Here is a 144,179-nt window from a genome sequence, read left to right as displayed (position 1 = left end):
GTAGCTAATGGCACAGTCAGCTAACTGTGTAGGTACAGTACAATTACACAATTGTATGGTGTCTGCAGCCTACTGCTGTACAGAAAGAACATTGAAACAACTTTTTATTGTCATAGATAGTTGTCCTTCACTTTGGCACTGACTCACATCTGCACAACCTCTTAATGCTTCTGGTAACTGCTGCTCATTCACTTCCACTCAGACAAAGCCGATGATCTTCACACACAATGGACAATTTAATCAGGTGGAATTTTCATGCGGACAGGACACAATGATTCATTTATTAATCACATCCACATGTCACACACATAGCTGACCCCGGGGGCAAAGGATGATTCACTGGAGAAATCAGTGCAGTTTCTGTGCGTCCAACGATCATCCAAGATGGCAAACTTGAAATTTAAGAAATGGTGACTCTCAAGGATGGTGCTAGCCACTTGGGTGCCCTAAGCACAAATGCTTTGTGGTGCCCCACCACCACCACCACCAAAATGAACAATAATTTAAAATTTGTCAGTGCGGTTCTCTTTATTTCCAAAATAACTTCTCAGTACTCATTATTAAATTAATAAGTCAATATTAATTTAATATTGAGTACTGAGTGCCATGCAGTAGGGTGAAGCTTGCTCTATGGTAGACGAAGGCAAAAACCGGAAATGGCACAAAAAAATCTGCCCACAGGGGAAAACAAACCGGGCAACATTGTTATAAAAAGCCACAAACCGGACAACGTTGTTGTAAAAAGCCACAAACCGATGGTAGGTTCTGCAACAATTATCCAATTTTAAATTATTGTTTGATGATATATACACAGATAGTGAATTAATATCATTAATGTCAGCGACATCAAACATATAATGCGTGAAACATCAAGTGTTCCAATTTTTTGGAGGGCACTGTATCCTAACCTTATGATGAGTGCTAAATGAGTGTGGTATTAACGTGAAAATGAATTTATCTCTACATTAAAAAAAAATGCTTAAAGTGGCAGGGGGTTAAAAGGGCTGTAATTAGGGTGTCTGTGGGGTGGAGCCCTCCCAGAAGCTGAAAGGCAAAAAACAAAAATGCTTTAAAAAGCAGAAAGGTTTTAGCCATGCTGATGCTGCCCTGAAGCATTTACTCAAAAAGTCTGAAGGGCCTAAATGACATGGTGAGATGCTGAAGAGCTTTGCTTGTTTATGTCCACGACATACTATGTACATATTTATTTATTAATGTTTTTAAAACAGCTGCAAATAAATCATTTTGCATTAACAATGGAGCAAAATATGACAAGAAATAAATATAAAATTTTAAATAAATAAATAACAATAAATAAAAATGATTTGTGCAACCACAGTAATTGCACTGAACACTGAACAGAACATTGTACTGAACTTTGTAAACACAGAACAAAGTATTCAAGGATTTAGCCTTGTAAAGAAATTTGCCACCTTGTTGATCCCCAGCAGGACACCTGGCCGCGTGGACAGATGTGTAATCTTGTGCGTAATCCAGTGCATAAAGTCTCCAAAATTAATTCTTATGAGGAAAAGAACAGGGTTGCAGGTCCGTCCTCGTGCAAACAGGAGCAGGAGTCAGATTTAGTCCCTGCGGGGCAGGGTCAGGTGCTTTTGGAAGTGGGCTTGCTGCCTGGCTGGCTGAGGGAGGAAACTGTGAGCTGGAGATGGGGGCTCGGCAGGCACAGCGCTACACAAGGCAGCATGTGGTAAGAACAGTGACGTGCGGTATCTGTATCTCCACCAGACCGCTCTTGTTAAATAAGGATGTTTACCTGATGGAAGTTGTACATCTCCATGAATCATTCTTTCTTGTCATAAAATGGTTATGGTGCACTGAACAAAATAGCAGAATCTCAAAAATCAACCTTTATTCAGGAATGTATTAATTAGCAACCTTTAATAGATTTGTTTGCAAAGCCTGGTATCTTCACCTTCAGTTTGTTTGCAAAACTCAGTAAGTCCATCACTTTAATGTATGCTAAAGCTGCGTTTACTCATTGGCAGTACGTGTTATGAATGTCATATTTGTGTCAGTCTTGGCACATTCCTGACATTCTTAATGTGACTTAACACATCTGAATAGGTTTCTTAATAGTGCATGTTGGTGCGTGATATTCGTGATTTTCGTGGAGCATGTTTTTGGCTGTCAAAAAAATCTTCCGTGAATGTCACGCACCACCATCATTTTGCCTCATGTCGTGGAGGTCGCAACTGAACGTGTTGATCCATCTTGATTAGTGGTGATCCTTAATACAGCGTGACAGCTCTTCTCTGATGTGCGCACAATTAAACCCTCCTACAGTGCATTCAGTTTCATTGCTGCAGTATGCTGAAGGACAGTGATGCCAAGTCGGCTAAAAGTCTTGTTCCAATGCTCCTCAGAGCACTTCTGCAGGTGTTCCACCTGCTGCTGCGCCTGATGTCTGGGAAAACGAGTGAGATGAGAGCCACGTGGAGCCACACATCTGGCTCTCTCCATCTCCTCCTCCTCTCTGCGCCACTCCATGACACAGAGCCCAACTAAGCATGCAGTCACAAGGTTCTTCTACTGTGGATTTAAAGGAACAAACTGGAGTGATCTGAATTGTTCATCAGCTGATGGATGAATATGGGGGTGTGTGTGGAGACAATTCGCCACATTCACAACGTGACAGAACTTAACGAAGTGCACAATAGCACGCAACAGCGCGGAACATTATTCTTGACCGTGCGTAATGGTTCCTGATAATTCTCCACCAACACGTTCCATTAATCATAACGCATGGTAACAGGTTGCAGCAGTTCCTGAGGACACCTGACGCCTCTGCCCCGAATCATCACATTTGTGATCAGTGGCCAAGAATGTATACTTTGTGGCATTCGCGACGTGCCGTCATTATGTGTAAACGCATCATTAGAAAAGCTCTCGTGGGCGCCGCAATTTTTGCGTCACATGACTGAGATACATGCCAGTGAGTGGTGCGCTGTTCACTATGTTGTTTTGCACACAAACTGGGATGGCGCTTATGAGGTTCTGCATACAAACTGCATCTTGACTTCCATTTACCATAGGATTTATGGGGTGTTGCAGCAGAATTGATTTTGTTATCGGATACGAGCCTCGTGAGCTTACACTTGCAATGGTTATCTCATTGTCCATGGGTGTGGCGTTTACGGGGTTTGCACCTGAACTCTTCATATGAACCCCACAGAGTAGCTTTTTCACCATTTGATTGGCAGCAATTAACAGGTTATGTTTAAAATCTCATATCAACATTCTTTACACATACAAACTGTAACACATAAAAAGTACATTTAATTAAAAAAATGTTATTATGGTCTTATAAATGAAGTCCATGTGCCACTCCTTCTGAACAAAAGCCCCAATGACTTGTTTGTAGAGGTTTAACTTATGTTCCTTCAGTTTTAAAAGTCTCTCTGTCTCAGTGGAGATCACTACCAGAGAAGAAAGTCGTCGTTCATCAGTCCTGTCCCAAATGTATGTTTTGAGCCTTTTCTAGCTTTGAATGTGAGTGGTCGACACCCAATGACCTCAGACAAAAACACAGCAATTGATCCTCAATTATTACTAGTTGAATTAAAACAACCGCACATATATATTTGATTGTTTATGTATGCTAAACTTTGAAACAGTGTTGTGTGGGCCGCTGAAGAGGAGGTACTGCTGGCCCACCACCGCCAGAGGGCGCCCCGCCTGGAGTGCGGGCTCCAGGCACCAGAGGGCGCTGCCGCCTCACAGGAGCAGCCAAGGTGACAGCCGTCACCTATCAACTGAGACAGCTGACATCCATCAGCGGAGGGGTATATCAGCTGGACGGCATCTCCACCTCATTGCCGAGATATCGCTCTACTAAGGAGGTAACGTACTCAGACAGCTGAAGACTGTATTGGACATATATCGGATAAGTACCCATATTCCTACACTGCAGTGTTGTTTTTTGATTAGAGGTGGAGGTGGTGTTTCCACCCTACATGTTGCTGGGTGCAGCCGCACCCACATCTGACTGTTTCTGTTCCTCGCCAGCAGTACCGGATCCGACGAGCGGAGGCAGTGGCCAGCTGGGAGTTCGGGACTTGGCGGCTCCAGTATTCCCGGGGTTCGGTGGCAGAGGAAATCGGGTGGTTCCGGTTCGACTCGGACAGACGTCTCCTATCGTCGAGCCTGCCCACACGACACCATTGGAATTGGTTTATTTCCACAATTGTGATCTGTTGTGTTTGTTGTGCGTGTTCACAACAGTAAAGCCTTGTTATTTGACTTTCTTCATTGTCCGTTCATTTGCGCCCCCTGTTGTGGGTCCGTGTTCCTCACTTTCCCCAACAGGATATCTCGGCCAACGTCATGGATCCCGAGGGGCGTCAACAGGCTGTTGAACGGCCAATGGAAGAACAGGGCGCACAGGCGCCCGCAGGAGGAGTGATCGGGGAGTTGCAGCGGATCCTCACTACTTTCACGGCTCGGTTGGATCTTATGACTGAGCAGAACGTCCTCCTTAACCGCAGGGTGGAGGCTCTCGCCGCGCAGGTGGAGGCGCGCCCCCAGGGCGCTGCTGCAGCTCCCCCTCCTGTCGACCCTGTGCGTAATATTGACGTTCCACAGGTCGTTCAACGACCCCCCCCACCTTCCCCGGAAGCATACATAAGCCCTCCAGAGCCATACGGAGGTTGTGTGGAGACGTGCGCAGATTTCCTTATGCAGTGTTCGCTCGTCTTCACACAACGTCCTGTTATGTACGCGACCGATGCTAGCAAGGTAGCTTATGTAATAAACCTGCTTCGCGGCGAGGCACGCGCTTGGGCTACAGCGCTCTGGGAGCAGAATTCACGGCTCCTTCAGACATATGATGGGTTTGTGAGGGAGTTCAGAACCGTGTTCGATCACCCTAATAGAGGAGAAACCGCTTCAACCGTGCTACTGTCAATGAGACAGGGGCATCGGAGCGCAGCTGCCTATGCAGTCGACTTCCGCATCGCGGCTGCGAGGTCCGGCTGGAATAGCACTGCCCTCCGCGCCGCCTTTGTAAACGGACTGTCATTGGTTCTTAAGGAGCACCTGGTGGCTAAGGACGAACCGCGGGATTTAGATGGGCTCATCGATCTTGTCATACTGTTAGACAACCGGTTAGAAGAACGTCGGCGGGAACGAGACGAAGGGCGTGGCCGGGCACGCGCCGTCCCTCTCCCTTCCGGTTCCGACCGCGCTCCGCCTTCCCCACGCTCCACGGCCCCTGCGCTCCGTGTGGCTAGAGCTCCCCCTGCTGACGAAGCTATGGACACGAGCAGGGCAACATTTAGGGCACCAGATGCACAGAGGAGGCGGGCCCAAGGAGTATGTTTTGTTTGTGGCTCGATAGAGCACCAAGTGAGAGACTGCCCCGAGCGGTTAAACACCAACGCCCGCCCCTAGAGACTGGGCTAGGGGTGGGCCAAGACATTCACGTGGGACACACCCACATCGCCACACGACTCCCAGTTAGGATCCTTTATGAGGACTCAACCCTGAAGGCCCCAGCACTGGTGGACACGGGCTCGGAGGGGAATCTGTTGGACAGCAGATGGGCCAGGGAGATAGGGCTCCCTCTGGTGGCGCTTACCTCGCCTGTGCAGGTTCGAGCACTAGATGGCTCCCTACTCCCTCCAATCACGCATAAGACACCACCTGTAACTCTGGTGATATACTCATCTTTTCTCCGGACCCTGAGACCCATGTTAAGCATGTACGTCAGGTCCTACAGCGGTTGTTGGAGAACCGGCTGTTTGTGAAGGGCGAGAAGTGTGAGTTCCACTGCACGTCTTTGTCCTTCCTGGGGTTCATCATCTCCTCCAACTCCGTCGCTCCTGATCCGGCCAAGGTTGCGGCGGTGAGAGACTGGCCCCAACCCACAAGCCGTAGGAAGCTGCAACAGTTCCTCGGCTTCGCTAATTTCTATAGGAGGTTCATTAAGGGCTACAGTCAGGTAGTCAGCCCCCTGACAGCCCTGACCTCGCCAAAAGTTGCTTCACCTGGTCGGATCGTTGCGAGGCCGCGTTCAAGGAGTTGAAGGTCCTTCACCCGTGTGCCTATTTTTCCCGCAGGTTGACCCCGGCCGAACGGAACTATGACGTCGGCAATCGAGAACTCCTTGCGGTGAAAGAGGCTCTTGAGGAGTGGAGACATCTGTTGGAGGGAACGTCCGTGCCATTCACGGTTTTCACTGACCACCGGAACCTGGAGTATATCAGGACCGCCAAGCGGCTGAATCCCAGGCAAGCCCGCTGGTCACTGTTCTTCGGCCGTTTTGACTTCCGGATCACCTACCGTCCCGGGACCAAAAATCAAAGATCGGATGCTTTGTCCCGGGTACATGAAGACGAAGTCAGAACGGAGTCATCGGATCCCCCGGATCCCATCATCCCGGAGTCCACTATCGTGGCCACCCTCACCTGGGACGTGGAGAAGACCATCCGGGAGGCCCTGGCACGAAGCCCGGACCCCGGAACCGGGCCGAAGAACAGGCTCTATGTCCCACCAGAAGCAAGGGCTGCGGTCCTGGACTCCTGTCACGGTTCTAAGCTTTCCTGTCATCCTGGGGTGCGAAGAACCGTGGCAGTCGTCCAGCAGCGCTTCTGGTGGGCATCCCTGGAGACCGACGTCCGGGATTATATCCAGGCCTGTACCACCTGCGCCAGGGGCAAAGCCGACCACCGCAAGTCCTCGGGTTTGCTACAGCCGCTGCCCGTACCTCATCGCCCCTGGTCTCACATCGGCCTGGATTTTGTCACGGGCCTCCCGCCGTCCCAGGGAAACACCGTCATCCTCACGATAGTGGACCGATTCTCCAAGGCGGCCCACTTCGTGGCCCTCCCGAAGCTCCCGACTGCCCAGGAGACAGCGGACCTCCTGGTCCACCACGTCGTCCGGCTGCATGGGATACCATCAGACATCGTCTCCGATCGCGGTCCCCAGTTCTCCTCGCACGTCTGGAGGAGCTTTTGCCGGGAACTGGGGGCCACGGTCAGTCTCTCGTCCGGGTATCACCCCCAAACCAACGGGCAAGCAGAACGGGCCAATCAAGAGATGGAGCAGACACTACATTGTGTGACAGCCGCGCACCCGGCGGCCAAATTCAGGCAATGGTGAAAAACAAGCGGGGTGTTTTGATCTTCGGTATCTGATAAGGCTGCCATGTTTTGGGTTCAGCAGAGAGACACAGAAATTCCATTTGCGGCTCCTCTGACCGTCGAAATCTAATTTATGATTCCCTGGTCTCTGAGATGTTTTCCAAGTTGCGTTTGAGTTCAAAAGTTAACACAGTCTGAAACTGTACCCTGCCCACCTCGTTAATCATGACGGACAGTTGTGGGGTTGTGGTTCTGGTAGCAGCTATCTTGCCAATTTTCCGGTAGGTCAGGGCAGCGCATAACCCAATCAGCACCAGCCCTCCTACCATAAAAGCAGATAAGAATAAATCTTCCATGGAGAGTGGTGCCAAGCACGCAGTGCGCCATTTCTCCCAGGCATCAAGAACATAGCATGCAGGACAGGTTCCATCTGGGCATGCAAGGTCCCCCAGCCCTGATTTCCTTGTTGAAAAAATGGTGTCAATAGCGTTGAGAGACCACCTGATCAATTCCATGGTTATTCCAAATATAGCTTGAAGAATTCACAGTCTGGTGAAGTTGGGACTTTCGAAGGTTGGAGCAGAGATAGAAAAACACAGAGGAGAGGAGAAAGGAGAAGATCCAACTGCCCTCGCCAAAGTCCCAGCTTGAAAAAGCAAGAACAATCTGCAAGAAGAATCTGTAAAACAATCCCAGGCTTGTGGAAAATTCCAAATTGAATTGAGAATACCTCCCAAATTCCAATTCAATTCCATGAATTTTAACTGAATTTGAACTGAGGCTGTAAACAGGAAGTAGAATTGCAATTCAAATTCGAATTGATGGAAGTAGAATTGAAATTCCATGAAATTCCAGTTGATAATTTTGGTGCATTCCAGAATCATGCTTTACGGTATATTTCATATGTGACTGTTTTACATATTTCATAATAATATTATTACTGTGAACTTCATGTACACATTATATTTTAATTACAGCAAATGTTTCTCATCAACAATTAAGAATAAAAGCATCATCTATAAAACAGATCATTGAATTTGATGTATACAACTTTCAAATGAAAGAAAATGGTTGAAATACTATATACAACCCCTGGCAAAAACTATGGAATCACCGGCCTCGGAGGATGTTCATTCAGTTGTTTAATTTTGTAGAAAAAAAGCAGATCACAGACATGACACAAAACTAAAGTCATTTCAAATGGCAACTTTCTGGCTTTAAGAAACACTATAAGAAATCAAGAAAAAAGATTGTGGCAGTCAGTAATGGTTACTTTTTTAGACCAAGCAGAGGAAAAAAATATGGAATCACTCAGTTCTGAGGAAAAAATTATGGAATCACCCTTTAAATTTTCATCCCTAAAACTAACACCTGCATCATATCAGATCTGCTCGTTAGTCTGCATCTAAAAAGGAGTGAACACACCTTGGAGGGCTGTTGCACCAAGTGGACTGACATGAATCATGGCTCCAACACGAGATATGTCAATTGAAACAAAGGAGAGGATTATCAAACTCTTAAAAGAGAGTAAATCATCACGCAGTGTTGCAAAAGATGTTGGTTGTTCACAGTCAGCTGTGTCTAAACTCTGGACCAAATACAAACAACATGAGAAGGTTGTTAAAGGCAAACATACTGGTAGACCAAGGAAGACATCAAAGCGTCAAGACAGAAAACTTAAAGCAATATGTCTCAAAAATCGAAAAATGCACAACAAAACAAATGGGAGGAAACTGGAGTCAACGTCTGTGACCGAACTGTAAGAAACCGCCTAAAGGAAATGGGATTTACATACAGAAAAGCTAAACGAAAGCCATCATTAACACCTAAACAGAAAAAAACAAGGTTACAATGGGCTAAGGAAAAGCAATCGTGGACTGTGGATGACTGGATGAAAGTCATATTCAGTGATGAATCTCGAATCTGCATTGGGCAAGGTGATGATGTTGGAACTTTTGTTTGGTGCCGTTCCAATGAGATTTATAAAGATGACTGCCTGAAGAGAACATGTAAATTTCCACAGTCATTGATGATATGGGGCTGCATGTCAGGTAAAGGCACTGGGGAGATGGCTGTCATTACATCATCAATAAATGCACAAGTTTACGTTGATATTTTGGACAATTGAAAGGATGTTTGGGGATGATGAAATCATTTTTCAAGATGATAATGCATCTTGCCATAGAGCAAAAACTGCGAAAACATTCCTTGCAAAAAGACACGTAGGGTCAATGTCATGGCATAGGGTCAATGTCAATGAGCAGATCTGATTTGATGCAGGTGTTAGTTTTGAGGATGAAAATTTACAGGGTGATTCCATAATTTTTTCTCAGAATTGAGTGATTCCATATTTTTTTCCTCTGCTTGGTCTAAAAAAGTAACCATTACTGACTGCCACAATCTTTTTTCTTGATTTCTTATAGTGTTTCTTAAATCCAGAAAGTTGCCATTTGAAATGACTAGTTTTGTGTCATGTCTGTGATCTGCTTTTTTTCTACAAAATTAAACAACTGAACGAACATCCTCCGAGGCCGGTGATTCCATAATTTCTGCCAGGGGTTGTACTTCATTTCCAAAATGCTTTACTTAATCCTCTCCCTCCCAACTCTTCTGTATTTTACTGCACGGTGAAACCGTCTGATAAGACCGATGATTAAGTTGTGCACATATCATTCATCACAGAACCTACTGTGGGGACTTCCGGATCAGGCAGCGCCATGTGAAGATGCGTTTTGTCAAGCTCCGTATGGGAACCCCTCTCCTTGGACTATTATGCTTTGAAAATAACGCAACGTAGTACTGTACTCAGTGGTACTTCAGTGAAGTGACTTTTGCCAAACTTTTATTACTACATAGCCAGATAGTTTATTTACAAGAAACCAAACTGGCCAACAAAGATCACTCAAGGCTTCTTAGGGGTGGTTTCACACAGTGTTTTCATTTGGATTTTAAGAGTAAGAGCAGAGGAGCAGCTATTTTAATACACAGGGACGTGCACTTAATAGAGACTAAGACAATAAGAGACAAAAACGGACGCTTTGTCGTCACCCAAGGTAAGCTATTCAACAGGCCTGATGTCTTGGTTAACGTTTATGGCCCTAACTGGGATAATGACAGCTTTTTCATAACCCTTTTTTCAAGTTTGCCAGACCTGGATTCTCATGATCTAATACTGGCTGGGGATTTAAATTGCATTTTGGATTCGGCTCTTGACCAATCTAGTTCTAAATTGAAAACACCAAGCAAATCAGTCCTGTGTATTAATGGTTGACCTATGGAGATTCAAGAACCCTGCATCCAAACAATTTTCTTTTTTTCTCTCCTGTACACCAGAGTTATTCAAGAATTGACTACTTTCTGATTGATCAGAAATTATTACCTATGGTTACCCGAAAAGAATATGACAGTATTGTCATCTCAGACCACGCACCAGTAATTTTACAATTGAGCTTTCCAGAAAATATTTCCTGTTCTTTTTCATGGTGACTAAATATCAGATACTTATCAGATGAGAGGTTTGTTGAATTTATTAATTCACAAATTGACCTTTTTCTAGAATTAAATGTGACACCCGAAAGCTATTCCACAATTTGGGAAATGTTAAAAGCCTACTTAAGAGGACAAGTGATATCTTATACAGCAGCAGAAAATAAGAAATGGATGAAGCAGGCTTCAGATCTACTTGTTAACATTAAAGAAATAGATTGATTGCACTCAGCATCGCCCTCTGCTGAATTATATAAAAAATAATTTTGCTGAAACTGAATTTGATTCATTTACCAATGTTAAAGCAATTGACCTCCACTTGAGGTCCTGGCTCACTCATTATGAACATGGTGATTGAGCCAGCAAACTATTGCCCCACCAACTAAAGCAGTCAACTACTGCAGGTTTTATAGCTGCAGTAGTTGATGAACAAAGACATGTACTAACGGACCAAAAAGACATAAATAATGAGTTTAAATCATTCTATGAGAAGCTCTTTACCTCTGAAGCTAGTGATTTAACTCAAGCGGATAAATTTCTTGATTATCTGCCTTCACCCACTCTAGAAGATCAAGATAAAAACAAATTGGAATCCAATATCACACAGCTAGAAATAGGTGATGCCATTACAAAGATGAAGTCCGCTAAAGCACCTGGTCCAGACGGGTATCCAGCAAAGTTTTTTTTAAATAATTGCCACCAAATTGGTTCCACTGCTATCTAAGGTTTTCAAAGAGATTTTTAATAGGAAAGTTCTACCTGCAACCATGACACAAGCTACAATTTCATTGCTACTAAAGAAAACAAAAGATCCATTGATTTGCGAATCATACCGTCCAATCAGTCTCTTGAACTGTGACTATAAGATTTTAGCAAAAGTGCTTGCAAGTCGACTTGACAAAGTCCTGTCAAAATTGATGCACCCGGACCAAACAGGGTTTATTTCTGGGAGGCAGATATCTAGCAATTTGCGTCGTGTATTCAATGTAATTTATCAGCGCAATGATATTGAGCCTGAAATAGTGATCTCTCTTGATGTGCGAAAGGCGTTCATGGAATGGAATTTTTTTTCTTTTTTTTTTTTTTTTGCTACACTCAAAAAATTTGGAATTGGCCCCATTGTTGTGAAAGTGTAGTGACACGGACCCACAACAGGGGGCGCAAATGAACGGTCAATAGATGAACCAAAAAAGTAACAATTTAATGTTGTGAAGGTGCACAACGAATATACAGACAATCTCAGAATCTGATAACAGTCAATCCACAAAGGTGACGTGTGGGCAGGCTCGAGGATAGAAGACGTCTGTCCTGAGAAGAGCCGGAACCACATGATTTCCGCCGCCACCGAACCTGCCAAGTCCCGAATTCCCAGGTGATCACCGTCCCCGACTGTCGGATCTGGTACTGCTGGCGAAGAGCAAAGACAGTCAAGTGTGGGTGTGTGTACACCCCGTAACAACAATGGTGGGAATGCCACCTCCACCTCTAACACACACTCGTGCAGCGTCTGATTAACCACTTATCTGATGTAGGACGAAACAGTTGCGACCCACGCCGGTCATCTGGTTGACAGCTGCAACACAATAGCACTTGGAATCAATCAAAATAGGCAGAGAATGTTACCTCCATAGAAGTACGATATCTCGGCAACGAGGTGGAGATGACGTCTGGTCTTTATGGAGTGAGATGATGTAGAGTAGATGGGTGACAGCTGTCAAGAGATAATGAGTGACAGCTGTCACCCCCGGCTGTGTCCGTGGCGGCAGCGCCCTCTCGTGCCTGAAGCCCGCACTTCAGGCAGGGCGCTCTCTGGTGGTGGGCCAGCAGTACCTCCTCTTCTGGCGGCCCACACAACAGGACCCCCCCCCTCAACGGGCGCCTCTTGGCGCCCGACCAGGCTTGTTCGGGTGACGGTGGTAGAAGTCGGCCAGGAGGGCCGGATCCAGGATGAAGCTCCTCTTCACCCAGGAGCTTTCTTCGGGTCCATACCCCTCCCAGTCCACCAAATACTGGAACCCCCGGCCCATCCGACGGACGTCCAGGAGCTGGCGCACCGTCCAAGCCGGCTCCCCGTCGATGATCCGAGCAGGAGGCGGCGCCGGTCCGGGAGCACAGAGGGGTGAGGTGTGGTGAGGTTTGATCCTTGAAACATGAAAGACCGGGTGGATCCACAGTGAAGCCGGGAGTTGGAGCTTCACTGTGGCAGGACTGAGGACTTTGAGGATCTTGTATGGTCCGATATATCTGTCCTTGAGTTTCGGGGAGTCCACCTGGAGGGGGATGTCCTTCGTGGATAGCCACACCTCCTGCCCGGGCTAGTAAGCAGGGGCCGGGGATCGCCGGCGGTCTGCATGGGTCTTCGCCCTCGTCCGGGCCTTCAACAAGGCAGAACGGGCAGAGCGCCACACCCGACGGCACTTCCGCAGGTGGGCCTGGACCGAGGGCACACCGACCTGTCCCTCCACCACGGGAAACAACGGGGGCTGATACCCCAAACACACCTCAAATGGGGAGAGGCCGGTGGCAGAGGACACCTGGCTGTTATGCGCATACTCGATCCAGGCCAGATGTTCACTCCAGGCCGTCGGGTGTGCGGACGTCACACAGCGCAGGGCTTGCTCCAATTCCTGATTGGCCCGTTCTGCCTGTCCATTGGTCTGCGGGTGATACCCGGACGAGAGGCTCACAGTGGCCCCCAGTTCCCGGCAGAAGCTCCTCCAGACGTGTGAGGAGAACTGGGGACCACGATCAGAGACGATGTCGGTGGGTATCCCATGCAGATGGACAACGTGGTGGACCAGGAGGTCTGCTGTCTCCTGGGCTGTTGGGAGCTTCAGGAGGGCCACGAAGTGGGCCGCCTTGGAGAATCGGTCCACTATCGTGAAGATGGTGGTGTTGCCCTGGGACGGCGGGAGGCCCGTGACGAAATCCAGGCCGATATGGGACCAGGGGCGATGAGGCACAGGTAGCGGCTGGAGAAGTCCTTGGGACCTTTTGTGGTCTGCCTTGCCCCTGGCACAGGTGGTGCAGGCCTGGATGTACTCCCAGATGTCGGCCTCCACAGACGCCCACCAGAAGCGCTGCCGGACAACTGCCACAGTCCTTCGCACCCCTGGATGACAGGAGAGCTTGGAACCGTGACAGAAGTCCAAGACTGCAGCTCTGGCCTCTGGTGGGACGTACAAACGGTTCTTCGGACCAGTTCCGGGGTCCGGGCTCCGTGCCAGGGCCTCCCGGACGATCTTCTCCACGTCCCAGGTGAGGGTGGCCACGATAGTGGACTCAGGCAGGATGGGCTCCGGTGGATCCGACAGTGCAGTTTTGACCTCCTCTTCGTGTACCCGGGACAAGGCATCTGACCTCTGATTCTTGGTCCCGGGGCGATAGGTGATCCGGAAGTCAAAACGCCCGAAGAACAGTGACCAGCGGGCTTGCCTGGGGTTCAGCCGCTTGGCGGTCCTGATATACTCCAGGTTCCGATGGTCAGTGAAAACCGTGAACGGCACAGACGCTCCCTCCAACAGGTGTCTCCACTCCTCAAGAGCCTCTTTCACTGCAAGGAGTTCTCGACTGCCGACGTCATAGTTCCGTTCAGCCGGGGTCAACCTGCGAGAAAAGTAGGCACACGGGTGAAGAACCTTATCAGTCTCTCCACTAGCACGGCTCCTATCCCTGAGTCAGAGGCGTCCACTTCAACCACGAACTGGCGGCTAGGGTCGGGCTGCACCAAAACTGGCGCAGTAGAGAACCGTCGTTTCAACTCCTTGAACGCGGCTTCGCACCGATCCGACCAGGTGAAGGGGACCTTTGGAGAGGTCAGGGCTGTCAGGGGGCTAACTACCTGACTGTAGCCCTTAATGAACCTCCTATAGAAATTAGCGAAGCCGAGGAACTGTTGCAGCTTCCTACGGCTTGTTGGTTGGGGCCAATCTCTCACCGCCACAACCTTGGCCGGATCAGGGGCGACGGAGATAGAGGAGATGATAAACCCCAGGAAGGACAAAGACGTGCGGTGAAACTCGCACTTCTCGCCCTTCACAAACAGTCGGTTCTCTAACAACCACTGCAGGACCTGACGTACATGCTGGACATGGGTCTCAGGATCTGGAGAAAAGATGAGAATATCGTCCAGATATACGAAGACGAATCGGTGCAGGAAGTCCCGCAAGACATCGTTAACCAAGGTTTGGAACGTCGCGGGGCGTTGGTGAGGCCGAACGGCATGACCAGGTACTCAAAGTGATCTAACGGGGTGTTAAATGCTGTCTTCCATTCGTCTCCCTTCCGGATCCGAACCAGGTGATACGCATTTCTAAGATCCAGCTTAGTAAAGATTTTGGCTCCATGCAGGGGGGTGAACACGGAATCCAACAATGGCAACGGGTATCGGTTGCGAACCGTAATCTCATTCAGCCCCCTGTAATCAATGCATGGACGGAGTCCGCCATCTTTCTTGCCCACAAAAAAGAAACCTGCCCCCATCGGGGAGGTGGAGTTCCGGATCAGCCCGGCAGCTAATGAGTCCCGGATGTAGGTCTCCATTGTTTCGCGCTCAGGTCGTGAGAGGTTGTACAGCCTGCTGGACGGGAACTCAGCGCCTGGAACCAAATCAATGGCACAATCGTACGGACGGTGTGGGGGAAGGGTGAGTGCCAGATCCTTGCTGAAGACGTCAGCAAGATCATGGTACTCAACCGGCACTGCCGTCAGATTGGGAGGGACTTTGACCTCCTCCTTAGCCTGTAAACCGGGAGGAACCAAGGATCCTAAACACACCCGATGGCAGGTTTCGCTCCACTGAACCACCACCCCAGACGGCCAATCAATCCGGGGATTGTGCTTCAACATCCATGGGAAGCCCAAAATCACACGGGAGGTAGAAGGAGTTACAAAAAACTCAATCTCCTCCCGATGGTTTCCAGACACCACCAGAGTTACTGGTTGTGTCTTGTGTGTGATTAAAGGGAGGAGGGTGCCATCTAGTGCCCGCACCTGCAATGGCGAAGGAAGCGCCACCAGAGGGAGCCCTACCTCCCTTGCCCATCTGCTGTCTAGCAAATTCCCTTCTGACCCCGTGTCCACCAGTGCTGGGGCTTGAAGGGTTAAATCCCCGCTCAGGATTGTAACTGGGAGTCGTGTGGCAATCTGTGTGTGTCCCACGTGAATGTTTTGACCCCCCCTTAGCCCAGTCTCTAAGGGCGGTTGTTGTTGTTGTGGCCGTTTGGGGCAGTTTTTCTGTAGACACGGGCTCTGAAGGGAATCTGTTAGACAGCAGATGGGCCAGGGAGATAGGGCTCCCTCTGGTGGCGCTTACCTCGCCTGTGCAGGTGCGGGCACTAGATGGCTCCCTACTCCCTCTAATCACACATAAGACACCACCAGTAACTCTGGTGGTGTCAGGAAATCACCGGGAGGAGATCGAGTTTGTTGTGACTCCTGCCACCTCCCGTGTGATTCTAGGGTTCCCCTGGATGTTAAAACACAATCCCCGGATCGATTGGCCGTCCGGGGTAGTGGTTCAGTGGAGCGAGACCTGCCATCGGGTATGTTTAGGTTCCTCGGTTCCTCCCGGTTCCCAGGCTAAGGAGGAGGTCAGAGTCCCGCCCAATCTAGGGACGGTGCCGGTGGAGTACCATGACCTTGTGGATGTGTTCAGTAAGGATCTGGCGCTCACCCTTCCCCCCCACCGTACGTACGATTGTGCCATTGATTTGGTTCCAGGCGTTGAGTTCCTGTCCAGCAGGCTGTACAACCTCTCCCAACCTGAGCGCGAATCAATGGAGACCTACATCCGGGACTCTTTAGCCGCCGGGTTGATCCGGAATTCCACCTCCCCGATGGGTGCAGGTTTCTTTTTTGTGGGTAAAAAAGACGGCGGACTTCGTCCATGCATTGATTATAGGGGGCTGAACGAAATCACGGTTCGTAATCGATACCGTTGCCCCTGTTGGATTCAGTGTTCACGCCCCTGCATGGAGCCCAAATATTCACTAAGCTAGATCTTAGAAATGCGTATCACCTGGTTCGGATCCGGAAGGGAGACGAGTGGAAGACGGCATTTAACACCCCCTTAGGTCACTTTGAGTACCTGGTCATGCCGTTCGGCCTCACAAACGCCCCCGCGACGTTCCAAGCATTAGTTAATGATGTCTTGCGGGATTTCCTGCACCGATTCGTCTTCGTACATCTAGACGATATACTCATCTTTTCTCCGGATCCTGAGACTCATGTCCGGCATGTACGTCAGGTCCTGCAGCGGTTGTTGGAGAACCGGCTGTTTGTGAAGGGCGAGAAGTGTGAGTTTCACTGCACATCTTTGTCCTTCCTGGGGTTTATCATCTCCCCCAACTCCGTCGCTCCTGATCTGGCCAAGGTTGCGGCGGTGAGAGACTGGCCCCAACCCACTAGCCGTAGGAAGCTGCAACAGTTCCTCGGCTTTGCAAATTTCTACAGGAGGTTCATTAAGGACTACAGTCAGGTAGTTAGCCCCCTGACAGCCCTGACCTCACCAAAAGTCCCCTTCACCTGGTCGGATCGTTGCGATGCCGCGTTCAAGAAGTTGAAACGGCGCTTCTCGTCTGCACCCGTTCTGGTGCAGCCCGATCCTAGTCGCCAGTTAGTGGTTGAAGTGGACGCCTCGGACTCAGGGATAGGAGCTGTGCTTTCCCAGAGCGGGAAGACCGATAAGGTCCTTCACCCGTGTGCCTATTTTTCCCGCAGGTTGACTCCGGCCGAACGGAACTATGATGTCGGCAATCGAGAACTCCTTGCGGTGAAACAGGCTCTTGAAGAGTGGAGACATCTGTTGGAGGGAACGTCCGTGCCATTCACGGTTTTCACTGACCACCGGAACCTGGAGTATATCAGGACCGCCAAGCGGCTGAACCCCAGGCAAGCCCGCTGGTCACTGTTCTTCAGCCGTTTTGACTTCCGGATCACCTACCGTCCCGGGACCAAAAACCAGAGATCGGATGCCTTGTCCCGGGTACATGAAGATGAAGTCAAAGCGGAGTTGTCGGATCCACCGGAACCCATCATCCCGGAGTCCACTATCGTGGCCACCCTCACCTGGGACGTAGAGAGAACCGTCCGGGAGGCCCTGGCACGAAGCCCGGACCCCGGAACTGGGCCGAAGAACAAACTATATGTCCCACCAGAAGCTAGGGCTGCAGTCCTGGACTTCTGTCACGGCTCCAAGCTCTCCTGTCATCCAGGGGTGCGAAGAACCGTGGCAGTTGTCCGGCAGCGCTTCTGGTGGGCGTCCCTAGAGGCCGACGTCCGGGATTATATCCAGGCCTGCACCACCTGCGCCAGGGGCAAGGCTGACCATCGCAGGGCATCAGGACTACTCCAGCCGCTGCCTGTGCCTCATCGCCTCTGGTCCCACATCGGCCTGGATTTTGTCACGGGCCTCCCGCCGTCCCAGGGTAACACCACCATCCTCACGATATTGGTCCGATTCTCCAAGGCGGCCCACTTCGTGGCCCTCCCGAAGCTCCCAACAGCCCAGGAGACAGCGGACCTCCTGGTCCACCACGTCGTCCGGCTGCATGGGATTCCAACAGACATCGTCTCCGATCACAACCCCCAGTTCTCCTCGCAAGTCTGGAGGAGCTTCTGCCGGGAACTGGGGGCCACGGTGAGTCTCTCGTCCGGGTACCACCCTCAGACCAACGGGCAAGCAGAACGTTAAACCAGGAGGTGGAACAGGCCTTGCGCTGCGTGACTGCCGCGCACCCGGCGGCCTGGAGTACCCATTTGGCCTGGATCGAGTATGCCCATAACAGCCAGGTGTCTTCAGCCACCGGCCTCTCCCCTTTTGAGGTGTGTCTGGGGTATCAGCCCCCGTTGTTTCCGGTGGTTGAGGGAGAGGTCGGTGTGCCCTCGGTCCAGGCCCACCTACGGAAGTGCCGTCGGGTGTGGCGTGCCGCCCGTTCTGCTTTGCTAAAGGCCCGGACGAGGGCAAAAGCCCATGCAGACCGTCGGCGGACCCCGGCCCCTGCGTATCGGCCAGGGCAGGAGGTGTGGTTATCCACAAACGACATTCCCCTCAAAGTGAACTCCCCCAAGCTACAGGACTGTTACATCGGCCCCTTCAAGATCCTTAAGGTCATCAGTCCAGCCGCAGTGAGGCTTCAGCTTCCGGCCTCACTGCGGATCCATCCTGTGTTTCATGTGTCCCGAGTTAAACCGCATCACACCTCACCCCTCTGTACTCCGGGTCCGGCGCCGCCTCCTGCCCGGATCATCGATGGCGAGCCGGCTTGGACTGTACGCCGGCTCTTGGATGTCCGTAGGATGGGCCGGGGCTTCCAGTATTTGGTGGACTGGGAGGGGTACGGTCCCGAAGAACGCTCCTGGGTGAAGAGGAGCTTCATCCTGGACCCGGCCCTCCTGGCCGATTTCTACCGCCGCCACCCGGACAAGCCTGATCGGGCACCAGGAGGCGCCCGTTGAGGGGGGGGTCCTGTTGTGTGGGCCGCCAGAAGAGGAGGTACTGCTGGCCCACCACCAGAGGGCGCCCTGTCTGGAGTGCGGGTTCCAGGCACCAGAGGGCGCAGCCGCCTCACAGGAGCAGCCAGGGTGACAGCTGTCACGCATCACCTGCAACAGCTGTTACCAATCACCTGATCAGCAGGGGTACATCAGCAGGACGACGTCTCCACCTCTTTGCTGAGATATCGCTCTACCTGGAAGGTAACGTTCTCAGCTGACTGTGTGATCTTTCGACAGTAACCTTTTGTGACTTTTGTGCATTGTATAGCAGACTCTTTTTCCAACGAGAGGTGGAGGTAGTTTTCCTGCCATGTGGATTGCTGGGTGCAAACGCGCCCACATTTAATTGTTTTTTTGTTCCTCGCCAGCAGTACCAGGTCCGACACGCGGAGGCAGTGGCCACCTGGGAGTTCGGGACTTGGCGGCTCCAGTATTCCCGGGGTCTGGTGGCGGAGGAAATCGTGTGGTTCCGGTTCTGCTTTGGACAGACGTCTTCTATCTTCGAGCCTGCCCACACGACACCTTTTGTGATTTGGCTTTTTGTCTATTGTTGTAATCTGTTGTGTTTGTTGTGCCCATTCACAACAGTAAAGTGTTGTTATTTGACTTCCTCCATTGTCCATTCATTTCCGCCCCCTGTTGTGGGTCCGTGTACCTACACTTTCCCAACAGTTGGCTTGTTTTACGCCGGATGCCCTTCTTGACGCAATCCTCCTCCTTTGTCTGGGCTTGGGACCAGCACTCAGAATGTACTGGCTGCACACCCCATGTGGCTGAGTTAAAAAAAAAAAAAGACCATCTGTACTGGATCATTTTGGTGAGCTAATTCCCACAAGGACACCAAGAAACCACCAAGCCATCTGCAAGTACTGCAATACTCCAATCTGTGGCTCCATCAAGGCACCTTCAAATTTCAAACAGCATATACAAGTAAGTTAAGAGATTTGTTATTTGACTTTTATTTTGATAGCCATGGTCATGCCATTAGTAAGTGTTGGGATCATGATTCAAAAACTAATGTATTAAAAATTATTCACTTTTTGAAACACGTACTGTAACTTATTTTCTTATGCATTAGGATCTTCTCTGTCTATAGATAATCGCCACATTACTTTAACTCACATGAGCTTCTTACTTTCCTTAGTCCAAACCTTCTTTCTCAACCTTGTGATAGCTCTTGAAAGCAAAGCACTGTTGGAGACATAGTGCAGCGGATAAGAGAATATTTAGAGGGGAACCCTGCAAATGGTGATAAAAGCATCAAATTCGGCAGAAATATTCCTCAGACAATCCTCTTTTGAAAAAACGGATTGGCCACTTGAATTTTCAATCGGTGGTCAGGTAGGGGTCATTTGAAGAATTACACAGGGGTCAAAATTAAAAGATGCTCCGATCATATTGAAAAATATTCCACATTATTTGCCTGATCATAAAGATTCCAAAAAGGTACAGTTTGGACTATCTGTGACTGAATTCTATGGAGTTACGGGATAAAAACAGCATGAATGGTGACAAAGGTCAGTTTCATTTTGTACAGGGTCAAAAGTTAAAGTTGCTCCAATTTTGGTAAAAAGTGATGCAAATTACTAGTTGAGTTAACACGGTTTTTTAAAAGGAATAATTTGGGCTATGCATCTTTTATTTTGACCTCTGTGTAATTCTTCAATTGATGCTTTTATCACCATTTGCATGATTGTTTCACTTATCTGCTGCACTAACAGGAGTCTGAGCATAGTATTGTGTTTGAATTGCAGCCAAATGTAATTAAAGTAATTCTAAAGTAAAGCATTGCATCCTACAGTAAATATAAAATATGCACTTGAAAATGAGCATGAGCTCAGTCATTTCATTTGCCAGTGATGTCCTTGCTGAGCTCAACTGCCCTATCCAGCTGTCTGCATATGAATTCAAAATCATCCAGGAGCTTTGTGAGGTGTAAGAACCTTTTGAGGAAGCTACAGACCGCTGTCAGGCAGAGAAATCAGTGACATCAAACTTTGTGATCCCTTGAATCAGAGGCTCACGACATACAATTAAAGATGTGAGGATGACATACAACATTGTTGCATGTGTTGCATTTTGTATCACCAGTTACACAGCTTCATGATGAAGTGGTATAGAGGAGGATTTTCTTAAAAACAAACAGAAAATGGACTGCATTTATATAGCGCTTTTCCATCTGCATCAGATGCTCAAAGCGCTTTACAAGTAATGCCTCACATTCACCCCGTTGTGGGGGTGCTGCCATACAAGGTACTCACTACACACCAGGAGCAACAAGAAGATTAAGGACCTTGCCCAAGAGCCCTTAGTGATTTTCCGGTGAGGCTGGGATTTGGACTGAGGATCATCTGGTCTCAAGCCCAACGCTTAACCACTAGACCATCACCTCCCCTTGAAGACTTGAAAGTTTAACTACAATTTCCCAGAAGGTACATCTGAGATAAAAGCCTAGATTTTATGTTTTGGTGAAAGAAAATCCTCCTGTATTCATCATGAAGCTGTGTAACTGGTGATACAAATTGCAAAATATGCACTATGCACAATTTCTCCAATCACAGCCACATAAGCCTATAACCTCTTCTGGGTTGTCTGGGTGTCTTGGTGGCTTTCCTCACTCTTCTCCTTCTTGCACAGTCACTCAGTTTTTGAGAACTGTCTACTTCACACAGATTTACCATAGAGTGCCATACAGTTTGTATTTCTTTGTAACTGATGTAAATAAAGTCCAAGACATATTCAGTGGCAGCTTTACCATCAAAGAGCCTCGTAAACAACTACCACAAAATACTCCAAGCTGTCAGTGATGTTAAAGGGGGCAACGCACGGTATTAAGAAAAAGAGTATGTAAACCTTTGATCAGGGTCATTTTGGTAGTTCTCTTGTCATTATGATTTCAAAAGAGTAAACAGTTGTTTGACAATAAATGGCTTCACCCAACCACTAACCATGAGAGGAAAAAAAAGGTTTTTGTGTTATCATTCATATTTTCTTTAAAATTGCCAAAAAAAAAACCCTAAAAAAACTAAACTTCTGCCAGGGTATGCAAACTTTTGAGCACAACTGTACCTGTAAATAATTTATTTAAAAATGTTCTCCTTCTTGCACAGTCGCTTAGTTTTTGAGAACTGTCTACTTCACACAGATTTACCATAGAGTGCCATACTGTGTGTATATCTTCATAATTGATATAAAAAAAAAGTCCAAGACGTATTCAGTGACTTAGAAATGTTCATGTATCCATCCCTGATTTGTCTGAAGGAAACTGGCAGTAAACTGATTATTTACAGGTATTATACCAAAGGTTGCATTACTTATGAAACCTATTATCTTGGCTTTTATATTTTAAATTATTGTATATCAACTTGTAAAGATTTGTTTTCAGTATGAGTCTGAATAAGATCATTTTAGACATTTTTTTATGTTGAGAAGCCTGATTTGAAATGGCATAAATAAATAAAAAATGTGTGAAATACCAAGGGGCTCAATACTTTTGGAAGGCACTGTATAAGGTCCCACAGTTGACAGTGCATGTCAGAGCACAAACCAAGCATGAAGTCAAAGGAATTTTCTGTAGCACAAATCTGGGGAAGGGTACAGAAATATTTCTGCTGCTTTGAAGGTCTCAATGAGCACAGTGGCCTCCATCATCTGCAAATGGAAGATGTTCGAATCCACCAGGACTCTTTCTAGAGCTGGCTGCCTGTCTAAACTACATGATCGGGGGAGAAGGGCTTTACTCAGGGAGGTGATCAAGAATCTGATGGTCACTCTGTCAGAGCTCCAGCATACCTCTGTGGAGAGAAGAGAACCTTCCGGAAGGATAACCATCTCTACAACAATCCACCAATCAGGCCTGTATTGTAGCGTGACCAGATGGAAGCCACTCCTTAGTAAAATGCACATGGCAGCCCACCTGGAGTTTGCCAAAAGGCACCTGAAGGACTCTCAGACCATCAGAAACAAAATTCTCTGGTCTGATGAGACAAAGTTCGAACTCTTTGGTGTAAATGCCAGGTGTCATGTTTGGAGGAAACCAGGCACCATCCCTACAGTGAAGCATAGTGGTGGCAGCATCATGCTGTGGGGATGTTTTCCAGTGGGAGGAACTGGGAGACTAGTGAGGATTGAGGAAAAGATGAATGCATCAATGTACGGAGACATCCTGGGTGACAACCTGCTCCAGAGCGGTATTGACCTCAGACTGGAGTGACGGTTCATCTTTCAGTAAGGCAATGACCCTAAGCACACAGCCAAGATATCAAAGGAGTGGCTTCAGAACAACTCTGTGAATGTCCTTGAGTGGCCCAGGCAGAGCCCAGACCTGAATTCGATTGAACATCTCTAGAAAGATCTGAAAATAGCTATGCACTGACGGTCCCCATCCAATCTGATGGAGCTTGAGAGGTGCCGCAAAGAGGAATGGGCAAAACTGTCCAAAGATAGGTGCACCAAGCTTGCGACATCATATTCAAGAAGATTTGAGGCTGTAATTGATGCCAAAGGTGCATCAACAAAGTATTGAGCCAAGGCTGTGAATACTTATGTACACATGATTTCTTTTAATTTTTAATAAATTTGCAAAAAGTTCAAAACTAAACTTTTTTTCATGTTGTCATTATGGGTTGTAGTGAGTAGAACTTTGAAAAAATAAAATGCATTTACTCCATTTTGGAAAAAGCGAAGTGCTGTGAATACTTTCTGGATGAATTCAATGCAATTCAACTTTATTACAGACTCAAACCCCACCAGATGACAAAACAACAACAATAATACAAAAAAAAAAAAAAAAAAAAGCTGGTGTCATGGTTATTTTGTGTTGTTGTGCACACCATAAAGGCTTTATTTGGAAATTTAACATCACCATCTTATGGCACTACACCGCCATTACAGCTGCAGCCAGTGAGAGCTCAGATTTACACATTTCAACAGGAACGTGTGTTCAAAATATACATGTCCAAATACTTTCCAAACTTTTTTATTATATTTATTCTATTCATCTATGTCACTATTATCTATATATTAAAAGCCACCAAGTGGGCTCTGTGTGTGTGTGTGTGTGTGTGTATATATATATATATATATATATATATATATAACTTCAATCATGGACAAAATGTGAAGAGGTGACATTTGCCATTTAGGGCCAAGGATGAACGCCGCCAAAATGGAACATTGATAGGAATAATGTTTTTTTGAGAAACTGCAGATATTAGGTAACAACAGTGAACAATGGACGTTTCTAATTACATTCTGGGCTCACATATTCTAACAGGGGGCAGTAAATTATCTATATTAAAAAGGAAGTGGCGTCTGTGTACGTGCGTGTGTGCGTCTGAATGTGTGTACCTACCTTTGATCATGGAGAAACTGGGGAGAGCTGACATTTGCCGTTTGGAATGCTCATGTATTTTGGGTCAAGGATGAATGCTGCAAAAACAGAATGTTGATAGGACAAATATTTAGGGAATAACCCTGTTGTGTCTTATGATGTGTCGGACGTTCATGGTGGGATATACGGTCGAAAATAGGCTTTACCAGCGATGCGTAGCAGAGCCGGTAAAAAGCGGTTGTAAAACTGATATTTTTAAGCATATATAACAGCATGAACATCGAACATATCATCAGACATAGGGTTATTCCCATTCTAATCCAACTCCATCATTTGCACGGCTTATTTTTCTGTTGGTAATTTGGTCGGTGAGGGTAGGCTAACCGTGAAACATCGAGCCATCTCTCCAACAGTGGTCAGGGCGCGGAGAAATCCATCAAACGTGAAGTAGTCATTCTGTATCAGAATCCACATACTATAAATAAATAAATACAATAAATACTCTCCTACACCCTTAGTAAGAGAGTATAATCACACAGACACGATTGTGATGTGATTAATCATGCAGCAGTAATTATTACAATAATTATTGTCATTGATTGGGGCATTTTGGGGCTGTACAGACACACATGTGATGTGTGGGGTGGGAATGGTAACTCTGAGAATATCTTAATTCCTTGTATTAAATAAATCAGTGATGCAAACCAGGGTCCAAAACAAACCGGGAGGGAACCCAAGACTGCTCCTCGGGGCCATAACCCTCCCAATCAACCAGATACTGGAAACCACGGCCATAACGGTGAGAGGCCAAAAGGCGGTGCACGGCGTAAACCGGGCCACCATCCACAAACCGGGCGGTAGGAGGGGGATCGGCAGGAGAGCACAGCGAACTAGACTGGACCGGCTTGACCTGACTAACGTGGAAAGTGGGATGGACGTGCATGGACCGGGGAAGGTGGAGACGCACAGAAACAGGATTAATGATCCTAGACACCTGGAATGGACCAACGAACCGGGGAGTCAGTTTTCTGGGAACCCCTCGTAGGGTCAAGTGGCGCGTTGACAACTAAACCTTCTGTCCTAGAATGTACGGTGGCGCGGCAGACCTCTTGCGATCTGCGGAAGTCTTATAGGCTGAGGAAGAACGCAATAAAGCACGCCTAGCCCACTCCCAGGTTCGTCTGCAACGGAGGATAAGACTAAGGGCTGAGGGAACAGACGAGCTGTTGTTAATTGTGGGAAAAACGGAAGTTTGGTGACCGAAAACCACCTGGAACGGGGAGTAACCGGAGGACGCGGAAGGCAAACTATTGTGTGCGAACTCGATCCAAGGAAGTTGTGATGACCAGGACGCCGGATGTTGGGAAGCGACGATGCGGAGACCTTTTTCTAACTCCTGGTTAAACCGCTCCGACTGCCCATTGGCTTGTGGATGGTAGCCCGAGGTAAAACTTGATGTGACCCCGAGAAGGCAGCAGAACTCCCTCCAGAAATGGGACACAAACTGTGGACCCCGGTCAGACACAACATCCTGTGGCAATCCATGTAATTTGAAAATATGTGTCAACATGACTACTGCCGTCTCCTTAGTGGACAGGAGGCATGGCAACGGGACAAAATGAACCATCTTGGACAGGCGATTGACAACTGTTAGAATCACTGTGTTACCCTTTGAGGGTGGAAGACCACTAACAAAGTCCAAGGTGATGTGTGACCATGGACAGGTAGGAACCGGTAACGGTAATAGTGCACCCGCAGGTGAACGGTTGGCGGATTTCTGCGTAGCACAAACCTGACAGGCGTTCACATACTCCGTCACATCCCTGACAAGTCCTGTCCACCAAAACCGCTATTGTATCACGGCGATGGTCTTCTTGATCCCCGGATGGCAGAATAACCGGCTATCATGACACCATCGAATCACCTCACCCTGAAGCGCAGTGGGAACATAAAGTCGACCCGGCGGACACCCCGCGGGGGTAGGATCCGTACTTAATGCCGATTTGATCCTCGACTCAATGTCCCAAGTAAGCGCGGACACAAAACAGGACTCAGGTAGTATGGTGTCTGGATCCGTGGGCGCGTCATCCGGATCCCCCTGACGGGATAATGCATCTGGCTTCCCGTTTTTGGAGCCTGGTCGATAGGACAGCGTAAAATTAAATCGGCTAAAGAAAATAGCCCACCTGGCCTGACAGGAGTTTAGACGTTTAGCTGCCCGGAGGTACTCAAGGTTCTTGTGATCAGTATAAACAATGAATGGTACCTGTGCCCCCTCCAACCAGTGCCGCCACTCCTCAAAGGCCACTTTAACCGCCAACAGTTCGCGGTCGCTGATGCCGTAATTTCGTTCCGCCGGCGACAGTTTTTTAGACAAGTAGGCACACGGATGCAACCTATTGTCTGTGGGGTTACGCTGCGAAAGCACTGCCCCCACCCCAATATTGGAGGCATCGACTTCCACCACAAACTGCCGAACGGGGTCAGGGAGGAGTAGCACAGGGGCCGCGATAAAGCGATGTTTTAAGGTCTTGAATGCTTTCTCGCATTCCGGGGTCCAGGTAAATGGATGCAGTGATGAGGTGACCGCATGCAGTGGCGCTGCTACCGTACTGAAATTCCGAATGAACTTCCAATAGCAATTTGCAAACCCTAAAAAATGTTGAACCTCTTTACGAGTTACGGGTACTGGCCAATCCCGCACTGCTGCCACTTTCTCCAGATCCATCCTTATCTCTCCTTGTGAAATAATGAAACCCAAGAAGGAGATTGTGGATCTGTGAAACTCACACTTCTCTGCTTTGACAAAGAGCTCATTATTAAGGAGGGTTCGTAAAACGGTGCGTAAGTGATCATGGTGTGTAGCTAAATCCCGGGAGAAAATGAGTATATCGTCCAGATATACGAAAACAAACTTATTAAGGTAGTCACATAGCACATCATTCACTAAATTCTGAAAGACGGCGGGAGCGTTGGTAAGACCAAAAGGCATGACTAAGTATTCATAATGACCGGTCGGGGTGTTAAAAGCTGTTTTCCACTCATCTCGTCTTATTCAGACTAAATGATAAGCATTACGCAAGTCAAGTTTAGTGAAAACTGTGGCTCCCTCCAACAACTTGAATGCAAAGGAGATGAGTGGCAACGGGTAACGGTTTTTAATGGTGACGTCATTAAGACCTCGGTAATCGATACAGGGGCGGGGCATTTTGTCCTTCTTTTCAACAAAAAAGAACCCCGCCCCTGCAGGAGAAGAAGAGGGACGAATTAGTCCTGCTGCCAGTGATTCCCATATGTAATCATTCATCGCGTGGCGTTCAGGTGCTGACAGTGAAAAGAGTTTTCCCCGTGGCGGACTCGCCCCGGGAGGAGTTCTATGGCACAATCATATTCTCGAAGCGGAGGTAAAGATTTGGATTTTACCTTACTGAATACAGTGGCTAGATCGTGGTAGCATTCAGGAACCCCTGCGAGGTCTGGATTAGTGCCCTACGGAGAACGTTCGTGTTTAGGCAGGCATGAATAGTTACAGGCTGGACCCAAGGACGTGATCTCGCCCTTGACCCAATCGACATTCGGGCTGTGCCGTTGCAGCCAGGGATGCCCCAAGATTAGCGAGTGAGTCATGTTATCCAACACATGAAAACTGATTGACTCTGAATGTGTATGGGAAATCAGTAATTTGACAGACTGAGTACGATGTGTGATTTCGCCCAGGACGTGACCGTCCACAGCACATACCACCAGAGGCCGAGTGATCCTATATAGTTTCAGACGCAGAAACCTGGCAAGAGAAGAGAGCATTAGGTTGGCGTCAGAGCTAGAATCAATAAAAGCCGAAACGGTTGTGGACGTATGGTCTGACGTTAATGTGGCTGGAATTATATTTTATGTAGAAACAGTGAACATGGAATTTTGACTCACCGGCAATTCAGCCTTTGACCGCATGGTGGCACCCCTGGCTTGACAATCAGCTATCAAATGGCCTGCTTGACCACAGTAAAAACAGAGGCCGTCCACTCGGCGACGCTGTCGCTCAGCAGGAGTGAGGCGCATGCGCCCGAGCTGCATTGGCTCCTCAGTGCTGTGCTGGGATGACTCAGGCCGGGCTTGGAAGGATGAGGCTGAACGGGCAGGAGGCCTTTTTTTTTAAGAATAGTCTGGATGGCGGTTCCCACGGCGAGGACGGTCTTGTAGGCGGCAATCTGTGCGGATGGCGAGCGCAATCAGATCGTCTAACTCTTCCGGCAAAATTACGGCCACGAGCTGGTCTTGGATTTCTGCAAACAAACCCTGGAAAAAAGTGTCGTGGAGTGCAGCCGGGTTCCATTCGCTTTTTGCTGCCAGGATCCATAAGTCTACGGCGTAATCTGCGACTCGGCGGCTGCCTTGCTTCAGTTTAAGGAGGGATCGTGCTGCTTCACATCCCGGGGCTGTGTGCTGAAAAACCTGCTCGAGGGCTCTTGTGAACGCCGGGAGCGAAGCACAGGTGGGTGATTGACGGCCCCACACGGCTGTGGCCCAGGCTGCTGCTCGACCAGAAAGGTGAGTGATGATGTAAGCAATCTTGGATCTGTCAGACGGAAACACTGAGGCCATGAGTTCAAAATGTAATTCACATTGTGTGATGAACGGTCTAACGTCTCCTGAGTCGCCTGAAAAACGTTCTGTTCGTGACAGCTGGTTGCAAACAACTGGCGTCGGAATGGTGGCAGATGAAACAGCTGGCAGTCCTGGTGGTTGGCTGGGATTGTCGGTGGCTGCATCCGACTTTGCCTGATGATCGAGTCGGGACAGTAGTTTGTTCATCTGATCGCTAACTGATGCCATAAAGGTCTCTTGGCGAGTAACAAGCTCACTAAACCCAGAGCTTAGCGTATCTAGCTTGTCCCCCTCTTGTGCGAGCTGCTGGCTGTGGTGGCGAACTGCCAGGTGGAACGGATCTGAGTCTGCTGTCTCCATCGTTGGCCAGTTTGTTCTGTCGGGCAGGTTAGCTAGGAAACAATTGCAAGACACACTTACACAGCTCTGTTTGAAAATAGGCTTTAATGAGATCGGAAGCAATGGTCGGTGCACGGGAAGGCAGTCCAAAAAATACAGCAGCAGTACCAAGAACATCAGGCAAAAACGAGGTCGGAATAAACAGGCAGGAGGTCGAGTCAACACTGAAGCAGGCAGATCTAGAGAATACAAGAACAAGAGCTGGTATGAAGGCACAGGGCGCAACAAACTGGCAAACAGCTGGTACAAGCTGTGAGCTAATAAAGCCCCTGGTGGCAATCAATGAATCACACACAGGTGTGCACAGCAAGAACCAGAAGAGGGGCGTGGCCCGAGACAGAGAAAGAACCACAGACAGCCCCAGCAACAAAACCCCACAAACCCGGAAAACACAGAAAAGAAATACAAAAGCAAGAAGAAAACAAAACAATCCAAAACCCCAGCAACGGAATACATAAACACTCAGGCCCTGACACACCCAGACTGATTTTTATTATATTTTATGCATCATACCTGTGTACATGTATAACTGGGCAGATTTTCACAGTTTAAAGCTACAATGTGTCGGATTTTGGAGGTGTTTATTAGTAGAAAAAAATATAGCATCATGAACTATATATTCATTGGTGTATAATAATTACCTGCAACAACAATTCAATGTTGGGAAAGTGTAGGAACACGGACCCACAACAGGGGGCGCAAATGAACGGACAATGGAGTAAGTCAAAATAACAAAGCTTTACTGTTGTGAATGTGCACAACGAATACAACCAATCACAGCAATGGACAACAGTCAATTCACAAAAGTGTTGTGTGGGCAGGCTCGAAGATAGGAGACGCCTCTCCAAGGTAAGACCGGAACCACACGGCTTCCTCCGCCACAGGACCCCGGGAATACTGGAGCCGCCAAGTCCCGAACTCCCAGGTGGCCACTGCCTCCGCGTGTCGGACCTGGTACTGCTGGCGAGGAACAAAGGACAGTTAGATGGGGGCGCGTTTGCACCCAGGACTCCGAACAGCAGGGAAGTTACCTCCACCTCTCGTTGGAACAGTAATCCACAAACTAGCACAATCCAAAAAGATACACTCCGTAGCTTCGATACGTTACCTCTCTGGTAGAAACGATATCTCGGCAATGAGGTGGAGGTGCCGTCCTGCTGATATACCCCACAGATGATTGCCGTCAGCTGTCTCAGGTGATGGGTGACAGCTGTCACCGTAGCTGCTCACGTGAGGCGGTGGCGCCCTCTGGTGCCTGGAGCCCGCACTCCAGGCAGGGCGCCCTCTGGTGGTGGTGGGCCAGCAGTACCTCCTCTTCAGTGGCCCACACAACATTCAATGCAGTTTAATGAGCTTAGAATGAGCCCTTCATACGTACATGGGAGTGGACCCCTCATGGAGGCCACCATGTTGGCACAGTAAGCCCAAAGGGACATACTTACTCCACCTTCAGCTTTTTACAAAGTGGCTGTAAGGTACTGCAGACTAACAAGTTTGAGAACCTTCATTTTTGTGAAAAGGAGGATCATACGTACATGTGACCTATCACAGCAGAGCATAGATCCCCGATCAATAAATAAGCGAAAAATTGAAAAAACATGACCGATGCCACTATAATGCAATCTGCAACCTCAACATTAGGTGGCAGTAAATTGTACACACTATAGCTTGAATATATGATATGTACATTATGAATCCTTGTTCTTCTGAAGAACAAGTATTTATAAAGCATCACATAAATAACACAGTGATAATAAATGGACAGAAATGAGGAGATGAACTACTGGCACCATACAGTTCATGTTTACAGGTCTGAATAAGTCATAAACCTCCATTGGTGTTTTATTCTCACTTTCATTGTCTGTCTGTCTCATCGATCTCTATTTAAATCATGAGATGGCGGATGCAGCCCGTGAGCTGTTGACAGGCAGCTGCCATTTTGATTAGCATTATTACACGTCGTCAGGCATTAGATTAAATATAAATAGATGTTGCACTGACTTATACTTGGGTTAAAGTGATCTGAAAGTGCCGTTTTGTGCAGCATTCGGGTGTATTAAAAAGCTGATAAAGGACTGTGGAGTGAGCTTTCATAAGTGAGTATGGATCACCACTGAGAGATGATTGGGTTATGTGAAACCTGGCTTAAACCTACAGCTGTCCTTCCCTTAAACGAGGCCTGCCCACCGGCATACATTTAATCACATCACCTCATTATGCAAAGCAAGGCGGGGGTGTTGCTCTTATTTATAAATCTGGGTTTAGTTTATTAGCTGTTGGTGGTCACAAATATAATTCATTTGAACATCTGATGCTCCGCTCCGCCCATAATGCTATGTAATGCCAAGGTCACAAGAATAAAAATCAGCCGTATTACTTTGTCACTGTATATAGGCCCCCTGGCCCATACTCTGAATTCTTAAATTAATTTGGTGAGTTCATCTCTAACTTGTCAGCTAGTGCAGATAACATTCTGATTATTGGTGACTTCACCATTCATATAAATAAGCCTTCTGATCCCCTCTGCAAAACATTTATGGAAATTATGGATGTATTAGGATTCCAGCAATACATTCAGTATTTGACACACATGAGTGGTAAAACCCTGGATTTGGTTCTCGCACATGACTGTCACAAATATTGACATCATGCCTTTTGTATCAGTGGTCTCTGATCACTCACTTATTAGGTTTACAGTTTCACTGCCATGTTTAGTGGAACAACAACCTTATTTATCATTGCGGCAACACATCAACCCCTCAACTACAATTGAACTCAAAGCTAGACTGCGTGATATCTTAGCTTCATGTTTGGAAAATGCCTAATGAAAAGCACCTTGGGGCGACTGTTTGTTGTGATTTGGCACTATATAAATAAAATTGATTTGATTTGATTTAATCAGTAGACAGTCTTGTGGATAGTTTAAACTCAGTGCTCAAAACTACACTCGACATGCTTGCGCCACCTGTGTTAAAACCGCGCTCCCCCAAAACACAGTCACCTTGGATCAATGATTACTTGCATGACCTCAAGCATAAGGCTAGCGGTCTAGAACGGGAATGGCATAGTTCAAAATTAGAAGTATTCTGCCTCGTGTGGCGTGATGCTATCTTTGACTATACGCATGCACTACTGGCTACAGAGTGGACCTATTACTCTGATTTGATCAACAAAAACAAGATTAACTCAAAAGTTCTTGTTCAACACAATGGCAATACTTATTCATGGACAACCACCTGTAAGTCACTCTACTTTTACAGCACAAGATTTCTTGGATTACTCGAGAAGAAAATAAATGACATTAGGTTAAACATATCCCAGCATGCCTTAGCCCAGCCACTACACCCTACCACTGAGGTGGGCGCCATCACTGAGGTATTACCTAGATTTATATAATTTATTAGTATCTCACTAGGCATGCTGACAAAACTCATAACATCTACAAAAAGCACAACCTGCTTATTCGACTCGATACCAACAAAACTGTTTAAGGGCCTGTGGCCCACTCTTGTCTCCACTGTGTTGGAAATGGTTAATCTCTCATTAACCTCTGGATCTGTTCCTAAATGTTTCAAATCTGCAGTGATGAAAGCATTACTTAAGAAATCTAATCTTGACCCTAGTGTATTGAAAGACTATAGGCCAATATCAAATCTATCATTTTGCTCTAAAATTCTGGAAAAGGTGGTTTCACAGCAGCTCGTGGACCACCTTACTGAGAACAATCTCTTTGAGCCAGTGCAATCTGCTTTTAGAAAATATTCCACAGAGGCAGCTCTCAATGAAGTGGTGAATGATCTTTTGCTTACAATGGATTCATACACCACTACGGTTCTGGTGCTGTTAGATCTTACTGCTACGTTTGATACCATGGATGACCATATTCTACTCAATAGGCTGGAGAATGATTGTAGGATTACTGGGAATGGCCTTGTATGGTTGACCTGTCCAGTCGTTCTCACTATGTTTTGTACAATAAGACTAACTCTAACCTTTAGGCCCGGTCCCACTGGCGTTTAGGAAGATTTGTGTATGGTTTGTGCACAAAATTGTCTCATATTCGCTAAACATCCGCAATATCCGTGAAACATGCTTGTATGAGTCGGCCGACATCCGCACATGTCTGCAGTCATCCGCAGAGGCACGTTTTTCCGTTGCCAGGACTTTTGAGCTGCACAAAATTTTGGTTGCGGACAACATCAGCCTTACATACTCAATACATACTCAATACATACTGAAGCTATGCGCTGTATATCCGCTGTTATCCGCTGATATCTGCAACTGACAGGGATTTGCGGCTTGGCAGCGGACTGTGACAGTGTGTAAAATGGATATATTGCATGCCTATCATGTCCACATCACGGACTAAAATAAGGTGTAGTGAATGCATACAGATTGGCCATGGATAAAGCATTTGTATTACATATGCTTTGCATCTGATTTGCAGACAATCTGTGAATGCAAACACGTTGTGTAAACCCAAAGTATTATATGTGGCAGAACTCGACATACCTGCCAATCAGTGCCAGTCCAGCTGTGGAGACATAAAGATGTAGGTATGGATCCCCAAAGACGTAATAGCTGCTGCCATCCAACAACATACTGTAAATCTCCAGCTGCAGAGAAGTCAGCCGTGGACCTCGGTTCTCTTTCAGGACTTGTATTTAACACCAACAAAAGGAAGAGTTGCTGTTACAGCCGCAACTCACGCTGAACTCTCTCTTTTCATGACACTCAAAAAAAACACCATCTCACAACCTTGAGCAGCTTCCCCCCCACTCCCCAAACTCATGAACAGTTAACCCTTGCATGACAACATGAACATCATCTCTATGATTATTACAATACCAATCAAACTGTCAGATTCCAGCAATTGCTCCAGAGGCTGTGGTGTTGGTGTCAATAGTGATGCCTAAAGGCCTGAGTGCGCTTCTTTTATGACCGCAATGCAGACGCCGCGCACGCACAACATGTGCGCGATGCATTCGCAATACATCTGTAATACTGCCGTGATAAACGCAATGTGTCCGATCCGTTTCCTCAGTACATCTGTTATACATCCGTGATTGTTCATCATATATTCGCTATACATTATTAATATATCCATAATTGATACTGGGACATTTGTCATTTTTGGCCAATTTTGCTGCGGACGACAACGAACACCCGTAATTTGTATACTCAATTCATGCGTAATTGATCCTCTCCCCAGTGGGACCAGGCCTTTAGTGACATGAAATTTGGGGTTCCACAGGGGTCCGTCTTAGGCCCCCTGCTTTCACAGCTGTCACCCATCATCCGTGACAGCTGTCACTAATCAACCAACCCACATCTGGAATAAAAGCAGGAAGACACCTCCACCACACTGCCGAGATATCATCTTCATCTAGAGGTAATATCCTCAGCCTTTGTGGTAATATTGAAAATCTGTTTATTGTGAGTGTTTGCAGGAGTACCGGTCCTTTTGTGGAGGCTGTGCAATACTGCACTCTTTTTCCTCTGAGGACGCGCTGCAAGTTTTGAGTGAGAGGTGGAGGTGGAATTCCCACCAGGATTGTTGCTGGGTGTTCACACACCCACACTTGACTGTCTTTGCTTTCTGCCAGCAGTACCAGATTCGACACGCTGAGACGGTGGCCACCTGGGGACTTCGGGATTTGGCGGCTCCAGTATTCCTCGGGTTCGGTGGTAGTGGAAATCGTGTGGTTCTGGTTCGTTTCCAGACGGGCGTCTCTTATCGTCGAGCCTGCCCACACGACACCTTTATTGATTGACTTTTGCACATTCTGAAATCTGCTGTGTTTGGTTGTGTCATTCACAACAGTAAAGTGTTATAATTTGACTCCTTCCATTGTCCGTTCATTTACGCCCCCTGTTGTGGGTCCGTGTCACTACACTTTCCCAACAAACTGCTAGTAATCTCATCCACATAAAATCCTTAGATTGCATTGCATCAGTGAAAAGCTGGATGTCTAGCAATTTCCTACTTTTAAACTCTGACAAGACTGAAATGATGGTTTTGGTCCAGTGAGACATCTGCATCAATTTGACCAGCTAATGCTTAAGCTCCTTTCACACTGGCGTATTCGTAGAACTGCGTATTGTGGCTTATCGTCTACGCTGAGATGAGCAGCTCTACGCCCACTTTTAGTCAGTTTTTGCTCCCTACACAGCAGTATGTTGAGGGCTACGCGCGTAGGATGGAAGAAATTAAACATGTTTAATTTTCTTCATCGTAGAGCACTGGACACATAAAATACAGGTTTAAGCAGGTTTGCGCAGCACAGTGTTACTGCATGCAAGTCTGTGCAACACCGCACTGCTGTACATATCCAAAAACTCAATGCATGTATCCAGAATGAAGCTGGAGAACATGATCACACAGCCGCAGTGCCTCTGTGTGCTCAGAACAGCTGATCTAACTGATGGATGTGTGTGCTCGGAACAGGGAATCGAACCTCAACTCATAAATCCAGAAGCACAACAGAAACAGCAGGTCGGTCGCTCTCTCTCTCCTTCTCTCTCTCTCTCTCTCTCTCTCTCTCTCTCTCTCTCTGTCGCGCTCTCTCTCACTCTGTCTCTCTCTCTCCCTCTGTCGCTCTTTCCCTCACTCTCTCTCTCTCTCTCTCTCTCTCTATGTATCTCTCTCTCTCAGGTCTGATCAAACCTGAATAAGCGCTGTGACTTTAAAATAAAAGCGCCGTCGCTGCATATAGGTACAATCATCAGATGCCCTGATCGATCAGGTCTGATCAAACCTGAATAAGCGCTGTGACTCTTTAGCTTAAACATGTGTATGTATAAGACCCCCCGAATTAAAGGAGAAATGCTGCTTTTAACAACCTGGACCTCATTTCTGGTATAAAATATGGTCGTTTACTCACCAATATAAGTTTGGTGTAATTAGAAGTCCATAGATCAAACGACGTGTTCAGTTCAAATCTGAGACAAACATTTTTCTTCTTCTACTAAGGTGGATTAGAACTTTTTGTGGTGCACAGCATCAACTACTGGACAGGAGGAACCTAGCAGTCAATGTGACTCACTAATTTCAAAATGCAGCTTTTCCAACCGTGACAGGTCAATCATCTGTGTCCAATCAGATTTCAGGGGAGTCCAGTGAAACCCTGGCCTCCACTCTAGCTCCACCCATGCCAGGAAGCGTTCAACTTTTGACATTTCCTGTTTCACTGTCACTGGAAATTTGGCACTTCCTGTTTGAGGATGAGCTTGCCACTGAGTTCCCACGAGATTCATGGGATCTCATCTGTCAATCCAGGAAGTGTTTGACATTTAAACATTTCCTGTTTTACTGTGGATTTGAAATTTGGCACTTCCTGTTTAGGACTCCCTGTACCATGAGCGTGCTTTGTGCCGCTGAGCGACGCTTTGCTCATATCACAAGGATATTACGAGGATTGCTTTCTTCCACCTGCGAAATATAGCAAAGATTCATCCCATCCTGTCTATGTCTAATGCTGAGACCCTGATTCATGCATTTGTCTCTTCTAGATTGTACTACTGCAATGTTCTATTTTCTGGTTTACCACTGTCCAGCATTAGGGGTCTCCAGTTGGTTCAAAATGCTGCAACCAGACTTTTGACAGGAAGCAGAAAGTTTGACCACATTACACCCATTTTGGCATCTCTTCACTGGCTTCCTGTCCCTGTGAGATCAGATTTTAAGGTTTTGTTACTAAACTATAAAATTATTCACGGACTGGCACCTCCCTACTTAGCTGACCTGCCTAAACCCTATGTACTGGCCCAGGCTATGGGTTCTCAGGTGCAGGACTACTTTGTGTCCCTCGGGTGAATAAAAAGTCTGCGGGTCACAGAGCTTTCTCATATTATGCCCTGTTCTGTGGAATGATCTCCCTGCCTCAATAAAACAGTCAGATTCTGTAGAGACTTTAAGTCCAGACTTAAGACATGCTTATTTTCCCTTTCGTATGGCTAGCATACTGGCATAGTATGTTACTATGCTTTTTACTCTTTTCAGTTCATTTTATTAGTAAACGGAGCAGGCCGCAGCCTCAACTTTATCTAAATTCTGGGGATTTTAGTGAAGCTCAGGGCTAGTGGCCGGCGATCACCTTAGTATTTCTTCTGTTTTTCTTGTTGCTTAATGCTGACAAATTATACTTTATTTGTTGTCTTACTGCAACCTGATTCTGTTTTTTCTCTATGTTTGAGGTGCAGCTCCATCCAGAGATGGCACTGGTGCCAACTTCTGCAACCCTCCTCTCCTGTGTATTCATTTTGCAATTTGTGTCTGTAGCATGGCCCAAGCAGAGGGTCACCCCTTTGAGTCTGGTCTGCTTGAGGTTTCTTCCTCAAATCATCAGAGGGAGTTTTTCCTTACCACTGTCACCGGTGTGCTTGCTCTGGGGGTTGGTAAAGTTAGAACTTACTTGTGTGAAGCGCCTTGAAGCAACTTTGTTGTGATTTGGCGCGATATAAATGAAATAAATTGAAACTGAAAATTTTTAATATTGCAGCCTATTGAAATTTGGCATCAAAATGTATTCATTTATTGACCTGAACCATCGGACTAGTATGGTCCCCTTTACATGTTGTCATGAGGTTTTGAGAACCACAGTGGACAAAAGTAATTTTTTTGTGTTATCCTTGGTCAAATTGTGTTATGTACATGTAATATAGCTAAATAAATACATGTAAATGTATATACTTTGCAAATGTTTATACTTAATCTGTATGTTAAAGTATAATTACAGAAACAATTATGCTGAAAACTGTCTTTCATGTTAGCATCATTTTTTTATTTGTTTTTTATTTGTTTCATTTATTTGTAAATTAACTAAATTTAATTGAATATTATATGTAATATTAATGTTGTTGTTGTTGTCCATTCAGCTGCTCCCGTTTTGTTCTGGATCGCCACAGCGGATACAGCCAGATCCGCATAGACATTTGGCACAAGTTTTACGCGGATGCCCTTCCTGACGCAACTCCAGTGTAACCTGGAGAAACACACAGCCGCTGGTGTTCCAAAGAGGTCTCCCATCCAAGTACTAACCAGGCCCCGCACTACTTAGCTTCTGAAGTCTGACGGGATCAGGCTTACACAGAGCATGTGGGGAAATTACAAAAATGACTTAATAAAGGTTATAAAATGATTTAATTTTTGTGTTGATCTGTATTCTGCAGTAATTTCAGTTTTACTGCCTGAATGCTTTGTCGTGAGAAATATCTCATAATTCAATTAGCGATTCAGTTAGAAATCTCACTTTCTTAAGTCTCAGTTTATCCCTTTTTAATTAGCCTCAGGCTTTTTGTTCACATCAGGTTTTCCATCCTGAGACATTCTGTAAGAGCAAATTCATAGAATGGAAATGCTTTTTCTCTCAATTTGGTGAGTCACATGACAGTCGCTTTGACATTGTATATTCTACTAATATAAGAATATACTGAAATATGATTAATTTCTCTATGATATACTCTATATTCCAGTGTAGTGTTTTCACTTTCACCCTGGTTGGCGTGGCTGTTTCATTTTATTTACATTATTTGAAATTTTTGAGGAGAATGCTCCATAAAAGTGGTGCCACAGGTGGGTTAAGAGCAGTCTTTAATATTAATATCTTTAATGTGATGCAAGTGTGATTATTTCCCATCTTTAACTTAACTTCATAATGAAATTAATTAAGGATCACAGTAGTATCTTGTGCCGTGGCAGACATAGCGTGTTTAAATATGTTTCTTTTTTGACAAACTGGTGGTATTATTTTCCATCTTGCTTCACAACATCTGAATTGGGACTAAATTCATTCAAGTCTATTATATAAATAGTCTGATTCTCTTCTGTATTTGTTTTGACAAATAGTGGCTGTACAAATGTGGGACTGAGTTTGAATAAATGTAATGGTACAGTAATAGCACAGAAAATGAAGATTTATAGTGAAAGTCTTTTGAAAACACTGATCATGCCCATCGATTTCTATTTATGTCTGGTTCTCAGATGCTAACCAAGATGGCGGCGCTCTGGCAACAGCCAGCGAATGAGCAGATTGTCTCGGTCCTCCATCTAGTGAATAAATAGAAATCGATGGTCTGTCTGTCCTGAAACCTTCAGCTGCAGTAGGCAGCGCAAGCAGTAAGTAGTTTTCCTGGTTGAAGAATACCTATCTCCCCTTCTCTATGTACATCTGGAGCTGCATCTGGACGGGCTTCCGAAGTAAAAATTTATGCCAGTTCTATATGCAAATCCATGCCAGATCCACTATGAAAACTCAAAGCAAATTAGGAAAAGCCAAAAGAAGAAACAGTTTTATTTCATGCAGATTGTATAGATTGATAATTTGCCTTATGTGCCTTATGTACCTGGAAAGGTACTCAAAGTGTGTGCTGACCAACTGGCTGGAGTTTTCACCTGCATCTTCAACCTGTCCCTGTCGCAGGCTACCATTCCACCCTGCCTCAAATCCTCCACCATTATTCCAGTCCAAAAGAAGTCAGCAGTGGAGAGCATAAATGACTACAGGCCTGTTGCACTTATGCCTGTGGTCATGAAGTGCTTCGAAAGACTGGTCTCTCAGTACATCAGAGCCTGTCTGCCACCCACTCTGGACCTCCAGCAGTTTGCCTCCAGGGCAAACTGCTCCACAGAGGACGCTATCACCACAGCTCTCCACACCGCGCTGAGCCATGTGGAGCACCAGGGGAGCTATGAGAGGATGCTCTTCCTGGACTTCAGCTCAGCCTTCAACCACATCATCCCAGAGATCCTGGTCCAGAAACTGACACATCTGGGCATCTCCACCCCCATCTGCCAGTGGATCAAGGACTTCCTCACAAACCGCCCACAGTCTGTGAAACTTGGCCCCCACCTTTCCTCCACCATCACACTCAGCACCGGTTCCCCTCAAGCCTGTGTACTGAGCCCCCTCCTGTTCACCCTTTACACGCACGACTGCTCTCCGACCCATCCCACAAACACCATCATAAAGTTTGCGGATGATACCACCGTGATTGGGCTCATCTCGGGGGGATGAGACCGACTACAGAGACGAGGTAAATCGACTTACAGCATGGTGTTGAGCTAACAACCTGTTGCTGAACACCACAAAAACAAAAGAAATAATCCTGCAGAGGGTGATCAAAACAGCCCAGGAGATCGCTGGTTGCTCTCTGCCCAGCCTGGAAGACATTGCCAGCTCTCGCTACCTCAGCAGAGCTGCCAGCATCAGCAAAGACACATCCCACCCCAGCAACCACCTGTTTGACCTACTACCCTCCGGCTGACGGTATAGGTCAATCAAAACTAGGACAAACAAACTCAGGGACAGCTTTCTCCCCAGAGCGATCGCTGCTCTGAACAAAAACAAATCACTCTAACCCACACCTTCAAGTTTCTTGTGCAATATCTGTAAACCATGTGCAATATTCCCGTGCAATATGATTCCACAGTTGTATATAATTCTCGTTTTACATTACTTAGTCCACATTTTATTTTATTTTATTTTACCTCATGTTTATATTAGTTGTACATATAATAATTTAGTTAAATTTCACTATCTTTTATTTGGCTAAAAATTACTCACACCACGGAAAGCACATTTTTTTAGTTGCACTCAAATCTCGTTGTAATGCAAATTACAATGACAATAAAGGCGATTCTGATTCTGATTCTGAATTAGGTGTCTGGATAGCATTAGAACTTAGTCTCCATTGTGTTCTCCTGTGAGACCGACTTCCCACAGATACTGATGGCTTGAAACTCTGATGAGATTTCCAGCAACGTTTTTCCTTTAGTTTCGGGCACGATCAGGAAGGCATAAAGCGATGCCAGGAGACATGTACAAGAGAACAGGACAAAGCTGTAGGAGTCCAGTGCTTCCTGCGGGAGAAAAAATCATGGCCACATTATTAGGTACACCTCTCGGTACTTTGACAACTGCCTTAATTCTTTGTGGCACAGATATTGAACAAAATGCTGAAGACATTGTAGCATTGGTCCATATTGTGGTCCTCATGTTAGACAAGCACAACGCCATTACACCAGCAGGCTGAATTGTTCATAATGTGTAAACCTGAACAAGTTTGCAGAACTATTAAAAAAAAGTTTATACACTCAAAATAACAGGTTAAATGAATTCATTTTCTCTGATCTCTATTAGAGCTGTCACGGTTAGTTGACTAGTCACGATTACGTCCACTATCAAAATAGTCGGGGACGAATTTAATAATCGTCATCGTTTATTTTTTAAGCTTTGTTTTTCCTCTCATAACTGCTACTGTATCTTACGCTGCATTTCTGTCCTTGGTGCACATGCACAGTCATGGTAATCTGGGTCAGCCGTGATGTCACCGGAAAAGTTATCACCAAAAAATATTATGGCTTGCCGGCAACGAAGCTCAAAAGTTTGGGAGCATTTTAACGAAATTAAACAGCAAAATGTGCAGTGCAAAATCTGCAAGGCAGAACTTTCCTTCCACGGCTGTACAACGGTGATGTAAGAGCATCTGAGAAGAAAAAATGTTGGGCTGATTCTGACAAAGCGAGAGTCGTCTCTGTAATCTAACTGGCTAGTTAGCCGCTAACATTAACATTGATAGTGAGCTACGTACTTAGCTGTAAACATTAACATTAAATGATGCCAATTTCATTAGCCTTAGCACACGTTATGCGTTTGCTGTAACCTCAGCGATGTCATGTTTGAATAGGAAATGTGATAATGCTAATGTTTCATTATGCTACTTTACAGTGTTAAAAATACATTCCTCTTTAATGAACAACTTTGTTACCAACAAGTAAAAGTTGAATGAACTATCATATTAATTGTCTTTATTTTTAGTCAGCACATATCTTAATTCAAGCTTGAAGCTAATGATGGTTATATAAGAGCAGCTGCATGCTGGTGCGATAAGGTGCAATTTACGTATGATCCGATTAGTTGACTAATCGCAAAAATAATCAGTGACTAGTCGATTATAAAAATAATTGTTTGTGGCAGCCCTAATCTCTATATAGGCAGAGTCAAGAATCCAGGTGTGAATACATAACTAAAATTTGTGATTTGTTTTATACATGTTGCACTCGTCATCACTTACGATAAGGAAGGGGAACATCAGGCCCAACGTCGCAGTCATGAGCCAGCGCTGGAGCCCTGTGATGACAAATGCTGCCACTCGATTTGACTGAATGAACAGCTCATGGTTGAGAGCAGGAGTAGTCACCCCTGGGTGATCCACAGAGTCACTGTCATTTACAGTTGCATATTTAATAATAATAATAATAATAATGTATTCTGCTGCTGTTACAGTCCGTGTGTAAAGTAGGTGTTTCATGTAACATGAAATGCTTTTCTCATTGTGTAACTGTGCAGACGTACAGTGTGAAACACATACCAGGTCCTCCAGAGAAGAAGATGATGATGAGGACGAACAAGCCAATAGAAATGTATGAAAGCCAGTCGGTGGAATCCTGGACATGAATACATATTAAATGTGTTAACTGTTATCTACATATATTTGTTGTCTGTCTCTGGCCTTTATTTTTTGTTTGTAAAACACTTTCATTTTGTCAGTGACAAGCAGATATTTAAGGGGAAATTCAACATTTTTCAACCTTTTAGAAGTTTTGCAGTTAATGTTTTAAAAAGGCGCAAAGAAACAATAAATTATGACTCATTATTAACCCAAATCCCTGTCAGACTGGACAACCCCCATAAATGTTGAATCTCCACAGAACGCTTCTGGACCTCCAACATCAGGGCTCTGATTAAGAAGGCTCAGCAGCGACTATAATTCCTGCATGTCCTCAGGAAGAACAACCAGGACACGAAGCTGCTGCTGGTTTTCTATCACTCCTCGATGGACAACATATTGACATACTGCCTGGGTGTGTGGTACGTGGACTCCACAGCCAAAAACAGGTAGGCGGGGCAGAGGGTCATAAAAACTGCCCAAAAGACACATCCTGCTGCCGGAGGAGAACCAAGGCCATCACATATATATATATATATATATATATATATATATATATATATATATATATATATATATATATATATATATATATATACACAAATCCAAAAGAACAGAAACATACCAATAATATGAATGTTATATAAACAAGCCTGTGAGTCCGAAAGGGTGTGGGCAGAAGCAAAGCTTATCAACGCCCACCCCTGCTAGAATGAGTCCAACAATTATAACAGTCATAACAACATATACACAAATTCACAACACACTACATATCAACACAGACATACACTTCAATATTCAATTACATTTCAAATCATGTATAAGTATGTTATGTATAAAGCGCCAAATCACAGCAAACTTGGCCCAAGTCACTCCATATTAACCCTGCCGACCCCCAGAGCAAGCACTAGGCAACTGTGGTGAGGAAAAACTCCCTCTTAGGAAGAAACCTCAAGCAGACCAGGCTCTAGGGGGTGACCCTCTGCTTGGGCCGTGCATATATACCTGTATACGTACATACATACACACACATTATATACATATATACACTTATACACACACATATACACACTCACATATATACCTATATACATACCCACTAACACATAAATAAATATACACTACATATATATACACATACATACATTTATACTTACACATACATATACATACACCTACACATATACACATATATATACACGCACACATATACATACATACACACACACACGTATACATATATACACATACATACTACATATATGCATATACATATATACACACACATATACACGTACATATACATACATATTGACTGATTGATCATTTATTTTGAGTTTTACAAAATAAGCATTTCTTTGACATCTACATTTACCCACATTGGGTTGAAAAGAACAGGAGATACAAACATACATGCATACATACCCGCGCACTTAACCCGAAAAGGGGTGGGATGAAGACGAACTTATTTAATTCCACCCCCAAATACCCATACGTTATTACGACTACCGAGTGTGACCAATATTCCTTTTTTATTACTATGTAATTGATATCATATATTAGTGATGAGTATCTATAATAATAATAATAATAATAATAATGATAAAACAATTCCCACCATAATAGACAGTAATAATGACAATAATTATTGTCAATCAAAAAATATATATATTTTTTTATTTCTATTATTATTATTACTACCATTTTTTTAAATTGCTATTGATATTGCTGGTGTCATTCCTTAAGCCATTTTCATATGTCAATAAATTCCCCACATTTACTCAGAAAATGACTATTTAAAAGTACTATTCTTGTGTGTGTCGATGGTAATTCTGTCTCTCTCTCTCTCTATATATATATATATATATATATATATATATATATATATATATACACACATCATACATGCGAACATACATACACAAAATACACACATCACCTATACACACATGTATACACATAATACATATACATATATACAATTATGCTACATTCATTTTATTTTATTAATTTAATTACCTTAACTTTTTTATTAATTTATCATTATTATTATTATTATTTTCTTTTTTTTTTCCCCTTCCCCTCCTTCCCCATTTGTCATGTGTGTGGTGCATTAAAAGATGCAAAGTATTTTGTAAACCTGCTGCCAGAGAGGGGTCGCCCCCTGACACAGGTCCACCCTTTGCTGAATGTCCTAGGCTCTGCATTAAAAGACAAGGTTTTGGAGTCTGCTGGCAGAAGGGGGAGACCTTTGAGCAACAGACCCCCACTTGCCGACCCTGATCTGGTGATAATGATGTAAGTGATGTAAGAGGGGGAAACGAGGAGGAAAGAAAAGGAAAAGTCTTTTTATGTATCAATAAACTTACATATGCACATATTTATATAAATGTAAACATAAATATACATATATGTATATATACATACATACACACCCACATATACATACATATATATACGCATACATAAATACATACATACATATACATGTTTCCCCCTCTCTCTAAGTTATTACCATCATCACCATACTTCTATTTGACTAGCATTTCAACTACAGGATCATGATGTATAAAAATAATACTTTTGACCACGGTTACGACACCGGCAATAACAGGTATTATGCAAATATGTTAACATCTATTATATTAACAAACATATAGTAAGATTTTATTATCATTATTATCATTTTTTTTATATAATATAGTTTACAATTATGGATATGATATATATAATTAAATTGATGTACAGGATAATTCCAGGTATTTTATGAAAGTTTGTGTGTCCTAGCGAGACCCCTTCTATTGCTGACAAGGCAAAAAAGCAAAGGTAAATTAACTAGAAATAAATTAAAAAGGCATGACGATCACGCACCTCTCTCCTCATTCATGTATTTCAACAGAACCATTTCTTTGTATCTTTTTTTGAATTGATGGATGTTAGGACATCGCTTGAACTGAGGTGCCAAACTATTCCACAGCTTAATGCCAAACACGGACACACAGAAACTTTTCCTGGTAGTTCTCACTGCCTTGACTTTAAAGTTACCACATCCCCTCAAGTTATAGCTTCCTTCTCTCTGGGTGAAGAGACTCAGAATATTACTGGGTAATGAGTTTTTACTGGCTTTATATAATAATTGTGCAGTGTGAAAATTAACCAGATCTGGCATTTTCAACAATTTGGATTGCAAAAATAGACTATTTGTGTGATCAAGATATCCTACCTTATAGATGATTCTTATTGCCTGCTTTTGGATTATACAGAGGGGATGTAGCAAACTTTCGTAATTGTTACCCCAGATTTCTATACAATATGTTAAGTAAGGAGAGATTAAAGAACAATACAATAAATATAACGCATTATGATCCAGAAAATATTTTGCTTTGTACATAATAGAGACATTCTTGGAAACTTTTTTTATGTATGTGGCTGATATGAGACTTCCAGCTTAATTTACTATCGATGGTTATCCCTAAAAATTTGACTTCTGACACTTTATCTATTTCGACACCGTCTATATTTATTGGTAAATTAGAATTGACATTATGATTTCCAAAAAACATGACTTTAGTCTTTTTTATATTTAGGGATAATTTATTAATATTCAACCAAGTTTTCAGCTTAATTAATTCACTATTTACCACATTAATAAGTTTGCTATAGTTATCACTGGAATAGAATATATTGGTATCATCTGCAAATAATAATAATTTTAATAATTGTGACACATTAAATATGTCATTTATATAAAGATTAAAAAAATGTGGACCCAGTATGGATCCCTGTGGGACCCCACAAGGGATGCCCAAACACCCAGATTTAAATGCACCCATCTGCACAAACTGATGTCTCTCTGTTTGAATCCAGTTCCAAGCCACTCCCCTGATACCATATCTTTCCAATTTATTGAGTAGAATTGAGTGATTAAGTGTGTCAAACGCTTTCTTTAAATCAATGAATATTCCAACTATATAGTTTTTACTATCTAAGGTGTTTGTAATCTCTTCTATTGCTTCAATTATTGCAAGTGAAGTTGACCTACCAGACCTAAACCCATATTGACATTCGTTAATTATGTTATATTTTTCTATAAAGGATCCTAACCTGTTGTTAAAAAGCTTTTCTAAAATTTTGGAAAATTGTGGAAGTAGAGAGACCGGTCTGTAGTTTGTGAAGATATGTTTATTTCCATTTTTGTATAGTGGAATAACTTTTGCCATCTTCATTTTGATCGGGAATGTCCCAGTTTGAAATGACAAGTTACATATATGAGTCAGGGGTTTTGATATGCTTTTGATTATTGTTTTTACTAGCTTCATATCTATGTCATAACAGTCAGTTGATTTTTTATTTTTACATTTATTAACAATATCTATTATTTCGGCTTCACTAACACTGGAGAGAAACATTGTGTTTGGATTGAGTTTTATGAGTGATTCCTGCTCCTTGTTACAACCATCGGGAATTTTTGCTGCCAAGTCAGGTCCATTATTAACAAAGAAGTTATTAAAACCATTAACTATGTTATACATATTATAGATGTCCTTGTTATTATCAATAAAATAATTTGGATAAGAATTACCTCTTACCTTATTTTTGATTATAGTGTTAAGAATTTCCCAGATTCTCTTGGTGTCATTTTTATTATTATTTAATAGATTGGTATAATATAATTTCTTGCTGGCTCTGATTATATTAGTTAGTTTGTTTTTATATAATTTATATCTATGTTCAGATTCTTTTTTCCTTAGTGTAACAAATTGTCTGTATAATGTATTCTTCTTTTTACAAGCATTTTGTAGACCTTTTGTTAACCATGGACTTTTGGCGACAGTACTGTTTTTGTTGACTTGGCGTATTGGACAGTTTATCTCATATAATGAATTGAAAATGTCTAGAAATTTATTGAAGGCACAATCCACATCATTCTCCCTATACACAGTGCGCCAGTCCTGTTTTGTTAAGTCATTATTGAGGTGATCTATTGCTTTTTGGGTTCTTACTCATTTAAATACAGAGTATTGGGGTTTTACCTGAAAATTATAATTGGAGTCATACACAGTGAACACAGGAAGATGGTCAGTTATGTCACAAATCAATAAACCACTTATATTTTTAGTTTCTATGTTGTTTGTGAAGATGTTATCTATTAGAGTTGCACTATTCAATGTAATTCTGCTTGGCCTGGTGATAACTGGGTATAAGCTCACGCTGTACATTGTGTTTATAAATTCGTCAGTTGATGTGTGCCTATTGGGGTTTATTAAATCAATGTTATAATCTCCACATATAAATATTTTTTTGTTATTTATTGATGAAAACATTCTGTCTACCCAGTTTGTAAATGTAGCCATATTTGAGCCTGGCGCCCTATATAAACAACTTATAATAATGTTTTTCTTGTTTCCATTATACATTTCTATTGATATACATTCTAACACATCTTTTATTGTTAACGTCATACTTTCTATTACCTTAAATTTAATATTTTTCCGCACATATATAGCAACACCCCCACCTCCTTGTGGAGGTGTTGCTATATATGTGCGGAACAATTTATAGCAATTTATTAAAAACAATTTATTAAAAAAGAAAAACAAGATGTCTTGTTTTTCTTTTTTGTGATGTACAGGAGCTCTGTGGGAGCACCCCCAATTTTGTTGTCCCCTGGTACAATGACACTGGAGACTATTCTATTCTGTTCAAGGTCCTTAAACCCCAACTTTGTCCCAGTGTGTCGTGTAGTGTGTCTTGCATGGCAACACCCTGATATCAGTGTGTGTGTGTGAATATGAGGCATCATTGTAAAAGACGTTAACCATGAAAGCGGTATAGAAATGCAGTTCATTTACTTTGTGTTTTAAAAGGTTTTGGGGTGTCCTAATACACAAATAATGAATGTTTATGAGTTCAATGGTATGAATTTCATGAGGTGAAAGATGGAATGTTCCATTCAACAAGGCAAAGCCAAGTTGAATGTAACATTCCAGCTTTCACCGAATTAAATATGTGTTCCATTGGAAGAATGAGAAAACATTCATTATTTGTTTTACACAATGGCTAAAACAGATCCTTGTCATTTCATATTTTATTAATTTATAAACAACAGAAATGGGACTTTCATTTTGGTGTTTGTCACTGGTGCTTTGACACCAACAGTTCAACAAAAACTTTAAATGAATCCAAAATTGTTCTCAGTCAACTTGGAAAAACAGTCTGACGATCTAGTCCATGATGTCGTGCACTGACTTTGCGTACTTCCAAAAAAAAAAAAAAAAAAAAAGATTTTGTGTACTTCTTCAGTCCAGCGAAAAATCACGTCAGAGATTTGACCAGCTTATTATCCTAACTTCATCCTAACTGCTCTTCATGCCTCCAGACAGCTTACAGCGTTGTGGATTTGTTTTTTTGTGCTAAGGCCCGGCCGCACTGGGGAGAGGCTTAATTGTGCATGAATTGAGTATACAAATTACAGCCGTTTGTTGTCGGCCACAACAAAATTGGTCAAAAATGACAAATGTCCCAGTAAGCCACTCAGGGTTGTGAGACTGTGTGTTTTTTTTGTTTGTTTTTTTCAAAAAGAGAGAGTTCAGCGTGAGTTGCGGCTGTAACAGCAACTCTTCCTTTTGTTGGTGTTAAATACAAGTCCTGAAAGAGAACCGAGGTCCACGGCTGACGTCTCTGCAGCTGGGGATTTACACTATGTTGTTGGATGGCAGCAGCTATTATGTCTTTGGGGATCCATACCTACATCTATACATCTCCACAGCTGGACTGGCACTGACTGGCAGGTATGTCGATTTCTTATTCATTGCCAATCTGTATGCATTCGCTACAGCTTATTTTAGTCCATGATGTGGACATGATAGGCATGCAATATATCCGTTTTACACACTGTCCCAGTCCGCTGCCAAGCCGCAAATCCCCGTCAGTTGCGGATATCAGTGGATAATGGCGGATATACAGCGCATAGCTTCACTATGTATTGAGTAGGTAAGGCGGATGTCATCCGCAACCACAATTTTGTGCAGCTCAAAAATCCTGGTAACGGAAAAACATGCCTCTGCGGATAATTGCGGACATGTGCAGATGTCGGCCGACTCATACAAACATGTTTCATGGATATTGCGGATGTTTAGCGAATATGAGCCAATTTTGTGTGCAAACCATACACAAATCTTCCTGAACGCCAGTGGGACCGGGCCTTTAGAAGAATTAGCACCATCAGGTAGCTCCTTCAAATCATCATCCATCAGCAAAAGAAACTCTGCCATTTTTGGCGAAATAGTAGCGGCAGTGCTCGCAGCGTGCAATGGTACAAAATGTATGGAACCAAATTTGCATGGTAAATGGAACCAAGTTGCACGCTAAATGCTACGCAACACAAATGGGACGAATAATCCATGTCACGTGACATACAAAGTACCAATCAAATGACAAGGATCCACTCAGCTGTTATATAAAAGCAGATATTTAAGGGGAAATTTTACATTCTTTAATCTGAGCTGTCTTTTTTTGTTCACCTCTGCCAACGAAGTTTGGCGAAGGTTATGTTTTGACCCCTGTTTGTTTGTTTGTTCGTCTGTTTGCTGCTGAACAGCCTGTAACACACAATTTGCCATATATCATTATGAAATTTTTACAGAGGATTCATATCCTGATAGGCAAGAACTGATTCGATTTTCAAGGTCATAGGTCAAAGTCAGGAAAAATCTTGGAAAAATCCCCAGATCTTATCCTCTATATCTTTTAACATTGAATTAATTTTTAAATATTCATAACTTTGACAAAAAGATGAAATTTCTTTCCTATTTGAGAGCCTTATGTAGGATAGTATCCTTTACCGATTGGCTTTATTCTGGTTTTAATGCACATGTTCAGGGTATTATGGGTCTCGTCTGTCCTTGTCTTCTGCTACCCTCTGGTGTTCATTCCTAGTTTTGGTGTATCATATTTCTGGCTTTGGTTTCATGGTTTATAGCAATTTGTTCTTTCCTGTGTTTAGTCCTTTATATATGATTTCCCTGTGTTCTTGGTTCTTATGCTCTGTTTTCTCTGTGTTACAGTGCATCCAGAAAGTATTGACAGCGCCTCACTTTTCCATATTTTGTCATGTTACAGCCTTATTCCAAAATGCATGAAATTATTTTTCCCTCAAAATTCTACTCACAACACCCCATAATGACAACATGAGAAAGGTTTTTTTTTTTAAGTTTTGCAAATTTATTAAAAAATTTAAACAAAGAATTTAAACAAATTTAAACAAATCGTACAAAGACCAATGACCCTAAAGGCACACAGCCAAGATATCAAAGGAGTGGCTTCAGGACAACTCTGTGAATGTCCTTGAGTGGCCCAGCCAGAACCCAGACCTGAATCCAGTTGAACATCTCTGGAGAGATCTGAAATGGCTGTGCACTGATGCTCCCCATCCAACCTGATGGAGCTTGAGAGGTGTTGCAAAGAGGAATGGGCAAAACTGCCCAAAGATAGGTGCACCAAGCTTGTGGCATCATATTCAGGAAGACTTGAGGCTGTAATTTTGGTGTTGTAAGTAAATCCATAACAGAAAAATGAGAGTGACTGAGGCACTTTTGATTGAGATATATAATGCAAAATGTACACCAAATTGGCTTTTCAATGTCCACAAAATCCACAATCCGGATCAGATTGGGATCAAACTTTGTCAGGCGATAGTGAGTGCCAGTCTGCACCTTGCTTTCAAATATGAGAGTGGTTGAGCCATGTTTGATTGAGATATAATGTAATATACATTAAATGGGCTTTTCAATATGAAACTTAAATGGCCACAAAATCTGTAATCTGAATCAAGTTCCGATCAAACTTTGCCATCCTACATAACGTTGTCAAATATGAAAGAAATTTAATCTTTTTTGACAGAGTTATGAATTTTTGAAACGTCTTTTCAATGTTAAAGATAGAGATTTTTCCTGACTTTGACCTTTGACATATGAACTAGGTCATATGACAGATGACAGTTCTTGCCTATCAGGATATAAATCATCAGTAAACATTGTGGGCTCCAGGCTGTTCACAAACAAACAAACAGGTGAAAACATAACCTCCTCCAACTTGGAGGAGGTTATGTTTCTGCCCCATACCATCATGTTGAGGATTGCTTTGAGTGGATCCCAGAGCCCATGTGAATGTTGAGAAGAGTTTCCAGAGGATCCAAGAGCCTGAGAAGAGCCGACTCCTATAAGTGGATGATCATATCCTGGAAGGACAATAATATTAATAAGACGCAGCTCCTGAACATTATTCTGCAAATCTGTGAGTGTGCTGTCCACACTTTTATTCCTGTTTTTCCTCCTCCGTGGTGCCACTCTAGCCTCTTTTTTTTGTATTATTGTGTTATTATTTATTTATTATTATGTTATTAATTTTTTAATTATATTTATTACTATTTACAGAGCCGTACCTTCTGTGGCTGCAGTCTGTGATATTTCCACAGCCTCTTTTCACATAATAGCAGCATAAAAGCAGGCCACAGCCATCCTGAGCACTTTATTCACAAATCTGTCATTTCAACAACACGAGTGCCACTTGACATCTGTGAAAGCGCTGTGTGGCATTTGTGCACAAATCCTTGCACCTGCAAAGGCACCGCAAGTGGTGACTGACATTCACAAGAGTGCTGCCCCACATTTGAGCAACACCTGTGCTATGTACGTAGATTACTCATGATTTCTGACCCTATTTTTAGTGTCAGTCCTTGCGACATTTGGCCCACAATTTGGCAACATACGCTAATGTGTTGTAAATACCAATTCAGTGAGATTCCACCTGAAAATGATCACTAACTCGCATATTTTGTTGCAAATTTGTGTCTCCAACTACTCCCCAACAGTTGCACCCCAGTGAGATACTATCCTAAGGCCGAGTTCAAAAATAATGAAGCCTAACTGCTGATTTGCATTGCATTTGTCATGAACAAGCCATTATTTTATTTAGCACCATCCAGATTTATCTGTGAGTTGCCTATAGTCTCTTTAACAGGTACTGAAAATTTCATGGAAAAATTCTGCAAGGTTCCAGAGATATGCACAAAATTTACCCCAACAATTGCACTTTTTCATCAATTTTGTGTGACATTTATATTTAGCATTATCATTTAAAGTTGAATGTTAATGAAATACCTTGTATTTTGTCAGTTTGTTTGTTTGTGCTTCATACTAACACACAGTAATACATTTTGTAAAGGTAGAAATGTCATTTCCTAGAAAAACATCATGTTTCTAAAGCAAGGTAAAACTGTTGCAAGCATAATGCTGAGAATAAGTCTCTGATTTATTTGTGTCAAAACCATAGCTATATCCTACTCTGCTTCAGCAGAATAATTATATTACTTGTTCAATAATACCAGGAACTAATGGACAGAATTTCTTTGTTTCAGGCTCCTGCAGACTAAAGAAGATACCTCCAAGCATTACGCTCTAGCACATTATAGTATATATGCACTGATAATTTCTAGCAATGACTGAACTGAGACCAATAGAAATATTGAAACTCTGATATATAACCATGCCTAAAATGATAACATTTCACAAAAAAGACCACTTTTAAATTTTGATGGTTATGTCACAGTTTGGCTTCATTATTTTTGAACTAGACCCTAATCAAAACACAGTTGCATTTTTATAGTGAATTGGTGCATCAACTTTCATCAATTTTTATAAATTTGTAAACACTGTATGCCCCGTAATTTGGAGATGTATGAAATAATATAGGATTATTAACCGAGCAAGAGGTCTGTACGGGAAAATATCAGACCGAGGTGTTGACAGTACGGACCGAGCGTTACCGAAAAACACAGAGGTCTGATATCCCCATACAGACCGAGCAAGCGAGGTTAATAATTCTTTTTTTTTTCTTTTTTTTATGGCTATTATAGATATAAACACGCAAACTTACAGTATCGCCCGAATATGCTACTGTTGGTGTTGGGCTTGTTCGTTTTCTTCACCTCCACTTACTTAACAGGTGCTGTTACACCTGTTAAGTAAGTGGAGGTGAGATGTTAGCTGGTAAGCTTTCAATCTGTGTGTGTTTTTTGTTTCTGATGCTGTTGAGATATTTATGGAGCATGTTCATGTCTGACTTGGTTTTTCTAATCATGTTTTTAGCTTCCTGGTTTGTAATGAAAATATGCACTGCGGACCGATTGTCATGGTAACCGGTCCGATATGGGAAAATATCCCACCAGTAATCAGCCAATCAGAGCATGCATGGCGTCGCAGCCATATAATGACAGTATTTATTGTTTCTAATACTGGAAGACATGGACTCTCACTGCATGTTACAGGGTACATGACAAGGCTTTGTTTTTCACAGAAAATGTGACTGATGTTGTTGACATGGCTGTGGCTGCTGTATTCAGAGCTGATTTGTTTACCTGCAGGTTGAGTGTGACAGTGATCAGCACCCAGGTAGCAGACATGGCACCATAGCCCACCCAGAGCAAGAGTCTCCTTCCGATGTTCTCGATCAGAAAACCCTGTTATCAATGATCAGTGATGTAATTAGAAAGGCAAATAATTGAGATCAATTGTTAAGATGTATAGTACTGTGTGAAAGTTGAAGGCACATTTAAAGCAACTAAACATACCAAAACAATAATGGAGAGCTACACTTACATACAGTGAGGAAAATAAGTATTTGAACACCCTGCGATTTTGCAAGTTCTCCCACTTAGAAATCATGGAGGGGTCTTAAATTTTCTAATTTCTAATTAACGTTGAAATTTTCGATGACTCGTCCAATCATGTCAACATAAGAAGGGAAATCAGGCACATGCCAGCTGACATGACTGGACGAGTCATCGAAAATGTCAACGTTCGTGTTGCTGCAGTTATTCGTCAAAGAGGAGCCTGGATAGAACATATTATCAACTATTAAGGACAGACCACCAAAAATGTTTCAATTTCTATCAGATTTGAAGGACATAATCTCCCATCATTCTGTTAATGTTTGGTGAAGGAATTTTCAAAATAACTCATCTGAGTAAAAAATGAGATCAAAAAGAAAATAGGGTGTTTTTTTTGGACCACCCTGTAGGTAAATCCTTGCTGGTGTTTTCAGCATCATCAGCATCATCATCATCATCATCATCATCATCATCACCTGCACCATGCCGCTGCAAACGAGAGAAATTCTCATATAACACTCGCTGTGATGGTTTTTCTGCTGCCAACATGTGAACGCAGCATTATAGTAGTGCTTTGATATTTTCATCAGCAAACATGTTGCAGTGACATCTGAAAACAAGACAGTCTTACTTAACTTATCACCAGTGATGCCGGTAATGCGTTCTACTCTGACCACTTTTTTTAGTAACGAGTAATCTAAGGCGTTAATCTTTCCGAATCAGTAATCAGATTAAAGTTACTTCTCCATGTCACTGTGCGTTACTATTATTTTTGCATTGTGGGTTGATAGCAGCATTAAACTTGGTCCGTGGGCAGGAGGTCGGGGTTCGACTGAACTACACACTTTAAACGAGCTGTGAGCTTTTCATCCGTGGTTTTTTGCAGCAGCTACGACTCGTCCAGACCTCTTAAAGCGTGGTGACAACAGCACACCTGCACTGAGCTTTACAAATACATTTTTATGCTTTTTTTTTCTCCGAGCCGCTCCGTATCTGCTGCTAAAAACAGCTGATCCTCCGCGACGCGTCAACAACTAACACTATTTTCCACTCAAATGCACATAAACTCTCTTTCTGAGGACCACATGATGTGAAAACGCAATAAAACTTTCTTACCTGTAAATCTGGTCATGTTTTCTGCATAAATAAATGTTATCCATTCTTTGTGCTCAAACGCCAAAGCAGGGGCGAATCCAGATGGAATGGGGGCGTGGGGCAGGGATGTGCCCCCCCTCCCCCCCACAACACCCCTAGATTAAAGGTCCAGTTTTGAAGCCGTTTTTTTTTTTTTTTACTACAGCTACTAATACTACTTAAAATAATAATAATTTCGACAAGTAAAATGTTTAGAGAGAATTTAAATGTTAGAAAAATGTTAGAATGAATTTAATAGTTACATTTATAAACAATGTAGGTTAGAAATTGCAAGTTTACTGTTACAGTGCTGTCAACAGTTAAATATGAGGTCAAGAAAGAGGGTCTTTATTTTACTTTTTATAAAACAAGTATTTCTTTTCATTGAAGCCAAGAAAGGGTGAGTTTTGGCAAAACAAGTATCATTGTCATGTTGAGGTAGCAGAGGGTTGTTGTCAGCAGCTGGGGAAAGTAACTAAAAAAAGTAACTAGTAATCTAACTTAAGTTACTTTTCCAATTGAGTAATCAGTAAAGTAACTAAGTTACTTTTTCAAGGAGTAATCAGTAATCAATAATTGGATTACTTTTTCAAAGTAACTGTGGCAACACTGCTTATCACATATTGATGTTTGGTAAAAATGAGCCTTTTGCATCAGAATGTGATAAGGTGGGTGTGAGACTGCTTTGCTGAAAACTAACAGATCAAAATGTCCAAGTTGTTCTGATGACTTGAAAATAAGAAAAAGATCAACTGTCATGAGGTTGCACAATTCATACTATTTTTATTTATTTCACGGCCTTTATGCCTCATTGTCAGTGCTTTAACACTAACACTCTGACCCTACATGTTTTTACTGCCAGTGGACTAAACAGTGAGTGAGGTGAAAATACTCACAGAGCTGATGGAGGTCAGAATTTCACATATTCCAAGAGCCAGTGTGATGTAACGTATCTGTCAATGGGACACCTGTCTTCAGGAAGATGTCAAAGGAGAAGATGCTGATCTGTGAAAAATGAACATTTGAATTTTTGAATTTGAATTTTACAAATGGGCACAAATGTGTGGTTAATGTGAGAATTATTTAGGGCCCTATTTTGACAACAGTGCGTTATCTAAAATGCGGAGTGCAAGTGTAGCTATTGTATGTCCAAATCCACTTTGCTACTTACAGTGAGGAAAATAAGTATTTGAACACCCTGCAATTTTGCAAGTTTCCCCACTTAGAAATCATGGAGGGGGCTGAAATTTTCATCTTAGGTGCATGTCCACTGTGAGAGACATAATCTAAAAAAAAAAAATCTGGAAATCACAATGTATGACTTTTAAATAATTTATTTGTATGTTACTGCTGCAAATAAGTATTTGAACACCTACCAACCAGCAAGAATTCTGGCTTTACACAGACCTGTTAATTTTTCTTAAGAAGCCCTCTTATTCTGCACTCTTTACCTGTATTAATTACACCTGTTTGAACTTGTTACCTGTATAAAAGACACCTGTTCACACACTCAATCAATCACACTCCAACCTGTCCACCATAGCCAAGACTAAAGAGCTGTCTAAGGACACCAGGGACAAAACTGTAGACCTGCACAAGGCTGGGATGGACTACAGGACAACAGGCAAGCAGCTTAGTAGAAAACAACAACTGTTATGATTATTTATTAGAAAGTGGAAGAAACACAAGATGACTGTCTCTCCCTCGGTCTGGGAGTCCATGCAAGATCTCACTTTGTGGGGTAAGGATGATTCTGAGAAAGCTCAGAACTACACAGGAGGACCTGGTCAATGACCTGAAGAGAGCTGGGACCACAGTCACAAAGATTACATTAGTAACACATGATGCTGTCATGGTTTAAAATCCTGCAGGGCAGCAAGGTCCCCCTGCTCAAGCCAGCACATGTCCAGGCCCGTTTGAAGTTCACCAGTGACCATCTGGATGATCCAGAGGAGGCATGGGAGAAGGTCATGTGATCAGATGGGACCAGAATAGAGCTTTTTGGAATCAACTCCCCTATTGCTCCCGGTGTGTAGTGAGCGCCTTGTTTGGCAGCACCCTGACATCGTGGTGAATGTGAGGCATAATTGTAAAGCACTTTGAGCGTCTGATACAGATGGAAAAGCACTATATAAATGCAGTCCATTTACCATTTAACTCCACTTACCATGTTTAGAGGATGAGAACAACCCCAAGAAAACCATCCCAACTGTGAAGCATGGGGGTGGAAACATCATATTCTGGGGGTGCTCTTCTGCAAAGGGGACAGGACGACTACACCATATTGAAGGGAGGATGGATGGGGTTATGTATTGTGAGATTTTGGCAAACAACCTCCTTCCCTCAGTAAGAGCACTGAAGATGGGTCGTGGCTGGGTCTTCCAGCATGACAATGACCCCAAACACACAGCCACGGCAACTAAGGAGGGGCTCCGTAAGAAGCATTTCAAGGTCCTGGAGTGGCCTGGCCAGTCTCCAGACCTGAACTCAATAGAAAATCTTTGGAGGGAGCTGAAACTCCAAACCTGAAAGATTTGGAGAAGATCTGTATGGAGGAGTAGACCAAAATCCCTGCTGCAGTGTGTGAAAACCTGGTGAAAAACTACAGGAAACGTTTGACCTCTGTAATTGCCAACAAAGGCTACTGTACCAAATATTATCATTGATTTTCACAGGTGTTCAAATAATTAGTTGCAGCAGTAACATACAAATAAATTATTAAAAAATCACATTGTGATTTCTGGATTTTTTTTTTTTTTTTTTTAGATTATGTCTCTCACAGTGGACATGCACCTAAGATGAAAATGTCAGACCCCTCCATGATTTCTAAGTGGGATAACTTGCAGAATCGCAGAGTGTTCAAATACTTATTTTCCTCACTGTATATATTTACTGTGTGTACACAAAATTATTCTGAATCTTGGTCATCGTAGAAGTGTATGCGTGTGCATGACTGCTGTCCGCTCCCATCTTTGACCATGGATGGATGTAGACACTCCAAATAATATATACTTTGTCTGTGTCTTTCACTGTGAAGACAAAGCCATTTTGTCACATGCCAGAGAACAACACATAACTGAAAAAGACCAGAAAACATGCAATTAAACCAAATGTGAAATTGGGACAGTTATTGGAGAAGTGAAGGACAAGAAGTGGATTTAATCCTTCAGCGGTGCTCCAGAATAATGAACAAAAGAAAAGACCTCGGAATGGAAAAAATTACATGTAAATAGGTAGGCGTGGTGTGTGTGTGTGTGTGTGTGTGTGTGTGTGTGTGTGTGTGTGTGTCTGTGTGTGTGTGTGTGTGTGTGTGTGTGTGTGTGTGTGTGTGTGTGTGTGTTGTGTGTGTGTGTGTGTGTGTGTGTGTGTGTGTTTAAAGAAATAATACTCCAAATCAGAAAAAGTTGGGATGATATGGAAAATGCAAATTACAAAAAGAAAGTGATTCTTAAATTTACTTTCATGTTTTTTTTGTTATTTTAGAGATGTGGGAATGGATTAGTTCCTGCCTGGGTGATTGCCATCCAGGACCCAAGGCGGTCCTGTGGTGTTGTGGATGTGGCAAGGCGCAGCATCAGCGCATGCTCCCAGACTTGACCTGGCAGACACACCATGACTGACAGAACTGACACCAGGTTAACCTATTGGCAACTGGTTTTGATCAAATCAAATCAATTTTATTTATATAGCGACAACAACAGTTGCCCCAAGGCACTTTATATTGTAAGGCAAAAGCCAAACAATAATTACAGAAAACCCCAACGGACAAAACGACCCCCTATGAGCAAACACTTGGCGACAGTGGGAAGGAAAAACTCCCTTTTAACAGGAAGAAACCTCCAGCAGAACCAGGCTCAGGGAGGGGCAGTCTTCTGCTGGGACTGGTTGGGGCTGAGGGGAGAGAATCAGGAAAAAGACATGCTGTGGAGGGGAGCAGAGATCGATCACTAATGATTAAATGCAGAGTGGTGTATACAGAGCAAGAAGAGAAAGAAACACTCACTGCATCATGGGAACCCCCCAGCAGTCTAAGTCTATAGCAGCATAACTAGGGATGGTTCAGGGTCACCTGATCCAGCCCTAACTATAAGCTTTAGCAAAAGGAAAGTTTAAGCCTAATCTTAAAGTAGAGAGGGTGTCTGTCTCCCTGATCTGAATTGGGAGCTGGTTCCACAGGAGAGGAGCCTGAAAGCTGAAGGCTCTGCCTCCCATTCTACTCTTAAAAACCCTAGGAACTACAAGTAAGCCTGCAGTCTGAGAGTGAAGCGCTCTATTGGGGTGATATGGTACTAAGAGGTCCCTAAGATAAGATGGGACCTGATTATTCAAAACCTTATAAGTAAGAAGAAGAATTTTAAATTCTATTCTAGAATTAACAGGAAGCCAATGAAGAGAGGCCAATATGGGTGAGATAAGCTCTCTCCTTCTAGTCCCCGTCAGTACTCTAGCTACAGCATTTTGAATTAACTGAAGGCTTTTCAGGGAACTTTTAGGACAACCTGATAATAATGAATTACAACAGTCCAGCCTAGAGGAAATAAATGCATGAATTAGTTTTTCAGCATCACTCTGAGACAAGACCTTTCTAATTTTAGAGATATTGCGCAAATGCAAAAAAGCAGTCCTACATATTTGTTTAATATGCGCATTGAAGGACATATCCTGATCAAAAATGACTCCAAGATTTCTCACAGTATTACTAGAGGTCAGGGTATGCCATCCAGAGTAAGGATCTGGTTAGACACCATGTTTCTAAGATTGTGGGCCAAGTACAATAACTTCAGTTTTATCTGAATTTAAAAGCAGGAAATTAGAGGTCAATCCATGTCTTTATGTCTATAAGACATTCCTGCAGTTTAACTAATTGGTGTGTGTCCTCTGGCTTCATGGATAGATAAAGCTGGTATCATCTGCGTAACAATGAAAATTTAAGCAATGCTTTCTAATAATACTGCCCAAGGGAAGCATGTATAAAGTGAATAAAATTGGTCCTAGCACAGAACCTTGTGGAACCTCCATAATTACCTTAGTCTGTGAAGAAGACTCCCCATTTACATTAACAAATTGTAAGCTATTAGATAAATATATTCAAACCACTGCAGCGCAGTGCCTTTAATACCTATGGCATGCTCTAATCTCTGTAATAAATTTTATGGTCAACAGTATCAAAAGCAGCACTGAGGTCTAACAGGACAAGCACAGAGCTGAGTCCACTGTCTGAGGCCATAAGAAGATCAATCAATCAATCAATCAATTTTATTTATATAGCGCCAAATCACAACAAACAATTGCCCCAAGGCGCTTTATATTGTAAGGCAAGGCCATACAATAATTACGTAAAAACCCCAACGGTCAAAACGACCCCCTGTGAGCAAGCACTTGGCGACAGTGGAAGGAAAACTCCCTTTTAAACAGGAAGAAACCTCCAGCAGAACCAGGCTCAGGGAGGGGCAGTCCTTCTGCTGGGACTGGTTGGGGCTGAGGGAGAGAACAGGAAAAAGACATGCTGTGGAGGGGAGCAGAGATCAATCACTAATGATTAAATGCAGAGTGGTGCATACAGAGCAAAAAGAGAAAAAAACACTCAGTGCATCATGGGAACCCCCCAGCAGTCTAAGTCTATAGCAGCATAACTAAAGAATGGTTCAGGGTCACCCGATCCAGCCCTAACTATAAGCTTTAGCAAAAAGGAAAGTTTTAAGTCTAATCTTAAAAGTAGAGAGGGTGTCTGTCTCCCTGATCTGAATTGGGAGCTGGTTCCAGAGGAGAGGAGCCTGAAAGCTGAAGGCTCTGCCTCCATTCTACTCTTACAAACCCTAGGAACTACAAGTAAGCCTGCAGTCTGAGAGTGAAGCGCTCTATTGGGGTGATATGGTACTATGAGGTCCCTAAGATAAGATGGGACCTGATTATTCAAAACCGTATAAGTAAGAAGAAGAATTTTAAATTCTATTCTAGAATTAACAGGAAGACAATGAAGAGAGGCCGATATGGGTGAGATATGCTCTCTCCTTCTAGTCCCCGTTAGTACTCTAGCTGCAGCATTTTGAATTAACTGAAGGCTTTTCAGGGAACTTTAGGACAACCTGATAATAATGAATTACAATAGTCCAGCCTAGAGGAAATAAATGCATGAATTAGTTTTTCAGCATCACTCTGAGACAAGACCTTTCTAATTTAGAGATATTGCGTAAATGCAAAAAAGCAGTCCCTACATATCTGTTAATATGCGCTTTGAATGACATATCCTGATCAAAAAATGACTCCAAGATTTCTCACAGTATTAATAGAGGTCAGGGTAATGCCATCCAGAGTAAGGATCTGGTTAGACACCATGTTTCTAAGATTTGTGGGGCCAAGTACAATAACTTCAGTTTTTATCTGAGTTTAAAAGCAGGAAATTAGAGTCATCCATGTCTTTATGTCTGTAAGACAATCCTGCAGTTTAGCTTATTGGTGTGTGTCCTCTGGCTTCATTGGGTAGATAAAGCTGGGTATCATCTGCGTAACAATGAAAATTTAAGCAATGCAGTCTCCTCCTCCTCATCAAAGAATTTGGCTCTCTGTGGGACTGTTTAACACAGAGACTGCTACCTGCTGCTTTGGACTTTGAACTAATAGTCTTTTCAAGACTTTTTTACCTTTTTTACCTTTTTATTTTTTATTTTTTTACTTTTTACTTGACTCTACTGGTGGTCGGCTCTCACTGCGGTATTGGTATCACTTCTTGTTCCGGAGCACAGCGGTGTTTTTCTGTATCTGTTAGCTGTTTGATCTGCGCAGTTAGATTGATCTAGTTATCTAGATACGATTTGTTTCCCAGTGTAATCTTTACGTGCCTTAACTAAAGCACTCCTTCTGCTGAATCACCTCTAAATTATTTACACATTATCGCTTTGCGTGTTTTAGGAATCCGCTAGCTTAGCGTAGCTACTAGCTCTTAGGCCGATTTAGCATGGCGGCTTCTCCTGTCTCTCCCGCACTTTTCTGCTCTGGGTGTGAAATGTTTAGTTATTCCTCGGCCTTCCTTAGCAGTAATGGTACTTGTAATAAGTGTAGCTTAGTCGTAGCTTGGAGGCCAGGCTGGGCGAATTGGAGACTCGGCTCCGCACCGTGGAAAATTCTACAGCTAGCAAGGCCCCTGTAGTCCGGTGCGGACCAAGGTAGCTTAGCCGCCGTTAGTTCCCCCCTGCAGATCCCGAGCAGCCGGGAAAGCAGGCCGACTGGGTGACTGTGAGGAGGAAGCGTAGCCCTAAACAGAAGCCCCGTGTACACCGCCAACCCGTTCACATCTTTAACCGTTTTCCCCACTCGACGATACACCCGCCGAGGATCAAACTCTGGTTATTGGCGACTCTGTTTTGAGAAATGTGAAGTTAGCGACACCAGCAACCATAGTCAATTGTCTTCCGGGGGCCAGAGCAGGCGACATTGAAGGAAATTTGAAACTGCTGGCTAAGTCTAAGCGTAAATTTGGTAAGATTGTAATTCACGTCGGCAGTAATGACACCGGTTACGCCAATCGGAGGTCACTAAAATTAACATTGAATCGGTGTGTAACTTTGCAAAAACAATGTCGGACTCCTGTAGTTTTCTCTGGGCCCCTCCCCAATCAGACCGGGAGTGACATGTTTAGCCGCATGTTCTCCTTGAAGTGCTGGCTGTCTGAGTGGTGTCCAAAAAATGAGGTGGGCTTCATAGATATTGGCAAAGCTTCTGGGGAAAACCTGGTCTTGTTAGGAGAGAACGGCAGCCATCCCACTTTGATGGAGCAGCTCTCAGTTCTAGAAATCTGGCCATTTTCTTAAATCCTCCAAACCGTGACTATCCAGGTGTTGGGACCAGGAAGCAGAGTTGGTAGTCTTACACACCTCTCTGCAGCTTCTCTCCCTCCCCCTGCCATCCCCTCATTACCCCATCCCCGGTAGAGACGGTGCCTGCTCCCAGACTACCAATAACCAGCAAAACTTATTTAAGCATAAAAATTCAAAAAGAAAAAATAGATATAGCACCTTCAACTGCACACAGACTAAAACAGTTAAATGTGGTCTAGTAAACATTAGGGTCTCTCTCTTCTAATCCTGTTGGTAAATGATATATAATTGATCAACATATTGATTTATTCTGCCTAACAGAACCTGGTTACAGCAGGATGAATATGGTAGTTTAAAATGAGTCACACCCCCGATTCACACTAACTGTCAGAATGCTCGTAGCACGGGCCGTGGTGGAGGATTAGCAGCAATCTTCCATTCCACTTATTAATTAATCCAAACCCAGACAGAGCTTTAATTCATTTGAAAGCTTGTCTCTTAGTCTTGTCCATCCAAATTGGAAGTCCCAAAAAACCAGTTTATTTGTTATTATCTATCGTCCACCTGGTCGTTACTGTGAGTTTCTCTGTGAATTTTCAGACCTTTTGTCTGACTTAGTGCTTAGCTCAGATAAGATAATTATAGTGGGCGATTTTAACATCCACACAGATGCTGAGAATGACAGCCTCAACACTGCATTTAATCTATTATTAGACTCTATTGGCTTTGCTCAAAAAGTAAATGAGTCCACCCACCACTTTAATCATATCTTAGATCTTGTTCTGACTTATGGTATGGAAATAGAAGACTTAACAGTATTCCCTGATAACTCCCTTCTGTCTGATCATTTCTTAATAACATTTACATTTACTCTGATGGACTACCCAGCAGTGGGGAATAAGTTTCATTACACTAGAAGTCTTTCAGAAAGCGCTGTAACTAGGTTTAAGGATATGATTCCTTCTTTATGTTCTCTAATGCCATATACCAACACAGTGCAGAGTAGCTACCTAAACTCTGTAAGGGAGATAGAGTATCTCGTCAATAGTTTTACATCCTCATTGAAGACAACTTTGGATGCTGTAGCTCCTCTGAAAAAGAGAGCTTTAAATCAGAAGTGTCTGACTCCGTGGTATAACTCACAAACTCGTAGCTTAAAGCAGATAACCCGTAAGTTGGAGAGGAAATGGCGTCTCACTAATTTAGAAGATCTTCACTTAGCCTGGAAAAAGAGTCTGTTGCTCTATAAAAAAGCCCTTCGTAAAGCTAGGACATCTTTCTACTCATCACTAATTGAAGAAAATAAGAACAACCCCAGGTTTCTTTTCAGCACTGTAGCCAGGCTGACAAAGAGTCAGAGCTCTATTGAGCTGAGTATTCCATTAACTTTAACTAGTAATGACTTCATGACTTTCTTTGCTAACAAAATTTTAACTATTAGAGAAAAAATTACTCATAACCATCCCAAAGACGTATCGTTATCTTTGGCTGCTTTCAGTGATGCCGGTATTTGGTTAGACTCTTTCTCTCCGATTGTTCTGTCTGAGTTATTCTCATTAGTTACTTCATCCAAACCATCAACATGTTTATTAGACCCCATTCCTACCAGGCTGCTCAAGGAAGCCCTACCATTATTTAATGCTTCGATCTTAAATATGATCAATCTATCTTTGTTAGTTGGCTATGTACCACAGGCTTTTAAGGTGGCAGTAATTAAACCATTACTTAAAAAGCCATCACTTGACCCAGCTATCTTAGCTAATTATAGGCCAATCTCCAACCTTCCTTTTCTCTCAAAAATTCTTGAAAGGGTAGTTGTAAAACAGCTAACTGATCATCTGCAGAGGAATGGTCTATTTGAAGAGTTTCAGTCAGGTTTTAGAATTCATCATAGTACAGAAACAGCATTAGTGAAGGTTACAAATGATCTTCTTATGGCCTCGGACAGTGGACTCATCTCTGTGCTTGTTCTGTTAGATCTCAGTGCTGCTTTTGATACTGTTGACCATAAAATTTTATTACAGAGATTAGAGCATGCCATAGGTATTAAAGGCACTGCGCTGCGGTGGTTTGAATCATATTTGTCTAATAGATTACAATTTGTTCATGTAAATGGGGAATCTTCTTCACAGACTAAAGTTAATTATGGAGTTCCACAAGGTTCTGTGCTAGGACCAATTTTATTCACTTTATACATGCTTCCCTTAGGCAGTATTATTAGACGGTATTGCTTAAATTTTCATTGTTACGCAGATGATACCCAGCTTTATCTATCCATGAAGCCAGAGGACACACACCAATTAGCTAAACTGCAGGATTGTCTTACAGACATAAAGACATGGATGACCTCTAATTTCCTGCTTTTAAACTCAGATAAAACTGAAGTTATTGTACTTGGCCCCACAAATCTTAGAAACATGGTGTCTAACCAGATCCTTACTCTGGATGGCATTACCCTGACCTCTAGTAATACTGTGAGAAATCTTGGAGTCATTTTTGATCAGGATATGTCATTCAAAGTGCATATTAAACAAATATGTAGGACTGCTTTTTTGCATTACGCAATATCTCTAAAATCAGAAAGGTCTTGTCTCAGAGTGATGCTGAAAAACTAATTCATGCATTTATTTCCTCTAGGCTGGACTATTGTAATTCATTATTATCAGGTTGTCCTAAAAGTTCCCTAAAAAGCCTTCAGTTAATTCAAAATGCTGCAGCTAGAGTACTGACGGGGACTAGAAGGAGAGAGCATATCTCACCCATATTGGCCTCTCTTCATTGGCTTCCTGTTAATTCTAGAATAGAATTTAAAATTCTTCTTCTTACTTATAAGGTTTTGAATAATCAGGTCCCATCTTATCTTAGGGACCTCGTAGTACCATATTACCCCAATAGAGCGCTTCGCTCTCAGACTGCAGGCTTACTTGTAGTTCCTAGGGTTTGTAAGAGTAGAATGGGAGGCAGAGCCTTCAGCTTTCAGGCTCCTCTCCTGTGGAACCAGCTCCCAATTCAGATCAGGGAGACAGACACCCTCTCTACTTTTAAGATTAGGCTTAAAACTTTCCTTTTTGCTAAAGCTTATAGTTAGGGCTGGATCAGGTGACCCTGAACCATCCCTTAGTTATGCTGCTATAGACGTAGACTGCTGGGGGGTTCCCATGATGCACTGTTTCTTTTTCTTTTTGCTCTGTATGCACCACTCTGCATTTAATCATTAGTGATCGATCTCTGCTCCCCTCCACAGCATGTCTTTTTCCTGGTTCTCTCCCTCAGCCCCAACCAGTCCCAGCAGAAGACTGCCCCTCCCTGAGCCTGGTTCTGCTGGAGGTTTCTTCCTGTTAAAAGGGAGTTTTTCCTTCCCACTGTAGCCAAGTGCTTGCTCACAGGGGGTCGTTTTGACCGTTGGGGTTTTACATAATTATTGTATGGCCTTGCCTTACAATATAAAGCGCCTTGGGGCAACTGTTTGTTGTGATTTGGCGCTATATAAAAAAATTGATTGATTGATTGATTGATTAATAGTACTGCCTAAGGGAAGCATGTATAAAGTGAATAAAATTGGTCCTAGCACAGAACCTTGTGGAACTCCATAATTAACCTTAGTCTGTGAAGAAGATTCCCCATTTACATGAACAAATTGTAATCTATTAGATAAATATGATTCAAACCACCGCAGCGCAGTGCCTTTAATACCTATGGCATGCTCTAATCTCTGTAATAAAATTTTATGGTCAACAGTATCAAAAGCAGCACTGAGGTCTAACAGAACAAGCACAGAGATGAGTCCACTGTCTGAGGCCATAAGAAGATCATTTGTAACCTTCACTAATGCTGTTTCTGTACTATGATGAATTCTGAAACCTGAGTGAAACTCTTCAAATAGACCATTCCTCTGCAGATGATCAGTTAGCTGTTTTACAACTACCCTTTCAAGAATTTTTGAGAGAAAAGGAAGGTTGGAGATTGGCCTATAATTAGCTAAGATAGCTGGATCAAGTGATGGCTTTTTAAGTAATGGTTTAATTACTGCCACCTTAAAAGCCTGTGGTACATAGCCAACTAATAAAGATAGATTGATCATATTTAAGATCAAAGCATTAATTAATGGTAGGGCTTCCTTGAGCAGCCTGGTAGGAATGGGGTCTAATAGACATGTTGATGGTTTGGAGGAAGTGACTAATGAAAATAACTCAGACAGAACAATCTGAGAGAAAGAGTCTAACCAAATACCGGCATCACTGAAAGCAGCCAAAGATAACGATACGTCTTTGGGATGGTTATGAGTAATTTTTTCTCTAATAGTTAAAATTTTATTAGCAAAGAAAGTCATGAAGTCATTACTAGTTAAAGTTAAAGGAATACTTGGCTCAATAGAGCTCTGACTCTTTGTCAGCCTGGCTACAGTGCTGAAAAGAAACCTGGGGTTGTTCTTATTTTCTTCAATTAGTGATGAGTAGTAAGATGTCCTAGCTTTACGGAGGGCTTTTTTTTATAGAGCAACAGACTCTTTTTCCAGTCTAAGTGAAGATCTTCTAAATTAGTGAGACGCCATTTCCTCTCCAACTTACAGGTTATCTGCTTTAAGCTGCAAGTTTGTGAGTTATACCACGGAGTCAGGCACTTCTGATTTAAGGCTCTCTTTTTCGGAGGAGCTACAGCATCCAAAGTTGTGCTCAATGAGGATGTAAAACTATTGACGAGATAATCTATCTCACTCATAGAGTTTAGGTAGCTACTCTGCACTGTGTTGGTATATGGCATTGGAGAACATAACAAAGAAGGAATCATATCCTTAAACCTAGTTACAGCACTTTCCGAAAGATTTCTACTGTAATGAAACTTATTCCCCACTGCTGGGTAGTCCATTAAAGTAAATGTAAATGTTATTAAGAAATGATCAGACAGAAGGGGGTTTTTAGGCAATACTGTTAAGTCTTCAATTTCCATACCATAAGTCAAAACAAGATCTAAAGTATGATTAAAGTGGTGGGTGGACTCATTTACTTTTTGAGGAAAGCCAATTGAGTCTAATAATAGATTACATGCAGTGTTGAGGCTGTCATTCTCAGCATCTATGTGGATGTTAAAATCACTCACAATAATTATCTTATCTGAGCTAAGCACTAAGTCAGACAAAAGGTCTGAAAATTCACAGAGAAACTCACAGTAACGACCAGGTGGACGATAGATAACAGCAAATAAAACTGGTTTTTGGGACTTCCAATATGGATGGACAAGACTAAGAGCCAAGCTTTCAAATGAATTAAAGCTCTGTCTGGGTTTTTGATTAATTAATAAGCTGGAGTGGAAGATTGCTGCTAATCCTCCCCCTCGGCCCGTGCTACGAGCATTCTGGCAGTTAGTGTGACTCGGGGGTGTTGACTCATTTAAACTAACATATTCATCCTGCTGTAACCAGGTTTCTGTAAGGCAGAATAAATCAATATATTGATCAATTATTATATCATTTACTAACAGGGACTTAGAAGAGAGAGATCTAATGTTTAATAAACCACATTTAATTGTTTTAGTCTGTGGTGCAGTTGAAGATGCTATATTATTTTTTCTTTTTGAATTTTTATGCTTAAATAGATTTTTGCTGGTTGTTGGTGGTCTGGGAGCAGGCACCGTCTCTACGGGGTTGGGGTATTGGGGGGATGGCAGGGGGAGAGAAGCTGCAGAGAGGTGTGTAAGACTACAACTCTGCTTCCTGGTCCCAACCCTGGATAGTCACGGTTTGGAGGGTTTAAGAAAATTGGCCAGATTTCTAGAAATGAGAGCTGCTCCATCCAAAGTGGGATGGATGCCGTCTCTCCTAACAAGACCAGGTTTTCCCCAGAAGCTTTGCCAATTATCTATGAAGCCCACCTCATTTTTTGGACACCACTCAGACAGCCAGCAATTCAAGGAGAACATGCGGCTAAACATGTCACTCCCGGTCCGATTGGGGAGGGGCCCAGAGAAAACTACAGAGTCTGACATTGTTTTTGCAAAGTTACACACCGATTCAATGTTAATTTTAGTGACCTCCGATTGGCGTAACCGGGTGTCATTACTGCCGACGTGAAATACAATCTTACCAAATTTACGCTTAGCCTTAGCCAGCAGTTTCAAATTTCCTTCAATGTCGCCTGCTCTGGCCCCCGGAAGACAATTGACTATGGTTGCTGGTGTCGCTAACTTCACATTTCTCAAACCAGAGTCGCCAATAACCAGAGTTTGTTCCTCGGTGGGTGTGTCGCCGAGTGGGGAAAAACTGTTAGAGATGTGAACAGGTTGGTGATGTACAGGGGGCTTCTGTTTAGGACTACGCTTCCTCCTCACAGTCACCCAGCCAAGCCTGTTTCCCGGCCTGCTCGTGATCCGCTGGGGGGCAGCTAACGGCGGCTAAGCTACCTTGGTCCGCACTGACTACAGGGGCCTGGCTAGCTGTAGGATTTTCCAAGGTGCAGAGCCGAGTCTCCAATTCCCCCAGCCTGGCCTCCAGAGCTACGAATAAGCTACACTTATTACAAGTACCATTACTGCTAAAGGAGGCCGAGGAATAACTAAACATTTCACACCCAGAGCAGAGAAGTGCGGGAGAAACAGGAGAAGCTGCCATGCTAAACCGGCTAAGAGCTAGTAGCTGCGCTAAGCTAGCGGATTCCTAAAAACACACAAAGTGAATAATGTGTAAATAATTTAGAGGTGATTCAACAGAGGGAGTGCTTTAGTTAAGGCACGTGAAGATTACACTGTGAAACAAATTGTTATCTAGATCAATCTAACTACGCAGATTAAACAGCTAACAGATACAGCAAAACACTGCTGTGCTCCGGAACAGGAAGTGATACAATACCGGAGTGAGAGCCAACCACAAGTAGAGGTCAATGCCAGGGTTATTAGTTATTATTTGATCAGGGTTATTAGTGGATAGTACTGTTGCCTCAGAGTAGGAGGGTCATTGGATCGCTTCCCACCTTGTGCTTTATTTGTGGAGTTTGAATTTCTCCCCATCTCTCCATGTGTTCCCTCTGGTTGCTCCGGTTTCCTCCCACTTCCAAGACATGCAGGTTAAGTGAATTGGTGACCCTAAACTGAAAGTAGCTGTGAATGTGTTTGTGTGTCTGTATGCAGCCCAGTGACGGACTGGTGGCCTGTCCGTCACTGGGATATTCTCCAGCACCCCTGTGATCCTTGATTGGTGTAAGTAACTACAGAAAATTAATTACATTTTTTCTGTCAGGTCTGGGAGTACACACTGGTGCTGCACTTGACTAGATTCACCACACTGCTTTGGCAAGCACCCAGGGCAGGTCCATCTCCACTCTTGAAAGAATCATATCACATATCACCTGTCACATCCAAGTGATATGTGGGCACCTCCTTGGACTTCTCCAGTCTCTCGGGTCCTCAGCACTGTGGCACCTGCACAATGGATCATGCCCAGAGAAACTCACCACATACCCCCCACCCAGTGACCCTTAATTGGAATTAATGTGTATACAAAATTAATTAATTAATAGATGGGATCTCCTCCCCAAACATTTCTGCTACTTTTATGGTTTAAACAGAGAGGATGCTTTGTTTATATTGTAGAATGTCATTCAATACCTGGCCCAAGATGTCGACCCAAACTGCTTGTTACTATTTATTTCAGTGTATAACAATGTCCAATCTAGTGTTTTGTGTTGTGAAAGTGTAGTGACACAGACCCACAACAGGGGGCGCAAATGAACGGTCAATAGATGAGCCAAAAGGTAACAATTTAATGTTGTGAAACGTGCACAACGAACATACAGACAATCTCAGAATATAATTACAGTCAAATTACAAAGGTGACATGTGGGCAGGCTCGAGGATAGAAGACGTCTGTCCTGAGAAGAGCCGGAACCACACGATTTCCGCCCCCACAGAACCTGGTGAATACTGGAGCCGCCAAGTCCCGAATTCCCAGGTGATCACTGTCCCCGACTGTCGGATCTGGTACTGCTGGCGAAGAACAAAGACAGTCAAGTGTGGGTGTGTGTACACCCAGTAACAACAGCGGTGGGAATGCCACCTCCACCTCTCACTCAATATGTTGCAGAGTACCGCAGTGATTCCTCAGGGGAAAAGAGTGCCGTCCTGCACTCACTCAGCCTCCACAGAAAAAGGAACCGGTACTCCTGCAAACACTCACAATATACAGATATATTGCAAAAGACACAAACGGCTGAGGATATTACCTCCAATGAAGTATGATATCTCGGCGATGAGGTGGAGATGACGTCTGGTCTTTATGGAGTGCGATGATGAAGAATGTGTGACAGCTGTCAGGAATTAATGAGTGACAGCTGTCACTCACGGCTGTGTCCGTGGCGGCAGCGCCCTCTCGTGCCTGAAGCCCGCACTTCAGGCAGTGCGCCCTTTGGTGGTGGGCCAGCAGTACATCCTCTTCTGGCGGCCCACACAACATTTTGAATCTCTATGGCATACGCATGGTTTTGTATACACATAATTTATAAACAATGTCCCTAGTTTTTGATGGTTGATGTGCTTTGTACTGCCCCACAGCAGCAATGCACTAACGCTGCACTTGACAGCATATCTGGAAAGTATTCACAATGCCCTTCAGGAGTGAGGGAAAGATGAATGCAGCAATGTACAGAGACATCCTGGATGAAAACCTGCTCCAGAGCACCCTTGACCTCAGACTGGAGTGACGGTTCATCTTTCATCAGGACAATGACCCTAAGCACACAGCCAAGATATCAAAGGAGTGGCTTCAGAACAACTCTGTGAATGTCCTTGAGTGACCCAGCCAGAGCCCAGACCTGAATCTGATTGAACATCTCTGGAGAGATCTGAAAATGGCTGTGCACCGAAGCTTACCATCCAACCTGATGGAGCTTGAGAGGTTCTGTAAAGAGGAATGGGAAAAACTACCCAAAGATAGGTGCACCAAGCTTGTGGCATCATATTCAAGAAGACTCAAGGCTGTAATTGCTGCCAAAGGTGCATCAACAAAGTATTGAGCAAAGGGTGTAATACTTATGTAAATGTGATTTCTTAAGCCCCTTTCACTCCGGGGGTGCTCCCAGTTGCGCCGTGTGTCATTATGACGACGCCGCGTGGAAGCAACTCAGTGCCGAGATGATGCAGCTCGGCGCCACAACAGCACGAGGGGCGCAAAGGAGGAAGCAAGTCGGACGCCGAAAAATTAAACCAGTTTAATTTTTTTGGTGTCCTGTGCTTGACGCAGAAAGGAAGTGGTTCCAGCGCAAGTTGGGGCAAAGAGGCGTAACTTGGGGCAAAGAGGCGTTACCCGGCATCACTCGGAAGGCAATTTATGATTCCTGCTATGTTCCATTGTTCCCGCAGTATAAATCACGCAGGATTGTTTTTATACTGTGTACTCAATGCAGTAAAAACTACACGCTGAAAAAAAAAAGACCACAGAAAAAAATGCTGATTGCAGCTCAGCTCCTTCTCTGTGTGGAGCTGTCTGGTGAAGAGAGGCACTGTGAGGCAGCAGCAGCTTCTTCTCTCACAAATGTGTTTAAATAAAATCCATAAAAGTCCTGCTCACAGACTGATTGCCAGAAATATACAGTAAAAAGTCCGGACATCTCTGGTCCACTCATGGACGTTCGTTCACGTGCGCACATGTGAACAATTAAAAGAAAAAAAAAGTCTGGCTGCAGGCATTAGTTCCTTGTTCTCTGCTCAAACTGTCACATCACAGTTAAAAAAAGGACAAAAAAGGACATAAGTCCTGAGACAGGACATGTCAACATCAAGTCGAACTCCAGACATCTCCACATCTTTTACGGATGGTTCGTTCACACGAGCACGTATGTAGCTCACGGTCAAAGGAAGAAAGATAAACTATAGAACTCAGGGCGCATCCCTGCAGCTCAGCACAAGAACAAATAGAAAATAGAAGAGAAGTCAGAGTGCACAGTCTGTCTGCAGCCAAACTGTGCACTCTGACTTCTCTGTGCAGAGAACCTGCAGGCTGCATTCTCACCTCCTCTCTGCCCCCTGCTGCGTGCACCTGATGCAGATATTCCTGCGTCGTCATGACACCACAGGAAGCAACTGGGAGCAGCCCCGATGTCAAAGGGGCTTTAGTTTTTTATTTTTAATAAATTTGCAAAAAATTAAAAAAAAAAAAAAACTTTTTTCATGTTGTCATTATGGGGTGTTGTGAGTAGAATTTTGAGAGGAAAAAAATGAATTCATTCTATTTTGGAATGAGGCCATAACATAACAAAATGTGAAAAAAGTGAATTGAATAATTTCCGGATGCACTGTAAAAGCCACACATCCATGGTATATTTGGTAATTACACAAAGTGGTTCCTGGGCATGAAAATGACAGCTGTAGCAGTTGGAAGCAAGCTGTTCTACCTGTACTGCGCTATGCATTTCTTAGCACCAAGCATAGGATATGGTCAGCAATGTTTGAAAACCATTGTTAGAATGAAATCAGTTCATCTTTTCCCAAGGATTGTGCTCACCGCAGGCATGCCTGACATTTGGTTGCTGCTGGCAATGACGAGCATGGTGATGAGCTGCCAGCGGACACTCCTGTCCTTGAGGAACTGCAGGGTGCTTTTTGGTGGAGCTGCCTCGATAGCCGCCTGTTCAGCCATCATCTCTTCCATCTCCTGTTTGTAGTCACCTGGACCCCACAGCTTCTGGAGAGCTGTAACGAACGACAAAATAGCAGAGAAAACATAAAAAAATATTTAAGTGATTTATGTCACAGAGAAGGGATTAAAACTATTAGATCTGTGTGTCTCAAAGAACAACTATCGTGGTATGAAGATGAAAAGGATTTTGGAATTTTGGATTATAGTGCTGAGGTTAGAAAATCATAAAAACAAACAAAAAAGAAAAGAAAGAAAATACAATGCTGGGGAACATTCACTGACCTTCTCTGCAAGCTTCACTGTCACATTTCTCTATGAACAAGTATTTGGGAGCTTCAGGTAGAAAAGGCAACACAAGAAGCTGAATCATGGAAAAACATGCTGGGACACAGAGGAGAACGTTCCACAGCTCCTCCTGACCGAGTAGCTCACTGAAACAGAAAAAAAAGTATTTCTAATAGCAGCAATGAGACAACATTTAAACTTCCTGATATTGAGTAATAGCCAGTTTTGCACTTTTATTAAAATGATTTTATATTTTATTTGCTTTCTAGTAGAAGAGGTGAGGAAATGACTGAAATCCTCTGGCTTTCACCTCTTAGTGTATCTGTAGTACTTGCAGGGGGAACTTGTAGCACAACCCAGGACCACTTTGCAGAGAGTGACACAGGATGGTGAGTAAAAAGCTCTTTATTTGTGGTAAAAAAAAAACCCGTGGGTGAAAAAAGCTTGGCAGCGGAATCAAATAGGACCTGTTTTAAATAGAGTACGGCTGTATATTAATATATAATGGCCATTGTAGAAATTTTAAATTGTGCACAACCCTGCAAATGAACCTCTTATTAGTAAGAGGTATTTAATATGTTTAATGAAAGCATTTTCAGTCAGAATCAGGGTTATCTGTTTCCAGTTAACAGTGTTTACTGCCAGTTTATGCCTTTTTCTCTGATGGCTACTCACACAGCATATCACTGGAGAGTATGCACAAATGTGCAAGACTCTGTTCCTCATAACTCCTGCAATCAAGGTACACAAAGCTCTGGGTCAATCTTGGATCACTAAAGACTATGAAGATATATGTATGGACGGTCCAAGAGTATGCCATTAATTCACTGCCAAGACACATAGGACCTAAATGAAGTTCCAGAATGGTTGGTTAACATCATGACTGGGTAGTGCTTCAACTAGGGAATCGGCATTCTTGAGAAGTTTGTGAATGAGCACCTGGTAGAGGTTAGGGACAAAAGGTTTTGGAATACAGTTCCAAGGGGTGGTGTGCTATTGTTTTTGACATGAAGAAGCCACTGGCCCTTGAGAAAGACAAGAACATTGTGATGGACACTGAAGTGCTCTTCAGGTGTCTATCGGCAGTTTCAAAACAAGAAATTGACCCCAAATTAGTGGTTACATATGGATTGGTAGCCTTGCCTCCTGTATTCTTCCACACTGATGGCATAATGAGAAAGACAAACCAATCTGATTTGGCTAAAAAGCTTGAATCAGTATCCAAGGGAATAACTGAGCTTCAACAGAACCACAGAGACACAGCCACAACTTACATCATAGATGGAATGGGGCTTATTCAAGCCCATGAAGATCACTTTTTCACATTCAGTGGCTGAAGTACTTAAATGGTAAATGGACTGCATTTATATAGCGCTTTACAAACTAATGCCTCACATTCACCCCGATGTGAGGGTACTGCCATACAGGTGCTGGTCAAAAGTTGATTTATTTCAGTAATTCCATTCAAAAAAGTGAAACTTGTATATTATGTTGTATATCATTACACACAGACTGATATATTTCAGATGTTTATTTCTTTTAATTTTGATAATTATAACTGGCAACTAATGAAAACCCCAAATTCATTGTCTCAGAAAATTAGAATATTGTGGTTATGGCAGACTACGCAAACGATGAGGAACTGTCAAGACAGAAAGCAAAATGGATTACGGACAAAGTGAGGTTGTCGTCGGATTGCGTTCACATTTTTCACCAGTTTGAAAATTCTGATGAAGCGCCAGCTACAGGAATGAAACTGGACGACGGTTAAATGATGTCACTGAAAGTCAGCGTAAGTCGAGATTTCTTGTTTTGTTTTGGCTTCAGTGTCCTTCGTTAGTGCCATGTGACTGGGGCTTTACATCGATATTCACACCACTGCAGCAATCCTTCTCATTCCTTGTGGGTTAACAACAACAACAACAAAATTACTTACCGATAAGGGGTGGAATTCGCCTACAGTGGCCACTTCACTCCCTGAAATCTGACAGGAGAGCTGGTGTTTCTAATGACGCCAAACATGCGAGTGACAGGCTCACTAACCGGAAGTCTCGGCAGCACAACTTGAAAATTGTCCAATTGAAGTATGTCAGTGTAGAGGAGGGACAGCTGTGCAGTCAGCACTTATGCATCAGACCAATAGGGCGTGGCATGCCCACAAGTTCAAACAGTTCTTGAAGGCAGCAAACAGTATAAAGGCCCCGTGACACTTAACACGAATGAAGAGGAATCAAGCCAAATCAGCAAGAATGGGGAAAAAGGTCAAACTTTGAGGCGCGATCGGGCATGATCAGACATCACAACCCCACAGGGCTGTGCACGATTAAACTCCATAGCTGCACAGGGCTGCACACGATCTGATTCCCCTGCTCTACACACTCTTCATGTATGACCATATAGCCTCCCAGAACACCAACATCATTAAATTTGCAGATGACACTACAGTCATCAGTCTGATCACTGGTGATGAGACAGCATACAGAAGAGAGGTGGTAGATCTGGTACCCAGGGGCCTCATGTACAAAGGCTGCGTACGCACAAAAACCTGGCATACATTTGTCTCCATGCCAACGTTCAGATGTATCAAAAGTGAAATGACCCTGGAAATGTGCGGTGCGTCACGCAAAAATCCTGGCTGGTGTACACACATTTCTACAGCTATTGTTCCACTGCGGACATGTAAAGGTGATGCTGGGAACCGTTAATAGTGTGAAAACACAAAGTCATCAAAGTGATGTGCACATCAGTGACACAGTGATGAGCAATTAACACACCCACGAGTTTGCAATTATAAGAGTGGATAGAAAACCATGCACAAAGTCATGCGTAAAATGGCACTAACGTGTTAGCATCAGAGGGCCTTGCAAATGGTGCCATCCGACGTGAGCATGTATTCAGGGAATGCAAGGATTTTCTTGCAAATGACAATATTGGCTCATAAATCGATTTCAATTACCAAGGCCACTGGAGTTTCACGCAGAACTACAGCATCACATTTCAACATTAAAGCGCCGATTGCAGCGGGAGCCGGTTTCCATGTAATTGGAGCTATTGACTGCACACGTTCACATCATATGTGATGCGTAAATGCGCATCAGGATGGTGGCTGGCACAGTGCAGAATGGCTGGCTGCTTGCTGTGTAAGTAGAGTATTTGTATAATTAATCCAAACGTAAACCAGCACAGGTACATTTGGGCATGTGCACATTCAAATATGTTTTTGTTATTATTAATAATGTCTTTTTTTTTTTCTTTTTTTTTGCTTTAAGGTTGAGAGCTGCAAAGCTTCTTAACGGGCTTCTAGTCTGGTCATTGTATGCCAAATTTAGGTCAAACTTGGAAAAAATTGTTAATTAAATAATTTTGGTGTCATTTCAGAGGTAATGTATCATAGAATGACATAGAGAAGCTTGAATCTTCAACTGGACAGTGTTGCTTGGCACGAGGACGTTTCGCTTCTAATTGCAGAAGCTTCCTCAGCTAAAATTCTTGCTCTGGTAGTCTGACTTCTTTCTTGACTCTTGTAGAGAAGAATAACAGAAGCCAGCAAAAACTGGAGTTTTAAACCTAACCAGACCCCTCCTACCGAGAGGCAGACTGCTATTGGCTAGTGACTAACAATTGCTATAATTAGCACCTATTGTGCTCTAGTTTGCACCCTCCTAATGACAGGGCAGCTGTCCCTCCTAATGATGGCACTGATGCCTCTCCTGACGATGTCAATAACTCATTACCATGAACAAAAGACTGAAACTGCTTTGACCTGAGTACCCCATTGTTAACAGGGGACAAAGCTTGTCTCAGACCCCCTCCCCGGTGAAGGCTGAGTTTCAGTTGTTTCACATACAATGCTTCCTTCACTCCCCTCTCAAACCATTTCTTTTCTATGGCTAAGATTTTAACTTCCTTGTCCTCAAACATGTGGTTAGTGTCTTTAAGGTGGAGATGAACTGCAGATTGAGGTCCAACGGCGCCCTCTCTGCGGTGTTGATATAGCCTTTTGTGCAATGGCTGCTTAGTCTCACCCATGTAGCGTTCGTTACAGTTTTCCTGACATCCGATAGAATAGACTACATGTCTACTTGTAACTAGGGATCCTGCCTTTAGGGTGAACTAATTTCTGTCTCAAGGTGTTAACAGGTTTAAAGTAAACTGCGATTTTGTGCTGTCTGAAGATCCTCTGTAGTTTTTCCCCTACTCCTACTAAATAAGGGAGAGACACCCCTCTTCTTCTTGGCTCTGTTTCCTGTCTGTCTGGTCTCTTTGTTCTTTGGGACTTCCGCACTTTATCCAGGGACCATCGTGGGTACCCACATACTGTGAGGGCTTTCCATACATGTTGTTCTTTATCCCTTCCCTCTGTAGCTGTGGGCACCTGTAGGGCTCTGTGTTGAAGAGTCCTGATCACCCTGAGTGTTGGGAAGGTGTCGTAACACGGACCCGCAACAGGGGGCGCAAATGAACGGACAATGGATAAGACAAAGAGTAACAATTTAATGTTGTGAAACGCACAACTCGATACAGACAAAGATAATGCCAATTAAACACAAGGTGACGTGCGGGCAGGCTCGAAGATAGGAGACCTCTGGAGATCGGAGAGCCGGGACCCACACAGCTTCCACCACCAACGGCCTGAAGAACACCGGAGCCGCCAAGTCCTGAGTCCCCAGGTGGTCACCGTCTTCTGTTGCAGACCCTGGTACTGCTGGCAGAAGATGAAAAACAGTTAATGTTGAGTGTGTATCCACACACCCAGTAATCCTTCACCTACAGATCTTCGAGGAGGGAAAACCTCCACCCCCGATACAAAGTCACCCGTGCAGCTCCTGACAGTGGCTCCTTGGATGGAGTGAGAGGCGAAGACGTCGCAGACTCTCACTGCACGCCAATCCAAAAACACTGAATCCTCAGGAATACGGCTGCACACAGAACAATTAGTTAACACTTAATCACAGCAGAGAATTACCTTCGACGGTAGTTGATTTCTCGGCGAGGAGGTGGAGTAATAATCCGGCTTTTGTAGGGACGTTGGTGATTGGTGACAGCTGGTGTAAATGAGTGACAGCTGTCACTCTCTGTCTCGGCGCCCTCTCATGCTTGAAGCCCGCACTCCAAGCAGGGCGCCAACTGGTGGTGGTGGGCCAGCAGTACCTCCTCTTCAGCAGCCCACACAACAGGACCCCCCCCTCAACGGGCGCCTCCTGGCGCCCGACCAGGCTTGTCCGGGTGTCGGCAGTAGAAATCGGCCAGGAGGGCCAGGTCCAGGATGAAGCTCCTCTTCACCCAGGAGCATTCTTCGGGTCCGTACCCCTCCCAGTCCACCAGATATTGAAAACCCCGGCCCTTCCGACGGACGTCCAGGAGCCGACGAACAGTCCATGCTGGCTCCCCGTCGATGATATGGGCAGGAGGTGGTACGGGTCCAGGAGTGCAGAGTGGTGAGGCGTGGTATGGTTTTAACCTGGAGACATGAAACACTGGGTGAATCCGCAGTGAAGCTGGGAGTTTCAGCTTCACTGCGGCCGGGCTGAGGATCTTGATTATAGGGAAAGGTCCGATGAACCGGTCTTTGAGTTTTTGTGATTCAACCTGCAGTGGGATGTCCTTAGTTGACAACCACACATCCTGCCCAGGCTGGTATGTAGGGGCCGGGGAACACCGGCGATCTGCATGGGCCTTGGCCCTCGTCCGGGCCTGCAACAGGGCAGAAAGGGCGGTCCGCCACACCTGGCGACACCTCCGCAGGTGGGCCTGGACCGAGGGGACCCCGACCTCTCCCTCCACAAGTGGAAACAATGGGGGCTGATACCCCAAACACGCCTCAAAAGGGGAGAGGCCGGTAGCAGATGAGACTTGGCTATTGTGGGCGTACTCGATCCAGGCCAGATGGTCACTCCAAGCCGCCGGATGCGCGGAGGTTACGCAGCGGAGGGCCTGTTCCAACTCCTGGTTCGCCCGCTCTGCCTGGCCGTTCGTCTGTGGGTGATACCCGGACGAGAGACTCACGGTGGACCCCAGTTCCTTACAAAAACTCCTCCAGACCTGCGAGGAGAACTGGGGACCACGATCCGAAACGATGTCCGATGGTATCCCATGCAGACGCACGACGTGGTGGACCAGGAGGTCTGCTGTCTCCTGGGCCGTCGGGAGCTTCGGGAGGGCCACGAAGTGGGCCGACTTGGAGAACCGGTCCACTATCGTGAGGATGACGGTGTTGCCCTGGGACGGCGGGAGGCCCGTGATGAAGTCCAGGCCGATGTGAGACCAGGGGCGATGAGGCACAGGCAGGGGCTGGAGGAGGCCCCTGATCTTATGATGATCCGCCTTGCCCCTAGCACAGGTGGTACAGGCCTGGACATAGTCCCGGACGTCGGCTTTCAGTGACGCCCACCAGAAGCACTGCTGGACCACTGCCACGGTCCTACGCACTCCGGGATGACAGGAGAGCTTGGATCCGTGGCAGAAGTCCAAGACGGCAGCCCTGGCTTCTGGTGGGACATAAAGTCTGTTCTTAGGACCGTTCCCCGGGTCCAGGTTCCTTGCCAGGGCCTCCCGGACGGTCTTCTCCACGTCCCATGTGAGGGTGGCCACGACAGTGGACTCGGGAACGATGGTCTCGATGGGGTCTGACAACTCGGCCTTGGCTTCCTCTTCGTGCACCCGGGACAGTGCGTCGGATTGTTGGTTCCTAGTCCCGGGACGGTAGGTGATCCGGAAGTCAAAGCGTCCGAAGAACAGGGACCAGCGGGCTTGCCTGGGGTTCAGCCGCTTGGCGGTCCGGATGTACTCCAGGTTCCGATGGTCCGTGAAAACCATGAAAGGCACCGTAGCTCCCTCCAACAGGTGTCTCCACTCTTCAAGAGCCTCCTTCACCGCAAGGAGTTCCCGATTGCCCACGTCATAGTTACGTTCAGCGGGGGTCAATCTGCGGGAAAAGTAGGCACATGGATGGAGAACCTTGTTGGACTCCCCGCTCTGGGACAGAACAGCTCCTATCCCTGAGTCAGAGGCGTCCACCTCCACTATGAACTGGCGAGTAGGATCAGGCTGCACCAGAACTGGTGCAGACGAAAACCGGCGTTTCAACTCCCTAAACGCGGCTTCGCACCGATCCGACTAGGTGAAGGGGACTCTTATGGAGTGTCAGGGCAGTCAGGGGGCTAACAACCTGACTGTAACCTTTAATGACCTCGGTAGAATTTGCAAAGCTGAGGAACTGTTGCAGCTTCCTACGGGCTTGTTGGTTGGGGCCAATCTCTCACCGCCGCCAACCTTGGCCGGATCCGGGGCGACGGAGTTGGAAGAGATGATGAACCCCAGGAAGGAAAAGAAGTGCGGTGGAACTCGCACTTCTCACCCTTCACAACAACCAGTTTCTAGTAACCGCCTGCAGGACCTGACGTACAGCTGGACATGAGTCTCAGGGTCCGGAGAAAAGATGAGTATATCATCCAGATATACGAAGACAAAACCGGTGCAGGAAGTCCCGCAAAGACGTCATTAACCAATGCTTGGAAGGTCGCGGGGGCCATTAGTGAGGCCGAACGGCATGACGAGGTACTTAAAATGACCTAACGGGGTGTTAAATGCCGTCTTCCATTTGTCTCCCTTCCGGATCCGAACCAGGTGGTACACATTCTAAGATCTAGTTTGGTGAACATTTTGGCTCCATGCAGGGGCGTGAACACCGAATCCAACAGGGCAACGGGTACGATTGCGAACCGTAATCTCGTTCAGCCCTCTGTAGTCATGCATGGCCGAAGTCCGCCGTCTTTTTTTACCCACAAAAAGAAACCCGCACCCATCGGGGAGGTGGAGTTCCGAATCACACCGTTGGCTAAGCAGTCCCGGATGTAGGTCTCCATCGATTGCGTTCCGGACGTGAGAAGGTTGTACAATCTACTGGACGGGTACTCAGCGCCCGGAATCAAATCGATGGCACAATCGTCGGTCGGTGCGGGGGAAGAGTGAGTGCCAGATCTTTGCTGAAGAAGTCAGCAAGATCATGGTACACCTCGGGCACGCCGTCAGATTGGGGGGGACTTTGACCTCCTCTTTAGCTGTGATTCCGGGTGGAACCGTGGATCCAAGACACTCCCCGGTGGCAGGTTTCGCTCCACTGCGTCACCACCCCAGATGGCCAATCAATCGGGGATGTGCTTCACCATCCAGGAAATCCCAGAATCACTCGGGAGGTAGAAGGTGTCACAAAAAACACGATCTCCTCCCTGTGATTCCCAGACACAACCAAGGTCACGGGCTGTGTCTGATGTGTAATTAACGGGAGTAGCGTGCCATCTAGTGCTCGCACCTTCAATGGTGAAGGCAGAGCCACCAGAGGAAGCCCTACTTCCATGGCCCATCTGCTATCCAGCAGATTCCCTTCTGACCCCATGTCTACAGTGCTGGGGCTGGAAGGGTTAAATCCCCACTCAGGATTGTTACTGGGATTCGTGCTGATTTATGGGTTTTCCCCGTGTACATATTATGCCCACCCTTAACCCAGTTCCTAAGGATGGGCGTTGGAGTTTGATCGTTTTGGGGCAGTCTTTTAACCTGTGCTCACAAGACGCAACAGAAAAACACTCCCCGCGGGCCAGCCTCCTTTGTCTGATATTTGATTTTAATTTGGTCCTGCTCGTGTCCATAGCTTCGTCAGCAGGGGGAAGCTGTTGCCACACGGAGCCCTCTGGCAGTTGGAACGTTGGAAGACGACACCCTTTCGGACCCGGGAGGAAGAGGGACGGCTTGAGCCCGAACACGCCCCCCGGCCTGCTCCCGACGGTGTTCATTCAACCGGTTGTCTAAGCGTATAACCAAATTGTAAGCCGTCGAAATCTTGTGGTTCCTCCTTAGCCAGCAAATGCTCCTTCAGGACCGGAGACAGTCCATTTACGAAGGTGGCGCGGAGCGCAACATTATTCCAGCCGGACCTCGCAGCCGCGATGCGGAAGTCAACTGCATAATCGACTGCGCTTCGGCGCCCCTGTCTCATTGACAGCAGCACGCTCGAGGCGGTCTCGCCTCTGTTGGGATGATCAAACACCTGTTTGAATTCCCGTACAAACCCAGCGTATGACGTCAGGAGCCCGAATTCTGTTCCCAAAGCGCCGTAGCCCAGGCGCGTGCCTCACCTCGAAGCAAATTAATCACATAAGCCACCCGGCTGGCATCTGATGCGTACATAACTGGACGCTGTGCAAAAACGAGCGAATACTGCATTAAGAAGTCTGCGCACATTTCGACACAGCTTCCGTACGGTTCTGGAGGGCTTATGTAAGCTTCAGGGAACGGTGGGGGGGTTTGTTGAACGGCCAGTGGAACGTCTGTCTGTGGCCAGAGCCAGCAGGAGGAGTCACTGCAGCAGCGCTCGAGTCGTGTGCTTCCACTCTGGCGGTGAGAGCCTCCACCCTCCGATTGAGGACTACATTCTGCTCGGCTACCAGATTTAACTGAGCGGTGAAAGCAGTAAGGATTTGCTGCAGATCACTTACCACGCCTCCTGCTGACGCCTGCGCTCCTTGTTCTCCCATTGGCTGTTCAAGCTGTGGTGACGCCCCTCGGGATCCATGACGAATGGCCGAGAATCCTGTTGGGAAGGTGTTGTAACATGGACCCGCAACAGGGGGCGCAAATGAACGGACAATGGATAAGACAAAGAGTAACAATTTATGTTGTGAAACGCACAACTGGATACAGACAAAGATAATGCCCAATTAAACACAAGGTGACGTGCGGGCAGGCTCGAAGATAGGAGACCTCTGGCGATCGGAGAGCCGGGACCCACACAGCTTCCACCAACCAACGGCCTGAAGAACACCGGAGCCGCCAAGTCCTGAGTCCCCAGGTGGTCACCGTCTTCTGTTGCAGACCCTGTTACTGCTGGCGAAGATGAAAAACAGTTTAATGTGAGTGTGTATCCACACACCAGTAATCCTTCACCTACAGATCTTCGAGGAGGGAAAACCTCCCACCTCCGATACAAAGTCACCCGTTGCAGCTCCTGACAGTGGCTCCTTGGATGGAGTGAGAGGCGAAGACGTCGCAGACTCTCACTGCACGCCAATCCAAAAACACTGAATCCTCAGGAATACGGCTGCACACAGAACAATTAGTTAACACTTAATCACAGCAGAGAATTACCTTCGACGGTAGTTGATTTCTCGGCGAGGAGGTGGAGTAATAATCCGGCTTTTGTAGGGACGTTGGTGATTGGTGACAGCTGGTGTAAATGAGTGACAGCTGTCACTTTCTGTCTCGGCGCCCTCTCATGCTTGAAGCCCGCACTCCAAGCAGGGCGCCGACTGGTGGTAGTGGGCCAGCAGTACCTCCTCTTCAGCGGCCCACACAACACTGAGCTTGTGTTCAAGGGGGTGGTTTGAGCCAAAGAGCAGATATTAGTCAGTGTGAGTGGGTTTTCTGTAAACCCATGTCTAGAGCTGTGTGTACTCTCCAATTGTAACATCACAGTCCAAAGAAGGCTAAATGGTTGTTTCCAGTGGTGGGCACAGTTCCAATAATAGATAATTATCGAAGAAAGCTTCATTAGCGGATTATCTTTTCAGATAACTTTGAACTCATTATCAGTCTAATTATCTTCCGATAAATTTTTGGTCCAATAATTTTTAGACCGTGAACATGGCAAACAAAGGTAAACAGATGTGTAGTTCTATCTTCTGCAAACAGAGGAGAGCTGCTTCTAGAAGAAAACCGCTCTCTCCGCTACAGGCAAGGAGAACTGGTCATCAAAAAAAAAAAAAAAAATTGATTTCTTTTAACACCATACTGATATGCAGCCAATATCACCCAGTCATCCAGAGGCATACATTTTTAACTTATGTTCAAATTTTAACCAAACTTATTTCAAACAAGTTATTTAAATTAACATCATGTCTGAAGTTTTTATAAAGTGAAAATATCATATATGTTTTAGTTTTAAAGTAATGCGCTAATTTTTAAGGTTTTAGTGTGGACATGCTGTGTCCAGGTGCATTATGGGTGATGGGGGGGTGATTGTTTTTGCAGGCTTTCAAGGTCTCTACTCCCATCTACTGGCCAGTAGTGTTCATGGCAGTATTGGCCCTGAAGCTGGGCTGATATTTTCAATCACTGTACTCGGTTCCAGCTCAGCTGTATCACAGAACCGCACGGTGTAAAAGTTCAGAGCACATGATTTATGTTCTCACAAACATTATACATTCAAAAAACCACACGTCGGACTCATGTTTCCAGAAGCAAAATGTAAACAGAAGCTTCTTTTTCAAAATTAATTTACAAAACTCTCGATGGAAGACATCAAAGTTTAAAAAAAAACATTACAAGACAGGTGTGCTGTGTTTGCACAGGCACAGTGTGAGAGTTTGGACGCTTGTAGTGCTTCAGCAGCGCGATGCCCTCATGACGGCCGACCAGAATATCAAACAGGTTTGATTTTCATCTGACCATTCGATCGGTGATCAGGAGGTGGTTGTGAGATGTTAAACGCAGCTTGTTACTGCCATGTATACTAAACGATGCAGGGACGCGTGATTAACCTGAAACTCTGTGCGATCCAAAAAAATTCTTGCACGAATGAAAAATCAACTGAAAAGGGCCAAAACTTGCCACTGGTACCAGTAGATCATGGGCAGTGTTCTATTTATTTTGACACCAGTTATATCAGACAGTTATCTAATTACAACTTGACTTTTTTTTTTTTTGAAAATGCCTTTTTTTTACAAATAAAAATTGGCATATTTTACAAAAGCACATTTATCTGTAAACACCAACACACACACAACTCACATTAACGGTATTGGTTTACTAGAATGAATCAACCAATCAGTGTTACTGGTGGCCATTTTACCCAGAATGTCATCTGTCTGTGTTTGTTACAAAACTTCAGAATTAGTGCATTATTCAACATTAAAAGATATATGTTATATCTTAACTTGCACAAATGACAGAATTGACATTATTGGGAGTTATTCTTATCAGTATTCATTTTATTATACACCAAACCATAACTCAGCACTGCTTTATTTTCCAAGACCTCGGCCTGATGACAGCATTGTGGTTGGGTAGAGAGTTGATCTTTGTGGCTCCTCTCAGTTGCCTCTGTGCTGGAAGCCATGTAGTAAACTGAAGCTTCCAGCAGGGGGCAGGATGCTCAAAGACAAAAGTGCTGACTCGTTGTGTGGGTCTGTGGTCGCTTTTGATGCTTCCAAAAGCGATCATGGTGTTAAAACTCAAAATCAGCTTGTTTGTAGTTGCAAATGTACCAGAGAAAATACTGGAGTTTATCGGTTATCTATAACTTCCGATACATTTTTGGGTGGTTTTAAGAGGTGGGCGTACCAGGATTTGGTATTGTTCCGATACCAAGTAAATACAGGCCCAGTATCACTGATATCGATACCGATACTTTTTCATATTTAGCTTCATAGAACCAAAGGATCCAAAGGCCTAGGATAGAATTTCGCCAACATTGAAGTGACAAGAAAGGAAAATACTTTATTATCACAATCCTCATTTTCTTTAAAAATATTACTCAACCACAACTTAAAACAAAATCTCCGGAGGTAGAGGGCTGACTTGAGGAAAGTGCTGAGTGGGCGGGCCAGGCTGAGTCTACCTACAGGTTGTTGGCTGGCGCCGCTGAGCCACGTGATGGCGCAACAACAAAAGACCAGAGGGGGGAGGGTGCACTGCTCCTGTTGTGTGACACAGCACAGTGCTGCTCTTACAGACAGAAAGTAGACTTTGATGACTCTGCATGCGCAGCAGTCAGTGCTGTGTGGGAGAGAAAAAAAGCTTGAGTATCGATCTTTTTACACGAGATTGTTCACTATCAATACCAGCACTGGTATCGATATTATCGATATTAGGATCGATCCGCCCACCTCTAGTGGTCTATCGTTTTTATCTTATCGAAGATAACTTTTCAGTTATCTGATTATCTGTTATCGAAGTTAGTTTTTTGGTTATCTGTGCCCACCACTGGTTGTTTCTGGCATCCTCACGTGTGAACATGATATTGGAGTCCACTGAGTTGATGAGCTCTGTAAAGGCCTCCACTTCCTGTTGCTTGATTTTAACCCATGTGTCATTGACATATCTGAACCAGTGACTGGGAGAGATGCCCGTGAATGATGCCAAGGCCACCTCCACCTTAAAGACACTAACCACACGTTTGAGGACAAGGAAGTTAAAATCTTAGCCAGAGAAAAGAAATGGTTTGAGAGGGGAGTGAAAGGAAGCATTGTATGTGAAACATTTGAAACCCAGCCTTAACTGGGAGGGGGTCTAAGACCGCTTTGTCCCCTGTTTACAATGGGTACTTTTGTCAAAGCAGTTTTCAGTCTTTTGTTCATGGTAATGAGTCATTCACGTCATCAGGAGAGGTCATCAGGAGAGGTGTCAGTCCCATCATTAGGTGGGACACCTGCCCTGTCATTAGTCTGGTGCTAACTAGAGAACAATAGGTGCTAATTAGAGCAATTGTTAGTCACTAGCCAATAGCAGTCTACCTCTCGGTAGGAGGGGTCTCGTTATGTTTAAAACTCGCTTTTGCTGGCTTCTGTTATTCTTCTCTACAAGAGTCAAGACAGAAGTCAGACTACCAGAGCAAGAATTTTAGCTGAGGAAGCTTCTGCGATTAGAAGTGAAACATCCTTGCTTCAAGCAACTCACTCCAGTCGAAGATTCAAGCTTCTCTACTATGAAAACCACCTGGACAACTGAGAGCCTTCACAGAAACATAGAATGACATCCAAAATCCTCTAAAATCCTCTTTGGGGAAAAATGTTTATACATGTTTGAAGTTGGATGCACACTGCAATAATTGCTTCTCCAAATTTCCTCAGCACTTCAGACGGTTTTGTGGATAGAGCATGGGTTTGTTGAAGATTAGCACTTTTTTTGTTTTTCCTAGATAATAGTTCTCTATCTCCATGTACTTGGTATAAGAATATTTAGAACTTCCAGCATTATTGTCCCATAAAATCAAAGAAAAAGACAAGTTTAAGGTGAGTTTTTTTGCTTTTCAAATTCAACATAAAAGTTAATCTATTGTTGTGTTTTGAGTTAGGATTTGAGTACTCATGTAAAGGTCTTGCTTATTTTCATAGCAACCATTTTGTTGCCACAGTCTTGCCATAGCAACTAGATGGAAAACATTTTCAAAAGGTCGCGGTCACAACAGAGATGCCTATAGTCGGTATCAAAAACAGTTTTGGATTGCAAAACATGTACATTTCAATCCAATGCAACACTCCTCATTATTCACAGATATCATACATTTGGTGTTAAATGAAAGAGGGAAATGTATTCAATTCTGTGTTGTTTTTGTTCACTAAAATCTCATATTTCATTAAGGAAATGACACATAAACATGACCAAAATAGCAGTTTTATAACGTAATTTTTAAAATGTCCAATTTTTTTCAGGTAAATACTGAAGCATTTAAGCTGAAAGTTGATCCACAAAAAATGCTCTTAGTGAAAACTTCATATGATGGAAATTTCAAATAAATCCAAAAACTATTTACTGAAATATTAAGCAAGTGCATGTGCATCTGAACTAAGTTTGAAACAGACTATAGACTAATACAGTAGCGTTCAGAATAATAGTAGTGCTATGTGACTAAAAAGATTAATCCAGGTTTTGAGTATATTTCTTATTGTTACATGGGAAACAAGGTACCAGTAGATTCAGTAGATTCTCACAAATCCAACAAGACCAAGCATTCATGATATGCACACTCTTAAGGCTATGAAATTGGGCTATTAGTAAAAAAAAGTAGAAAAGGGGGTGTTCACAATAATAGTAGTGTGGCATTCAGTCAGTGAGTTCGTCAATTTTGTGGAACAAACAGGTGTGAATCAGGTGTCCCCAATTTAAGGATAAAGCCAGCACCTGTTGAACATGCTTTTCTCTTTGAAAGCCTGAGGAAAATGGGACGTTCAAGACATTGTTCAGAAGAACAGCGTAGTTTGATTAAAAAGTTGATTGGAGAGGGGAAAACTTATACGCAGGTGCAAAAAAATATATAGGCTGTTCATCTACAATGATCTCCAATGCTTTAAAATGGACAAAAAACCAGAGATGCGTGGAAGAAAACGGAAAACAACCATCAAAATGGATAGAAGAATAACCAGAATGGCAAAGGCTCACCCATTGATCAGCTCTAGGATGATCAAAGACAGTCTGGAGTTACCTATAAGTGCTGTGACAGTTAGAAGACGCCTGTGTGAAGCTAATTTATTTGCAAGAATCCCCCACAAAATACTTGAACAGGTCATGTTGCCTTATGCTGAAGAGGACATGCCCTTGAAATGGGTGTTTCAACAAGGCAATGACCCAAAGCACACTAGTAAACAAGCAAAATCTTGGTTCCAAACCAACAAAATTAATGCCTCACAGATGTGAAGAAATCATGAAAACTGTGGTTATACAACTAAATACTAGTTTAGTGATTCACAGGATTGCTAAAAAAGCAGTTTGAACATAATAGTTTTGACTTTGTAGCGTCAACAGCAGATGCTACTATTATTGTGAACACCCCCTTGAATGCTCATGAATGCTTGGTCTTGTTGCATTTGTGAGAATCTACTGAATCTACTGGTACCTTGTTTCCCATGTAACAATAAGAAATACGAGGTCTATTAGATAAGAAACCGACACTTTTATTTTTTTTTAACTATATGGATTTGAATGACGTGCGATTACACCAATCATGCTTGAACCCTCGTGCGCATGCGTGAGTTTTTTCACGTGTGTCGGTGACGTCATTTCCCTGTGGGCAGGCCTTGAGTGAGATGTGGTCCTGCCCTCTCGGCTGAATTCCTTTGTTTCACACGCTGCTCGAGACGGCGCGCGTTGCTTTATCAAAATTTTTTCTGGACCTGTGAGAAATATCCGAGTGGACACTATTCAAGAAATTAAGCTGGTTTTCGGTGAAAAGTTTAACGGCTGATGAGAGATTATGGGGTGTTTCTGTCAGTGTAAGGACTTCCCACAGAGCGGGACGTCGCGCAGCGCTTCCAGGCGCCGTCGTCGGCCTGTTTCGACCTGAAAACATCCTAATTTAAGGCTTAATTCATCCAGGACGTCGTGAGAGAACAGAGAAGATTCAGAAGAGGCCGGCATGAGGACTTTATGCGGACATTCCACTGTTTAAGGACATTTTTTAATGAAAGACGTGCGCGCAAATTCGCTGAGTCGTTTCCGTGACGACTCGGCAAATCTGTGTGCGCCGCGACAGGAAAAACACCTCCGTGTTGAAAACCATTTGTAAAATTCAGGCGGCTTTTGATGGCTTTCAACAAGTGAGTAACTGAGAAATTGTTTAACAGCTTGGGCATGTTCCAACTTGCCCGTTAAGGTTTCCAACGGAGGTGTTTTTCCTGTCGCGACCCCCCGCGGTCAGGTTCGGCCCAACATGCGACTCGGCCCGCACGTTCTTTCATTACAAAATGTCCGTTAACAATGGAATGTCCAAATAAACTCCTCATGCTGACTTCTTCTGAAAGTTCTCTGTTCTCTGACGACTTACTGGGTCAACAGAGCCTGAAATGTGGAAGTTTTCAACTTGAAATGGCGAGACGCTGCCGCCTCGAAGCGCAGAACGCCGTCAGGCACCATGGGCCGTCCTTACGTGACTCTACCAGACCAAAATCTCTCATCAGCCGTTAAAATTTTTACCGAAAACCAGCTGAATTTAGCGAATGGTGTCCACTCAGTTGTGCCTTACAGTTTTGAAAAAATTTTGATCAAACAAAGCAGCAGTCTCTGAGCCATTCCTAAACAATGAAAAAATCGACGAGAGGGTGGGCGACTCCTCACTCAAAGACTGCCCACAGGCGAATGACGTAACCGACAGGCGTGAAAAAACTCTTGCATGTCCACGAGGGTTCAAGCATGTCTGATGTAATCACACGTGATTCAAATCCATATGGTTTTTGAAAAAAATAATAAGGTCGGATACTTTTCTAATAGACCTTGTATACTCAAAACCTGGATTAATTTTTTTAGTCACATAGCACTACTATTATTCTGAACACTACTGTACATGTAGTTATGTACTTATAGCGTTTCTAAACATCCATAAATGTCATGCTGACACACTGATAGTAGCGTGTGCCCTTGAGTATGCCAAGGCAGGAATGAGGTGACTGTGGTTGCAGATGATACAGATATCCTTGTCCTATTGATGCACCACTTTCACAAGAACATGGCGAATATTTATTTACAGTCAGAGGTAAAGAAGCCAAAGCTGGTGTGGGAAATAAAAGATCTAGTCAACAAAGTTGAGAAAGTAATATCAGCACATCTTTTGTTTATTCATGCCTGGAGTGTATGTGATACAACGTCTGCCCCTTTTGGACATGGAAAGACTGGTCTGTTGAAGAAGGGAGCAGAATATAAAGAAATACAACAGATATCAACTGTGATGAATGATGGCAGTGCAACACCAGAGGAGACTGGTAAGGGCCCTGTTGTGAAAGTGTAGGTACACGGACCCGCAACAGGGGGCGCTAATGAACGGACAATGGAGGAAGTCAAATCACAAAGCTTTACTGTTGTGAACACGCACAACAAACACAACAGATTACAATTATAGCGGTAAGCCGAATTCCAATGGTGTCGTGTGGGCAGGCTCGACGATAGGAGACGTCTGTCCGAGTCGAACCGGAACCACCCAATTTCTTCTGCCACCGAACCCCGGGAATACTGGAGCCGCCAAGTCCCGAACTCCCAGGTGGCCACTGCCTCCGCTCGTCGGATCCGGTACTGCTGGCAAGGAACAGAAACAGTCAGGTGTGGGTGCGGCCGCACCCAGCAACACACGGGGTGGAAACACCACCTCCACCTCTACTCAAAATAGTACTGTAGGATTGGAATGTGAGTACTTATCCTACTTCGTCCAATACGGTCTTCAGCTGACCTAAGCACAAGCAACACAGTATTAATTCTCAGAATAATACAACTGGCTGAGTTCGTTACCTCCTTAGTAGAGCGATATCTCGGCAATGAGGTGGAGATGCCGTCCTGCTGATATACCCTCCCTGGTGATTGATATCAGCTGTCTCAGGTGATGGTGACAGCTGTCACCCTGGCTGCTCCTGTGAGGCGGCAGCGCCCTCCGATGTCTGGAGCCCGCACTCCAGACAGGGCGCCCTCTGGTGGTGGTGGGCCAGCAGTACCTCCTCTTCAGCGGCCCACACAACAGGCCCCTTCATACATAACACGAAAGATGCAGAAACCAGAAGAAAATTCGCAAACCAAACACAAAATGGGGAACCACGACACATTCCACCTGCTGTTGTGAGGGACGAACAATCGCACAGGCGTGCATGACACACCGGCGACAGTTTTCTGCATGCTCGTGCGCATGCACAAACACAGTGGAAGCAGCTGGAAGGTGTTGCATCACATCGTGCCGTTGTTGTGGGAAAAAATAAAAACCAGCTGGAACGTGTTGCACCACATTGTACCGCTGATATGGAGAAAAAGAAAAAGAAAAATATATGCCCCCGTGGGATTAGAACCTGCAATTTACAAAGTTCTGATTAACAGACAGATACTTTACCACTGCACTACCATCACTGTCTTATAAAAGGAGTGTAAAATGCTTAAAATCAACAAGGAGATAAACATATTATAAAGAGAAAAATTAGATGAAGAGGAAGTCTTTAATTTTCGCCATAAGAACTGACAAAACGGCATTTGTTACAGCGTATTTTTGGTGATACGTGACTGAAAGTGGTGTATGTGTCACACTGTTGGCTTGTCATCCTGCGGAGCACTGGCTGTGGTCTCTGTGTTTTTAATGTGACACATCGTGTGCACTGAGCCGTCATTTCCAGCTATCAGTGAGTCTCTGGCTGGTGATCACAGGCGGCTCCCTGTGCGCTGTGCACTCAGACTGGCCGCTCCCCATCTGTACATATCAGCACATCATGCAAGTGTGGAGGAGGGCGTGAAACACATGCACCCACGTGTTGTGGGGGGAAGCGGGAGTGCAACACACACGCAATACACATGCACAGCACATGTGTTGAGGGGGGAGCTGACACTCTGGTATGCCACATATGTGTTGCTTGACAACTCCACAGTCGTGGGAGCACTTAGACAAACTCCACAGCCAGCTCAATAGTGATTGTCTGCTCACTATTTTGTGCTGACAGTGCGAATGGCCACACATTTTCTTTATCTAAGTGTCCAGCGAGTGGTTTCGGATGTTCATGTGTGTCACCTGGAATTTGGCCAACACCTGCTGCAAGAGGGATTGAATGGGCTCTCACAGGGCACTCTATAGTTCGGCTGCTGGTGTGCACGAATAGTTGTAGTGACCAGTGTACGAGGCATTTGAGGTGGCTCCGATTTTTCACAACTGGCATACAATTCCTCCTTCGTGCGCTAGTTGGCTTCAATTGTGTTATGTGTGAAGGAGCCTTAAAGCTGGTTCCCGATTATTTGTTATCCAGTTTGGCGGCAAGGAAAAAGATTCCTTAAACATTTTACAATACATGAAGTACGTGGAACTTGTATCATCCGCTAAAACATTACTTGATCCCCAAAAGGTTCCACCTACACAGAGAGCAGCACTTTTCCATAGCTTGAGGGTACACTTACAAGTAATGCTTTGGAAGAAGCTCTCAGATACATGTGCAGGCCTTGATCCCAAACAATGTGGATTGTTGTGGTTTTGCCCTGGTTCTGTCGGGTTGTCTGGTTTCTGCTCTATCTCTGTGTTTCCAGGTGAAGCTGAGGTGAAGCTGCTGTGGTAGTTTTCGGTTCGGACTGTATTTCAGCTGCTGGTGACGTCATGGCTCGTCTTTCGGCTGTCAAGACAGCACATGGGAGCTGTCTGAGCGGTGTCTTACATCAGGGCTCCACCCCATCTGTCAAGACACCACATCGGTCTGTTGAGAGGTGTCTCATGGCTGATCAGCATTCCCGCTGAGTGGATGTCCACAACTGACTGTCATCTCGTCTCATCACCGTTCAAGATTTAACCTTGGACCTTTCAATGGTTTGGGGCCAGAATCTCTGCTCTTCTCCAGCAGAACCTCCATGTTCCTCTGGGTTGAAACCGGGTTGCCACGGGTTCCCAGCTGTGCTCCTACATCGCACCCAGCTGGTAACCTGGTCTTATGCTGTCTTAGTTATTCTGGAGCTAATGTCACTTCTCGTGTTTTTTCCCGAAGTGACCCCCCCAAGCTCATTAACTTTTCCTGCTGTGTTTTTCCAGACGGAGTCTCAGTACTCTGCATGTTCTGTTGTGGCTTTTCTGCCTTACTGCTCCTGCATTTGGGTCAACATCCAAACCCAGTCCTCAACCGTAACAGAAGATTCTGGCCACAACAGTGACAAAGCGGGAGCAGTACCAGTTCGGTCTGTCTTTAGTTACTTAGTCTCCTGGTCTGTCCTTAGTCTCCTAGACATTTTTTTCTAGGTATGCCCTAGTCTTAAGTGCCCTAGTCTTAGGTCTCCTAGTCCCTAGCCAGTCCTAATTCCTTCATCTTCTACTCTGTAGTTCCTTAGTCTCCTAGTCTGTCCTTAGTCTTCTGGTCTTAGTGTCCTTAGGTTCCTAGTTTCCAAGTTTGTTCCTAGTCCAGCCCATTCCTAGCCGTCAAGTCTAGTCCTCATCCAGCCTGTCCATGGTCTCCTAGGAATTTTTTCCCCAGCATAGTTCCTCCTCTCCTGTTGTCACTCTGTCTCATCCTGCCACATTAGCTCCAAGTCTGAGTCAAGTCAAGCTCCCTTGTGTCCAAATCAGGTTCTCATGCCTTATGTCCCATGTCAGGTCTCTGTTTATTCCTCGTCCTCCACCTTCCCTGAGTGGAGTTTGTCCTTGCCAGTCCGACCTCTACTGTAAGCAGACCTCACCTGCTACGTGTTCCACCTTAGGCCCAGGAGGGTCGCACGGCACCTGTTCTTCGCCATGGGCCCTGGATGGGGTTGCATGGTTCCCGCCCTGTCTTCGTGTCCTGCCCTGTCTTCGTCGTGGTTTTGGGGGTTTCGCCCAGCACTGCCTTCCTCCTCTGGGATGTTGGCCTCCAGCTTGGCCCAGTAGGTCACCTGGGGGTCTCTCTTTGAGGGGGGAGGGTGCTGTTGGGGTTTTGCCCTGGTTCTGTCGGGTTGTCTGGTTTCTGCTCTGCCTCTGTGTTTCCAGGTGAAGCTGCTGTGCAAGCTTTCAGTTCGGACTGTGTTTCAGCTGCTGGTGACGTCAGGGCTCCAACCCATCTGTCAAGACAGCACATGGGAGCTGTTGAGCGGCATCTCACAGCTGATCAGCATTCCCGCTGAGTGGGTATCCACAGCTGACTGTCATCTTGTCTTATCACCGTTTGTGTGTGCTCCCAGCTGTGCTCCTACATCGCACCCACCCGGTAACCTGGTCTTATGTTGTCTGTCTTAATTACTCTGGAGCTAATGTCACGTCTCATGTTTTTCCCGTAGTGAGCCCCAAGCTCCTTAACTTTTCCTGCTGTGTTTTTCCAGACAGAGTCTCCACACTCCACACGTTCTGTCATGGCTTTTCCGCTGTGAGCTTTCATGTTCACAAACATTATCTGTTGTGCTTTCCCGCTGTAGTTTTCAGGCTCAGTATGTAACTTATTGTGTTTTTTCCTAATGTGACATTCCAGGCTTAGAAAGTAACCTCTTGAATTGAGCTTCCATTCCCTGAACGGAATCAGTTGTGATTTTCCTGTTATAAGATCCCAGGCTTAATCTGTAGTCTTTATTTCCTCTGTGAGTTTTTCTAATTCAGACATAATTGCCCGTGTATTTCTTTGTGAGCTTTTGGGTTGTAATGTTAAAGTTATCTATTGCATTTTTTGCTGTGTGAGCTCCAGCTCTAAATATTACTTCCGCTATTTAAAGTGGATCATTCTTGTTTATTCCACAGTCACGCCTTCATTCCTTTGGCTTCAACCCAGACATAATCTGCTGGCTGCCTGGTGTGTTTTCACTAGAGTTGGGTATCGAGAACTGGTTCTTTTTGAGTATCGTTAAAAAATGATTCGATCCACCAATATCAATAGCCTTTTTGCTTAACGATTCCCTTATCAGTCATTCCAAGCAGCCGTTGTTTTTGAGGGTGTTTGTCGGGAAAATGATCATTTCTCTACATTGATTACAGACCCTGCAGTGGATTTGTAATCAACCGTTTCTGCAGCACAACACCACTTTGAAGCGTGAACCAATGAAGAAATATTTCAATCCACTAGCTCGTTGGTTCTTTGATTTGCTGCTCTTCAGAAATGGCAAGTCCGCTTCTTAACCCCTCTCAAAACCATTAATATATTGTGAGTCACTTTTGTGTAGATTAAAGTCACTAACTGGGACTCATGTCTTGTTGCAGTTAAGAAACGAGAATCGTCCTCCGTTCCGTTGGCACAGCTCCAAACGCTGTGCGGCTCTCTGCTGAGAAAGAGTCCGGTCAGAATTACTAACTTCAAAATCAATTGTCGCTTTAAATAAAATGACACCTCTTACAAATGTTGTAATACAGACAAGAAACTACAATCGACTAAAACATTTTTTTTCCTCCCAAAATGAGACGTCCTGCATTCGTGCAGCACAGCTCAGATATATGGAAAGACATTCATGCCAATAATGTCTGAAAGGAAATGCTTTTGACAGTAACTACAGATTTAGTTTGTTTCTATTTATGTCCAGAGATCAAGGATCTACCATGTAGAGTTTATTATGTCCAAAGTTTAAGGATCCAGTGACCAATTTCATATTTATTTACTTTAAGACTCAATAAAATGTTGTTCAATTTAATCAGCTTATAAAGCACCAAATCACAACAAAAGCTGTCTCAAGGCACCTCATGTTATGTGTCGGACGCAGCCCGGAGAACCGACCAGTGTTTGAAGGACCCAGTATAAAATAAGCAGAGCACGGTACAAAGGATAACAGAGTTTAATGAACATAACAGTGATGTGAAAAAATATAAAAGTGCGCGGTCTGGCGTGGTGGTTTTGCGGTGCGCTCCCAGCAGCGCCAACGGTCCGGAGCCAGAACCAATTCGGACCCAAGGACCCCGCCGACACCCCGCAGGTGGCCGCGACAAACCGAGTCTGTGAAAGAAGGAATCATTATGTGAGTCCACACTCAACACACAGAGAGAACGCTCAAAGGTGCACAAACAGCAAACACTTCCTGGCTTAATTACTAATCAGCTTCCCACCCTGCAGGCATGGAACATCCAGTTCACAAAACTCCACTGCAGTGGAAGCTGATTACACGACCAACATACAGCTCAATATAATAAGGTGTGAGGGACACCACATTTACTGACTGTATAAATGTTAGTCACAAAATCTAACGTACCTCAGGAAGTGTGCTGACGAGCGTGAGACCTCACCCCCTCCTCTTTCACAGACCATGCATCAAACCTGGACGTTCTCTGCATCCACTGATGATGAGATGGCTCCCGAGACGACGATCTCACCCGTCTGGTCACAAGGTCGAGTCTCTGGCAAACACACACTGTGTACTCCAGTCTTAAATGCCACCATGTTCCAATCCATGTAGATGCACCACAGCTGTGAGTCCTGATGAGCCGCAGGTGATCAGCCTCAGGTGATCAGGGTGAGGTCCTGATAAACTCAGCTACACAGCCACTCAGTCCCAAATGCAAGCCACCTGGAAGGAAAAACAAAAGAAACAAAAAGGCAGCCAGGCCCCCCCAGCCATACAACACCTCACACAGAACAGTTTAACATAAAAATTAAAATAAATAAATAAAAATTAAAAAATTCAAATACATAATTAAAACAGAAGTAAAAGAATAAAACAGATAAAAAATAAAAAACTTTTCATAAGGAAGAGAATAAAAATAGGCTTTAAGTCTTGACTTAAAAATGTCCACGGACTCTGACTGTCTCACGGTCGCAGGAAGACTGTTCCACAGAGTGGGTGCACGATAAGAAAAAGCTCTTTGATTCGCTGACATAGAAAATCGGCTCAATAAGCGTAATCGATAATGGTATCGATATCGATATAATCTTATCAATACCCATTCCTAGTTTTCACACATGGCGCCTCACACTAATCAGCTGTTAATTATCAGTCTGTTCTACTCTTAGTACTCTTAGTACTCTGCTGCTTAGTGATCAGCTGTTATTCAGTTCTCTGAGTCTGTTCCTTTCCATGTAGTTCAGTAAACAGCAGCTGTTAATCTGTGATCAGAGTTTGTGCGCTTCTGCGCTGTTTCAGGAACAGTGTGCACAATAATCTAGTTTTTTCCACTGGCTGAACTCTTCAGTTATTTTGAATCATCAGTGATCAGATCCACTAACAGTCTGGAGTGGGCCGCACTCAGCTGCTAAGCTCCTGAGTGAATGGAGCTGTGGTATTCTGAGTGCAGTCACCCAGAGAGAACTCTGCTGTATTGCTGCACTCCTAAACCCGGCACCTGGAGCTGTAATCTGACTCCGTCTGTCTGCCACATGTGCATGCCTCTGGGATGTGTCATGTAGAACTGAAATCCTGAATGAATGAAAACTTTGATCCTGAATTTTGATCTGAACTCCTGAGTGAACTGAACTTTGATTCTGAACTGCAACTATGAATGAACTATTTAAGTGTAGTTTTGACTTTCATTTCCAGATGTGTGCCCAAATGCACCTGCACAGTCTCACCTGCTCTCTCATTCTCCCTTACAGTTCATCCAGGCCTAGTAGCTCCGTAGGCTTGCTTCACCTGGTCCCTGTTCTGTCTGACCTGTCTGTCCCGTCAGTCAGGTCCCCGTAGTTCCAGTCCCTGTCCAGTCTGTCTTGTTGGTCCAGTCCTCATGGTTCCTCCTGGTTTTTGTTCTTCCACTGTGCAGTCCCCTTTTTGTTCAGTAAACTCTTGTTTTTCACTCAGTCTGCTTTACTGCTCCTGCATTTGGGTCAACATCCAAACCCAGTCCTCAACCATAACAGGGATGTAGGCTTGATGGCACAGTGTTCTCCCCAATTATGACAGATCTGGAATCCATACTGAAGTTCATAAGATGTCACTGCAAACTTACATCCCTGTCACAAAAATGGATTTAATGTGTAGCAGCATGCGCAGACTGCCAGAGGAAGAGTTGCCATAATGCAGAAGAGATTCTCCTTGAAGCAGATAAATAATATGCGAATCAATAAACAAATCAGTACAACAATGTAAACAACTGTAATCTTTCTTAGTTATGAACAATATTTTTTGTTGCAATTCATGCAGTTATATTTAGACTTTGATCAATTAACGACATAGGCCAAATCATTGTTCCATTTGGGCTATTTTTGATTACAAATTGATTGATTACAAATTCATTGTTTTATTTTCATTCAGTCAAGCATCTTGTCTGTAAGGTGACACATAGCAAAATTATTGAGACAGAGCTGAGGGTCAGGAACACAATGAAACACGTTTAGTCAAGTCTTGAAATGTAAGGTATGTTTACATGTATGTGAAACCCATTGGGTTTTGGTAAAATGTAACATAAATTGCTATTTTCATAGGGACAATGATATTCCCTGTTTTGTTTTTATTCTTTTGTGCCTACATCATTTTTGAAGGTACTACCGCATAAAATGCATGAGAAGATACAATTAATTTAGCGCACATGCATGGGCCTTTAGTACCCATTTTGGATATGTTGTTCTATGACGAAATATGCTTCAGATGACACCAAAAGCAGCTAATTAACTATTTTTTCCCAGTTGAACAACCAGACTTAGTATTTGTCAATAAACGTGTATATAAGTTGTGAGTGTCACCCCGTCAGCAGAGGCGCACCTCACTTTTTTAAACTCTCAACGTGTCGGCCTCACACACATGCTCCATAGCTCCCACAAACATTTTTCCAGTTTCATGATTAATCTGTTTAACAGCATACAGATTAAACTTTCCCTGCTTGCTTCCATGTAATTTTTAGTCATTTCTAATATAATTTCTTTTCTGTACTTATGTTGTCTGATGTGACGTCGTGGGGAATCCCTGAAATTGGATATTTAAATGGTGTGGGCCAGGGAGGAGTTTGGTTCCACGCTTAATTCCACGTTTAGTGGGATGTGCAAACGGAACGTGCGCAGATCCACGCCTACGTACACTTTGATACATCTGAATATTTTTGTGCTTACGCCAGTTCCTGGGTTTTGGCATACACCATGTTTCAGTACAAAATCCACTTTATTTAAGCCCTAAGAATAAAAAGCTTATTGTCCAGGTCTAGAAGAGTCTCAGTGGGACTAACCTGGTTAAATAAAGGTTAAATTAAAAAAAAAGTCCAGATTTGAATCTGCTGTTTGTTAGAGGATGGACAAACTGATTAATTCTGTCAGGTCTGCAGCAACCTCGCAACCTCGCTTTTATTTTGAAATACAGGCTCTTATTATGGAAGTGTGACATGAACAGGCTTGAATTCAAAACAAAAATTACTGATTTCTCAAAAAACATTGGTCCGATCACCTTGTCATTGTCACCATTTGAATCCTCATGAAAAAATACATAATATGCAAAGGACTTTCTGGATTTCAATTGATGCTCCGGATAAACAAACACTGAGGCCACTTGCCTTTTATTATAAGGATAAATGCTGATAAAAGGTAGCTGTCAACAAGCTCTGTTCTTGCAGCAGTTCATCTTAGGTTAGTCATTTGTAGTTTAACATAGGTGAAATGACAAAGATCTAGTTTTGCATAATACGAGCGAAGCGCCGCATAGCGGCGTGAAGCTCGCTCATGGTACACCGAGTCCCAAACAGGAAGTGTCAGATTTTGAGTCCACACACTCAAAAAACATGCATTGGACGGACTCAATTCAATCATGTGTAGGATTTCCATCTAATAAATATATGTAGCCCCAACTCAAATAAAGCACATCCATGCAAGATAATTTAATTTCATTTAGTTGGTACTACATATATTTATTATATGGAAATCCTGCCCATAATTGAATTTAGTTCATCCAATGAGTCATTTGTTTGTGTGATACACTGACTCACTGGATTGGATTCCATCTAATAAATATATGTAGTCCCAACTCAGTTAAATTACATTATCTTGCATGGATGTGTTTTATTTGAGTTGGGTTTACATATATTTATTAGATGGAAATCCTGCACATAATTGAATTGAGTTCATTCAAAGAGCCATTTTTTGAGTTCAGTGAAGCAGGAAATGTCAAATGTTGACCACTTCCTGGATCAATACTTCCTAGAATGACAGTAGACGAGATCCCATGGAATATTGCAGGAATTCAGTGGCAAGTTCACACTGAAACAAGAAGTGTCAAATTTTTGAGCCCACAATGAAACAGGAAATGTCAAATGTTGAACACTTCCTGGATTGACAATACAGGAGATCTCATGGGATCTCATGGGAATTCAGTGGCAAGTTGAGACCAAAACAGGAAGTGCCAAATTTTGAGCCCACTGTGAAACAGGAAATGTCATATGTTCAACACTTCCTGGATTGACAGTTATGGGATCTCGCTGGAATTCAGTGGCAAGTTGAGACTGAAACAGGAAGTGCCAAATTTTGAGCTCAACAGTGAAACAGGAAATGTAAAATGTGTTCAACTTTGGAAAGTTTTTTTTATAATTCTCCTCTAGTTTTGATCAGGGTTTTTTTTTGTTGTTGTTCATTGGTATGTTGTTTTTGCTGTTGTATTTAATCCTCCGTAAGGTTTCTGTGTAAATTTTTGTTTGTCTCATTAAATAAATAAAAAAAGTCAAATGATGAACACTTCCTGGATCAACACTCAATCATCTGAACATCATCCAGGTACATCACTGTCATGTTGGAATGTGATGATCATATTACAACATGAAAGCACAATTTGCAGCGATCGAGAGCCGGTTTCCCTAATCTACTCGGAGCTGGCTGCACACATATTGCTATAACTGCACCGGTACATAATGAATTTGTTTTAGTTAATAGGAAACAATTTAATTCCATTATTATACAAATCATATCTAATGCACAAATGCATTGGGTTGGGTTGGGAACGGGCTAGAGGCTGGCACGGTGCACGATGGATGGCTGTGTGGATAAATAGTTCATTTGTGTAATTGTTCTGAATGAAAATCAACACGGGCACATTTGGGCATGTGCACATTCAAATATGTTGTTTGTTATTATTGAAGCGTCCAGCCCCTCTCCAGGAGGTCGATGATCAACTTTGTAGTCGTATCATCTGACCTTCGGCCACGTGTCTCGGACACTCGAGTGAAGAGAGGGGCAGAACTGTCGACCGATCACCACCTGGTGGTGAGTTGGATCCACTGGGAGGGGAAGAAGCCGGTCAGACACTCCGTAAAGATGCCCGAGCACCTCAACTGACTCCTTTCGATGTGGAGGAGCAGCGGCTCGACTCCGAGCTCCTCCCGAGTGACTGAGCTCCTCACCCTATCTCTAAGGGAGCGCCCAGCCACCCTGCGGAGGAAACTCATCTCGGCCGCTTGTACTCGCGATCTCATTCTTTCGGTCATGAGCCAAAACTCATGACCATAGGTGAGGATCGGAATGTAGATCGATCGGTAAATCGAGAGCTTTGCCCCCCTACTCAGCTCTCTCTTCACCACAACGGTCCGATACAGTGACTGCATCACTGCAGATGCTGCACCGATCCGTCTATCGATCTCACGCTCCATCCGTCCCTCACTCGTGAACAAGACCCCGAGATACTTAAACTCCTCCACTTGAGGCAAGGACACTCCACCGACCTGAAGAGGGCAAAGCACCTTTTTCCGGTTGAGAACCATGGCCTCAGATTTGGAGGTGCTGATTTTCATCCCGGACGCTTCACACTCAGCTGCAAACCGCCCCAGTGCAAGCTGAAGGTCCTGATTTGACAAAGCTAACAGAACCACATCGTCCGCAAACAGCACAGACGAGATTCTGTGGTTCCCAAACCAGAGCCCCTCTACACCCTGGCCGCGCCTAGAAATTCTGTCCATAAAAATAATGAACAGAACCGGTGACAAAGGGCAGCCCTGGCAGAGGCCAAAGTGCACTGGAAACAGGTTTGACTTACTACCGGCAATGCGAACCAAGCTCTTGCTGCGGTCGTACAGGGACCAGATAGCCCTTAGCAAAGGACTATCCAGGCGCTCCCTTAGAGATAGGGTGAGGAGCTCAGTCACTCAGGAGGAGCTCGGAGTCGAGCCGCTGCTCCTCCACATCGAAAGGAGTCAGTTGAGGTGGCTCAGGCATCTTTTCCGGATGCCCCCTGGACGCCTTGCTGGAGAGGTGTTCCGGGCACGTCCCATTGGGAGGAGGCCCCGGGGAAGACCCAGGACACGCTGGAGGGACTACATCTCTCGGCTGGCTTGGGAACGCCTTGGGGTTCCCCTGGAGGAGCTGGGAGAGGTGTGTGTGGATCGGGAGGTCTGGGCGGCTTTGCTTGAGCTGCTACCCCCGCGACCCGACTCCGGATAAAGCGGAAGAAAATGGAAGGATGGATGGATGTTTGTTATTATTATTTATTTTGTTTCTTGATGGTGGAATGTCAGTATCTTAACAAGGCACCAGTTATCTGCCTGTGTTCAATATTTGTCAATAAACGTGTGTGTAAAGTGAATGTCACACTGTCAGCCATGGTGTCCCTCACTATTTTAACATCAATGTGCGCGCACTGCTCTGAGCCCTCAGCGTTTTGACCTCACACACACTCCTTTTTTTTCTGTGTTCATGTTGACTAACGTGACAGCGTGGGGAATCCCAGTTCCAGGGTCTATTTACACAGATTTGCATATTTAAATAGGGCTTGGTGTGTGTGTATGTGCGCTCAATTCCACATTGATTGGGATGTACATACAGAACAGGTATGAATCCATGCCTACGCATACTTTGATACATCTGAATATTTTTGTGCTTACGGCAGTTTCTGGGTTTTAGTATACGTGTTAGTATAGGGTGACCACATTCTGATGCTAAATGGACTGCATTTATATTGCGCTTTTCCATCTGCATCAGAAACTCAAAGCGCTTTACAATGATGCCTCGCATTCACCTATTCACACTCAAGGCATTCAGTACACACTGGGAGCAACTAGGGGATTAAAGACCTTGCCCAAGGGCCCTTATGGATTTTCCAGTCTGGCAGGGTTTTGAACCGAGGATATTCTGGCCTGAAGCCCAACGCTTAACCATTAGACCATCACCCCCGATACTCGAAGTTACTCAAAGATAATCAAAGATCAAAAATAATGAAAACTAAAAGCACTCGGAGAGTGCAAACCTCCGCCAAGGCCATGGGGTCACTGACGCCATAACATCTACACGCCGTGGAATCATTGAACCTAAAAAAGTCTAACAATGATGTAGTAGTAAAAAAAGTTTCATCTGCTGTGACTGGATAGCATGTATCCTTAGCGCTTGGCATCACAGTTTATTGCAACTTGCACCTTTCCCAGAAGCTACTGTCATCTGAGCACTGATATTGATATCGCATGTGCTTATAGACAAAAACAAATAAGAGACAAAATTCAATTTATTATTCAACTAAACTGCAAATATATGAATTTTTTTAACATTTATGAAACACTTCTCTAAATAAATAACAGTAAATTCTGAAATAGAACTATTTTTTAAGTGTTGCATTTGCTACACAAGGCCATAGGGTCACTGACCCTAAAGAGATTCCGTCCTTGGCACAGTGATCTATTCAACAATTCATTGTTACCACCAAAACTATGACACATACACTTTCCTTTCCTTTATATTTGACATCCTTGACCATGAAAACATACCACTAGAACTTGGAATCACTTTTATGTCTTTATTAGTTCAAAAGTTATTGTACAAAAACGATTTTTCGGTAATGGCGGTTTTCTTCTGGATCTAGCTCCATAACATTTGAAGCTACATCAAATCTGATGACACTGTACTGAATCAGTACAGATTCAGCTACAATTTGGTGTTAGTTGTGCATCTCTAGCTTCATTTGTCACCTCACACTGACACATTTTCTATTTTCCCTATATTTTTGCATATTCTGGATCACCAGATCTGGAATCCGGATCCGATCATCACCAAACTTTGTTGTTTGATAGAACATTTGACTATGTTACACCCTAATTTTTTTCAAGCCTTTCTGCCTTGTTTTTGTGGAGTTAGAAACTAGAATGTCAAAATTCCCCCTATCCCGCAATGGTGAAGAATCCTTTAAAAAATTCCTGGATCCGGATTGTGATCCGGACCACCACTAAAACTTAATCACTTGTTCCTCTTGTCATTTCCAACCACTCCACAAAATTTCATCAAAATCCATTCAAAACTTTTTGAGTTATCCTGCTGACAAACAGACAGACAAACAAACAAACAAACAAACTCGACCGAAAACATAATCTCCTTGGCGGAGGTAACTAGGATGGCCAGGACAGGACATGAAAACAGGACATGTCCTGGGAAAACAGGACTTTTTTTCACCCTATTTTAGTAGGAAATCCGGGCAAGTCTTTGTATGTGAGGCTCCAGACCACGGTGTCTTACTATATTAACCTGTTATTGTGTACACACAGATGTCACAAGTTTCCATACCTGGAATATTAGGTTTTGACTTTTACGTTATTTTCTTGCTGGCAAATCTAGGATTTTGTAGTAAAAGTCTACTTTTGAAGAAAATTCTGTTGTGTCACTATTTTGAGAGTTTCTGGTCATTTGCCACAACATCTCCTTAAAAAGAAAGGGTCTGCCTACCTCAGTCCAAAAAACTGTCCAGACAGTTTGCCAAGGGACATAAATATGGCTACAGTCAGAGTCATCCCACCTCTGATCTTTCTGGGTGAACTTTCTCCAAGGTACATTAAATGGGTGCTGGTACCCAAACCTGCAATGCCATGAGAAATTCTTCAATCAGTTTGGTAAAAAGGTGATGTCTTGGCATGCTGCACTGTGTCTGTCATTGGACTTACCAACTGAGTAGCCATAAATGAATCTTGCTGCAATAATCATTTCAAATGAGTTTACATGTTTGCTTGTCAGCATGATCGCTCCTGCAGTGATGGAAAGGCAGCTGTTACAGAGCACCGCCTTCTTCCTGCAGGGGAAAAAACAATCACTTCAGGTCTTACAGTCCGGTTCAAGGATGGAATGCTGCATGAAATGTGTGTTACTCACCTTCCAAGCAGATGGGAGATAAATCTGATACTGACGGCACCAAGCAGCCCTCCGACAGCGTAAACAGAAACAACAGCAGACCAGATGATTGTGACCGTCTTTGGCTGTGGATGGTATTTATACCTGCTGTACCAGCTGCTGTTGATGAAGCTCTGAATGAACTGAAGCAAGTTTTATCAAGGTCATATTTTCAGAAAGCTGCTATAGGTCACAGGTATTATTTTTACCAATATATGACAGACAGTGAGGAAAAGAACCTCAGTGTCCGCAGAACAACTGAGTTTCATGACGAGTCATATTTTCTGTCATTCAGATAACGCTGCTTTACCATTTAAACATTTTTTTAAAATTCATGTACAGTACATACCACTTGGGCCAAAAAGCTAAGTGAAGTAAAATATTTAGATTGGATTCTATAAATTTAATACTATTTGAATCTCAGTAGTGACATTCATGGTTCTGGGTCCTCATCCTTTGAGATCATGAGATGCCAGGGAAAAAAAATGTATGGAGGTATGAAGTCACTGGACAGAGGTTCAGGACAACAAAGGTCCAAGTCATTAAGGTCCTGGTGCTCCCTGTCTTATTGTTTGGTTGTGAGACTGCCTTAGGTCCTTGGTTAGCCAAGGACCTAAGGCAGTGATTAGTTATTTTTGGTACTAGAGTTCTTCAGAGGATCCATAGGTACTGCTGGAATGGCTTTGACAGTTCAGTTTAGGGAGATTTGGATGATTAGTGTCACATCATGAGACAAAGTCAAATACAACATCCAATCCATCCATCCAATTTCTATACCCGCTTACTCCAATTAGGGGTCACGGGGGGGGGGGAGCCTGTCACAGGGCATGAGGCGGGATACACTCTGGAAAGGTCTACTGTAGGGCCACATATAGACAAGCAAACACATTCACATTCACAGCCACGCGCACACCTACAATTTGAAGTTTCCAATCAACCTAACCTGCATGTCTTTAGATGTGACAGAAAGCCAGAGAACCAGGAGGGAACCCACACAAACACAGGGAGAATGTGCAAACTCCACACAGAAAAGCCCCATGAGTTAAGCGATCCCATGACCTTCTTGCTGTGAGGCAACAGTCCTATACAACATCCCAATTCTTCCAAAATATGCGTGGATGCATGTCATTTTCATCAATAGAGAGCATTTTGTTTATGCAGCATTAGAGAATTCATTGATTAATTCATCTTCTACCGCTCAGTCCAATTAAGGGTCATGGGGAGCTGGAGCCTATCCCTGCAGTCATAGAGTGTGAGGCAGGGTACACCCAGGACAGGACGCCAGTCTGTCGCAGGGCCACAAATAGACAAACAAACACAGACACACCCACACAGACACCTACGGACAATTTTTTTAAAGATTCCAGTCCACCTAACCCGCATGTCTTTGGATGTGGGAGGAAACCAGGGCACCTGGAGGAAACCCACGCAAACACGGGGAGAAGGATTGAAGGATTCAAAGGCGTTTATTGTCATATGCACATAGGAACATGTTCCCTGCACAATGAAATGTGTTTACTGCATTTAACCCATCCTAATTGCCAGTTAGGAGCAGAGGTCGCCTTTACGGCGCCCGGGGACCCAGCTCTAGATGTATGTCCCTGCCCTGAGTCACGAGCAGGGCTGAGCAAACCTTGACCGGCTTCATGACACACTTAACAAACAACAACACACATAAGCCGGTCCGGTACATAAACACACATAAAAGCACACACAAGGAGAGTATTGGGAAGAAAAAACCTCCATTGCTGCTGTGTTGAACACACACAGCACCACTGAAGCAAAAAAAACTCATAAGCACAGAAAACAGTCACAGAATAACAGTAAACAATCACAGCAGACAACAGACAACAGCCGAGACTTGAATGTGTCCAGTGTTCAGACAGACAGCCCAGAGGCCGCCCTTGGCGCCATCAACAGGCCTTATCTGTCCATCCTGGGGGGGGATCCCAGTCCTGAATCAGTCCACCAGAGTCCAAGGTCCCACAGTCAACATCACAGGACTGGGAGGGGGAAAGACAAGAAAGGCGGGGTAAGACGAGGAGCGAGGCAACAGGAGTGTTCCTCGGGGGGAGGATTTTATCTCAGCGGCCTTGAAGGGCAGCTGGTGTTTGGAAACCAAATAGATATCCAGATTAACAGACACCTGAAAGATTCCACTGTCTGAAACTTCAGAGTGGCTCCCAAATACTTCTGAATAGAGGAGAAGAGATGTGGTCATTACTGATGATCAAAGCGGTTTTCCAGTGCAGCCATTCTCCCCGAGATGGATTCCAACGTGCGGTTAACACCTGCCGACTGAGCTGACACTGCCCTTCCAATCGAATCGAACATGTGGGGCAGCCTGGACGGGCCGATTAATGCTGCCTCCACCTTCTTAATTTTCCGGTAAACCAGTGCTGTGGCCGCTCCACACAGCAGAAACCCAGTCACCACAGCTCCAATTAAGTAAACATCTTCAACGTCCTCCACAGACAACATGTACAGGCACATGACTTGCCACCTCCACCAGCTGTCCATCACGTAACCCGCCACATGTGTCCCGGCAGGACAGGTCGGGTCCTCCGCTCCCGAGTGTCTTGTAGAAAAAATAGTGTCAATTGCGTTCAGAGACCACTTGATTAGATCCATTTTGCCATTTCCAGAGGAGCAGGGCTGGCAGCCTCACAGACAAACATGCTACAGTAGAAGGAAAGTTGGGCAGGGAGGAGGAAAGAAAAATGCGACCGTCCCGACCGAGAGCAAGAAGGCAAGAGAACATGCAAACTCCACACAGAAAGGCCACGGGAATTGAACACACGACCTTCTCGCTGTGAGGCAACAGTGCTAACCACTAAGCCACCGTGCTGCCCGCATTAGAGAATATAGTCCATAATATGCTGTGTTACAGATGGTATAGTAGATTGGTGTATGTATTGTGGGAAATCAAATGCGTGAGTTTGAAGAAAGGGAAATGCAGATTATTTTACCGGAGATGGTGAGCTCAATACAGTAACATGGTAGCCATTCTGGAAGGATCCTCCAACCCCCAAAGCAATAATAAGGAAAAGAGCATTTCCACGAGTCTACAGTGCAGAGTAGAGAACAGAACAATTAGACCAAAAGTATAAATGACACATTTGTCATTTTACACATGTGCAAGAGATTGTTCATGGGCACCTTAGCGCATTGCCTGTCTGACAGGGAAACAAACCCAAGGGCATCAACTATCACAAGAGTCATGAGTATATTCTGTAATTACAGCTTCTTTTTTCTTTTTTAAGGTTTGAAATAATTTTTAATTATGCAATTATTCATGCAGATAATGTGAAATTTGAATGTTTAAGAGAATAAACACTGATTCCCTGAAATCCCATCATACTCGGTACTTAATTCAGTGCTAAACATGAAATTGAGTAAATTAATATAAAAGTTAAAGTTTAAAAACTGTTACGTTGAATCAGATTCATCCTCTTGAAAAATTAATGTTGACAATGTTGTGTCACCACAGTTTTGCTGAGTCACTGAGGGTGAATAAACCCAAAAACCTAAAAACAACTGGCTGAAGCTGAACAAAGTTTTTGTTTGGTTTTCAATTTTAATGCTGTTAAGACTATTTACAGCTAAAGCATAAATTTAGACACAGAGAGTGAAAATACATTGTTATTTAAAAAATAATTAAGTCATTGCGTCATACACTTTTTTTTTAACCCTGTCTTGTGTGAATTTATATCTTAAATGTGATATCTAACAAATAGTGTATAGTTAAGCAAAGACATACCAGCTGTCTGAGCAGAGAGTCCATTGTGTATTTCTTGGTGTGAAGATTGCAGGACATATGTACTCATTGCATGACCTGTATTTAGTGTTCCAGTTTGGTTATTATTAACTTTTCAGACTGTCTGACTAGAAATACAAAAGCCAGAAGCTCTGACGATGACTCAGCTTATTAACTATCACTCTGCTGTAGTTTTGACTTTATGTACTACATGTGTATTTCTGTTTGAATACTTGCTACCATCATATTAAGCCTGTGTCACACCGTGACATATCAAAGAAAAACATGAGGAGCTGATACGAATTTTGGATTGCCGTTTGTGTTCGTTTCTGTCCTACAAAAGTCTTTTTCCCCATCCTCAAAATGAATTCCTTAGCTGATGGCTGCCGAGTCCGTCAAAAAGTTTTGTGCGTGCTCAAAACTTTGAGTGAACATCAAGCAGAGAGCTACGTGCTACCCGCACGTTTATTTACTGTTTTGTTCTATACGTGTTCTATACTTATTGATGTCTGATGCTTCAGACTGGGCTTCTGATTGGTCAAAGCTGTGGCATGTGGTATGAATCCAGAATGAGTGGAAAGATGACAGTTTGCAATGCAGCAACATATCTCAGCTGTTCCAGGTCAGAAGAAGAAGACACCGTGGTTGTGTACATTTTAATCTTTATTTATCTCAAAGTCAGCACACCCTGGCAGATTCTATTGGTGACAAATCATTTGATGTCCTTGCTGTGCACTGAATCCTGGCACAGTGAAACATATAATATCATGAACCCTGAGTGAGCTGAGTTCTATCCACATGCTTCCAGACTACGATGCTCAAATCCAGTGTCGCCAACCAAACGGTCCTCCCTAAAAATCGGCCTGCCCTGCCTTCATTGCGCATGCGTCATTTTGGAGCTCAGCAGCACCATTCCTGAGCATCACCAGCAACTCACTGATTATCACCTCGTTTGTACAACAATCATTTCCACATAAAGTCAGCATTATTTCATAATAAAAGACGGCACACTGATCAGAGCGCACAGGAGCTGCTGTGGCGCCTACGTCATTTCGGAGCGTCAACAATGACTCGCCAATTATCGCCTCATTTCTGCTTAAAATGGCCTAGTTTCTGCTTAAAACTGACTTTAGAATGATGTAAGAGGTTTTACTTTGTCATCTGATGGTTAATAATCCCATTAATCCATTTGATCGATTTGGGTGTAGAGAGTCCGTCTCAGATGTGCTGCTGACACATGCGCAGTGAAGGCAGGGCGAACCAATTTTTATGGGAGACCGTTCGGTCTGCGACACCGGCTTTCCCCAGCACACATATATTCTACAAAGTGCATTGTTTGGCAATAAAGGCCATCATGATACCTATTATTTAAAAAAAAAAACAATAATTCTAAAGTTTAGCTCTCTTGGATTCAGGAGTTACAGTGGTATTACATTGTTCTCTGTGTCAGCAAAGGTTTGTGCAAGGATTGTACTGAACAGGATTCAGCTCCTGTTACCATTCAGTGATTGGAACAATCTGGCTTTACACCCAAGGAAAAAGAAGGAAAAAGAGTCTGTTGCTCTATAAAAAAAAAGCCCTCCGTAAAGCTAGGACATCCTACTACTCATCACTAATTGAAGAAAATAAGAACAACCCCAGGTTTCTTTTCAGCACTGTAGCCAGGCTGACAAAGAGTCAGAGCTCTATTGAGCCGAGTATTCCTTTAACTTTAACTAGTAATGACTTCATGACTTTCTTTGCTAATAAAATTTTAACTATTAGAGAAAAAATTACTCATAACCATCCCAAAGGCGTATCGTTATCTTTGGCTGCTTTCAGTGATGCCGGTATTTGGTTAGACTCTTTCTCTCAGATTGTTCTGTCTGAGTTATTTTCATTAGTTACTTCATCCAAACCATCAACATGTCTATTAGACCCCATTCCTACCAGGCTGCTCAAGGAAGCCCTACCATTATTTAATGCTTCGATCTTAAATATGATCAGTCTATCTTTATTAGTTGGCTATGTACCACAGGCTTTTAAGGTGGCAGTAATTAAACCATTACTTAAAAAGCCATCACTTGACCCAGCTATCTTAGCTAATTATAGGCCAATCTCCAACCTTCCTTTTCTCTCAAAAATTCTTGAAAGGGTAGTTGTAAAACAGCTAACTGATCATCTGCAGAGGAATGGTCTATTTGAAGAATTTCAGTCAGGTTTTAGAATTCATCATAGTACAGAAACAGCATTAGTGAAGGTTACAAATGATCTTCTTATGGCCTCAGACAGTGGACTCATCTCTGTGCTTGTTCTGTTAGACCTCAGTGCTGCTTTTGATACTGTTGACCATAAAATTTTATTACAGAGATTAGAGCATGCCATAGGTATTAAAGGCACTGCGCTGCGGTGGTTTGAATCATATTTATGTAATAGATTACAATTTGTTCATGTAAATGGGGAATCTTCTTCACAGACTAAGGTTAATTATGGAGTTCCACAAGGTTCTGTGCTAGGACCAATTTTATTCACTTTATACATGCTTCCCTTAGGCAGTGTTATTAGACGGCATTGCTTAAATTTTCATTGTTACGCAGATGATACCCAGCTTTATCTATCCATGAAGCCAGAGGACACACACCAATTAGCTAAACTGCAGGATTGTCTTACAGACATAAAGACATGGATGACCTCTAATTTCCTGCTTTTAAACTCAGATAAAACTGAAGTTATTGTACTTGGCCCCACAAATCTTAGAAACATGGTGTCTAACCAGATCCTTACTCTGGATGGCATTACCCGACCTCTAGTAATACTGTGAGAAATCTTGGAGTCATTATTGATCAGGATATGTCATTCAAAGCGCATATTAAACAAATATGTAGGACTGCTTTTTTGCATTTACGCAATATCTCTAAAATTAGAAAGGTCTTGTCTCAGAGTGATGCTGAAAAACTAATTCATGCATTTATTTCCTCTAGGCTGGACTATTGTAATTCATTATTATCAGGTTGTCCTAAAAGTTCCCTGAAAAGCCTTCAGTTAATTCAAAATGCTGCAGCTAGAGTACTAGTGGGGACTAGAAGGAGAGAGCATATCTCACCCATATTGGCCTCTCTTCATTGGCTTCCTGTTAATTCTAGAATAGAATTTAAAATTCTTCTTCTTACTTATAAGGTTTTGAATAATCAGGTCCCATCTTATCTTAGGGACCTCATAGTACCATATCACCCCAATAGAGCGCTTCGCTCTCAGACTGCAGGCTTACTTGTAGTTCCTAGAGTTTGTAAGAGTAGAATGGGAGGCAGAGCCTTCAGCTTTCAGGCTCCTCTCCTGTGGAACCAGCTCCCAATTCAGATCATGGAGACAGACACCCTCTCTACTTTTAAGATTAGGCTTAAAACTTTCCTTTTTGCTAAAGCTTATAGTTAGGGCTGGGTCAGGTGACTCTGAACCATCCCTTAGTTATGCTGCTATAGACTTAGACTGCTGGGGGGTTCCCATGATGCACTGAGTGTTTCTTTCTCTTTTTGCTCTGTATGCACCACTCTGCATTTAATCATTAGTGATTGATCTCTGCTCCCCTCCACAGCATGTCTTTTTCCTGGTTCTCTCCCTCAGCCCCAACCAGTCCCAGCAGAAGACTGCCCCTCCCTGAGCCTGGTTCTGCTGGAGGTTTCTTCCTGTTAAAAGGGAGTTTTTCCTTCCCACTTTCGCCAAGTGCTTGCTCACAGGGGGTCGTTTTGACCGTTGGGGTTTTTACGTAATTATTGTATGGCCTTGCCTTACAATATAAAGCGTCTTGAGGCAACTGTTTGTTGTGTTTTGGTGCTATATAAATAAAATTGATTGACTGATTGAAGTTAACCATCTATTGTGTCCTACCTCAGTAAGTACTCAGTGAATGAAAGTGTAAATATTGGCAATGCTTTTGTGGCCTATGTTGATTTTCTCAAAATGTTTTATTTAGTTGCCTGGGATGATCTCTGGGACATCCTGAAAATTTGTGGAATCCAAGAGAAGTTGCTGGACGTCATACCCACCCTATACACTGGTACCGTAAGCATTGTGCAAAGTGGGAGTAGAATCTTTGATTTGGTTTTTTTTCCCCCAATGAATACAGATATTCATGAAACATATTTTGTAGGACCTGCTGTTTACAATGCTTGCTTGCAATGCGTGTTGGATGGTGGTTATGGAAACCAGGGATATAGATTCTTTTGGTAGACAAAGAACGGTTTCTTGACCTTGATTTTGCAGATGATGTGTGATCTTTGTGGAATCATTGAATAGGAGTAAGGAATCAGTGTCTAAGTTTGTGAATGTCTTTGTTTGTCTAAACATGAGGATTCTGGCTTTCAGTAATTTTCTGGACTCAGCCATCATAAGTGTATCTGTATGTGGTGAAAGTGTTGCACTTGTAGGGACATTCACTTTTCTCAGCAGTAATGTTCATGTCTCTGGGTTCTCAGCTTTTGAGATTGGGAGACACAAGAGAAGTGCTTATCCACCTTATTCCTAGGGGTGCTGCTGTAGATGTTGTGTGGGCCGCCGAAGAGGAGGTACTGCGGGCCCGCCCCCAGAGGGCGCCCTGCCTGTTGGCAGGTTTCAGGCACCAGAGGGTGCACTGGCCAGGTGGATCCACCAGGTGCACCGTATCAGCTGTCAGTCGTCTAAACTCATCATCATCTCATCTATAAAATCCTGGGAGAGACACCACTACTCTGCCGAGTTATCAGCTTACTATACAGGTAAACCGACTCAGCCGTTTTGTGCCGTACGCACATTCATTGTTTTCTGAAGTCTTGCAGTTGTGATTTATACTTGCAGCTTGTAGCCGAGTTTGTGGAAGTTGGAGGAGTTGGCGTCTCCACTCCTCACTTCTGACTTACTAAATATAACAATTGACACTGCACGTCCTCCAGTTTTTGCAGAATAAATTGTTACTTATTTGGAATTCCTATTGACCGTTCATTTACGCCCCCTGGCGTGGGTCTGTGTATTCACTTTCTCAACAGTAGAAGCAATTATGGGTGTAACTTCCTGTTAGACACCGGAAGTTGCAGTGAGCCATCGTTTACCAGCGGATTTCATTTCCCAGAGCAGTTTATTTGAAAGTTTATTGTTTTCTTTTCTAAACGATAATCAACTCACACAGCTTTTAAGAATGTCCTTGCGCAGCTCAGGAACATGTTGAGCTGTTTGAGGTTGAACTAACAATCAAACAAAGTTAAATCTGCAGGTACAACAGTGATGTTTTGAATATGCAGCCGGACTAAGAGTTTCTACCGCTGACCGAGAGATGAGGAGCCCAGAAGGATGTAGCTGAAAAACTCAACTTGAAAAGACCACCTAAAACATTATGTTATGTGTCGGACGCAGCCCGGAGAACCGACCAGCGTTTGAAGGACCCAGTATGAAATAAGCAGAGCACGGTACAAAGGATAACAGAGTTTAATAAACATAACAGTGATGTGAAAAATATAAAAGTGCGCGGTCTGGCGTGGTGGATTGCGGTGCGCTCCCAGCAGCGCTAACGGTCCGGAGCCAGAACCAGTTCGGACCCAAGGACCCCGCCGACACCCCCCAGGTGGCCGCGACAAACCAAGTCTGTGAATGAAGAAATCATCTTGTGAGTCCACACTCAACACACAGAGAGAACGCTCAAAGGTGTACAAACAGCAAACACTTCCTGGCTTAATTACTAATCAGCTTCCCACCCTGCAGGCATGGAACATCCTGTTCACAAACTCACTGCAGTGGAAGCTAATTAAAATGACTAACATAACAGCTCAATATAATAAGGTGTGAGGGACACCACATTTACTGACTGTATAAATGTTAGTCACAAAATCTAACGTACCTCAGGAAGTGTGCTGACGAGCGTGAGACCTCACCCCCTCCTCTTTCACAGACCATGCATCAAACCTGGACGTTCTCTGCATCCACTGATGATGAGATGGCTCTTGAGACGACGATCTCACCCGTCTGGTCACAAGGTCGAGTCTCTGGCAAACACACACTGTGCACTCCAGACTTAAATGCCACCATGTTCCAATCCGTGTAGATGCACCACAGCTGTGAGTCCTGACGAGCTGCACGTGATCAGCCTCAGGTGATCAGGGTGAGGTCCTGATAAACTCAGCTACACAGCCACTCAGTCCCAAATGCGCACCACCTGGGAGGAAAACCAAAAGACAGAAACAGAAGACACACAAAAGCCAGCCAGGCACGCCAGCCACAACACATTATACGTGTGCTCTTTTCACTTTGTTGACAAAAAGCCCACGGAGGAACCCCCGACTTTGTGGTTGGGATATAACAGACCACCGGAGAAGCTAATGAGGATTGACAGCAGCGTCACCAGAATAACAGGCATGATTTCATGTGTCTGGAGGACAAATCACTGCAATATTAATCATTAACAACAACATGTATTTCACTTTGCTGAACAGTTAAAATGTAACATGCGTTTGGACTGCTGGTCAGTATGAACCTAAAAATGCAATAATTTCAGTACAGACATAACAGAACATTTAACAATAGTTGTATTTTAATCTTAATCTGAATTTAATATTGTAGCTGTTATTATGTACCAGGTTTTCTCTTGGTTTCTGGAGCACAGAGTTGATGCTGTTACCAGTGGGAAGTAGTGGGTTGATGGAAGGTTAATGGTGGAATTAAAGTGCATCCTAAAGCATCACTTCTTGATAATCATGTCCTGTATTTCTGCCCTCAGATCAACAAGATGAGATGGATCAGGGTGAGGAGCTTGTTTGCAGTAGTGAAGTCCTGTCAGACCCAGGGATGGAGGGTCACACCTGTTCAAAGGGGCCCACCATCACGTGTGAATTGCACCCACCACCACAACTGCTAGAACCTGTACCTGACTGCATCTTAGAGAGTGATGCAGACTCCCAACTGTGTGAAGAGATCCCACTCACAGAATTTCAAACATTTCACTATCAATGCCGTTTTTGGCACAAATTCTAATGACTTTGATAAAACTAAGACAAAACATTGTCATGGCTGATTTGGGACACCGATTTAAAATATCACAAGCTCAGGTCAGCTGCACAGCGGGGATGTGGGTAGACATTCTGTTCATACTGAGCTTAGGAAAAAGGCATTTGCTTAATCTGCCCCCACTGCATGGAACAGTCTACAAAATACTTTACAAATGGACTGCCTAGTTTCTCTAAATGAGTTTAAAGGGTCCCTGCCACGCCATGACGTTTTTACATATTCTTGAAGAATAAAAAAAGTTTTTTCCACATGTTGTCTTTGTTTTTACCATAAAATTACACTGAACAAGGATTTACTGGATTTAAGCCTGAACAAGCCAGGCTTAAATCCAGAGGTGATAGAGCCTTTTCTGTCGCAGCACCACGACTCTGGAATGATCTTCCGCTGACTGTCAGGTCCTCAGAGTCTGTGGGACAGTTTAAGTCCAGACTGAAAACTCATCTCTTCTCCCTGGCTTTCATCACTGGCTAAGTGGTGTATGCTTTGCTCTTCTATTTTGCTCTGTAGTTTTAGATTTTTATTTATTTATTTATTTATTTTTATTCTTTTCCTTTGTTAATATTTTACACTTTTGTATTGCTGTTATTGTGAAGCACTTTGGTCAGCTGCAGCTGTGTTTTAAATGTGCTATATAAATCAATTTGAATTGAATTGAATTGAATTTAGACATTTCGTTACCCATCTGAGAATTTGAATTTACCACCTCTGAGTTGACCTACTTTTTCACTGCGACGGATGTGACGTAATTCGAGTAAATGTGTCGCAGTGCGGCTCTGTTTACCAACATGACAGACACGGACAGCAAAGGCATAGTGCGCGATTATAGCGAAGATTTAAGTGACATATCGATTGTTTTTGAAGAAGATGAGGAAGTTTCTGATGAAAGGAAGCCAAGGTAAAAAATAATGAGCGGCTCCAAACCGTGTATGTTCCAGCCAAACACGACAGAATGAGGATGTGAAGCGCAGCTGTCAGGGAATGACAACAACAACGCTGTCGGATATAAGCTGCTTACAAAACACAGAATGGTTTGTTCACTCACCACCTTTTCTTATAAATGATCATTTATTCCTGGCACGATGTGTTTGTGTATGAAAAAAATTATTTCAGCAGCACAGTATGCTTAAATTCAGGAGTTTGTTCTAAAATCACTGAAAATAAAGTTTCTGTACATTCTGTATATATTTAATCATTTCAAAGTCAGTTTCTTGTGATTGCACAAGAAACACATTTCACATTTTATTCAAAGCAAATGATTGAAAATCTTTATTTGAAAAGCTGTAGACCCACATGGGATGAGGAAAAAAGATTTCTAAATAAAAGAAAATTTTACTTCTATGTTGTCAAATTTTATCAGGCATAATATTGTAGAAAATGTTAATGCTATATGGACACTTTCCTGTCTAAAATACACATACTACATCTGTAATCATAAATTGTATCACATCTAATCTACTTTGAATGAACAGAAGTCTGAACAAAAAACAGGCTGTTCAGTTTACATGCATATGTATATTTGGAAAACACAAAAATGTCAATGTTCTTTTTTTCAGGTGTTCATGTGAACACAGTCAGCCAATGCCACTGGTAAAACACAAACACAACATGTAGAAAAAAACTTTTTTTATTCTTCAAGAATATGTAAAAATGTCATGGCGTGGCATGAAATCTAAACTTTAAATTTAATGAGTGTTGTGTGGGCCGCCAGAAGAGGAGGTACTGCTGGCCCACCACCAGAGGGCGCCCTGCCTGAAGTGCGGGCTTTAGGCACGAGAGGGCGCTGCCGCCACGGACACAGCCGGGAGTGACAGCTGTCACACATTAATTCCTGACAGCTGTCACTCATTCTTCATCATCTCACTCCATAAAACCCAGACGTCATCTCCACCTCATCGCCGAGATATCGTACTTCTATGGAGGTAATATTCTCTGCCAGCATTCAGTGATTTCCAGAGCTATTGTGTTGCAACTGTCAACCAGAGGACCGGCGTGGGTCACGACTGTTTCGTCCTTCGTCTCGTCAGATAAGTGGTTAAACAGACGCTGCACGAGTGTGTGTTAGAGGTGGAGGTGGCATTCCCACCGTTGTTGTTACGGGGTGTACACACACCCACACTTGACTGTCTTTGTTCTTCGCCAGCAGTACCAGATCCGACAGTTGGGGACGGTGATCACCTGGGAATTCGGGACTTGGCGGCTCCAGTATTCACCAGGTTCGGTGGCCGCGGAAATCGTGTGGTTCCGGCTCTTCTCAGGACAGACGTCTTCTATCCTCGAGCCTGCCCACATGTCACCTTTGTGGATTGACTGTTATCAGATTCTGAGATTGTCTGTGTATTCGTTATGCACCTTCACAACATTAAATTGTTCCTTTTTTGGCTCATCTATTGACCGTTCATTTGCGCCCCCTGTTGTGGGTCCGTGTTACTACACTTTCACAACAATGAGTTTAAATCTAAAGACTTAGAGGCAGCTTCTTTGCGCTGTCAGTAATTTTAATTCGGTGCAATGAGCCAGTTTTAAAATTGCTACTGATACACTTTTATTGTCTGTGTTCTTCTGATGTTCTTTTTATTGTTATGTCTGTAATTGTGCTTATTTTACAACCCCTGGCAAAAATTATGGAATCACCAGCATCGGAGGATGTTCATTCAGTTGTTTAATTTTGTAGAAAAAAAGCAGATCACAGACATGACACAAAACTAAAGTCATTTCAAATGGCAACTTTCTGGCTTTTGGAAACACTATAAGAAATCAGGAAAAAAAATTGTGGCAGTCAGTAACGGTTACTTTTTTAGACCAAGCAGAGGGAAAAAAAAATATGGAATCACTCAATTCTGAGTAAAAAATTATGGAATCATGAAAAACAAAAGAACGCTCCAACACATCACTAGTATTTTGTTGCACCACCTCTGGCTTTTATAACAGCTTGCAGTCTCTGAGGCATGGACTTAATGAGTGACAAACAGTACTCTTCATCAATCTGGCTCCCACTTTCTGTGATTGCTGTTGCCAGATCAACTTTGCAGGTTGGAGCCTTGTCATGGACCATTTTCTTCAACTTCCACCAAAGATTTTCAATTGGATTAAGATACGGACTATTTGCAGGCCATGACATTGACTCTATGTGTCTTTTTGCAAGGAATGTTTTCACAGTTTTTGCTCTATGGGAAAATGCATTATCATCTTGAAAAATGATTTCATCATCCCCAAACATCCTTTCAATTGATGGGATAAGAAAAGTGTCCAAAATATCAATGTAAACTTGTGCATTTATTGATGATGTAATGACAGCCATCTCCCCAGTGCCTTTACCTGACATGCAGCCCCATATCATCAATGACTGTTGAAATTGACATGTTCGCTTCAGGCAATCATCTCATTGGAACGGCACCAAACAAAAGTTCCAGCATCATCACCTTGCCCAATGCAGATTCGAGATTCATCACTGAATATGACTTTCATCCAGTCATCCACAGTCCACGATTGCTTTTCCTTAGCCCATTGTAACCTTGTTTTTTCTGTTTAGGTGTTAATGATGGCTTTCGTTTAGCTTTTCTGTATGTAAATCCCATTTCCTTTAGGCGGTTTCTTACAGTTCGGTCATAGACATTGACTCCAGTTTCCTCCCATTCGTTCCTCATTTGTTTTGTTGTGCATTTTTGATTTTTGAGACATATTGCTTTAAGTTTTCTGTCTTGATGCTTTGATGTCTTCCTTGGTCTACCAGTATGTTTGCCTTTAACAACCATCCCATGTTGTTTGTATTTGGTCCAGAGTTTAGACACAGCTGACTGTGAACAACCAACATCTTTTGCATCATTGCATGATGATTTACCCTCTTTTAAGAGTTTGATAATCCTCTTGTTTCAATTAACATCTCTCGTGTTGGAGCCATGATTCATGTCAGTCCACTTGGTGCAACAGCTCTCCAAGGTGTGATCACTCCTTTTTAGATGCAGACTAACGAGCAGATCTGATTTGATGCAGGTGTTAGTTTTGGGGATGAAAATTTACAGGGTGATTCCATATTTTATTCCTCAGAATTGAGTGAGTCTATATTTTTTTCCCTCTGCTTGGTCTAAAAAAGTAACCCTTACTGGCTGACACAATTTTTTTTTTCTTGATTTCTTAGTGTTTCTTAAAGCCAGAAAGATGCCATTTGAAATGGCTTTAGTTTTGTGTCATGTCTGTGATATGCTTTTTTCTACAAAATTAAACAACTGAATGAACATCCTCCGAGGCCGGTGATTCCATAATTATTGCCAGGGGTTGTATGCTGCTGCCTGTCTTGGCCAGGTCTCCCTTGACAAAGAGGTTTTTAATATCAATGGGATTTCCTGGTTAAATAAAGCTTAAAAAAATAAAAAATAAAAAAAAATAAACATTACATGTGAACACATGAAGGATATCACTGTGTGGCTGCCTCATGAAACACTCAAAGCAACATTGCCAAAAGCTTTTAAAGAGCACTTTGCTAACACAACTTGTGTAACTGACACAAAGACAATGTTACAAAAAGCAAAAAACCTGGATTCAAGAAGTGAGTCATAGAGTCATTATTATGCAAATAACACAGTTAAGTAGTTAATGGCTGTTTCTCCCTCTGGAATAATCATGTTTATTTCTGACGCTTGTGGGAAATGTAGTAACATGTATATAACACACATAGTTTTAACAACTGAAAGTGTCTCATTTCCATCTTTCTTTATTTTCCTTCATACGGTGCTCCTTTGTTGTCTGTAACACACAGGCTTGGCGAGTAACAGAATACATGTAACGGCGTTACGTAATTAGGATACAAAAAAAGCTAACTGTATTCCGCTACAGTTACAGAAAAAAAGACGTATTCAGATTACAGGTATATTTAGAAAAAATGGGGATTACTTCACAGGATTACAATTTTAATGCATTTTATGATATTATCTGTATATAATATATTTTTTTTCTTTGAAACGAAAATGTCCCTTCATGGACAGCAACATGACGTCTCCTAACCAGGCAAAATATTGATGAAGTACCCGGATGTTAAAATGCCATTTTGACCTGGATATCGAGCCAGTAAAATTAAATTACATTAAATTATGTCAGGAAAGTATTAAACTTACTCTGACACACACACATTCCCAAATATTAGTGTTGAAAGTTACACGGATCTGATCTGTTCAAGCTGCTGAGGTGAGGTGTCCTGCTGCAGCTGCTGCTGCTGTTAAACACAGCGCGGCTCCTAAAACCATTACAATACATTTATATATATTATATTTTTACACAATTATCCTTTATTGACCGAGTTTCATTCATGAAGTCAGTGGTGTGGGTACACATCTCTATGTGTGGGTGTGACTGTGAGCGGCACAGCGCGGGTCATTATAATCTCATTATTTCAATATGCAACTTTTAAAAAAAATCCCCAGTCTTGTCGAAGAATTTTAATCACTAACGACAAGTATTTTAACTAGACATTGGTCTAGCAGTGGAAAATATCAACTAGACATAAGTGACGAGTTAATGGTCAGTGTCATCGGGCGACACAGGTACGGCAGGAAACATACAGCTGTTTATCATCCAAATATCACGGACAAAGTGACAAGAATAACCAAAACCACTTATTTATGGAAGGAAATATTGTCTCCCTTGTTCCTCCGTTTGTGGCTTTGCCAACATGCGCAGCTTTCCGGCATATTCCACCTGTTTCTTGAACTTCTATGCACGCAAATCACTAACTTGCCCGAAATTAAAATGGTGACCACCCCTCCTTACTGACAGGAGTTACTTATTGGTTTTCATTATGCTTTTGTTCTTAATTTGAAAGTTCAATAAGTGAAATGATATGTTAAACATGGTGCGAATTTACTGAACAAGTAGCAGACTTTTTTTGTTTTGTATATTGTTCTGCAAGCCACTTTTAATTACAAATTCATCCGCCCACCGCCTGAGTTTTCATTATCCTTCATTTGTTTGGCATTTTTTGTTGAAAATTTAGCAGGTGAACACTGGGTGTGTTTAAAACAATATTGTGGGTGCTCTTAATTCATAATGTGAAGTAAAACAGAGCATGCCATGTAAAAGAAACAGTTTTATTTTTGCTTAATAAACTGTACCATGTGGTCAAGACTATTTATATTTATAGTTTCTTTTGTCTGTATTAGCATATTTGATATTGGAGTAATCCAGAAGTAATTGAAAGTAATCAAATTACATTACTTTAATATTATGGTACTTGGATTACGTTACTGATTACATTTTCGAACAGGTAACTAGTAACTGTATCGGAATACATTTTTAAAGTAACCCTCCCAACCCTGGTAACACACATTTCACCTGTTAAGTGATGACTGTATTTTTTTCAGCAATTCAGATATTTGGGGCAGAGCAGAACCTTCTTTGCAACAAATTCATCCAATAATGTTGGAAGCGGATGTGAAAAGTAGAAATTCTGGAGGTGTTTCATATGTATGTCTGTAAAGACTTTGTCAAATGAAATGTCCAACTCCAGATGCTCAGTTGGTGTCCAGAGCCACAGACACATCACTGTCAGCTAGACCTGGAGGAATGTAACAATATGGCTTATTGTTACATTCCTCATTGAATTGAAAGCCTTTATTGTCATTAAACTGATTTCAGAACAATGAAATTAGGGTTGCAACTCCAGTAGGTAAACATGAAAAAATTTACATAATAAAATACACTTACAATAAATTAAAATATACAAGTATAAAGTGCAGTGCGACCAGGTAAACGTGTAAGTAAACATAAAAAGGAAGGGGGGTGTTATTGTCAGTGATTGTTTAGTGGGGTTATGGCATGCGGGAAAAAGCTCTTTGTGAGTCTGGATGTTCTGGATTTGATCGCCCTGTAACGCCTGCCGGAAGGGAACAGTTCAAACAGTTGATGACCGTAGTAGTGTCCTTAATGATCCTCTTAACTTTTGAGAGGATGCAGCTGTTTGCGATGTCTGCCAGAGAGGGGAGGGGGCAACCAATGACTTTTTCTGCTGTCTTAATAATTCTCTGAAGAGCTTTCTTTTCTGCAACAGAACATCCAACAAACCACACAGAAATGCAATAGGCCATGATGCTCTCGACTGTCGATTTATAAAAGGACACTAGCAACCTTTGACTCAAATGTTTTTTCTGAGAATTCTCAGGAAGTGGAGGCTCTGTTACCTTTTTGACAGTTGCTGAGGAGTTGGATGACCATGACAAACAGTCCGTGATGTGGACGCCAAGGAATTTGAATGAATGTACTCTCTCCACACACTCATCATTTATAAAACAGGCTGGTGACTTACATTGTGTTTCCTGAAATCGATTATGAGTTCCTTTGTTTATGAAGTGTTGAGGATGAGGTTGTTGGCAGAGCACCACACGAACAGGTTTTGGACTTCCTGCCTGTAAGCAGACTCATCATCACCTGTGATGAGTCCAACCACAGTTGTGTCATCTGAGAACTTGATAACAGAATTAGATGGAAATGTTGGGGAACAGTAGGAGGTCTACAGTGAGTAGAGGAGGGGACTCAGCACACAGCCCTGTGGTGAGCCAGTTCTGAGTGTGATTGTTGAGGAGAGGTGATGACCGACTCTGACAGACTGAGGACGGTTAGTCAGAAATTCTTTGATCCAGCTGCAGGTTGGTGGGGGGAGGTCGAGGGACAGCAGTTTATTGGCCAGGATGTCTGGGATAATGGTGTTAAAAGCAGAGGAACAGTCCACAAAGAGCATCCTGACATAATTAACAAAATGTACCCACCTGGAGATCTGCTTTGACCTGCAATGCATGAACACCCTTCTATTTGTATTTCACCTGATGCTGAAACTAAAACTGATGATCAGGGAATTTAAAGCATTTGCTGACCTCTACATTTGCCTTAAGGTAAATAAGTTGTGTCTCAAAACCTCTTTATCAGAACGGGACCGACCTTATTACTGTGCAAGTACTGATACACCTCAGAGCTTTTCAGATTGTTCATTGCCTCCTCATCCGAAGTGAGAGCTAAGAAATAGCTAAAAATGTTACTGTATGTTATCTTAGACCACCTCTCTATATTTGTAGACAACAGGACTGTAATATTGTCTCGTTTGAGCTGTGACAGCTGCTGTTTACATCTCTAACCCTCGTAGAAAGTGGATTAGCGTGAACAGTTAACATGTAAACAAACACCTGTTCCGGTTCATACCGGAGGTCTCACCCATAATTCACACAAGGCCTCATGGGGGCTAGAAATAAGGTGGGCAGTATCAGGAGGTTGATGGATACAGGTGTTTAGCAATGCAGATATTGTTGCAGAATAAAGGTCTGAGTATTAATAGTTCTGGTGCTTCATATCTTACTGTATGGTTGTGAGACATGGACAATAACCAGTGACCTAAGGCCATCACTAGATGTCTTTGGTAGTAGGTCTCTTTGAGGATCTTTGAATATCACTGGAATGACTTTGTGTGAAATTAACAGTTACTTAGGGAGACTAGAGTGAAGACTATCGCTTGCATTGAGAGGGAACTCAGCTATGACATTTTGAAAATGTGGCACAATCATGTGGATGATTCAGCATGCAAGGGTGCCAGTGTTGAGGACTACTGCACCTGCTGCAGCTTTACCAGGCTACGGCTGGTTAAATGGTTACTTTCCAAAGGTGGGAATGCACCAGTGCCCTCCCTGGACCACTGCACCCAGGTCCCAAGGTGGTTCTGTGGTGTGATGGTGTTATGAATCCTATCTGTCTGTCCTTGTTCTCTGTCTCCCTCTTGTGACCATTTCTGGGTTTGGTTTTCTGTGTTGTCTTTCTTCTGCACATCCTGTTTTATTTTGGTGCTCACACTTTCTTTGTGTATTTGGTTAGCTTTCTTTGTGCTTCTCCTCAGCTGTTCCCCAATGTGTGTGATTGCCTCCCCAGTATATTTTAACTCTTGTGTTCCTCTCAGGCCTTGTCTGAATATTAGGCTTTTGCCTTCTTCTCGCCTCGGTTTTGTAGTGTTTCCTTGCAATTGACTTCTTATTGTTGAACCTGATTTAAACCTGATCCTAGTGTATTTTTGAGACTGCCTGACGCTTATTGGACACTGTTAATCATCACTCTGATTGCTTTTGTGCTTTGACCTCTAGCTGTGTTTGTTTGGACCTCCTGCCAGCCTACACCCTCATGGACACTGTAGCATAATTTCTCTGACTTCTGTGTACCGACCTCTGCAAACGATCCTGCTTCTGGTAATAAAGCCTGTTTTTTAATGCCACCTAGGGCTGTAACAATTTGTTTTAACAATGATTTGATTCGAATCATGATCCATGGTTGCGTATATGATTCAAGGACGATGTTGGTTCATTTAGAACGATACAAATCGAAATGATTCAATGACTTGAAGTCGATTCAGTACCTTTTTAGCCAAAAATTCAACTAGTGTGACTGTGAAATAGATACCTGGATAGTTGTGCGAAGCGGGTAATGTGTGGACTGAACTGGGCTTCAGCACCAGCTGCAATCATGTTCCTGACGTTACTTGTGAAGACGGCAGGATTGTTGTTGGAGATTTTCCACTCCGTGCCACGCAGTAACACGCCATTATTTTTACCAGTATGGGCTTCATTTAAAATGGTTTGCAGAAAAAAGGGCTTCATTTTCCACTCTGGATCAATTTGAGCATGATGTCGAGCTATCTACCGTTATTGCTTCTCATTCAGCGTTGTGTGAAGTCCCATGGCACCTTAGTAGGTGGTTGGGAAGATTTGTTGTGTTGCCGTGGTATTTTACTTGACCTTTACATAGTCTACAAACAGTGAGCGATTTCTTTTGAACATCCCCGATTTTCCCAGTTTAATGTGTAGTTTAATGTGGAGAACGAACTCAGATGACTCAAAGACTGACAGGAAACGGACTTCAATTTTATATGTTGTATTGAAAGATGCCTACACTAAACAGACAGTTGCTACAACAGCTTACAAGCTGCTCACACAGCCCTCTCCCTCCGTCTTTAGCCTACACTCCCCCCACACCCAGATGGGTGGGGTGTTGCCCCGCGCATGGATCAGTAAAGCTATGTGATTGGTTGAAAGATGTTGCATTTGATATCTAATGTTCAAACTGATAAACTTTATTGTTTTTGTGCAAATATTTGCTCATTTAGAAATAGATGCCTGCAACACATTTCAAAAAAGCTGGGACAGTGGTATGTTTACCACTGTGTTACATCACCTTTCCTTCTAACAACACTCAGTAAGCATTTGGGAACTGAGGACACTAATTGGTGAAGATTCGTAGGTGGAATCTTTCCCATTTTTGCTTGATGTATGACTTCAATTGTTCAACAGTCAGGGGTCTCCGTTGTCGTATTTTGCACTTCATAATGCGCCACACATTTTCAATGGGCAACAGGTCTGGACTGCAGGCAGGCCAGTCTAGTACCCACACTCTTTCACTACAAAGCCACGCTGTTGTAACACACACAGAATGTGACTTGGCATTGTGTTGCTGAAATAAGCAGGGACGTCCCTGAAAAAGACGTTGCTTGGATGGCAGCATGCGTTGCTCCAAAACCGGGATGTACCTTTTAGCATTGATGGTGCCATCACAGATGTGTAAGTTGCCCATGCCGTGGGCACTAACACACCCCCATACCATCACAGATGCTGTATTTTGAACTTTGCGCTGGTAAGAATCTGGATGGTCTTTTTCCACTTTTGTCCGGAAGACACGATGTCCATGATTTCCAAAAAACAATTTGAACTGTGGACTCATCAGACCACAGCACACTTTTCTACTTTGCGTCTGTCCATTTCAAATGAGCTCGGGCCCAGAGAAGGCAGCGGCATTTCTGGATGTTGTTGATGTATGGCTTTCGCTTGCACTTGTAGATGTAGCGACGAACTGTGTTAACCAACAATGGTTTTCTGACGTGTTCCTGAGCCCACGCGGTAAGATCCTTTACACAGTGGCGGTTTTTAATGCAGTGCCGCCTGAGGGATTGAAGGTAACAGGCATTCAATGTTGGTTTTTGGCCTTGCCGCTTATGTGTAAAAAGTTCTCCAGATTCTCTGAGTCTTCTGATTATATGAATGAATGAATGAATGAATTAATAATTTTATTTAAGTGTCATGCACACATGTGCCCAGCCCAGATGGGCTTATAAGACACTAAAAGAAACAACAACAAAGTGAAGATGACCATCAGCTGTTGCACATTAAAAGGACAATAACAAAGTAAACTGGGCTACAGGTCAGGTGGATACAGAGTTTTCAGTCTCAAAGTCCAAGCTTTATCCACAAACACTGCCACACTGAAAACCTCATTTTCAAACAGCCAACCCAACATGTCGCCCTCAGCCAACCAAAATAAATCAGGATTTTTACACTGGATTTTTTTAAACATTGCAGCTCTTAGGCTGTTATACAGTGGACAGTAAAACAGAAAATGAAATTCATCCTCAACCAAATTCAAATCACAAAGGGAACAAAGCCTATTCTCTTCAGGGATGCCTTTGTAGCGACCCACTTCACCCTCTAGGGGCAGCACTCCTGCTCTAAACTGGGCACACAGAGACCTCTGCCTCCTTGTTAAATTACCTTTAACAGAAAAATCAGTGGAGAAACAATCCTTAAACTGAACATAAGTTCTTAATTTAGGCTTGTTCCCCAGTTCCCATTTCCAATGTTCCTTATAACTTTCAAATAATTTCTGTCTGAGGTTTGATATTTTACATTGTAGATTATTTAAAAAGAACACTTATAGATTTGCACAGGATAATATCTCACAAACTTCTTTGGACCAAGAACAGTTAAGAGCTTTATCCCAATTAAAGACTTTCCTTGTAAGTCTGTCCTCAGGTAGACGCACTAGGCGGTTCCACAGCCTCCTTCTATGGCGGCCTTAGGGGTGAACCTATGAACTCCGAGGAAGTACCTCATCGCTCTCTGCTGAACCGCATCACACTCTGGGGCCTCCTCAAAGCCCCACACCCCAGCAGCATAGAGCAGCACTGACACTACCATTGAGTCATACAGCTGAGTGAAAGTTGAAAAACTCAGGTCCGGACAGAGCTTCATCTTATTGATGACAGCCCCCAGAGCCCTCCCAGCAGGCTCCGCTAGTGCTCTTCTACCTACAGAGAAACTCATATTTTCATGAAAAACAAAACCAAGGTACTTATAAGTATTATTATATTATGAACTGTAGATGATGGAATCCCTAAATTCCTTGCAATTGAATGTTGAGAAACATTGTTCTTAAACTGTTGGACAATTTTTTCACGCAGTTATTCACAAAGTGGTGATCCTCACCCCATCTTTGCTTATGAATGGCTGAGTCTGTTAGGGATGCTCCTTTTATACCCAATCATGACACTCACCTATTTTCAATTAACCTGTTCACCCATGGAATGTTCCAAACAGATGTTCTTTGAGCATTCATCAACTTTCCCAGTCTTTTGTTGCCCCGTCCCAGCTTTTTTGAAATGTGTTGCAGGCATCCATTTCAATATGGGCAAATATTTGCACAGAAACAAAGTCTATCAGTTTGAACATTAAACATCTTGTGTTTATGGTGTATTCAATTGAATATAGGTTGAAGAGGATTTGCAAATCATTGTATTCTGTTTTTAATTTACATTTCACACAACGTCCCAACTTCATTGGAATTGGGGTTGTATTTAATTGGGGTTGTAATATATGGATGATTTACCACCCCCAGCTTGACTGGCGTGTGACTCCAGAATTGAATTATCAACAGCCATTGTTCACTGTTATTAGCTAATATCCCTAATTTCGCCAGAAATATTAGTCGTATCAACTTTGCATATTCACAGCATTCATCCGTGACCCAAAACACATAAGGATACCAAACGGCAAATGTCAGCTCTCCCCAGTTTCTCCGTGATCGAAGTGACACACACACACACATACACAGAGGCCACTTAGCTTTTAATATAGAGACTAGCTTGTTACCCATGGGGATCCACAGGCGCTAGACTAGGTAGTGTTTACAAAACAGGTACACAGTAAAATCACTAGTGTTAAATTAACATTGACAGTGAACATATGGTCCACTCTGACCAGAGTAGGACCATATACGAGGTCTGTGTTGGGAAAGTGTAGTGACACGGACCCACAACAGGGGGCGTAAATGAATGGACAATAGATGAACCAAAAATACAACACTTTACAGTTGAGAAATGTGCACAACGAGAATACAGACAAACATAGAATTTGGATCATAATCAAAATATACAAGGTGATGTGTGGGTAGGCTCGAGGATAGGAGACGTCCGTTCCGAGTAGAATCGGATCCCACACGATTTCCACTGCCACCGAACCCGAAGGATACTGGAGCCGCCAAGTCCTGAGTCCCCAGGTGGTCACCGTCTCCGACTGTCGGATCTGGTACTGCTGGCAGGAAGCAGAAGAACAGATGTAATGAGTGTGTGAAAACACACCCAGTAAACAGTCAGCAAGTTCTTCTTTCCAGGTGGGAACAACACCTCCACCTTTAACACAGAAACAACAAACATGCAGCGCCTGACTACTTATCCAGTTTGGTGTGAGGAGAGAAGAATGTCGTCTCCTTCACGATCCACAACCCCAGCCTCCAGCTGCGGATAGGTATCAGGTACGCCTGCAAAGTATTCCGAATAATTGTTTGGCAACAAAAACGGCTGAGAGTTTTACCTTAGAGGTAGATGATATCTCTGCGACGAGGTGGAGATGTCGTCCGGCTTTTGTGTGTGTGGGTGATGACCTGGTGATGAGTGACAGCTGTCACCCCGGCTGTTCCTGTGAGGCGGCAGCGCCCTCTCGTGCCTGAAGCCCGCACTTCAGGCAGGGCGCCCTTTGGTAGTGGGCCAGCAGTACCTCCTCTTCAGCGGCCCACACAACAGGACCCCCCCTCAACGGGCACCTCCTGGCGCCCAACCCGGCTTGTCGGGATGGCGATGGTAGAAATCGGCCAGGAGGGCCGGATCCAGGATGAAGCTCCTCTTCACCCTGGAGCGTTCTTCGGGTCCATAACCCTCCCAGTCCACCAAGTACTTGAAATCCCGGCCCTGCCAGCGGACGTCCAGGAGCCGACGCAAGCTGGCTCCCCGTCGATGATCCGGGCAGGAGGCGGCGCCGGTCCGGGAGCACAGAGGGGTGAGGTGTGATATGGTTTCACTCTGGAGACATGAAAAAACGGGTGGATCCGCAGTGAAGCTCCAGCTCCCAGCTTCACTGCAGCAGGACTGATGACCTTGAGGATCTTAAATGGTCCAATGTATCTGTCTTTGAGTTTTGGGGAGTCCACTTGTAGAGGAACGTCTTTCGTGGAAAGCCATACCTCCTGCCCGGGCTGGTATGCAGGGGCCGGGGAACGCCGGCGATCTGCATGGGCTTTGGCCCTCATCCGGGCTTTCAACAAGGCAGAACGGGTGGTGCGCCACACCCGACAGCACCTCCGCAGGTGGGCCTGGACCGAGGGCACACCGACCTCTCCCTCCACCACAGGAAACAATGGGGGCTGGTACCCCAGACACACCTCAAACGGGGAGAGGCCGGTGGCAGAGGACGCCTGCCTGTTATGCGCGCACTCGATCCAGGCCAGATGTTCACTCCAGGCCGTCGGGTGCGCGGACGTCACACAGCGCAGGGCTTGCTCCAGTTCTTGGTTGGCCCGTTCTGCCTGTCCGTTGGTCTGCGGGTGATACCCGGACGAGAGGCTCACGATGGCCCCCAGTTCTCGGCAGAAACTCCTCCAGACTTGAGAGGAGAACTGGGGACCTCGATCCGAGACGATGTGCACGGGTATTCCATGCAGACGCATGATGTGGTGGACCATGAGGTCTGCTGTCTCCTGTGCCGTAGGGAGCTTCAGGAGGGCCACGAAGTGGGCCGCCTTGGAGAATCGGTCCACTATCGTGAGGAAGGTAGTCATGTCCCAGGACAGTGGGAGGCCCGTGACGAAGTCCAGGCCGATGTGGGACCAGGGGCGATGGGGCACAGGTAACGGCTGGAGGAGTCCCTGTGCCCATTGGTGGTCAGCTTTTCCCCTGGCGCAGGTGGTGCAGGCCTGGACATAGTCCCGGACGTTGGCTTCCATGGACGCCCACCAGAAGCGCTGCCGGACCACTGACACGGTCCTTCACACCCCTGGATGGCAGGAGAGTTTGGAACCGTGACAGAAGTCCAGGACGGCAACTCTGGCCTCTGGTGGGACGTAGAGGCGGTTCTTTGGTCCGTTACCTGGGTCCGGGTTCCATGCCAGGGCCTCCCGGACGGTCTTCTCCACGTCCCAGGTGAGGGTGGCCATGATAGTGGACTCGGGTAGGATGGATTCCGGCTGATCCGACAGCTCGGTTTTGACTTCGACTTCATGAACCCGGGACAGGGCATCCGATCTTTGGTTCTTGGTCCCGGGGTGGTAGGTGATCCGGAAGTCAAAATGCCCAAAGAACAATGACCAGCGGGCTTGCCTGGGGTTCAGCCGCTTGGCGGTCCTGATATACTCCAGGTTCCGGTGGTCCGTGAAAACCGTAAATGGTACCGCGGCTCCCTCTAACAGATGTCTCCACTCCTCAAGAGCCTCTTTCACCGCGAGGAGTTCCCGATTGACCACGTCATAGTTCTGCTCAGCTGGGGTCAACCTGCGTGAAAAATAGGCACAAGGATGGAGAATCTGATCGGACTCCCCGCTCTGGGACAGCACGGCTCCTATCCCTGAGTCCGAGGCATCCACTTCTACCACAAACTGGCGGCTAGGATCGGGCTGCACCAGAACTGGTGCAGTCGAAAACCGGCGTTTCAACTCCCTAAACGCGGCCTCGCACCGATCTGACGAGGTAAATGGTACTTTGGAGGAGGTCAGAGCTGTCAGGGGGCTAACTACCTGACTGTAGCCCTTAATGAACCTCCTGTAGAAATTCGCAAAGCCGAGGAACTGTTGCAGCTTCCTACGGCTTGTCGGTTGGGGCCAGTCTCTCACCGCCCAAACCTTGGCCGGATCAGGGGCGACAGAGTTGGAGGAGATTATGAACCCCAGGAAGGACAAAGAAGTGCGGTGGAACTCGCACTTCTCGCCCTTCACAAACAGCCGGTTCTCCAACAACCGCTGCAGGACCTGATGTACATGCTGGACATGGGTCTCAGGATCCGGGGAAAAGATGAGAATATCGTCTAGGAATACGAAGAGGAATCAGTGCAGGAAGTCTCGCAAGATGTCATTTACCAAAGCCTTAAATGTGACAGGGGCGTTGGTGAGGCCGAACGGCATGACCAGGTACTCAAAGTGACCTAATGGGGTGTTAAATGCCGTCTTCCACTCGTCTCCCTTCCGGATCCGAACCAGGTGGTACGCATTCCTAAGATCGAGTTTTGTGAATATTTGGGCTCCATGCAGGGGCGTGAACACCGAATCTAACAGGGGTAGAGGGTACCGGTTGCGAACCATGATCTCGTTCAGTCCTCTGTAGTCAATGCATGGACGGAGGCCGCCGTCTTTCTTGCCCACCAAAAAGAAACCTGCACCCATCGGGGAGGTGGAGTTCCGGATCACCCCGGCAGCTAACGAGTCCCAGATGTAGGTCTCCATTGATTCGCGTTCCGGATGTGAGAGGTTGTACAGCCAGCTGGACGGGTACTCAGTGCCCGGGATCAAATCAATGGCGCAATCGTACGGACGGTGTGGGGGAAGAGTGAGTGCCAGATCTTTGCTGAAGACGTCAGCGAGATCGTGGTACTCCTCAGGCACCACCGCAAGATTGGGGGGAACATTAACCTCCTCGTTAGCGGTCAAACCGGGCGGAACCGAGGATCCTAGACATTCCCGGTGACAGGTTTCGCTCCACTGAGCCACAACCCCAGATGGCCAATCAATCAGGGGATTGTGTTTGATCATCCATGGGAAGCCCAAAATCACGCGGGAGGTAGAAGGAGTCACAAAAAACTCAATCTCCTCCCGATGATTCCCAGACACCACCAGAGTCACAGGTAGTGTCTTGTGTGTGATTAAAGGGAGAAGGGTGCCATCTAGTGCCCACACCTTCAATGGCGAAGGAAGCGCCACCAGAGGGAGCCCTACCTCCCTTGCCCATCTGCTGTCCAGCAGATTCCCTTCTGACCCCGTGTCCACCAGTGCAGGGGCCTGAAGGGTTAGATCCCCACTCAGGATCGTAACTGGGAGTCTTGCAGAAAGATGGGTTTGTCCCACGTGAATTTCTTGGCCCACTCTTAGCCCAGTTTCTAAGAGTGGGCGTTGGTGTTTAACTGTTTGGGGCAGTCTCTCTGCTGATGCTCGCTTGAGCCGCAGATAAAGCACTCTCCGCGGGCCAGTCTCCTTTGTCTGTTAGTGGCTCTGACTTTAGCCCTGCGTGTCCATAGCATCGTCAGCAGGGGGAGCTGTCGCCAAACGGAGCGCTGAGGCAGTGGAGCGCGGGGAGGGCGGTACCTTTTCAGACCCGGAAGGGAGAGGGACGGCGCGTACCCGACCACGCCCTTCATCTTGCTCCCGACGGTGTTCCTCTAACCGATTGTCTAATCGTATGACCAGATCAATAAGCCCATCTAAATCCCGTGGCTCATCCTTAGCCACCAGATGCTCCTTCAGGACTGACGACAGTCCATTTACGAAGGCGGCGCAGAGTGCAGCGGTATTCCAGCCGGACCTCGCAGCCGCGATGCGGAAGTCGACCGCATACTCAGCTGCACTCCGACGCCCCTGTCTCATTGACAGCAGCGCTGTTGAAGCAGTCTCGCCTCTGTTTGGGTGACCAAATACTGTTCTGAACTCCCTCACAAACCCAGTATAAGAGGTAAGGAGCCGTGAATTCTGCTCCCAGAGCACCGTAGCACAGGCGCGTGCCTCACCTCGAAGCAAATTAATTACATAAGCCACCCTACTGGCGTCTGACACGTACATCACGGGACGCTGTGAAAAGACGAGCGAACACTGCATTAAAAAGTCCGCGCACGTCTCCACACAACCCCCATACGGCTCTGGGGGACTTATGTATGCTTCAGGGGATGGTGGGGGGGTCGTTGAATGACCAGTGGAATGTCTATATTTGGCACCGGGTCAGCAGGAGGAGGAGCTGCAGCAGCGCCCTGAGCTCGCGCTTCCACCTGCGTGGTGAGAGCCTCCATCCTGCGATTGAGGATGACGTTCTGCACGGTCATTAGATCCAACCGAGCAGTAAAGGCGGTGAGGATTTGCTGCAACTCACCAATCACGCCTCCTGCAGATGCCTGTGCACCCTGATCTTCCATTGGCTGTCCAACAGATTGTTGACGCCCCTCGGTATCCATGACGATGGCCGAGATATCCTGTTGGGAAAGTGTAGTGACACGGACCCACAACAGGGGGCGTAAATGAACGGACAATAGATGAGCCAAAAATACAACACTTTACTGTCGTGAAATGTGCACAACGAGAATACAGACAAACATAGAATTTGGATCACAATCAATCAAAATATACAAGGTGATGTGTGGGTAGGCTCGAGGATAGGAGACGTCCGTCCCGAGTAGAACCGAATCCCACACGATTTCCACTGCCACCGAACCCGAAGGATACTGGAGCCGCCAAGTCCTGAGTCCCCAGGTGGTCACCGTCTCCGACTGTCGGATCTGGTACTGCTGGCAGGAAGCAGAAGAACAGATGTAATGAGTGTGTGAAAACACACCCAGTAAACAGTCAACAAGTTCTTCTTTCCAGGTGGGAACAACACCTCCACCTTTAACACAGAAACAACAAACGTGCAGCGCCTGACTACTTATCCGGTTTGGTGTGAGGAGAGAAGAACGTCGTCTCCTTCACGATCCACAACCCCAGCCTCCAGCTGCAGATAGGTATCAGGTACGCCTGCAAAGTATTCCGAATAATTGTTTGGCACCAAAAATGGCTGAGAGTTTTACCTTAGAGGTAGACGATATCTCTGCGACGAGGTGGATATGTCGTCCGGCTTTTGTGTGTGTGGGTGATGACCTGGTGATTGGTGACAGCTGTCGTAGTTGATGAGTGACAGCTGTCACCCCGGCTGTTCCTGTGAGGCAGCAGCGCCCTCTCGTGCCTGAAGCCCGCACTTCAGGCAGGGCGCCCTTTGGTAGTGGGCCAGCAGTACCTCCTCTTCAGCGGCCCAGACAACAGTCTGTTAGAAAAGTATCCGACCTTTTTATTTTTTTCAAAAACCATATGGATTTGAATCACGTGTGATTGCATCAGCCAAGCTTGAACCTTCGTGCGCATGCGTGAGTTTTTTCACGCCTGTCAGTTGCGTCATTTGCCTGTGAGCAGGCTTTGTGTGAGCAGTGGTCCACCCCTCTCGTCGGATTTTTATTGCGAATAAATGTCTGAACGATTTGGAGCTTTGCTGCATCAATTTTTTCCAGAAACTGTGAGAGACCTCCAGGTGGACACCATTCGGAAAATTCAGATGGCTTTCAGGGATGATTTTATGGGGATTACACAGATTAAGGAGTGCTCCAGCCAGTTTAAAGACCGCCCACAGCTGCTGAGAGCGCACCGCGCTCCGAGTGCCGATCGACAGGCTGAATCAACCAAATCATTTCCAACGTGAAGGCTTTGTTGATCCGGGACGTCGTCTGACTTACACAAAAATGGCAGGAGACGTGGACATCAGTACTTTTTCGGCACTTTCCACTGTTACAGGAGTTTTTTTCATGGAAAGAGAAGCGGAGGGATGCGCCACGGAGCCGCTCATGGCGCGGCACAAAACCACCTCCATGTTGGTCTCACAGGACGGCTTTCAGATGGCTTTCAGTGGTTTTTCAGTCGTGTGACTATCCGAGAAATTGTGGATGAGCCTGGACATGCCCGAACATGTCCTGTGAGGCTTCATCACGGCGTTGCTTTGCACCATGCGGCACCGCCGCGACGCGCGGAATTCCTCCGCACGTCTGTCTCAATGTGCCGAAAAAGTGCTGATGTCCACGTCTTCCGCAATTCCTGTGCTAGTCAGACGACGTCCCGGATAAAACACAGCGTCCAGTTTGGAAATGAACGGCACATTCCACTGTTACAGGTGTTTTTGTCATGGAAAGCGGAGCGGAGGAATTCCGCGCGTTGCGGCGGTGCCGCATGGCGCAAAAAAACACTGTGATGAAGCCTCACAGGACATGTTCTGGCATGTTCGCGCTCTCAGCAGCTGTGGGCGGTCTTTAAACCGGCTGGAGCACTCCTTAATCTGTGTAATCCCCATAAAATCGTCCCTGAAAGCCATCTGAATTTTCCGAATGGTGTCCACCTGGAGGTCTCTCACAGTTTCTGGAAAAAATTGATGCAGCAAAGCTCCAAATCGTTCAGACATTTATTTGCAATAAAAATCAGACGAGAGGGGTGGACCACTGCTCACACAAAGCCTGCTCACAGGCGAATGACGCAACCGACAGGCGTGAAAAAATTCACGCATGCGAACGAAGGTTCAAGCTTGGCTGATGCAATCACACGTGATTCAAATCCATATGGTTTTTGAAAAAAATAAAAAGGTGGGATACTTTTCTAACAGACCTCGTATACACTGGCAGTGCCAATTTTACACTGTCAGTGTTAGTTTTACACTGGTGATTTTACTGTGTAACTGACATTTTTCAAGGGTGGTAATAAATTAAGCAAAGCTTGTATAATGAGTTGGAATGGCATGTGAGTCCAGAATATTTTCAGAACTTTAATGTTAATTTACTGTCTTAATATATTTATAAGTTGTTTAGGTTCTTGTTATCATATACACACTATTATTATTATTATTATTATTATTATTATTACTGTTGTTATTGCTTCCTTTTTGTCATTTGATTTTTAAATGGACTACTATGGAAATAAGGGCTTTCGCTTTCTTGTGTCATCCATGTATTTTTAATGTATTTATAATTATGTACTTACATTGAACTTACTAAATAAACCACACACGCACACAGTCATGCTTTTAATATAAAGATGATTTACCGCCCCCTGCTGGAATGGCATGCTAGTCCAGAATATAATTAGCAACATTAGAGAATATCCATAGTTTCTCCAAAAATATTAGCCCTATCAATGTTCCATTTTGGCACAGTTCAGCCTTGACCCAAAACACATAAGCATACCAAACAGCAAATGTCAGCTGTACCCAATCATATGCATGCAGAGCTTTTTGTTTTCTCTACATTCTGCTGCAAGCAGTGCTTTTAATTTTTACACACGCACAGAGACAGTGGAGGAAGACATCAAAAGCAATACTCTTTCCACTCATGGTAACGACAACGTGACACAACTAAACTGACTAATCCAGTTGAACAACAAAAACACAATAACTCAATAACACTAACAACACTGTTAAACAAAGACAATAAATCAATAACACTAACAACACTGTTAAACTAACATGAACCACAATAGCAACATTTAAACTCCCCAAACCCTGAACTCCCATGGTGCATTGCAGCACAATGTCCATTGTTTACTGGTTAACTAAAATTACTAATCTCTCCAAAAATATTAGTCCTATCAACTTTCCGCTTTTGCAGCATTTATCCTTGATGCAAAATGCATGAAAAGTAGAGGAATAGTGTGGTCTGAGCAAGATTACATGCAAAAAAAAATGAGTCTAGATGCAATCAGAACTTTGGCTAATTGCCTTAAGTATGGAAAACAGTAGTATAATGATCTGAACAATGGACAAACACTTTTTTTCCCGCTCAACATGTGTAGCCAATAAAGCATGACAAAAGACTAAATACCTGTAATTTGTGTACTGCATCATGACTAGTATGTATGCAGGTGTTTTATTGTAACAGTTGTTAATCAGTGCTTTATGTTTTATTGGTATAATGTGAAACTGTTGAAAGGACAATATACCATAGACACTTTCTGAAAAAAATATGTAAAGCATACATATTTGTTATGTTGTTAGATCAATGTCCTTCATGAACAAACTGGTCTGTAGACAAAAAGAAAGGTGCATGTTGACACTTTAAACACTTTAACTCTGGTGACCTGATTTGGGGTATAAATGATCAAAAATAGCAGATCTACATGCTCAGTGGTTGCAGCGGTAACCTCTGGAGCTGGCTCAAGAGCTGCAGCTTCCTCTGGAGCAGGTTTTTAACATTTCTTTTGAGACTACTTTTTCCTCTTGGAAACCACCGCAGCATGTCTGTGGCAGGCATGGCATTTGGCTCAGAGGAGCAGTGATTGTGATATGAGAGAGAGCTATGGACCAAACCTAAAAACACACAGACACAACTTACAAAGTAAAACATCAAACTACAAGGAGCCCGGTGTGAGTACAATTTAAACCATAAATAAAGTACTCAAAGACTAGTACCTGAAAACTAAAGTAGAACTAAAAAAACAACAAAAAGCATAAAACATAAAACAGTGACCACAAAACCATAATAATCAACAAATGGGACACAAGAGTGAGCTACAGTAAGCAGTAAAATATGAAAATATTTAACTTTTGGTGAAAAGTCTCATTTCAGTGCACAGTTCATGCTTTCAACCTGCAGTGGTTTAATTCTCCCTACTGCATATACAGTGCCGACAAATGTATTTCCGGCTCCAGCTCCTCTGTAACCTGCAGTGTATCCAGAAAGCACAAAGAAAGTCGTAATAAATTAAATACCCTGAAACAAAACCGCATCCTGTGTTAGCACAGAATCAGATGGAAGGGAAAAAAAAACCCCAAACCTCGAGGAGCAGTCAAGAGGGACAGACAGTTGGACAGCCGTGTAGGACTGCCTGACAACCATGTGGAATGTGGGGAGATGCAGTCCGGACTGAGTCGTGCACACACGTACAAACGCAGCCCAGATATTGTCGGACAACAGTACAGAGACACAGACTGCTGTCAGACTGCACCAGAAACATAAAGTGCCCAGACTGGTGGACAGATGCGCTCAAGTGCTGTCACTCACTCACCCACTCATACACCAATTCGCTCATCCACTTGCTCCGTCGTGCGCACTGACCTCTGACCAGGATATTGCAGTGGCAGAATGGACATCTGTCTCCCACACATGACAGACTGTCAGCACTGTGCTCACGGACACAGCACAGCGACGGCGATGTGTTGAGCGGTTGGTTCACCGGCGCACGCCGCGCTGCAGGACTGCGCTGCAGGACTGACATGGGATATATTTACGCCATGGTGGGCGGGGCATTTGTGAGCTGCTGTTGTCAGCAAACGGAAAGCATGGAAAAGCTGTGCTTCGCGCTCTCCAGTTGGACTACTGACGCGCAGTGCATCGCAGGATATTTATTCATCTCTCATTAACCTCTGGATCTGTTCCTAAATGTTTCAAATCTGCAGTGATTAAACCATTACTTAAGAAATCTAATCTTGACCCTAGTGTATTGAAAAACTATCGGCAGATATCAAATCTGTCATTTTGCTCTAAAATTCTGGAAAAGGTGGTTTCACAGAAGCTCGTGGACATCCTTACAAAGACTAATCTTTTTGAGCCATTGCAGTCTGTTTTTAGAAAATATTCCATAGAGACAGCTCTCACTGAAGTAGTGAATAATCTACTGCTTGCAATGGATTCAGACAAAACTACAGTTCTGGTGCTGTTAGATCTTAGTGCTGTGTTTGATACCGTGGATCATCATTTTCTACTCAATAGGCTGGAGAATCATTTTGGGATTACTGGGAGGGTCCTTGTATGGTTTACGTCATACCTGACTAGTCGTTCTCACTGTGTTTTGTACAATAACACTACCTCTAACCTCAGTGACATGAAATTTGGGGTTCCACAGATTCCCATCTTAGGCCCCCTGCTTTTCTCCCTTGGGCACATATTGGGGCATTTTGGGATTAGCTTTCATTGCTGTGCTGATGATATTCAGTTATACACGCTGATAACTGCTGGTAATCTCATCCACATAAAATCCTTAGAAGATTGCCTTGCACCAGTGAAAAGCTGGATGTCTAGCAACTTCCTACTTTTAAACTCTGATAAGACTGAAATGATGGTTCTTGGTCCAGTGAGACATCTGCATCAATTTGACCAGTTAACGCTTAGCCTAAGCTTGTGTGTGATACATCACACTGACAAAGTGAGGAACCTTGTGGTAATTTTTGATCCAACGATGTCCTTTGTCCTCCACATTAGAGATATTGCGAGGACTGCTTTCTTCCACCTGCGAAATATACACTCAACAAAAATATAAACGAGATGAACTCAAAGATCTCAAACTTTTTCCACATACACAATATCACCATTTCCCTCAAATATTGTTCACAAACCAGTCTAAATCTGTGATAGTGAGCACTTCTCCTTTGCTGAGATAATCCATCCCACCTCACAGGTGTGCCATATCAAGATGCTGATTAGACACCATGATTAGTGCACAGGTGTGCCTTAGACTGCCCACAATAAAAGGCCACTCTGAAAGGTGCAGTTTTATCACACAGCACAATGCCATAGATGTCGCAAGATTTGAGGGAGCGTGCAATTGGCATGCTGACAGCAGGAATGTCAACCAGAGCTGTTGGTCATGTATTGAATGTTCATTTCTCTACCATAAGCCATCTCCAAAGGTGTTTCAGAGAATTTAGCAGTACATCCAACCAGCCTCACAACCGCAGACCACGTGTAACCACACCAGCCCAGGACCTCCACATCCAGCATGTTCACCTCCAAGATCGTCTGAGACCAGCCACTCGGACAGCTGCTGAAACAATCGGTTTGCATAACCAAAGAATTTCTGCACAAACTGTCAGAAACCGTCTCAGGGAAGCTCATCTGCATGCTCGTCGTCCTCATCGGGGTCTCGACCTGACTCCAGTTCGTCGTCGTAACTGACTTGAGTGGGCAAATGCTCACATTCGCTGGCATTTGGCACGTTGGAGAGGTGTTCTCTTCATGGATGAATCCCGGTTCACACTGTCCAGGGCAGATGGCAAACAGCGTGTGTGGCGTCGTGTGGGTGAGCGTTTTTCTGATGTCAATGTTGTGGATCGAGTGGCCCATGGTGGTGGTGGGGTTATGGTATGGGCAGGCGTCTGTTATGGACGAAGAACACAGGTGCATTTTATTGATGGCATTTTGAATGCACAGAGATACCGTGACGAGATCCTGAGGCCCATTGTTGTGCCATACATCCAAGAACATCACCTCATGTTGCAGCAGGATAATGCACGGCCCCATGTTGCAAGGATCTGTACACAATTCTTGGAAGCTGAAAATGTCCCAGTTCTTGCATGGCCGGTATACTCACCAGACATGTCACCCATTGAGCATGTTTGGGATGCTCTGGACCGGCGTATACGACAGCGTGTACCAGTTCCTGCCAATATCCAGCAACTTCGCACAGCCATTGAAGAGCAGTGGACCAACATTCCACAGGCCACAATTGACAACCTGATCAACTCTATGCGAAGGAGATGTGTTGCACTGCATGAGACAAATGGTGGTCACACCAGATACTGACTGGTATCCCCCCCCAATAGAACAAAACTGCACCTTTCAGAGTGGCCTTTTATTGTGGACAGTCTAAGGCACACCTGTGCACTAATCATGGTGTCTGATCAGCATCTTGATATGGCACACCTGTGAGGTGGGATGGATTATCTCAGCAAAGGAGAAGTGCTCACTATCACTATTTAGACTGGTTTGTGAACAATATTTGAGGGAAATGGTGATATTGTGTATGTGGAAAAAGTTTGAGATCTTTGAGTTCATCTCATACAAAATGGGAGCAAAACCAAAAGTGTTGCATTTATATTTTTGTTGAGTGTAGTTAAGATTCGTCCCATCCTCTCTATGGCTGATGCCGAGTCTCTGATTCATGCGTTTGTCTCTTCTAGATTGTACTACTGCAATGTTCTATTTTCTGGTTTACTGCAGTCCAGCATTAGGGGTCTCCAATTGGTTGATAATGCTGCTCCCAGACTTTTGACAGGAAGCAGAAAGTTTGACCACAATACAACCATTTTAGCACCTCTTCACTGGCTTCTTGTCCGAGTGAAATCATATTTTAAGGTTCTGCAACTATAGATTTGTTCACGGACTGGTACCTCCCTACCTAGCTGACATAATTAAACCCATGTACCGGCCTGGACTCTGCGTTCTCGGGGTGCAGGACTACTTTGTGTCCCTAGGGTGAATAAAAAGTCTGTGCGTCACAGAGCTTTCTCTTATCGTGCCCCTGTTCTGTGGAATGATCTCCCTGCATCAATAAAACAGTCAGATTCTGTAGAGACTTTCAAGTCCAGACTTAAGACACAGTTATTTCCCTTTTGTATGGCTAGCATACTGGCATATGTTATGTTCCTATGCTTTTTACTCTTTCAAATTCATTTTATTAGGAAACGGAACAGGCCACAGCCTCAACTTTATCTAAATTCTTGGTGTTAGTGAAACTTCGAACTAGTGGCCGATGATCACCTTAGTATTTCTTCTGTTTTTTCTTGTTGCTTAATGCTGACAAATTATACTGTATTTGTTGTCTTTCCGATGTCTGATTCTGTTTTTTTCTCTCTGTTTGAGGTGCGGCTCCATCCAGAGATGGGTGTGGTGTTTGCTTCTGCTATCCTCCTGTCCTGTGCACCAGCAAAATTTCCTGTATATTCATTTTGTAAATTTTTTTGTAAAATGTATCGGTAGCATGGCCCAAGCAGAGGGTCACCCCTTTGTGTCTGGTCTGCTTGAGGTTTCTTCCTCAAATCATCAGAGGGAGTTTTTCCTTACCACTGCCGCCAGTGTGCTTGCACTGGGGGTTGGTAAGGTTAGACCTTACTTATGTGAAGCGCCTTTAGGCAACTTTGTTGTGATTTGGTGCTATATAAATGAAAATAAATTGAAATAGAAATATATTTATGCCGTGATGGATGAGGCATTTGTGAGCTGATGTCGTCAGCACATGGTGCAACTGGGGCGAGAGAGACTTCTCTGGCTGTTGTCTGCCCTGCGCTGTTAAACGCACCCAAGGCTGTACCGGAGGTGAGTTCACATGTATATTT

At 44.1% G+C, this 144,179-nt stretch overlaps 1 protein-coding gene across 1 annotated transcript; it reads right to left on the bottom strand.

Annotated features, from left to right (window-relative positions):
* Positions 1–41,092: 41,092 nt before the first annotated feature.
* On the bottom strand, positions 41,093–110,319 carry slc2a9l1 (solute carrier family 2 member 9, like 1). Its single transcript, XM_034167710.1, is given in 13 exon segments — positions 41,093–41,278; positions 42,493–42,620; positions 42,790–42,865; positions 54,284–54,385; positions 56,566–56,626; positions 56,628–56,674; positions 73,970–74,157; positions 74,387–74,535; positions 106,066–106,195; positions 106,281–106,405; positions 106,486–106,646; positions 109,473–109,568; positions 110,264–110,319. Coding segments are annotated over 13 exon segments (1,473 nt in total). The 5' UTR covers positions 110,288–110,319.
* Positions 110,320–144,179: the final 33,860 nt, after the last annotated feature.

This window comes from Thalassophryne amazonica, chromosome 3 (assembly GCF_902500255.1).
Source record: "Thalassophryne amazonica chromosome 3, fThaAma1.1, whole genome shotgun sequence".
NCBI classification, from domain to species: Eukaryota; Metazoa; Chordata; class Actinopteri; order Batrachoidiformes; family Batrachoididae; genus Thalassophryne; species Thalassophryne amazonica.
This window is presented reverse-complemented; position numbering and strand designations above follow the sequence as displayed.